Source organism: Neolamprologus brichardi, chromosome 22, assembly GCF_056152115.1.
Source record: "Neolamprologus brichardi isolate AB-2024 chromosome 22, ASM5615211v1, whole genome shotgun sequence".
NCBI classification, from domain to species: Eukaryota; Metazoa; Chordata; class Actinopteri; order Cichliformes; family Cichlidae; genus Neolamprologus; species Neolamprologus brichardi.
In genome coordinates this window covers 7,641,308-7,783,878 of record NC_142124.1, presented here as the reverse complement: position 1 = coordinate 7,783,878, position 142,571 = coordinate 7,641,308, and the positions used below count along the sequence as shown (strand labels likewise).

Here is a 142,571-nt window from a genome sequence, read left to right as displayed (position 1 = left end):
TACTCTTATGATACAATTATTTATAGGTGTGAAGTTTGATTTCACTTCCAGATCTTGTTTTCCAGGCCATGATGGTGTGTATGCAGGCTCCTGGCAGAGCCAGTTTTTAAGCAAACTTAATATGCAAAACACGCTAACATCTTTTATTGCAGGGTTACAAAGCTACTCCGGAGGAGACACCCTGATGTTGCCTGGGACATGATCTAGCTAACCTTTTTTCTTTAAGACAGGAATCTAGGTTTGATGAGTTGACTCATGGGAGTGTCCATGCGTCAAGAGGAGGGGTCCAGGATTAACATGAAACAATGTTTTTTATGATTGTTGCAGTGATTTGTGTGATTAACAGTTCATTTATGGGTATTTTAACCTATGCAAGTGGTGCATCCATGTTCAGATGAGGCTTTAATGGCCTATAAGTGAAGTTCACTGAACTAAAGAATGTGGTTTGATGATTGTTGACATGCTCTCCAAATAGAAGTTTTTCCTCCTAGCAAGGAAATACAGGTGCAGCAGTCAAATTATTGCTGGAAGGAATCTCCTGAGAAATCTCCAGAGGCCCAGTGAGAAGCAAGAACCATTCCAGGCATAGCTGACAGCCCAGGCAGTGGTTGAGGTCAAAGGTCAAGCTGTTTGGGCCCATCATGAGATCAGACTTTGAAGCCACAGCAAGGAACTGAAGCTGCGTTGGAATGAGAGCTGTGCCAAGGGGGCTTTCCAGAGGCCAACAGAGGAGATTGTGGACAACAGACGGGCACCTGAAGGATGAGGGGAGCGTGCCAAGCTCCATCGACAGCGCAGAGGGAGTCCAAGGATGGCATCATGATACTGTGAAGAGCACAGGAACCAGAAGCTATGGTGGTGATGGCAGCAGTTTCCTATGAACATCACCTAATGCTGTGCCACTGTACTGTGCATATGATGACACTCTGAAGACTGCTGGGATCATAACAGCAGTAAGATAACTGGACCCAGCACCCTTTCCACAGAGGGGTTTTTCTGCAGAGCATGGACAATGGAGGAGTCATAAGTATCCCCCTCGCAGGACGAAGGCCTGAAGTGAGGTGATGGGGGTTGATAGAGGCCATAAAACTAGAGTGCTGACAAGGCCTGCAGCTTTCAAGATAACTGAGACCCATGTTGACAAACAACAAAACCAACTGGTATGTTTGAATTTCTATTCTACATACATTTGGACTCTGGTCCTATGGACAGTGATGGAAACAACTGGAAGAGACATTCATGACGCCCTGCCGAACTAAAACCACTCTGCACGGATGATGGGTGATCACCGCAGAGCTGGGATGTTTTTGAAAATGTTACTTTCTTATTTTAACTATTAACTTAACAATTCATTTGTTTGCTCGTAGGATGCAGTTTGCCATTGGATGAGATCAATGAGGAATGGGATAACTGCTAATACATTTGTTAAACTGTGTACTTTTACAGTAATTTAGGGTGATTGACATATGCTGAGTATAAAAATGTTTGCATTGACACTGTCAGACATGAGGTATTCATAACTGGGAACTTTTCTAGCATAAAGGTCAAAAAGGGGGGAATGTTAGGTTTTGTAATGTTGATTGTCATTTATGCTTAGAAATATCTACTTATATATGCTTAGAGTTTTATAATTAGTTTTAGATTGGTAGAGGTGTTTAATTAATTGTGTAGTGATAGGATGTGTGATCTTTAGCAGGCTGCAAAGGCTTGGTGTGCATTCAGAGTGTTCTGGAATCCACACCTACATCCTGGGAGCATGGGAAGGGGTCGTACCTTGTTTTATTGTTTTATGGTAGGATAAACGTGGCTATATCTGTTTTAGTCTAAGTGCCTTTTGTTTAGATAGACTGCTGGACTTTCCAGACCAGTAGGTTTAGGGAAGTCATTTATGGGGTCATACTCTGACCCCACACACACACACCACACACACACACACACACACAGTATTCTTTGTTCACATGTATACCTATGTAAGATGTTATATGTTAATGACCCTATGCATATTCATGTAACCACAATAAAAGGAGTGCTATGGGGAACCTGGCTGAGAGTCTGACGGAGGTCAAGTGGTGGAACGACACTTGGCTCCAGGCAGGTCTCCCTCATGCATGAGTAACATGAAGAACTTTGCCTACTTTGTGTCTTGCTTTGCTGTGTAATTATATTGTCTTCAACGTTCCAGCGAATAGGTTCAAGCTACAAACCTATCAGCTTTCTTCCATTTGCATAATATCTCTTGTGTATCTCTCATTATTGTCTCAAAGCGATGCTGAAAAACTAGTTCATGCATTTTTTTTACTTGCAGGCTGGACTACTGTAATTCATTATTATCAGGATGTCCTAAAAGTGTCATGAACCGTAGTTCTAGCACGGACCCAAAACAAACACAATACGCAGAAATGCACACAAAACAAACTTTAGTTTTTAACCAAAGGTGACCCAGAATAACCAAAGAGAACACGCTGCTTTGGCGCTAAACAGAAGAGACCGGGAAATAAACAACACGGGGACGCCGTGATCGGGACCGTTTAAACCGGAGGAAGGAGTGCCCGCAGGAGAGGATTCCAGGGAGACGACGAGGATGATAGGCGGTTTCTCTGAAATCTAGGCGGTCAGGAGGACAGGCAGGTGAAGGTACGAACCACTGAATGGCGACTGATGGACTGCATCCCATGATGCTTTAAGTATTTCTTCTTCAGTCTCATTTCTCAGTTCTTATCGTATAGCCTTGGTACCCATGAGAGGGGACAACAAACAAAAGAAAAGAATCATGCACTGAAAAAAGAACAAACAGTATGCAGGGCATTTATAGACACATGACCACAAAGGAAGTGTTTGAAGCTTGTGCACTGTCTAGTTGCTGCTGGTTACTTCGAAATATGTCTGTTAGGAAATTTGCACGACAAAACTGAACATAACACACATGAGACAAGGTAGCTTCAAAATAAAACACTTTGAGCTTAACAATAGGAGAGGGAATAAGAAACAAGACATGAAATACACGACAGACTGTGGAGATGAGATGAAACACAAGGAGAGCAACACCGGAAAAGGTAAGGGAGACTATAGAGTGTGCTAAAGACAGAACGCAGAGAAGAAGACGTGACAACAAGACTGATAAACACAGGAAACACTGCAAACAACACACAGGGAAGGAAAACACTAAGTGAACTAAACCAGAACTACAGCTAGAAAGAAAAACTAATAAATATAAGCGAAACTAAACTAGGAAATATGAGTCGCTCCAGAAACACCATAATAATTAATCAAGAAGTTCATAAATTTAAAGCATTGAATCAATGACTCAGGACCATGACATATATGAAACTAGCATTTGAGGCCTTGATCTCCCTCTTTGATCCAGGTACTTTCACAGTCCCAACCATCATGATCAATCCCATCTCAACTGTCCATGTAGCTACCGCTCTACAAAATAAAACTATGAACTAATGCTGACACAGCTATTGAGGAAAAATGTGTTTCAGCATTCAAATTGGACAATCATCTGCCCTCTTACGATGAGTCTGAGAATACAATCCAGAAATTGTCGTGTCTCTAAACACTGGGAATATCATATTCTGATTGCTTAAGAGGCAACGCTTTAAATGAATGTTTATAAAATACATGTTTCTAACACACTGTAGTGTATTTATATCAGATAGAAGAGGATAGAAGTTTCTCATGCTGCCATATGTGACAGACACAAACACTTAAACCAACAGGAAACATCAGACATTTGATATCAGCTAACCACGTGTTAAAATTTCACACATGGTCATGGTCACTTCCTCATTTAGTTCTGTCTTGATACCGCAGGCATCTGTTTAAATGGTTGTCTTTCTTTCTTTTATTCAAACTGATGCTTGTCCGATGACACTGAACTTTTTCTACTTCCTCATGATTTACATTTAACTTATTCTCTTGTTTCTTTATATATTTACATGCATGTACTTACCTTTTATGTTCCTCTGTGGCTAGTTGCTCATGCATGCTCAACTATATGATTGGGTGGATTTATCCATGCTTGAACAAATAAAACTAATCATAGATTTTTTTATTATTTTTCTCTCTCTCTCTCTCTCTCTCTCTCTCTCTCTCTCTCTCTCTCTCCCCCCCCCCCCCCCCCCCCCCCCTTGCAGGATTTGTTTGCCTCTCTCTGCCCGCATAATTACAGGTGCACCTTTTAGAGAGGAAGGGGAGATGTGCAAAGGTGGCAGTTAGACCATTCAAGGGTGTCTGTGGATGTAAGAGGAGGACCGCTCGTCATCATGATGCTCCTGCTGGGGAGGGAATCCAGAAAGTGTGTTTTTGCAGCAGATGTGCACCAGACTTGTTGTTAGACTCTTACTTTTTAAATTTCCTTTCAGAGATAACCTGTTAACCTCGGCCTCCAACTCATTCTTTTACCCCGATGGTTTTCTACATTGTTTTCATTAAATCTTACCCCTTAACCCCAAGACCCTCTGGATCATAACATATACATTTTGCGGTGAATAAATTCAAAAATTTTAATTTTAAAAGAAAAAACAAGGAAAAATAAGGAACAATCTTTTATTATTTCACAGATGTAAACACTGCTGCAGCAAAACATTACCTCAATAAACACATCTCATAAAAATATAACACATACAGTTTTATTCTGTCATTTCGCTGCTGGTTTCTCACAAATACTTCTGCGAGACACTTTGCAGGATGTATCAGACCAACTCTTCAGGTAACGATCACTTTTTTCACCCATCATTACACAGTCGTCCTCGGGCCAGTTGTCCGGCTCAGTGTCGTTCCAATAAGATAAACTAGGAGATGAAGATCAAAAAGAATTGTCTCAGTAAACGTTGCTAACTTTGATTTTGAAAATTGGATTTTTTCCCCACATCAATCAAACCTTTTGTTCAGTGGTGACCCGTCCCCCCACAACCATCTGCCCTGCTCTGCTGAGTCTGTCAGTCCGATCCAGAACTTGTCTTTATGATCCGTCATTATGCATCTCACTTTTTTCCACAGGAATTCCTAAACAGGAAAAGTTGATCAAAAATATTTTGTGACACTTCTCTTTGCTAAAGAAATGTAAACATGTGGTTAAATATGTGAGAACCAAAACTTGCAGCAGTTTTTTATACCTGCTCCTCTCTGCTGTCTATCTTAACCAGGTCTCCTCCTTTAGCTCTACACTCATCTCTGCTCTTCGTCCAGGAGGATTTATTGGTAGAGAAGTAATAACACTTTCCTCCATGATGCTCCCAGCCTTCTTCACATTTAGAACATGGATCACCTTTGAAGAGATTAAAGTAAAAATTTCAGTCAGGTTGAAGAAACTGTTCATATTTGTGTGATTTGAAGGCAGCAGGAAGCTCCTTCTGTCCTGCAGGTACAAACTAAGTTACTGTTTCTGTGAGTCCATCAGTGTTTCTTTAATCATCATCAGAGGATACAAATGTTTAAAAGAATAAATCCACCACTTATGTACCTGTAACTTCAGGAGGTTGTGGACATGTAGGCTGCACCGTGCTGCATGGTTTTGCTTCAGAGTCTCTTTCTTGTACCATAAAGGAAATGTAGAATAGATTTTTATTAGTTATTTAGTCTTTAGGGCTTTTCTGCAGAACATAACAAAACTCTAACTGAAGTCAAATCATCAATGAATTGATCTTAAATTAGTTTTAGTTATTCTGCAAACATTACTGGGAAAAATCTTTTTTTTTAATCAGAAAAGTCGCACACTCACTGGTAACACAGAGGGCAACAACAGCAGCAGCCAGAAGAGCACTGAGAACCAGCAGGGCTACTCTCTCTGGGGTGACCTTTGACCTTATGCTCGTCACATTTTGTTGAGAGGCCTCTAAACATTCAAATGTAACACATATATCACCAAGATGTGACATATGAGCATAAATATGTACAGGTTTTTGATACAACAATATGAACGCATGATTGAATTCTTTGTTACTTTGTGCAGATAATAATATGATAACATATTTTTGTTTTTGGCGTTTGTATTCTGTGGTAATATTTCTACCAAATCTTCACCAAACATCATGCAAACTAATTACTTAACAGGGCAGTGAAAGTCCTGATATTATGAATCTCCTTTGTTATTTTGTCTTTTAATATTGTAGGATTGAACAGAATAAATACTGAAATGTTATAAAGTGGTTTGAGGTAACAGTTCTTGTCTTTTGTGACTATGTAAATAAACATAAATAGAATTGAATTCAACTCAATTAAAGCTTTTGAAATAACTTCTTTGGCTGAGATAGGTAAATGAAACCAAGCACAGAACAAGTAAACAGACAATAATCGCTCATTGCTGCTCTTTACCTACCAGGCAGCTCCTTTGTGGACGGCTGAGACTTTGAGATCCTTAAGTCTGCATGAGTGGTGTAACCTTCTGCAGCAAAAACATGAAGCCAGAAATTACTGTTTAGTTTGAAGTGAATTACTGTTTGCTGCTAATAACGCCTTCAATTCACAAGCAGACTAGCTTCAACAAAAAGAAGTGTAGAAGGAGAATTTTCTTATATATCACTCATAGATAAGTAGACAAGACTCACTGTTGGCCTCCCTCTTCCATCTAAAGGTTACGATAGAGTTCAGTACTTCATCTTCAGACATTTTACTGCTTTGTGACGTTCAGTTAGTCAAAGAGAGTTTAACGAGATGTAGACATAAAAAAAAACTTCCTGTTAAACAGACGAATGGGGAGGGTTTCATAAACCACTGCTCCACAAATAACAAGTGCTATTGGTTATATGCACTGTGGCTGGGTTGATGAGAACAAAAGGCTTGTGATTTGAATTCTTTTGATCTCTTCTGAATTTATTGTCACTAATTGTTTAATCTCCTCCTATTTCAATACCCTGTCTTATAGAATAAACCTGCAAAGTGTTTCTTAATGATATGTAATTCAAAATGATGGATAGACTCACCATTAGTTTCCCTCACGTGTCTTTTTAAATCTTTTCAGCTTCATTGTACAGGAGTACAAGACTTCATTTTCAGATATTTTACTTCTGTGTGACTATCAGCGAATCACAAAGTAAAGTGTAAAGCAATATAAAAATACCTTCCTGTCAAACAGAAGGATGTATGATTTCACACATTTCACACACTTTACATATGTGAACATTTAAAAAATACTATAATTTCATCCTGTTGTACCTACGAGTAGCTATTGTTGCCATGGTGAGCTTAGTCTTTGTTAGAGTTTATGGTTTGTTTCCTGTATCTCATTTTATATCCATCTGAACTAAGGATACCACAAAGAACAAACATGAGAAGGATGAACAGGCAAGGTGAAAAATGAAATACTGAGTATTCACAGAAAACTCGAAACACTCCTCAACGTAAAATACTTACAACAGAAAATCTAAATATGAACTCAAACTAGGAACTTTGCACAGCAAACAGGTCAAACTCAAGGACTATGAAGATCCCAGGTTATAAATAAGTGTTAGCTTTCTAATGACTACAACTGGCTCGTGTTTTCTTTACCTTACCTTACAACTAAGTCAGTGTTGGGTTACATTAGGATAATTCTGAACATCTGATTTGAATCAGATGTTCAACTTTTTGAAAATGTCTTTCTGAAAATGAAAACAATTGAATGTTTGTGTAGCTTTAAAGTCTCTTTAGGGTGGTTTGCTTTTTGGTTTTATGTTGTTAGCTTTGTTGTCTTTGGTGTTGCTATATGAAAAGAAAGATCGTATGCGTGTCCTCATTAGGATAAAGATCTTTGTTGGTGTGTGGGACTGTTGCCTCAGGTTTGTATTGTTAACTGGTAATTATGAGACAGTTTCAGGTCATTTAATGGAGTATGGCATATTACTTACATACACAAAATATATTCTGATTGCTTAAGAGCCAATGCTTTAAATGAATGTTTATAAAATACATGTTTCTAACACACTGTAGTGTATTTAGATCAGATAGAAGAGGATAGAAGTTTCTCAGGCTGCCATATATAAGAGGCACAAACACTTTAAACCAACAGGAAACATCCGACATTTTGGTATCAGTGGTAACATTTCACACATGGTCATGATCACTTCCTCGTTTATTTCTGTCTTGATACCTCAGGCATCTGTTTAAATGGTTGTCTTTCTTTCTTTTGTTCAAACTGATGGTTGTTTGATCACACAGATCTTTTTGAATCTTGAACTTTTTCTACTTCCTTCTACTTCTACATTTAAGTTATTTTCTTGTTTCTTTGTATATTTACATGCATGTACTTACTTTTTATGTTCCTCTGTGGATAGTTTGTCATGCTGAGGCTTCAACATGATCAGAGTTAGTCCAGTTGTTTCTGAATAAACAAATAAATAAATTATAAATGATGTCTTTTACTCTTTAGATAAACACGAGGACTATATGATTGGGTGGATTTATCCGTGCTTGAAGAAATAAAACTAATCATACATTTATTTTTGTTACAGCAGTGTGTCTGTGTCTCTCTCTCCTCCCCTGCAGGATTTGTTTGCCTCTCTCTGCCCGCATAATTACAGGTGCACCTTTTAGAGAGGAAGGGGAGAAGGCCAAAGGTGGCAGTTAGACCATTCAAGGCTGTCTGTGGATGCAAGAGGAGAACCGCTCGTCATCATGATGCTCCTGCTGGGGAGGGAATCCAGAAAGTGTGTTTTTGCAGATGTGCACCGGACTTGTTGTTAGATTGTTACTTTTTAAATTTCCTTTCAGAGATAACCTGTTAACCTCGGCCTCCAACTCATTCTTTTACCCCGATGGTTTTCTATATTGTTTTCATTAAATCTTACCCCTTAACCCCAAGACTGTCTGGATCATAACATATACATTTTGTCATTTTGCGGTGAATAAATTCAAAAATTTTAATTTTAAATTTTTTTAATTCTTAAAAGAAAAAACAAAGAAAAATAAGGAACAATCTTTTATTATTTCACAGATGTAAACACTGCTGCAGCAAAACATTTCCTCAATAAACACATCTCATAAAAATATAACACATACAGTTTTATTCTGTCATTTCGCTGCTGGTTTCTCACAAATACTTCTGCGAGACACTTTGCAGGATGTATCAGACCAACTCTTCTGGTAACGATCACTTTTTTCACCCATCATTACACAGTCGTCCTCTTTCCAGTTGTCCGGCTCATTGTAGTTCCAATAAGATAAACTAGGAGATGAAGATCAAAAAGAATTGTCTCAGTAAACGTTGCTAACTTTGATTTTGAAAATGGGATTTTTTCCCCACATCAATCAAACCTTTTGTTCAGTGGTGATCCGTCCACCCACAACCATCTGCCCTGCTCTGCTGAGTCTGTCAGTCCGATCCAGAACTTGTCTTCATGATCCTTCATTATGCGTCTCACTTTTTTCCACAGGAATTCCTAAACAGGAAAAGTTTATCAAAAATATTTTGTGACACTTCTCTTTGCTAAAGAAATGTAAACATGTGGTTAAATATCTGAGAACCAAAACTTGCAGCAGTTTTTTATACCTGCTCCTCTCTGCTGTCTATCTTAACCAGGTCTCCTCCTTTAGCTCTACACTCATCTCTGCTCTCGTTCCAGGAGGATTTATTGGTAGAGAAGTAATAACACTTTCCTCCATGATGCTCCCAGCCTTCTTCACATTTAGAACATGGATCACCTTTGAAGAGATTAAAGCAAAAATTTCAGTCAGGTGGAAGAAACTGTTCATATTTGTGTGATTTGAAGACAGCAGGAAGCTCCTTCTGTTGCAGGTACAAACTAAGTTACTGTTTCTGTGAGTCCATCAGTGTTTCTTTAATCATCATCAGAGGATACAAATGTTTAAAAGAATAAATCCACCACTTATGTACCTGTAACTTCAGGAGGTTGTGGACATGTAGGCTGCACCGTGCTGCATGGTTTTGTTTCCGAGTCTCTTTCTTGTACCATAAAGGAAATGTAGATTAGATTTTTATTAGTTATTTAGTCTTTAGGGCTTTTCTGCAGAACATAACAAAACTCTAACTGAAGTCAAATCATCAATGAATTGTTCTTAAATTAGTTTTAGTTATGATGCAAACATTACTGGAAAAAATCTTTTTTTAATCAGAAATATCACACACTCACTGGTAACACAGAGGGCAACAACAGCAGCAGCCAGAAGAGTACTGAGAACCAGCAGGGCTACTCTCTCTGGGGTGACCTTTGACCTTGTGCTCTTCACAGTTTGTTGAGAGGCCTCTAAACATTCAAATGGAACACATATATCACCAAGATGTGAGATCGACATCCCTTCCTTATAGATTAAAGTTCCTTGAGGCTACTGCTTTGGTGCTACGTAAATAAACCCGAATTAAACTGAAGCTTGTAAATAAAATCCTGGGCTGACTTAGGCAGAAAAAATTAAGCACAGGGAGAAAATTGTAACCAGGAGAGAAAAACTGCTCATTACTGCTCTTTACCTACCAGGCAGCTCTTCTGAAGTTGTCTGTGAGATCCTGATGTCTGAGTAAGTCAAATCAGCCAAAGAGGAAACAGGCTCTGGGCCTACAATGTAAAACGTGATTGCTGCTCAGTATCACGTGAATTTCTGTTAACTTGTGATAACATATAAGTTTAAAAAAGGTCCACTATAATTAGATCCTAAGGACATAATTCCCCAAAAATGAAAAAACAAAGAAATCATTTTTCTGTTAAAAAAAAAAAAAAAATTAAATATGGTGTTAGTGCATTTACAATACAGTGTAACAATTCTTGCAGGAAAAAAAGAACATTTCCACATCTTACATCATGTATACAGTGCTCATTTGAGGACATGTCCTTTTATGCTCGAGCTGATGTGCATGTTGCATGTTCTTTTCATTTTAGCCCACTTTATAGTACAGGCAGGCATATAACAGTGATTTAAAACATTTTATTGTTTATGTTTGAACAGTGAATGTGAAAGGAAAAAAGTTAGACTTGGCTCCATCATTAAAAGACCACATAGGCCTACACATTTTGATGCCATTTATTTTTTTTTTCTTGTACGTTACAAAGAACAGTCGTTCTCACATTTATATTGATATAATAAAAGCACAACTAAATAACTGAGCATCCATCATCCACATCGACATAATGAACATTAAATAAAGATGCAAAGATATAAAGATATAAAAAGGCAGGAGCAATATGGGCTCCACCCCACTACAGTACAGATTATCTTCAATGTAAGACGGGGAAATATTGTGTTTTTCAACAAAAACGTACCATGGGTACCAATTATACACTACTTAAGTTACTTACTTTGTACTTAGGATTACACTGTAAGTAATCCTTTCTTTGTTTCCTGTAATAACCTAACTTGTTACCTTGTTCTAGTGTAGCTACATTTAAGTATTTGGACATAAATATATATATATATATATATATATATATACATATATATATATATATATATATATATATATAAAAAAATTGTAATTTAAAAAAATACATTGAAATTGCATTGAAGTACAGGGTGATTAAGCCACATTATAAAGTGTTACCCATTAATATTCCAACTAACAAAAAGCCAATACTATTAAGCTGTATTTATATTAAATATAACTCATAAGTACACAAATAAATCAACTCACCTTTAGTTTCCATCGTCCCTCTTTTAAATTTGACATCAGAATAAACTATTTCAGCTTCAGGCATTTTACTGCTGTGTGACCATCGGTGAGTCTGAAAGAGACGTTTCACAGACACAGACAAAATGGAAAACTAAAAAAAACACCTTCCTGTCAAATAGACAAATGGGGAGGGCTTTTCGAAGAACTGTTCCACAATATCGGACTGTTTTTAAACTCGTGGTTATTTAAAAAAATGCTCTACTTCCTTTTTTATGTGAATAAAATAAATTAAAAATTTTCCACAACAAAGATGACGTTGAAGAGATGACGTTTGTATTCTTTTTAATGTTTTCAGAGGAAGTTCTTGATTAGATGCACTGTGAGTTTTATTAAGGAGTCGTAACTTGATTTTTGATCAAACTGAGGAATGATAATAAGCTAAATAAAATACGAAGATACAACAATCAGGCATCTGCTTGTCCTGCTACTGTGCCTCACTGGTTCATCTCTCTTTCTTTCTCTCTCTTCCTCCTTTTGCTGTCGCTTTCTATCCTCTATGTGTGTGCATGTATGCATGCGTGCGTGTGCTTTGTTACAGAGGTAAAGGGTTGCCAGGGTCTCTCTCCCACTAATCTTGTATAAATGCCATACCTGGTGACACTATAAGTCACCAAGGGCCGGTATTAGATGATGTTTGTCCAAAATGTTGGTCAATCTGCAGGTCTAATCTACTAATAAAAAAAAAAGTTTAAAATTATTTAATATATCTTACAGTAGGCGCTGTGGCACACAGGAAAACAGATACCAAGAAAAGAAATGTCACTGTGCTAACTACTACATCACCATGCCTGCTTTTAATCATAGCTGTTCATTTAGGTCCATGAGTATTTGAAAAATAATGATATGATGACAGATAATAAATCCACCAATCTATATGTGATTGAAGTGCAGATGTTTCTGTGTTAATTTAAGAGGTTTGGCAGAATTATAACTATTTGTATAGATTACAGCAGACTCATTATGCAGAGAAAGCTTTCCATGACTTAAAATTTGCAATACAGACTGCACTAACTTTAGGATCATCATATCAGGGCCTCCTGAAACTGCCTTTGAGTGGGTGTGCTGTTCTCTTTCCGCCTCCTCCTCTTCGCTTGCTCCACCCCTCTGTCTCTCTCTCACTCTCCTCTTCCCCCAGGACACAGCTGCTGTTCATTGGCCTCGTTTACCACCTGGGCCCAGTCAGCAATCACCTCTCTGAGGTTGTATAAGCTGGGGATGAACTGGATGTGGGAGGGTGGTTTTCTCTGGTGTCTCCACATTGTGTTCTAGGTGTCGAAAGAGGTCCTATTATGAGATTGTCCTGCCTGTGGTGTGGAGTTGTAGGAGCAGTGGGGAGAGTAGCTGCTTTATGTGAGTATCGTGGGCCTCAGCAGCAGTAGCAGTGGAGCTTGCTGCTAGTGACAGGGTGGGCCTGTGGGCCCCCGGAAGTGCCTCATGGTGTGGAGTTTTGTTGTTTGGTTGTTGCGACCTTTTTCTTTTTCTAGAGTTATTGGTAAAACGGAATTGCTGGCTCTTTCAGTTAAGATTATCTATAATAAAAACTATAATATTTGCTAAAAACCTCAGTCTGGTTTCTTTTCATTCTGTTCTGGACCCATTTGTTACCAGGCCCCACACACACCCCTAGATGGGGACGTAACATATGTTATCTCATTGTATTACTGGAAAGATTACATTTCACAGTAAAAGATGTGATACGCTAAACCCAGCTTCACTATTCCACACAGAAGCAGATGGTGAACCACAAGATTTTATAGCTGCTTTCTGAAATCTGCTCCTCCAGACCTGACCTACAGGACACACCACTGGCAAGCTCTACTCCGGTGGTGTTTGTGGATAGTTTGGCATCACGCAACCCAGACAACCCAATAGGATATGCAGTGGTCAGAGAACATTTAGTCAGGATCATTACCATCTAACTATTCCCCAGAGACTCCTCTGGCGCTGGGGACTGAAGTAGTAAGCAAGATGGCGCCTGTGATTGGCTCTCTATTCTCTTGTTTTGTGTTGCATTACCTATTCTGCTGTTGTCTGGCGATGAGATTACAGCTACCTATGTTTACAATCAACACACTTTATTTCGGATTAAATCAACAATGGAGTCTATGGATGAAAACTGGAAACACTCTGTAGGCCTCCCCCCACCATTTGCACGATCAGCTGTTGCCCATAACCTCCCATGCTTGCCTGTGTCAGGCAGAAACTGGACGAAAAATCATCAGAGAAGACAAGGAAGGAGAGCGGGCATCCAAGTGCGATTACAGAAATATAAGAGTACCGCATCCTGCTCGGGGCTCCCGGCGTTGGATGTTTTAGCTAAAACGGACCTCCAGCTATGATTAAAAAAAAGCTTATGATAAACAGTAAGAAGTCCCGAGGAGTGTGCAGGGCAAACCTGCACCGAGCCCCTCAGGATGGAAACAGAGATGCTCCAGCCCCGCCGATTAAGATGATCCTATTAAACTGCCGTTCCATCTCAAATAAGACATTTGTCCTCAATGACCTTTTTATTAGGAATAACTTGGATTTTCATGTTCCTAACCAAAACATGGCAGCGGAATATGGAATTTGTTCATTTTAATGAACTGTGCCCAGCAGGCTGTATTTGTCTAGCCAGACCGCATCTTTCAGGATGTGGAGGTGGGCTGGCTGTTAATGCAAGAAACTCCTTTTTCTGTCATCTGGTGAAGACTCCTTCTTTTAAGGAAGTTTTTCCTTCCCACTGTCGCCAAAGTGCTTGCTCATAGTGGCTCATATGATTGTTGGGTTCTTCTGACTGAGCCAGCACCCAGCGGTGGCCATGCCCTGGATCTGATTTTATCGCTGGGTCCGGATATCCGTCCAGTTAGTTGTTAAGTGATCATAAATATCTTTTATTTGATCTGTCTTTTACCTGTGACACTCTGCCCTCTGTTCATGTTAAACCTTTGGGATTAATTACCGACTCTGTGGTGGAGGAATTTGTGGAGTTATTTGATAACAATTGACCTGAAACCAATCAATCAATCAATCAATCAAGGCTTTATTCGCCACGTGCAGGTTGCCCTGCAGTGAAATAGGACCCTCCCCGACCTTACACACACAACACAGACATCACATGGGGATACAGGTCGGAGATCGGTAGCGTTACAGAAAAAACACTGAAATATACACTACAATGGGAAAGTACAAGAGGAAAAAAAAGATGCTGGGCTCCTGGGAGGACAGCATGAGAACAGGAAACAAAAAAAACTCCTCTGCACAAAAAAAGCACATAAACGTCCACAGCACAACATTATGGAACACGTGACAAGCCACAGGGTCGGGTGGGGGGTGAGGAGTCATCCGAAGCCAGCAGCCATCCTGCCCAGCGCTACCATTCCAGCGCGGGCTCAGACCCACTGTGTTCCCAGGAGGGAACAAGCATGGAAGGCGTTTGGAAAGGGAGGGGGGATGAGTGAGTGCGTATCAGTGTATATGTATGTGTGTGTATGTGTCCAGAGTTCAGCTGAGACAGTGTCCTTTGCCCTGCCAGGCTAAGTAAACAGTCTTCCAGCCAACCCAGGTGGCCTTGCATGGAATGGGAAGGAACTAAACACAGTCGTTATCAGGGTGTTGTTTTTCGGCTCCAGCCTTGCGACCGCAGCTGCAAGATCTTATCCGTGCTGCACTCAATGAGCCCATTTTGAGAAACTCACACCTCGCCCCATCATTTCAATCCCAGCAGGCAGCCTTGTGGGGGTTTGAACAGCCAGTTCCGCTTTCTTAATTCTTCAATAAGTCAGGGCCAAGCCAGCTCCGATCAGCAAGAACCCTGTTACCGTGGTTCCGAATAGGTAGATATCTTCAGCACTTAGGCTCACCCAAACCCAAACTTCTCGTTGAGAAAGGGGTGTCAATTGCATTTAGGGACCAGTTGATCAAATCCATAATTCCTCTTTTAGGTTTTAGAGAGCAGACTGTGAGAGAGTGTTCAGGGAAAAGTAATACAAAAACACGAGACTAGACAAGGACATAAGAGGCTAAGCAGGGAAGCTAAGGGAGAGGAGGAGAGGAGAAAAGTGCGACCGCCTTCGTCAAGAGCAAGAGCAAGAGCAGAACCAGAACCTTCACAGACATCTTACTTGAAACTGATGATATAGAACGGCATGTGGCCTCCTTCAACTCGCAATGTCAGAAAAATTCTAGATAAAGTTGCTCCTCTTAAAATCAGGAAAGTCAGCGCTGTTAAATCCCGGCACTGGTTCACAGAAGCTATCCGCAGATTTAGGCAAATGTGCTGCAAAACTGAGCGCCTGTGGAAAATCACAAAACTTGAGGTTCATAAGCTCAACTTAAAAGAACTGTTCTCTTCCTTTAATGACAAGGTGAAAGACTCGAGAGCCACTTATTTCTCTAAACTACTTGCAGTAGGAAAAATAAATCCTAAAGTTGTCTTTGATACAGTGAGGAGCATCATCTCCGCCCCAACGCCGTGTACACCGGTCTTTTCAGATAAGGACTTTTTAAGATTTTTTTCAAGATAAGATTAGTGGCCTAAGAGGTAACATAACTCCCTTTGATAACCCCTTCAACCATGCATGAAGCATGAAGACTTACTGTAAATGTTTCCTCACTCCTTTGTTCAGGCTTTCAGAAAGAGCAGCTGTATTCAAGGATTAATTTAAAGAATGGGGAAGAGGTTTATTCAGTTTTTTGTTTCCTCTCATTGTAGACACACTAATAACAGTTTTTATTTTTCTTAGAAACATGTGTGTCTGTGTGTGTGATCATTTTCTAAAAGGGTCTTTGATTTGTTTCATTTTCACTTCAGACGTCAAAAGTTGTCAGCACACCAACAACACTGTTTTACAGCTTTATTGTAAAAGTTCTGTTACTTGGTTAATTAAGAGAGGGGCAAAGAGCATCATGTATTGACTAAATAAAACCCTGACTCCATGGTGTTCTTGTTAATACACAGATGATGTTTTATTCCAATTTACACTTTGCACCTCTCATTATTTACTGAGTGAAAAAAGGAATACAGGCGTGGAAATACTGCCCCCCTGTGGTCAAACTGTAACTGTCTGAATTTTGCGTTTGTGTTTAAAAAAAACTTTTTGTTTTGGAGTCTTTTTTTTAACACCCGTAGTTTTTTAGTTCCAACATTCTGAAACATCTAAAAGTATGATGTGAATAATCCTCCTCTGCTATTTCTGTTTGTCTGGAAACAAAAGTAAAATATTTAAAACAACTGTGAAGAGTTTACTTAAAAGAAAACACTGACAACATAATTATATTTAATTTGATAAAATATTATTGATTTTTTTTTTAAGTTTCAGTTGTACCTGTGCTGTTGAAACACTCAAATATTTTTTATAACAAAAAGTTTAGTTAAAAATAAAATTAAAGAAACCAGAAAACTTGTTAACCAACAGAAGAGACACTTTTAAAAAATCAGTTTAACACACTGTGTGTGTGTGTGTGTGTGTGTGTGTGTGTGTGTGTGTGTGTGTGTGTGTGTGTGTGTGTGTGTGTGTGTGTGTCAGGGTAGGGTAAATAAATAAATTAGGAACTGAATGGATCATCAGATATTAAACAAGAATTCAGTCCCAAAACAGTCTTGGTTAATGATCCAGAATCATGACATTGTGACTGAATGAAAAGAAACTGTTCAGTGTGTTTGTTTCATGTTGCTGAGATGATGTCAGAAAAGGTGAAACGTCTTTGACTGCTTTATTTGAACCAGTTGTTATTGTCTTCAACTTCTGCACTTTTCTCATCTCTGTCTCCTTTTAATATTACTCACAAAATTTTTATTATGATCAATTTTTCTGTTTGTGACATTACTTTCAAAGAATGCATCACTCCACTCTGGTGTTTAACAGACTTTAATGAATTTCAGTCACATACTTTTTTAAACTGTCCTCTTACTCCTGCTTTCTCACAAATACTTCTGTGAGGCTTTGAGCAAAATGCATCAAACCAACACTTCAGATCATCAGCTCCACCTTTTTCTCCCATCCTCACACAGTCCTCTCCATCAGGATGTTCACCTTTGCGCCCTGTCCAATTGTCTGGCTCTTTGATGCTCCAAAACGTCAAACTAAGAGTTGAAGAACAAAATTAATTGGTTTAGTAAAAACTGATAACTTTAATTCTGGAAATGAAAAAAATATATTTTCACAACAATCAAACCTTTGATCCAGTGGTGATCCATCCACCCACAACCATCTGCCCTCTACTGCTGAGTCTGTCAGTCCGATCCAGAACTTGTCCTCAACCTCAGTCATTACATCTCTCAGTCTTCTCTCCAGGAAACTCTGATCAGGAAAAGAAGATGAAAATGACTTTGTTAGACTTTTCTGTGCTGAGAAGGTGAAACATAAAGATGTGATATAACATGTAAGAACATGAACCTGCAGCAGTGTTTCATACCTGCTCCTCTCTGCTCTCTATCTTAACCAAGTCTCCTCTTCTAGCTTTACACTCATCTCTGCTCTGTTCCCAGGATGATTTACTGATGGAGAAGTAATAGCACTTTCCTCCATGTTGCTCCCAGCCTTCTTCACATTTATAACAAGGATCATCTTTGAACAGATTAAAGCAACGACTTCAGTCAGGTGGAAGAAATCGCTGTTCATGTTTGTCTGAACTTAGCTTGAAGTTTGTGTCTCAGAGACAAAATCCATAACTTACCTATTACTTTAGGTACTGGACAGGTCGGCTGCACCGTGATGCATGATTTTATCTTAGAGAGAGTCTCTGTTAGAATAAAGAATAAAACAGTCATCAGTCATTCATCATCTATTTTTATCTAAAGTTTGAATTAAAAACAAATAATCATTTACATGAAGTAAAAAAGGCCCAGTCAGCTGTGTGTCACGACTTTGATTTAGACTGAAAGTTAGAAACGATCAGCCTTATATGCTTACCCGTCAGATTACTTTCACACTTCATTTTGTGATGTTTCAGGTTTTCGAGCTGTTTGTTCGTTCTAATTTTGTCAAATGCTGATTAAAAAAGAACAAACAAACCAGTCAGTCAGTGAGGTTTGTTTACACTGAAAGGATTTTTGTAGCTTTGTGTTTTCAGTGTTTCTTTAGTTCTCATGTTTTCAACATTGATTTAAAAATGAGAGAAACAAACAGACAGATTTTTCAGAAAACAAGAAAAACACTGAAAAGTTGGACACATCTTTAATTTCCTGCAACATGATTAAAAGGGAGCCCGTGTGTGCACTCTGCAGTGTTTTACACCTTCACTGTAAATATTTTTCTCATTTGATTTACAGAAAATCAGATTATTGATTTTTTTTAAGTTAAATAAGACAAAGGAAACCACACAAACTCACAGAGACGACAAATAACGATGAGAGCAGCTGCCAGGAGGATACAGAGAACCACCAGTGCCACTCTCTCTGTGGTGACCTTTGACCCTCTGTTTGATTTTTCATGCCGAGAGTCAGGAGCTTCACCTGATGAACATTTAGAGGAGACACAATGTGAGAGTTCAGAAAAGTGTGTATTTATCAGTTACAACAGTTTTAAACAGTTTGTCATGCTACAATATTTTAGTACTATTAAAGTACACTGAACTGTAGCTGAGTGTCAATACAAGAACATTAAAGTTGATTAAGATGCTTTGAACAGGAAACACTTGAGTTAAAAACATGTTAACATGTCACACATCCTTTTGGTCAGTTCCTGTTTTTGTTTTTGCTCTTCACATCTTCATTTTGCATAACTTTTAAACATTCTTTCTTCATCAATTAATTTTGACCCTTTACATTTCTGATTTATTGATTGATTGATTGATTGATTGGTAATTTATTTCAACATGTGAACAATATACAAGTACATTTAGAAAAGAAAATAAGAAAGAAAAAAATACTGTACAAATTATATATTAAAAAAAAGTATTAATTTACATGTTGAAAGGGAGTGGGAAGAAGTAAACACTTATTTAATCCCACCCCTTTGCCATAAATTATCAGTTAGTATTTAGTCAGCTTCCTTACTGATATAATTTGTAATAAAAACAGTGAACAGATTTCTGATATACTATATACTATTTATTTTTTATTTATTTATTTATTTATGCAATAAATAAAGAAAAATAATTGATATGATTAGACAATGAATGTGGGCTCTACATATTTTTAAGTCATATACATATAATGTTGTTCTGTTCCAGCACAAGCATCTTAACTTTAAAAGTCTGATGATGATCACTGAGATGTGACTGAAGCTCCGTCACCTTTCTGTTGTTTTACCACCACATTAATGTTCTTACCTTCTATGAAGCTCTGCGGACGACTCATCATGCTGAAACTTCAAGATCCTGACTTCAGACTTAATCCAACAGTCTCTGAATCACAAAACACAACAAAATGTTGAAATTCTGTTTCCTTTGTTATTTATCGTAGATTCAATTCTTTATACATTTAACAGAAAACAGATATAGCTAAGCATCAATGCTCACTCTAATTGCTTCCTTACTCCTAACTTCTCTTTTACAGCTTAATAAAAGCAACTTCCTGTTGACTAAGTCTGGCTCCTCCTGTCAGAATAACTGCTTTTTTTTTATAACTGAAGGAAGGTTTCTTTATTTATTGTTGAAATGTGAAATCTCTTGCATTTCTCTTGAAATGCAAGAGATCAGTACAATGTACCACAGGGACAGCCCTGTGGTACATTGTACTGATCTCTTGCATACAATGTAACAACAGTTTTATGAGTTGCATCAGATTTGCAGGCAGTTAAAAGGAACATAAAAATAAAATGTATTAAAGCAGAACAAAATGAGAAACTGCCCATGAGATGAGGTGATATTTTAGGGTGTTGTTAAAATAGTTGTTTCACAAATGTGGTACAACCTAAAAGTTTTCTCAACAATCAAGCCTTTCACACAGTCCTGAACCATCAACCCACAAATATCTGCCCTCTACTGCTGAGTCTGTCAGTCTGATCCACAACTTGTCATCTTCACTCATGATGTTTCTCATTCTTCTCTCCAGAAATGTCTGAACAGAAACAGTTGAGGAAATGACCTCACTGGACATATCTGTGTATGTTCTCAGTCACACAGGTTGTGGTAGAAGCGAGCTTAGTTTAGGAAGTTTAGGTTAAATTTAGGACATTTTTTAAACTCCAGTCTCTTTCTTCCCGAGCTCCTTGTTGGATTTTTCTGTGCTGAGATGATGAAACATAACAATGTGATTTAATCAGTGTTGGGACTAACGCGTTATTAAGTACAGTAACTACGTTATTATTGTGGTAACGAGCACGGTAACTAGTTATTATGCCAAAATCAGGAACGCGTTAGTCGTTACTGGGATTTAGATAGGGTCGTTACTCGTTACTTCGTGTGGTGGCTATCGCAGAGCTTCCACAGATTCAATAACATTAGCAAGTGGTGGAGGCAGCAGGTGGATGAGGGAAAGGGGACGCAGTAGGAAAAGAGACCCGAGGCAGCCGCTGGTCCGAGTGTCAGGTGAACTGAACTTCAGGTAAGAAGTTATGACCTGCAGTCTATCTGAGTCAGATATAAACCAAGTTTAGGTGGAGTTTATTTTCGTTACGCTGACTTTTTTGTACTGCGTACTAGCTAGCATGACGGAGTTTCTATACAGCTGGGTGGGTGCTATGAAGTTAATGATGTTGAACTTTATTTTGTTCATAAGTTATTAGAGTTGCCAACTGTCCCGTCTGGTATTCAGAGAAAATATTACGCGTTTCTTATTGAGGTGAAAAGGAAGAGTTTGTCCCGTAATTCAGCTACAATGAAAAGGGCACAAAGCTGGAGTTATTCTGTGTTTGCTGCACAGCTGCCTCTTCTTCTTTCATTCTCCCCCCTCCCTCTCCTGTTTCTACTTCAATCATGAAAACTGATCAATGATCAGCTGATCGGCTCTCTTGTTTGTTTATCGCCCACTTTGCGCCAGAAATAGGAAACCAGCGGATGTCACGTTAAACAACAGCAACACGTTTAAGCTTGATCAGCTGTTGTTAGAATTTATTTAATATTAATTTCTACTATCAGCTGATGTTTGCTGGAGCCACAGCTGTAAAACCTGCTGGTCATGATATCGGTTTGGTTATCTGGTGAGAGGGAAACATGAAGATGAAACCAGGAGATGTCCTTACTGGATCATCAGAGCTGAACAGGTGATGGAGAAACAGGTTTACCTTTTAGGTGACATGAATGAGTTGAAGGGAAGTTATGAACTGTTTCTGAGAGACAAATAACACCAGGATCCTTTTTTATGAAGCTGACAGCTGGAAACTGTGCAGGTGCGGATCTAGCAAAGTTTTGCCAGGGGGCCAGGTAGGGCATTAACAGGGAGAGGGGGGCACAAAGAAATACTTTTCTTTGTTATGTCATTTTAAATGTCTAGCTTTTAAAAAATAATTATCTGAATCTTACAACAAACGATTGATAGATTGATACATATATACCATCAAGACAGTGAACATCACTGTCACAACAGCGTTTGTTTTCATTCAAAGGCTTTATGATTTTTCCTATAATGGCCGGTCTCTAGTCAAAACGCCCGGGCCGATTTTTTGTCCCAGTCCAGCCCTGTATGCAGCTCATCTGCAGTCTGGTGTTACCTACATTTTCCTATTTAGAAGGCAGAATTTCCGAGTTCTGAGTACAATCAAAGCATCACACTGCAGTTTTTGTGTTGGATGTAAAAGGCGCACATGACGCTGTGACGTAGGCTAGAATCATGGCAGCGGTCAATGATGGTCCAGGCGTGGGATTTCTCTTGTGGAAATATGCACATTATCTTTTCCTTTCTATTGGTAGGTGGCACAGTGCACTTGTGGCAAGTAAGCAAGCTAGAAGACTGGCAAAGTTATGGAAGCAACACATTAATAAGAGAATTCTGAGTAAAACCAAAGTTACTTTCCCTAGTAACTAGTTACTTTGAAAGTAACGAGTAACTTGAAGTAACTGAGTTACTTTTGATAGAAGTAACTAGTAACGTAACTAAGTTACTATTTTAAAGTAACTTACCCAACACTGGATTTAATGCATAAGAACATGAACCCTCATGTTGGTTCATGTTCGGCTCAACATTTAGCTCTAGATTAATCTCTGCTTTATTAGCAGTTCAGTAAGATTCTTGTTACAGAAACAAAATAAAAATAACAAAACTCTTTCAAATTATGTAAAAATGCTCTATTTAATTTATCAATGACTAATTAATAATAAATTAATAATTAATTTATTAATGTATAAATGAATAAAAGACAAAGTAATTTCAAAGTAAAGAAGTATAATAAATGTATAATAAACTAAAGCGATTTGCAAATGAATTTACTGAAGCATATTTTATTCATGTATCTTTATTCATTATTAAATCTTAAAATGCTTTATTTTAATGTGCATGATCTCCCAGTCGTCTGTATAAAGGTTCAGTATCTACAGGTCTGAATGTTTAGGATACTATGGGCAGAACTTTGTGCCAGACCTGGCAGTGCCCTCTTGTGGTGTAACTTAGGATCGCACTCCACTTAAAATTAAAAATACACTTGAAATCTTAAAATTAAGATCCTTCTTTAACAATTGATCAATGATATCTAATGATTTATAATTTGTCGCCGCTTTTGCTTCAGATCCTGGATGCCCCCCGCAAAAAAAAGCGGGTTAACACAAGAAGCCGACAGGATTTTACAACAACAGCAAATGTTCTGTTGCTTGTTTAATTTCTTGTCATCCAAACACACATTTGAAAAAAGAAACAACAGCAGTACCACACTGTCAGAGGTTTTTCAGGAGTCACAGATGTGAGAGTTAAGAAATGTGTATCATTTACAAACAGCTTCTCACACTGAAAACTCTGAGAACCACAGCCTCCTTTTCTTGTACTGGATGAATCGATGTTAAATGTTGCATTCCTATTTTTAATAACACTGACGTGAATTACTTATTCCATTGTAACACTTCACATCTCTTTCTTTCTTCGTTCCTTTCTTTTTCCTGTAAAAGTGATAATAAATAATTCATAGGTTCTTCTGTTATATGATGTACTCATTGATTCAGTATCCCAACTTTCTAGATGGCTTAAAGTTTACAAAACTTTTATTTAATTTAATAACTGTACAGTACTCTCTGTATATAGTAACCATTGTCCTTAATGTAAATATGTAAGAAAAATTGTGTATGTTTCTGTTCTGTGTCCTGTGTACTGTTTGTTTGCATATGTGTCTTTTTGGCTGCTGTTACAACCAAATTTCCCCTTGTGGGACAATTAAAGGATTATTCTATTCTATTCTATTCTAAAACAGGAAAATCTATTATTTAATTATAAAAATTAATGAATTTCACAGGTGCTCCCACATTTCTTGTTTGTGTTAATCGCTTCAAAACTAAAAAGTATCAGATGCAAAATATTACTCATGTTTATTTTATTGTGTTCATTTTGTTTCTGTTTGTGACATTATTTTAAAAATTGCATCACTTCATTCTGGTGTTTCATATGTGAATTTCAGTCACATACTTTTTTAAACTGTCCTTTTACTCCTGCTTTCTCACAAATACTTCTGTGAGGATTTGAGCAAAATGCATCAAACCAACACTTCAGATCATCAGCTCCACCTTGTTCTCCCATCCTCACACAGTCCTCTCCATCAGAATATTCACCTTTTGTCCCTGTCCAATTGTCTGGCTCACCTTTGCTCCAAAACGTCAAACTAAGAGTTGAAGAACAAAAATAATTGGTTTAGTAAAAACTGATAACTTTAAGTCGAGAAATGAAAAAAATATATTTTCACAACAATCAAACCTTTGATCCAGTGGTGATCCATCCACCCACAACCATCTGCCCTCTACTGCTGAGTCTGTCAGTCCGATCCAGAATTTGTCCTCATACTCAGTCATTACGTCTCTCAGTCTTCTCTCCAGGAAACTCTGATCATGAAAAGAAGATGAAAATGACTTTGTTAGACTTTTCTGTGCTGAGAAGGTGAAACATAAAGATGTGATATAACATGTAAGAACATGAACCTGCAGCAGTGTTTCATACCTGCTCCTCCATGCTCTCTATCTTAACCAGGTCTCCTCTTCTAGCTTTACACTCATCTCTGCTCTGTTCCCAGGATGATTTACTGATGGAGAAGTAATAGCACTTTCCTCCATGTTGCTCCCAGCCTTCTTCACATTTATAACAAGGATCATCTTTGAAGAGATTACAGCAACGACTTCAGTCAGGTGGAAGAAATCACTGTTCATGTTTGTGTGAACTTAGCTTGAAGTTTGTGTCTCAGAGACAAAATCCATAACTTACCTATTACTTTAGGTGCTGGACAGGTCGGCTGCACCGTGCTGCATGATTTTATCTTAGAGAGAGTCTCTGTTAGAATAAAGAATAAAACAGTCATCAGTCATTCATCATCTATTTTTATCTAAAGTTTGAATTAAAAACAAATAATCATTTACATGAAGTAAAAAAAGGCCCAGTCAGCTGTGTGTCATGAGTTTGATTTAGACTGAAGGTTAGAAACGATCAGCTGTATATGCTTACCCGTCAGATTACTTTCACACTTCATTTTGTGATGTTTCAGGTTTTCGAGCTGTTTGTTCGTTCTAATTTTGTCAAATGCTGATTAAAAAAGAACAAACAAACAAACCAGTCAGTCAGTGAGGTTTGTTTACACTGAAAGGATTTTTGTAGCTTTGTGTTTTCAGTGTTTCTTTAGTTCTCGTGTTTTCGACTGCTGATTTAAAAATGAGAGAAACAAACAGACAGATTTTTCAGAAAACAAGAAAAACACTGAAAAGTTGGACGCATCTTTAATTTGCTGCAACATGATTAAAACGGAGCCAGTGTGTGCACTCTGCAGTGTTTTACACCTTCACTGTAAATATTTTTCTCATTTGATTTACAGAAAATCAGATTATTGATTTTTTTAAGTTAAGTAAGACTGTTACGTGTCTGCAGGCTGCATGTTTTCTTTCCCCCTCCTTTTGTTTGCCGTTCCCTTAGGTCGCAGACTGCAGGCTGATGTCAATCTGGGGACGTCCAACTAATTAGAGGAGGGAGACCCTGATTGGACAATCCAGGAGTGCACACCTTGATAAGGAGACTCACCTGTGGCTGGGTGCGGCTGTCTTCCCTCCTTTGAATTGTTTGGTACATGTGTGAAGTTTCTCTGCTGTCCTTCTTTTGTTTGATGATTGTGGTGAGAGTAAAGTGGACTAGGTAAGTTTGGGGACCCCATACACTTACTCACGTAGTCTTTTTGTTAGAAACACTAGGTAAGTAGGTTGGTGCCACCCATGTAATTTTGAGCTTGTTTTTGAGTTGAGGTTTAGGGTCTTTCCCTCTTGTTTTTGCTTTTCTAGGATAATAGCTCAGCTAAGTTTTGGTTTTGTCTTTTTGGTGGGTGTTTTTGGCACAACCTAACTGTCCCTTTCTCCCCCACATTTGTTGTTATGAATTTGGGTTATTTATTTTGTGAGAGCGCTGCCATTAAACCTTTTTCATAACACCTGTACCGAGTTTCCGGAGTTGTTGTGTTATTCCCTCCTGCCCTCGAGGAGACGTAACAAAGATGAAGGAAACCACACAAACTCACAGAGACGACAAATAACGATGAGAGCAGCTGCCAGGAGGATACAGAGAACCACCAGTGCCACTCTCTCTGTGGTGACCTTTGACCCTCTGTTTGATTTTTCATGCCGAGAGTCAGGAGCTTCACCTGATGAACATTTAGAGGAGACACAATGTGAGAGTTCAGAAAAGTGTGTATTTATCAGTTACAACAGTTTTAAACAGTTTGTCATGCTACAATATTTTAGTACTATTAAAGTACACTGAACTGTAGCTGAGTGTCAATACAAGAACATTAAAGTTGATTAAGATGCTTTGAACAAGAAACACTTGAGTTAAAACATGTCACACATCCTGTTGGTCAGTTTTTGTTTTTGCTCTTCACATCTTCATTTTGCATAACTTTTAAACATTCTTTCTTCATCAATTACTTTTGACTGTTACATTTCTGATTTATGCAATAAATAAAGAAAAATAATTGATATGATTAAATAATGAATGTGGGTTCTACATATTTTTAAGTCGTATGCATATAATGTTGTTCTGTTCCAGCACAAACATCTTCCTGTTGTTTTGCCACCACATTAATGTTCTTACCTTCTATGAAGCTCTGCGGACGACTCATCTTACTGAAACTTCAAGATCCTGACTTCAGAAGTAATCCAACAGTCTCTGAATCACAAAACACAACAAAATGTTGAAATTATGTTTCCTTTATTATTTATCATAGATTCAATTCTTTATACATTTAACAGAAACTAGATTTAGCTAAGCATTGATGCTTAATTTAATTGCTTCCTTACTCACTGTGGCTTCTGTTTTACAGCTTAAAAAACCCTGTTGGCCTGTTCCTAAAGAGGAGGGAGGAGGCTTCATCTACAGTCTGGCTCCTCCTGTCAGAATAACTGCTTCTATTATAACTGATGAAAGGTTTCTTTTTTTATTATTGAAGTGTCTGTCCCTGTGGTACATTGTGCTGATCTCTTGCATACAAATGTAACAACAGTTTTATGAGTTGCATTGACCTCAGTAGACATGTCTGTGTAGGTTCTCAGTCACACAGGTCGTGGTAGAAGCGACTGGAGTTTTTTAAGTTTTAGGAAATTTTTAATTTTTAAAAATACTCTATTTAATTTATTAATGGCTTAATTAGTTGTATTTTCTAATAAATTTGATGCTGTACCAGAAATCCCCCAACTTATATTAAAATGTTGATCAAAAACACTAAAGAAATGTGAATACTGTATGTGATGGCATCAGCCACACAGGGGTAAATTAGTCCATTTTTCACTTTATTAGTTTGCTTTGCAGTTTTCTTCATTAATATAATTCATTAATCATTTGGTTAAACCTAACACTGATATTATGAGGCGCGCACATAATAACATTGTGTGGTTTTTCTAAAATGTTTTGTTATATTAATTATGTTTCTCTTTCTTTGAGTTACCTGGGTTTGGGCGGTGGCTGTTTCCTGTCTGGGCAAAAGACATGGCTGAGGACTCTGTGAACAAAATGCCTGCTCAGCAGGACCAACCATGGGCTTACCAGGAGCAGGGGTGTTTTAGGTTTAGTTAGGTTATTCTGTGCTTAGTTAATATTAGTGTGTTTTTGTTTTCCCCTATTGTGTTCAAATGGTTTGGCCAAATCATTATAAAAGCTACCCTCATGTGTCTTTGTAATTAGGTCAGTTTGTGAGTTAAGTTGTGTCTCACTTTGTTTTGTTTAAGTATCTGGAAATTACTTTTTGTGGAGTTATATTTAGTTGACCTCTTTTATGGGCCTGCCAAGTATGTTTTTGAATTTTGTTAATTTTGAACTTTTTGAGGGTTAAAATAAAGAAAACCCTTTTTGAAGATATTTTTTGCCTGTGTCCTCTTTGCTTTGGCTGCTTGGTCCCTCATACTGTAAAAGCAACCATTTAAGGGGTCAGTCATGACAAGTTTTACAGATTTTTATTTACAGCTTTATTTTTGAGACCGTTTTTTAAATGTTTCTTTGACCCTCATTTGTTCAAATGCTGATTAATAAATTGGATAAACAGAAATGGTATGCTGATCATCTGGAACTTAAAATAACTAGATAATAAGACTTTTTTTTTCTGACACCTCTGCTCTGTGGTCGAGGTCTAGAATTGCAGATGTGTTTAGCAGATTATAATTATATCTATAATTATCACATTCTAAAGTCATTAAGTATAATAAATGTATAATAAACTAAAAAAGAAAACTTGGAAATGAATTTACTAAAACATATTTTATTCAATTAATCTTATTTATTAATAAATCTTGAAATACTTCCTAGTCATCCATATCAGGGTACAGTATCTACAGGTCTGAATGTCTGGGATACAAATTATCAAGGACCTCGGTCTGAGTGACCCAGGGTTGTTGAGCAGTTCTGACTTGTTAATATATTTGCTGGTTTGTGGCTTGTGTCCCTGGTTTTCAGGTTTGTGTGTATAGGTGTTTGTGTGTGGGTGTGTGGGTGTGTGCGTGTTCCGGAGGTTCGGTTTTCAGGCACCGTCAGGCCTGGTGGGTGTGTCCCGTTGGGAGGCTGGCCACACCTGAGGAGGATGATCACACACACCTGCAGCTGATCAGGATTGTCGACAGAGGTACATAGCAGTGTGGCTGAGTTCTCCTCGACGCTGGGTTGTTGTGTGACCACCCGTCAGTGTTTTCAGCATAATCAGTGAGTGTTAGTCTGTTGATATTTAGGTGTGCGCTAACAGCTGCCTCTGTGGATTTTCCAGCAGGAGTGCGGGAACGAGAAGTCAGTGAGCACGAGTATCACGGGAGCGGAGACACAGAAGGGGAATCAGGGCACACAGGGATTCTTTGTTGTGCAATTATTTACTACACTGTGTTAGTAAATAACTTTGTTGCTTTAGGGCACTGTGCATATTTACTTTTAGTTACCTGGTAATCCAAAAAATGGAGAAACTTCTTACATGGTTGTAAATCTGTTTGAACAAAGCTGTGGTCATTTTTTTAACTTTATCAAATACTTTGCCAAGAACATTACTTAAGTATTATTATTATTATTATTATTATTATTATTATTATTATTTAATATGATAAAGTATTGTTACTAACCCTAAAAAAACGTATGTAAAGTTCCTTTGCCTTTTAAATTTGTTGGATAGAAACTCCAAATGTAATGAACCAACTCATAATTTTTTATGTGTGCTACACACACAAACCATTTTAAATAAAGAAAATAACTGAATTATGATGTTAATATACATAGATATGTATATATCTATGACTCACAGACCACTAACTCAGCTAAAAGTTTATTTTAAAAGTTTATTTTAAAATTTAACTGAGAACTTCACAAGAAAGCTAAAAACAGACACTGCACTTCCTCGTCAGCAATACGCCTGCGGAGTATGAAGTAGATACACAAAGACAATGCACAAACACACACATACAAATAAGGAGATGACGGACTTCAGAGCCACTTCCTCACTTTGACTCTACAGTAAAAAGGCAAATCTTGTCTTCAGTTTGTTTCTCTCAGCAATTAACAAACACAACAACAACAGCGAGAGACATAATAAGCATTCTCATAATGGACGCTGACTGGACTCATAGTTCATACTCATGTTTATTTCTGCTCTTTACCTACCAGGCAGCTCTACTGTGGCAAATCACACTTAAGGTCTTAACTTCAGAGTAACAGCCTCTGCAACAAAAACACAAAACTAGATTGCAGGCTGGTGTGGTTTGAATACTCATGGCTGCTGGTAAAATGTGAGTTTATAACTTCACTATATTCACATTAAACTAAAATGCAGCAAACAGAATAAAAGGATTTTCAAAGATTTTTCTTACAAAACTTTTCTCTCATAGATGCACAAACAGAAAAGATTACAGTGTCCATTTACCTTTCTGTCTCCTCTTGTAAGGTTCACACCAGAGCAAAGTTCTGCAGACATTCAGACATTTTACAGCTTTGTCAGCATCACTAACAACAGACAACACTGAAAAATGAGGAGGGCTTATAAACTGCCTCGCTTTCTCAGACTCTGACTTTTTTTTAAACTAGTGGTAATTCACTTCCCTTCCCTGCGCTGAGAAAAAAACCACTAATTTTTCACACCATCACCACATCACTTGCTGATATACAGAATACCTTACTAATGTTGAACTGCTCATGGGAAACATGCATTCAGACTGAACTAGTAAGAAGTAAAGAACAAAAACAAAAAAAACCCATACCACTAATCAACCAGAGGGACTTTTTCTTCAGTTATTTCTGTGTTGCAAAATATGTTGTATGAAAGCATTTATATGGCCTCAATTTGTGGTGATAAATATTTTGTTTTGTAATCTTGTAAACAAAAATACCTGGGGTTTTTTTTCTGTTTACGAATACAACTTGTTTGTTGTTCTGGCCTTTGTTCACCCCGGAGTTAAAACTTTCAGTTTAGTCACAATAAATTCACCTTGACTCGTAAATTGGCTTCTGGGTTTGGCTTTGGGGACCCTGGCGGGGTCACTTTCCTTTTAACCCTTATGTTGCGTTCCTGTACCCCTAGACTGGAACGTAACATAAAGTAATGGATAATTGCTATGGATCTGTAAAACTTGGACATAAATAACATGAAAGGTAGATGTAGAAGTGAGATCAAAGGTCAAATGTGACACAATATTTGAATTCAAAATATAATCTGCTATTTACAATCCCTATGTACCAACATTATTTCCTAAATTTTGCCAATAAACATAAAGGCAGTATATTTTTAAGCATAGTTGTAAAGATAAAAGACGTTTTATGAAAGTTTGAGGTCCAGAGGTCCAAAGTAATCTGATATTTAGAATCCCCATGTATCATTCACAGTATCACAATATGCTGTCAATACAAACATTTCACTTGCCTTAACACACATCCAAAAGCATAATCTCCATTTTACAGTTTTTCACGATTGCTAAGACACATTCCTGGAAAGCTGCTCTCCTTTTCCCCAAACTGTGAACACAAAACCGACTTTCCAAGCTACATTCACAAATCCTCTGATTCTTCTTGCAAAACCAAACTTTTACCTCAAAACAGTTCAATCTGTGCTCAAAACTGAACTATGCCGTCAAATTATGCCTCAAGTCAATCTAAATTAAATACTGAGTAGTCACTAAACTACTACTACTAAAGGAAAACACAATGCTCAGGACATGAAGCGGTAGAAATAAATGTTTATTTAGGCTAAATGCATGTTGCAAAAGAAAATAACTGGGCATTTCTTACACTTGTACATAGAAAAGAGAATTTGCCAAAAAAAAAAAAAAAAAACAGAAATCCTGTGCATTTACATGTAGCACTTGTACGTAGAAATAAAGCACACAAGTATAAAAATGAAGTACTGTCAAAGGAAAATTGTGTATATATGATTAGCTACATGAAATGTGCTCTTTTATTATCACTAAGCAAATGTCTATGTGACTTTTGAGATGAACTCTTCTGTGATAAACAACTTACAGCTTCCTCTTCTCTATAAGAACATGCAGATTTAGAAAAAGGGGAACCTCAGCTCAGAGTTCTTAGAATAACTCTGTTTTATTTGTACACACACACAGACACACAGAAAAGTATGAATAAAGCACGCAGGCAGTGATGAGACGTAGGTCTTGCGTTCCATGACTGCCCTCGCGAGTGAAAGACAACTGCAGTATTTGTGTTTTGTAACTCAGCTGAAGAACTGCGGGGTGATTCTTAGAAATCCCCTGCCAAGTACAAAGGAAAAAGGTGCATTACTCCACCACAGCATCATTTTTCCGTACTGGACTTCACCTGCATCACAGGCCACATGTTCTCTGGCCAGGCAACGGGGGGGAACCCTGGCATGTCGTATCCAGGCTTGACATGGCTCAACACCAATGTCACCACAGGCCAGTTCCATGGCTTGCAGGAGATTTACCCTGGTGTAAGGTTGGCGTTCATATACCTTCCACCGCCATGAGGAGAAGAATTCTTCAATGGGGTTCAGGAAAGGGGAGTATGGTGGAAGGCAAAGATTGATAAAAGCTTGGTTCATATTGAATCCTAACCCAGAGGCCTCTGTGAAAACTCAGATTGTCCCAAACGACAACATAAATGGGCAGCTCATCCTGCTGCCCTAACAGAGCATCTCGCATGTGATTGAGGAAGATATATACACATTTTTGTAGGTGATGTAGGCCAACTACAGTAAATCACTACTTACCAGTGATGTGCGGATCGATCCTGAAATATCGATTCCTCCGATACCAATCATTTATGTTCTAGAATCGATTCTCACATTAAAATATCGATATTTTAGTAATTTAGAGTAAATTTGTAGTTTATCATTAACAGGAACACAGTGGAAAGAAACTATAACATTCGGATTGTCTACATAAGGAACTACTTCCTCTTCCGCCTTTCATAGTCATGTGCGAAATACGGCTGTATAAATGTCTCGCAGCCCCTTGGCGCGCGCAGTCACAACAATGGCTGAGCGTCATGTGCGGATTTATTTTACCTCCACAAACAGCTGAGACGTGGTTTGCGATACATGTGGCAAAAAAGTGCTCAAAAAGTGAGGTGTTGTGGCCATACTAGGGAGACATTCAAAAGGGCTGGGGGGGGGTGATACATTTTACAGGGTTTATTTATCGGATAAAATACGTTAAATGTCACCGTTATTATTGGCTGGCCCGGAAACAGCGGGGGTGTCCAAGTTCAGAGGCTGCTTCCACCTGAGGACCCGGTCTAAAGAAAGCTGGGTAGTAGCTACGTCACGAGCTGTCTGCTCCTTGCTATCTAACATATAACCGGGCGCTGACGTAAACTCTTCTGTTTAATCAGTTTTCTGTCTGACGTTTATTCAGCTGTGTGAAAACCCCGGAGGAACCCTCCCGAGGGATTAATAAAGTTAAATTTAATTGAATCTAATGTAATAACTTTAATCTCAGCCAAACCGATTTACTCATGAACAAATAAAACACTGAAAAAAACAAACAATAACATTTTGAAGTTATCAAAGTGACTTATATATCATGTTTAACCCGAGTAGTGAAAGACCGCGGGGGTTTGAAAACAATGTGTCAGTTGGCTCAGATATTTGAAGTTTACACAGCTACATTCTCACCTGAAAATATGTTAAAAGTTTTTTTTGCGACCCAGAAAGAAAAATAAGAGTAATTTTAAAACTAAGTAGCTGCCGCCATTGTTGGAAACTGGAATTGGCTGGGCCGCGGTATGAATTCTGCGATATGGTTTTTAAATTTTGTTGTCCGGGTGGAAAATCGTTAGAAATTCGGGAGAATGGTGGCTCCGGGAGATTTTTGGGAGGGGCACTGAAATTCGGTATTCTCCCGGAAAAATCGGGAGGGTTGGCATGTATGGTTGTGGCAACATCGCTAACCTTGTCAAACACCTCAAAGTAAATCATATCACAGAATATGACGAGCGTATGTTGAGGCGAACTGAAGAGGAGGAGAAGGACAGGTGCTGCTAGGGCGAGACAGACGTCTCTCACGGAGTCCTTTAGTGCTGCAGGCAGGCAACGTGTTCAAATAGCGCACAACTTCATTTTTTTTTTATTTCTATATGATGAACCCTACATTATTAAGTGATAAGAACAAGTAATCTGATGTCCTGTAATCATTATGACGCTATAATTTGAGATACAGTATAGAGTATGTTTGGGGAGTGTGATTGTGTGTACATGTCCATTTATGTCTATCCCTACGTTGGGTGAGTGCTGAGTGTTTGTATATGTGTGCATGAGGGTGGGAATGCATGTTTGTGTCTGTGTGTGCCTGTTTGTCTGTGTCTATATGTCAGGTCGGGTCTTAGACTCCACCTCTCTGGGAAATCCCAGGCCCTCCAAAGTGTGGAGGCCTATCTCCCCTCACCACACTCCCTGCCGGTGACTGATGCCCTCAGCGGTCGGTGCATTGGTGGTTCTCGCGCCTGTTGCTCGGTCAGGCCTCTCCCGGGGCGCGGGGGGCCCTCGGGCCTCCGGCCTCTGGGCCTGTGGCTCGGTTCACTCTGGCACAGCTGGCTGCCGGCGGAGCCGGCGGGCACGCCGGTGCAGCCCCCTCTAGCTTCTGCTCGGTGGCTACTGGGTGACCCCTCGTCTGGGGATCCTCAGCCCTTCCCATGAGGGTGGCACGGATGCCCCTCCGGTGGTCCTCCTTGGGCTCTCGCACTCTGGGGCCTCTGGATGTCTGGGGCCTGGATCTCCTCCATGCCTGCTTCATGCCCTGGGGGGACGGGGCTATGGCTCTCTACATCCTCTTGCAGACCATTACATGGGGAAACCATTTGAATACAAGCGCGCCGATCCACACAGGTGTGCACACGGGTGCTCACTGTTCGTAGACTTAAATCACACCTTTCTTGGCTGCTACTTCAAAGCACATTGTGCGCTGTCTGTCCTGCGTGCTGCACAACAACATTCAATATTTAGTATTTACTGCTGTTTACACTTAGCTAGATTAATGCGATGGTGTTGTGTTAGTACGTTGCTTTGTAATTTTTTGCTGGTTTTTTATTCTTTTTCTCTCAACAGGTGATCCAGGAGATTTTTTTTCCCCCCTTTCTCACTGTCCCTCTTCCCTTCTGTTTTTCTTTTCCTTCCTCTTTCTTGCTCCCTTTCCTATCCCTCACTCATGTCTATCCCGTCTGTAACAATTGAAAATAAAATAAAATAAAAAATAAAAACAAAGGTCGATCAAATGGACCAATACGGCAATGCCATGATGATCCATTTGGCAAAATAAATCCATTGGGTATCCTTGTTGGTCTTCAGACAACAATTCTGACAGCTAAAGAACCAAATTGGACAGGCAAAAAAAAAAAAAAAAAGATACAATAAATAAAATAAGTTTTTGTACAAAGTATCGGTATCGGATCAGTATCGTCGATACCACCCTGAATATTACTTGGTATCGGATCGGAAAGAAAATCAGTGGTATCGCACATCACTACTATTTACAGTAACCAACATTTATGTGTCTGGATAAATACAAACCAGTACATACTGGAATCTTTTCTCCTCGACTCCATCAGAGATATGTTCAAAGGGCATTCAGTACAGCTGTTTCATGCGCAGTCTGTTGCACTTGAGGACACGGTCTACAGTAGAGAGGTTGACACTGTCGATACCCTCAAAATGCACATGGTCATCAATGATCCTCAGCTGAATTTCACGCAGTTTAATAGTGTTGTTCTTACGGACCATATCGACAATTAGGGTCTCTTGGTGTGGGGAGAACATAGATGTCCTACCACCCCCATGTGGCAGTCTTTCAATTCTACAAAAGAGAAAATGCACTTACAAAAATACATACATGGAATAGGCCTACAAACAGTCAGACTAACCCTCCATTACAGTACCTCAGTACACTGGCATAGTGATGTACTAAAACATGTTTACTGTGGTACAGTATATAGTATAGTCATTGTACATATGTAATTGTTGTCACCATTTACATAATATGATGTCAAAAAAGGTAACTACCTGTTCTCTTCTCCAAATCTTCGGATTATGGTGGACACGGTGAATCTACTGATGTTTGGTTGTGCCCTTAGTCTGGCCTCCTTCATTGTCATACCATAGACAAGAACACAGTAGCTCTGATTTCATCTGATTTTACTGTTCTTTCTCCTCTCTGACCACCTCAACCACCTTGACCTGCTCAACCTCCTCTCACACGAACTCCTCTTTTTGGATTTCTATCCATTGTAGTGCCTCACAAACCAGTGCTCTGGCTTATATGTACCCTCACATCATTAGCCACAAGTGTGATAAACACACACAAAACCTTCAACTTGTCTTTCAAAACCAAACACTTGACCCAAGACTATTTTACAGTTTTCTGAATTGCTAAAACACTAAAACCCATTGTAAAAACTAAACTCTCAACTATGAAAACCCTTTCATCAAAAAACATTCGTTTCATGGAAATGTTTCTTTCTTAACAACACTTGTTTATTTCTAACATTCTCAAACATCTCAAAGCATGAGCTGAATAATCCTACTCTCCAGTGTCCGTTTGTGTGGAAATATGAGAAAAAATGTAAACAATCAACACTGAAATTCAATTCAATTTATTTATACAGCACCAAATCACAACAAATAGTCGCCTCAAGGTGCTTTATATTATAAGTTACACACTTCAAGAATATATACAGAGAAAAACACAACAATCATATGACCCCCTATGAGCAAGCACTTTGGCGAGAGTTGGAAGGAAAAACTCCCTTTTAACAGGAAGAAACCTCCAGCAGAACCAGACTCAGGGAGGGGCGGGGCCATCTGCTGCGACCGGTTTGGGTGGGAGAAGGAAGACAAGACAAAATATGTTGTGTTGCTGTAGAAGACTGAGACTCCTCCTGTCAGAATAACTGTTTTTATTATAACTGAAGCAAGGTTTCTTTATTTATTGTTGAAATGTCTGACCCTGTGGTACATTGTGCTGATCTCTTGCATACAAATGCAACAACAGTTTTATGAGTTGCATCACATTTGCAGGCAGTTAAAAAGAAGATAAAAATAAAATGTATTAAAGCAGAACAAAATGAGGAACTGCCCATGAGATGAGGTGATATTTTAGGGTGTTGTTAAAATAGTTGTTTCACAAATTTGGCACAACCTAAAGTTTTCTCAACAATCAAGCCTTTTACACAGTCCTGAACCATCCACCCACAAATATCTGCCCTCTACTGCTGAGTCTGTCAGTCTGATCCACAACTTGTCATCTTCACTCATGATGTTTCTCATTCTTCTCTCCAGAAATGTCTGAACAGAAACAGTTGAGGAAATGACCTCACTGGTCATATCTGTGCAGGTTCTCAGTCACACAGGTCGTGGTAGAAGCGAGCTTAGTTTAGGAAGTTTAGGTTAAATTTAGGACATTTTTTAAACTCCAGTCTCTTTCTTCCCGAGCTCCTTGTTGGATTTTTCTGTGCTGAGATGATGAAACATAACAATGTGATTTAATGCATAAGAACATGAACCCTCATGTTGGTTCATGTTCGGCTCAACATTTTGCTCTACATTAATCTCTGCTTTATTAGCAGTTCAGTAAGATTCTTGTTACAGAAACTTAACAAAATAAAAAAAACAAACCTCTTTCAAATTATGTAAAAATGCTCTATTTAATTTATCAATGACTTAATAAGTTGTATTTTCTAATAAATTTGGTGCTGTAACAGAAATTCCCCAACTTATATTAAAATGTTGATCAAAAACACTAAAGAAATGTGAATACTGTACAAGTTTACAGTTTTTTATTTACAGCTTTATTTTTGAGACCTTCCAATTGTTTTAATGTTTCTTTGTCTCTCATGTGTTCAAATGCTGATGAATAAATTTAATAAACAAAGATTTTGTTAATTACAACATAATAAAACAAAAAGATCTTAGAACAGCATCGGAAAAAAGTGATACGACGATCAGCTGGAACCTAAAATAAATAAATGATGAGACATTTTTTCTGTCCTCTCTTCTCTATGGTCGAGGTTTAGAATTACAGATGTGTTTAGCAGATTAGACAGTGGGTTTTTTGCCACTATTTGAATTATCAAATAAGTTATTAGTAATAATTAATTTATTAATGTATAAATGAATAAAAGACAATCAAAGTAATTTCAAAGTAAAGAAGTATAATAAATGTATAATTAACTAAAGTGATTTGCAAATGAATTTACTGAAGCATATTTTATTCATGTATCTTTATTCATTATTAAATCTTAAAATGCTTTATTTTAATGTGCATGATCTCCCAGTCATCTGTATAAAGGTACAGTATCTACAGGTCTGAATGTTTAGGATACTATGGGCAGAACTTTGTGCCAGACCTGGCAGTGCCCTCTTGTGGTGTAACTTAGGATCGCACTCCACTTAAAATTAAAAATACACTTGAAATCTTAAAATTAAGATCCTTCTTTAACAATTGATCAATGATATCTAATGATTTATAATTTGTCGCCGCTTTTGCTTCAGATCCTGGATGCCCCCCTCCCCCGCAAAAAAAAAGCGGGTTAACACAAGAAGCCGACAGGATTTTACAACAACAGCAAATGTTCTGTTGCTTGTTTAATTTCTTGTCATTCAAACACACATGTGAAAAAACAACAACAACAACAGCAGTACCACACTGTCAGAGGTTTTTCAGGAGTCACAGATGTGAGAGTTAAGAAATGTGTATCATTTACCACATTTACAAACAGCTTCTCACACTGAAAACTCTGAGAACCACAGCCTCCTTTTCTTTTACTGGATGAATCGATGTTAAATGTTGCATTCCTATTTTTAATAACACTGACGTGAATTACTTATTCCATTGTAACACTTCACATGTCTTTCTTTCTTTGTTCCTTTCTTTTTCCTGTAAAAGTGATAATAAATAATTCATAGGTTCTTCTGTTATATGATGTGCTCATTGATTCAGTATCCCAAATACGTTTTAACTTTCTAGATGGCTTTAAGTTTACAAAACTTAAGTTTACAAAACTTTTATTTAATTTAATAACAGTACAGTACTCTCTGTATATAGTAACCATTGTCCTTAATGTAAATATGTAAGAAAAATTGTGTATGTTTCTGTTCTGTGTCCTGTGTACTGTTTGTTTGTATATGTGCCTTTTTGGCTGCTGTTACAACCAAATTTCCCCTTGTGGGACAATTAAAGGATTATTCTATTCTATTCTATTCTAAAACAGGAAAATTTATTATTTAATTATAAAAATTAATGAATTTCACAGGTGCTCCCACATTTCTTGTTCGTGTTAATTGCTTCAAAACTAAAAAGTATCAGATGCAAAATATTACTCTTGTTTATTTTACTGTGTTCATTTTGTTTCTGTTTGTGACATTATTTTAAAAATTGCATCACTTCATTCTGGTGTTTCATATGTGAATTTCAGTCACATACTTTTTTAAACTGTCCTTTTACTTCTGCTTTCTCACAAATACTTCTGTGAGGCTTTGAGCAAAATGCATCAAACCAACTCTTCAGATCATCAGCTCCACCTTTTTCTCCCATCCTCACACAGTCCTCTCCATCAGGATGTTCACCATTTGTCCCTTTCCAATTGTCTGGCTCACCTTTGCTCCAAAACTTCAAAAAACTAAGAGATGAAGAACAAAAATAATTAGTTTAGTAAAAACTAATAACTTTAAGTCGGGAAATGAAAAAATATATTTTCACAACAATCAAACCTTTGATCCAGTTGTGACCCATCCACCCACAACCATCTGCGCTCTACTGCTGAGTCTGTCAGTCCAATCCAGAACTTGTCCTCAGGTTTAGTCATTACATCTCTCAGTCTTCTCTCCAGGAACCTCTGATCAGGAAAAGAAGATGAAAATGACTTTGTTAGACTTTTCTGTGCTGAGAAGGTGAAACATAAAGATGTGATATAACATGTAAGAACATGAACCTGCAGCAGTGTTTCATACCTGCTCCTCTCTGCTGTCTATCTTAACCAGGTCTCCTCCTCTAGCTCTACACTCCTCTCTGCTCTGTTCCCAGGATGATTTACTGATGGAGAAGTAATAGCACTTTCCTCCATGTTGCTCCCAGCCTTCTTCACATTTATAACAAGAATCATCTTTGAAGAGATTACAGCAACGACTTCAGTCAGGTGGAAGAAATCACTGTTCATGTTTGTGTGAACTTAGCTTGAAGTTTGTGTCTCAGAGACAAAATCCATAACTTACCTATTACTTTAGGTACTGGACAGGTCGGCTGCACCGTGCTGCATGATTTTATCTTAGAGAGAGTCTCTGTTAGAATAAAGAATTTTAAAAAATCAACTTTCATCAGTCATTCATCAGGAATGTCTGACCAAATATCACAGTATACCAGGTGTATATGCTTACCTGTGAGATTACTTTCACACTTCGTTAGTTGGTTAGTTCTACTTTTATCAAATGCTGATAAAAAAATATCAAAAGCAAGTAAACAAATTAGTCAGTAACTTTTTTGTTTACACTGAAAACATTTTTTACATCTGTTAGAAAGTAAAATACAGTATTTTGAGGAAAACATTCATCAGAAGCATTATTCTTCTTAACATTACTTAAAATAATTGATTTTACTTTAAGTCTTATTAAATTCTAATGTTAACTCACTGGTAAAACACAGAGCAATGAGAGCAGCTGCCAGGAGAACACTGAGAACCACCAGGACCACTCTCTCTGAGGTGACCTTTGACCCTTTGCTCACCACAGCTTGTTGAGGATCCTCTGAATAGTGAGAAAAGGAAACACATTAGAGATGTGAGATGTGGTGTAAATGTGGTTGGGAATTTTATTGAGCTATATTTTAGATGTTAATGTTCTCACTGTATTTGTACAAAGAACACGATTCACTGGCTCATTCTTCGAGCACACAATCACAGATTTAAAACACACCAACCTCAAAGGTAAACATATGACTTATAAGCAAGGCAAACAATAACATATTTGACTGAACCGTATATTCATTGCACATTCCTGTCTTTAAAAATACTGGAGAGGATGACGTTGTAAAGTGCAGGTCAACCTTCCAAAGACAGCGCATGAGAGAGATGAAGAAAAGAGTGCAGGCAGATGAGTATGACAACTCAGGTCGAGTGGTTTAGAGACAAAGTTAGAGAGGTGAGGCTGAGATGGTTTGGACATGTGCAGAGAAGCAACAGTGGTTAAAGTGGACAAAGGATATTGAAGATGGAGCTGCCGATAAGAATGACCACAGAGAAGATACATGGATGTTGTAAAAGGAGGAATCTAGCAATACGGCCCCTGTCATCACCCCCTAAAGGAAGCAGTCAAAAAAAGATGAAGATTAAGGAGAACGCTGGCTTTGCATTAATTACAGCATCAAAGAAATATATATTTGTTATCCTGAGTGCTTATGTGGAGAGAATTAGGACAAAATTTTTAGCCGGGAATAAACACATATCGGCAGTTTGCATGAAATAATTTTGAAGGAAATTATTTAACCTTATGAAATTTAGTGTTTAATAAATAACATGTCAGTAAGAGGAAGTGGGATTTTTAGTAAAGAAGATCTTTTGTACTGCAGATGCCTGATGAGCTATTTCCCAGGCAACTGTCTTCTCACAAACATGTTTGTAACAAGCCTGAAAAATGAAGGAGATGCTTCTTACATGGTTAAAGGTGTAAGAGGGTGCATTTTAACCCAGAGTATGGCCTTTTACTCAACTAACCCCGTAAAGTTTTATTGTCAATATACATCTAACCAAACAGTGGATGAGGACAACAGTTACAAGTCAAAAATATACTGGTAAACTAATTAAAACAAAAATGATATGAAAACTAATTTCCTGGATGAAACTGTGCATCCACTAACTGTCTTATGTGGAGTACAAATAAGGAAAAATAAAAAACAATGTTTACAATGTTTAACATTTTTAATTTAAAAAAAATGAAGTAGAGAGTGAGGAGGAACTGAGGTACAAAGAAAAACGGGTAGCATGGAGCTACAAATTTCGTTTAGGTAAATGAGCAGAGTGTCTGGTCAGAGTCGGTCTTTTGAGGACTAAAATTGAACAATTTTATGCAAATGATCTTTTAGCAGAGAACTGCTCCTTGAGACAACCTCAAGCTCAGCACCGTAGTTCCTCTTCTGCAATAAGACAGACCAGTGGTTCCAGAGAAATGTAAAGAAACTGCATCGACATTAACACACATGCACACACAGAGAAACTAATTTATTTAAAGGAACCACTCCTTCAGAACCACTTCCTCATTTTTTAATTAACTTTTACGTCTCTTTATAATTTCCTCAGTATAAACAAAAAAAGAAACCCGAAATGTTTTTTAAAAAATGGGGAAACTTGTAAATGAGACGCTTAAAAAAACGAGTGGGTCTGATGTTGTCAAATTAAATTTACATTAAATTTACAATAAAGTGTGGTGACAACTCAACTACAATTTTGTTTTTGTTCTTTAATAATTTTATTTCAGCTGCTTTTTATACTGACAGCCTCTGATGCTGCAGTAATGTCTATCATTTATCTCATATTCATCATTGTCATCTTTTTGTCTTAAGTTAAGGTGTAAAAAATACAAATTGTGTACCAGTACTACTGTAAAAGTTTGGTGTGTTTATGTGTTGCACACATTTTGACCTTCTTTTTAAAATTTACATACAGCTACAATTTTGGAACAAATGTTCTGCTTTTTTTCTTTTTACTGATTCAGATGGATGTTTTGTTTTCAACGACAGAGCTCTGTTTGACCAAAAAAAACACATTTCTGCTTTATTTTAGGAAAAAGTACTTCCTCTGTTGTCTGTTTACTTAATAACAGACACAAACTGGAGCTCACAGTTAATCCTCCTGTTTATTAATTACTGCTGTTTTCCTACCAGACAGCTCTGCTGTGGATGGCTGAGTCTTTGAGATCTTGATTTCAGAGTAAGTCGGGTCAGTCGATGTGGTAACGGCCTCTGTAATAAAAGATGAAACCGTATTGTTGCACAGCTACCACTGAAAATGTCTGCCAATAAAATGAGCGGCTGTAAAATAAATCACTGTATTCACATTACACTCACACCTAAGATGTAATATAAACAGCTTTTCAGAGGTTTTTTTTAGGAATTTTCTACATGTAGTAAGATGACTAGATAAGTCTCACCATTGGCTCCCTTTTTTCCTCTTGCAAACTTCACATCGGAGTATACTACCTCAGCTTCAGGCATTTTGCTGTGTGTGTGTGGCTGCTGTGTATTAGCAGTTCTAAAAGAGAAGTTTCACAACATACATACAAAAAAAAACTTCCTCACAAGAACCCACCCAAATCTCTCTTTTTTTTAACTTGTGGTAATTTACTTCCTGTTTTGGGGGGATAAAATGAAGTAATCTTCCATTTCAGCTCAGTGATGAATGTGCCATAAAACATCCAGTTTCACAGGAAGGTCACACACACACTCACACACACATATGTATGTGTGTGTGTGTGTGTGTGTGTGTGTGTGTGTGTGTGTGTGTGTGTGTGTGTGTGTGTGTGTGACCTTCCTGTGAAGCTAGAGTGGCTATTTGTTGCACACATTTTGTCCTTCTTTTTTAAATTTTATTACAGACAGAAATTGTTTTGGAACATATAAAATTATTTGTTCTACATTTTGTTTTCTTTTTACTGATTCTGTCGCATGTTTTGTTTCCAATGCATGTGTCTTAAATACACATTTTGTGTTACAGCTTTTTTCCAAAATGCATTAAATTCATTTTCACCCTAAAATTCTACACAATACGCCCGTAATGATAAAGTAAACATTTTTTTGCTTGAAATTCTTGCAAATTAATCAAATAATCAAATAACTCAACAAACTTGAGCTCAGGTGCATCCTGTTTCCACTGATCTTTTGTCAGATGTTACCGTGGTCACTCTGTCAGAGCTCCAGCATTAATCTGTGGATAGAGGAGAAACTTCCAGAAGGACAACCATTTCTAAACTTCACCATTCAGGCCTGTGTGGTAGAAGAAAGACAGTTTTCATTAAAAGGCACATGACAGCCTGTCTGTAATTGCTTCCAAAGATGCTTTAACAAATTATTGAACAAAGGCTGAGAACACTTATAAAAAAAAATTGTTTTTTATTTTTAACTTTTTTTTTTCAAGAATTTTAAGCAAAAGTTTGATATATGGCATAAGTTACAGCCTAGATCAGATGCAGAAGTATAATTCACGTGTTAAACGGGGTTTTTTTGCAGTTTTATTTATACAGCACCAAACCACAAAAACTGTGTCCTAAATACACTTTATACTGTGAGGTAAAGACCCTGCAGAAGCACAAAGACAATCCCAACAATTAGATGACGCTATATGAGCAAGCACTTGGTGTCAGTGGGAAGGAAAAACTCCCTCTTAACAGGAAGAATCCTTTAGCAGAACCAAGCCCATGAAGGGGCTGCCATCTGCCACGACTGATTGGGGTGATCCGAGACACTCCTCGTCTCTATGTGTTAGCCCTTTGACCAATTACAACCTTTCCAGGGTGTACCCTGCTTCACACTATGTGGCAACTGGGATATGCCCCAGCAACACTGGATTGAAAAAGAAGAAGAGGATGGTTGGATAAATTATAGAATACTATATTGATATATTAATTATTGCTGTTAAAAGTTTTATCAGTGAACATTTGTGTAAACTTTATGTCAATTTAGTCACAAAAATCAGTCATTCAATTTTAAAACACCATTAAACACTACTATACTAATTATATATTTTAAAAAACAATCCGCAAAACAAAAGGAAATGTTTAATTATGAAGGATAAAACAAACAAATGTGTAACCTTTATTTTATGTGGCACTCTAGTTTAGTGTTCATTCTGGTAAGTTTTTTTTTTTTAAACTCAACGTCAGTTTCAAGTAACTATCATACTTTTCTGTTGTTGTTTTTTCTGCTTTGTTTACTTGTTTTACAAATTGGCATTTTCTATTGAAGCCCTGTTCGTAATTTACACAAGGTGTTTTACGAATTCTATCCAATCAGCTGGCACAGGTAGGAATAGTCAGAGCCCTGAGCAAGTCATTCAGCTGTTCTGGTGATAGAGCAGTCTGACAGCCAATCAAGCGCACTAGTCTAAGGGGCGGGGTTTATGCATTGTAGCGGAAGAGAATGCGGCGGTCCTTCCTTTTCTAGCCAACTTGGCTGAAGTCTACCCAGGACTACACCGACGGACTTTATTAAAGTTTCTGCCGCGGTGCCCCCCCAGGTCCTGACATGGCCCCCAGCACGCAGCTGAAGGAGGCGATAGCCGATGTGCAGGACGGCATTCGTGCCATCCTTCTTGGACCTCCTGGAGCTGGGAAGGGGACTCAGGTGAGAGCAGAAATATCCAGACCAGCTAATGAGCTAGCATTAGCTGTTAGCGGCTAGCCTGAAATATAAGTAGTGTATTCTAGGCGCATGGTCGGTGCTAATGCTAGCCTGCCATGCTTTAGAGCCAGCTGTCAGTCTCTTTATCTCTAGGTATATGTTCTAATCCTCTATGTAATAATAAAATTTACTCTCACAACGGGTTTCTGAGAAATTTCAATGCATTATCTGCTTTTAACTTCACAGTGAAGTGCATACCGAAACCTCTACCAGCCAAATTTGTTACAGCTATTTTAATGTGTTTGTCTTTTTTTTCTTTTGGTGCTATTTCGAAATAAAAGTTTACTACTGGACACCTTCCAAAAGCAGTTTATACATTTGTTATTATATATTGAGTATATTATGCTGTTTACAGGCTACAGAAGCATAAAAGTGTTTTAAGTTCACAACTGAAACAAAAACCTTTTATATGATATATGAAGCAGCAGGAAAAGTACAAACCCATATTTATAAAAACCTGCAGATTCAGTTTAATACTTTGTTATTAAAATTAGTTTTCCTATTGTTTCTCCTTAAAAACTTGGAGCATCTGTGGGGGGGGTTAAATAACGTTGTGTTGTTGTTGACGGGTTGTTTACAATAATGCTGAAAACAGTTCTTGATATTTACATGTGAATATTTTCTTTTGACTGTATTTATTGTTGTGGTGAAAATAAATCATTTAGTTTCATATTCAGTCACTTTTTTTATTTTTAACTTTATTGTTCAGAATAGTACTCCATTTCTAATTTTTTCAGATTTTACTAAAGTCATCTTTACATATAAATACATCAGTTGTAAATTAGAAACAATAGCCAACATTCAGTACTTGAGAAACCTCCCAGGAGCCTGCAACCAGAGCTGCAGCAGTGATACAGAAATACTAGTGTGGAGAAAAGTCAGATGGAAGTCTGAGAAGACCAGTTGCATATCAGTGGGTTTTTCTTAGAATTGTATTGTGCAAAACTGGAATTTCTTCAGCATTTCATTGGCATGTAAGGCTCCAGTGTCGCAGTTACATAACTCGGTAGAATTCCTGTTGCAGCTGTGTAGAGCGCTGAAACCCAGATGTTCCTTGTGTCCTGCGGTTCACTGTGCAGTCCTCTCTGATCAGGCACATGGACGTTCTGATAGCACAGACACGTGCTGTCAGAATAGATCCATGTGTTTGCTCTCTGATTTGTTTAGTGTTGTCATTTGTTTTGAGTGCTTTGTTTACCCAAAAGCACTCTGTTGCAAACCCCATTTTAGTATCACCAATACTGGAGCGATCAAGTGTTTTAAATAAAGCTTCAGCGTCAATTTTATTTCTATAACACATTTCGTTACATGTACACTCAGTGTGCTTACCAAAAGAGATTAAAGGTTCGCAGTGCATTAAGGCAATTTAAAAAACAACAACGACACAGAGTTAAAACACAGCGTTATGTGTAGGTGTGTGAAAATGATTAATTATGTTGTGCACAAGCAGGAATGATAGTAGTTGGTTCTGGCTTATTTAAAAATGTAATTTTTTTTCTTCAGGATATGTCAAGATTCCCTCAATTATCAATTTTTACTAAATGAATAATCAATAGTATGAATCGGTCAGTGGTGAAAATAATTGTTAGCTGGAGATGTTGAAGTATTGGACATTGCTGGCATCCATGCAGCATATGCTCTACTGCAGTTGAGGCCTTGTCTAAATGAGTTAAGCACACCTTTGTTGGTTAAGGATCTTCACTCTGTTATGATTTTAATGAGCTTATATAAATTATAACCTTTGGCTTCATTAGTCGCAACATATAAAAAGAAAGTCTTCTAATCTTTAATCCTCAGATGAGTTGAAAAAGTGAAAGCTACACTGTCTAGAAGGTCGAGAGCTCCACAGATCAGTCTGTGGTGCTGAAAACTTTCTTTTCAGAGCCTTATGCTCAGAAACCTACATCATGGTTTTATTTGTCAGTGGTGCAGGAAGTATTTGTTCATCAGTGTTTAGGTCAACAGCCAAATATTTCCTTCAGTTGGTGTTTGGTAGTGATGAATAATAGTTCCATATTAAAAAACACTTTCTCTCCACTGCAGGCCCCTCGGCTAGCAGATAAATACTGCGTTTGCCACCTGGCAACTGGAGACATGCTGAGGGCCATGGTGGCTTCAGGCTCCGAGCTCGGCAAGAGGCTGAAGGAGACGATGGATTCTGGCAAACTGGTAACTGCTCTTCTATTTATGATCTCTCTATATACTTTTCTTCCAGTCCCTTTGTCTCCTCTGAGGTTTTTATTGACTTTGCAGCTCGTCATCCCGAGTCTTTGATGACATCTCATGTTTTCCTTGTATTACAATTACTTCCTTCCTTCCCTTCATGTTAAATCTCGGCCATATACAGGCAAAAGTGATGATCTGTGTGAAACTGACTCTGTTTATTTTTGTTTTCCTGTAATTCTGTTCTGTTGTGCTGGTCTGTCACATTGTATGCCAACATTTTATCAGTCTTTCATAGACATTCAGAACACACATTTCTGCAGTGATGGTTCCAATAAAGTTTATTAAAACCACATAACTGTATCAACAATATTGCTAAAACAAAACTAAGTTCACACCTAACGCAATAGACATGACCAGAACGTCAGGTATACATGTAAAGTCAATGGAGGAGCGTGATGAAGCGCGACTTTGGGTCCCGCGAAATTCAGAAGCAGATTTGCGTTGCGAAAAAGCGACTGACGCGTTTGAAGCGCGAATAAAAAATATGCGCGGCAGTTTGTGTGGTGCATTCACGCGTATCGCGCTCGAGTTGGAAAGATCTGAACTGCAGTGTCAAGTCGCGCCGCGACAACCAATCAGGAACCTGGTGACGTGATTCTCTGACCTAGTTCAAAGGGGCAGGTCCAGCCAAAGCCCTTCATTCTTCATTCAATATGGAGGAAAGGCTCATCAACGCCGTAGCCAACCACCCGGAGCTGCACGACACCAGCTGCTTTCTCTACCGAGAATTGTAATATTATTTCAAATAAATTTTTGTAATGACTAATGTCTCGGTTCTACTACACAGCAAACTTGACAGACAACTTGACACATGTGGAATTTATTTCATAGTATACTAAAGAAAAAATATACTACTATATAGGAACATAGTGAAGACCAATTATTTAAGAGAATAAAGAGAAGTTAGTTTATTTTGGAGGCAAGCTCCATTTATTAAGAACATTTTAAAAAGGCAGGAACGCTCTTTAGAGGTTTATGGGTGGCTCTTAAAAGAGTCGCTGTGGTGAAGTCGCTGGGACTTCAAATGAGAATATATCAGGTAGCTGGTATCAATAAAGGACTACCGTATAAAACACTCTGAAGCTCTGCAGGTGGGATTGAGCGCCTGTAGTTGGTGTCTAGGCGGGCGACGCTTGGACCAATGCGGGACAGCAGATCCTCAAACTGGGCGAGGGAAAGACGGTGGTACCGCTGAAAGCGGCCGTCATCCAGGCGCAACTCCGGGAGTAAATGGTGAAACTCACCAAACTGCTCACACTTCTGGAGGACCTGATGGTCCCAGGTACGGCGAGGACGTCCTTTACGCCTCTGCTCTCCACAGTGTGGAGATACAGAAATTCTTTTAATGCTGCCATATAATCTGCATCATTATAACTGCATTAATAACATTCTTTACAGCATTATTTCATCTAATAATATTTATCACAGTATTGATATTGCATTACAGTTGTTTATTGAAGATGTTCATTTGAAGATCCTTCCATTATGTTAACTTTTATTACAAGTACGGTCAGAAGTATTTCATACACATTGCATATTTGCTTATTTCGAGTTGATGTTCGGTTCATTAAGGGTCTTAAGGTTCACTGGCGTGACTGTCCAGGTGATACATGCTGAGGGAAAGTAGAACATAGAAGGATGATTGCATGCATGCTTACAATACATATAACACATATAATCTAGGAATGTGTCAGGCCTGAGGCCTTAACTCATTTGGTGTCTCACTATATTTTACTCGGCAACGGATGACCAGAGTCAATAATTAGCCCCAGAGGCCCTGAGGGCTTGAAGTTTATTACCTTGTATGGAAGGTGTTATAGAAAAGAGAAGTTCTATGTCCGCTTATAGCTATTAAAGATGTACAAGATGTACGATTAACTGTGATAGCCCACTGCTTTATAAGTATCCACAACATGTATTTTGGTCAGAAGACATATGTTGCTGTTTTTTCCTGGCTGTTAATAAACTCACCGTTTGATTGCACTTTTCTGGGGCCTCCGTGGTTTGTGACACTGCTCTACATTGATCGATTTCGCAACAACAGTAAATAGAGAAGGAAGACTCTCTTCAAATGCTAGATTGACAGCTGCCATCTTGCAAACATACTTCCCACATTTCTGCTTCACATGTGTAAAAAAATTGCATATTTTGAAGTGTGACCAATTTGCGTTGGTCACGCGTCGAGGTGCGAATGTGCACGCGACCAGCTAGGGGTGTCTGCCGCTTTTTGGTCGCGTGTATCGCATTTGGTGTGAACACGCACCGTAAGAGAAGCATGAAGAGAATTTATTTTATTATTTTTTTTAAATACCTGGAAGTCTGCACAATGTGGACGGGCGGATATCTGTTCCAGTTCAGTTTTTTATATTCACTATCAAGACTACACTCCAATCCATGATCTGTATGTAGCATTCAAATCAAGTTGTATTAAATCAAGTTCAATGAGCTTTACAATGACTATTTTAAAATTTGAGACTGGATCAGATTCACCTATAAAATCATGTTATACTTTAATGGTGGACATGCTCTGCTGACCTGACTTGTGTATATAACTGTTTACATATGAGAGGCACAAATTAATACAGAACAATGAACCCCAAGATGGGGAAATGGTGTTGGGATGAGAAACTTGTTGATTATTAAAGCCATTTTATTCTGTATCATAATAAATTGTTTGTGATTCTGTGGCCACTTAAGTCTCTTTTATGTCAAAACTCACTTCTGTAACATTTCTTAGGCGTCTGTGTGTTTTCCTCTATATTTGTGTCCAGCGCTGTACGCATGTTTGTGCAGCTGCTGCAGAGCTCTTTGTTTCCGTTTCATCTCCCAGCATGTAACCGAGGTTCCTGGTGTGATTTTCTGCCATCTGTGTTTGACTCTCACTGTTTGGTGCTGTTTGCTCATATTTGTGCACTTTAATATCCATTTCCTGTTGCTGTATAAAAAGATTTTGTATTGACATGAAATAAATGTATAAAATCAGTATCTATAGCTGAGGCCAAAATATTGTTGCTTGATAAATAGAGGAGTTTTTGTGTCCCTGCAGGTCAGTGATGAGATGGTCGTGGAGCTCATAGAGAAGAACCTTGAGTCGCCGGCCTGCAGGAACGGATTCCTGTTGGATGGATTCCCCCGAACGGTCAAACAAGCGGAGATGGTGAGGACTTAATTTATTAGTGTTTTGGTGCGTTTTTAATGTTGATTTAATAATTCATGAGCATCGTGCAGTTTGCTTTACTATAAATACAGATTGGCTAATGAAGAGATTAAACAAACTAGTTTTAATGTTGATTCATGAGAACTGAGCATGCTGATGGACAAAATTTCTTTTTCAGCTCAAACTTTTACCCAGTTTCTCTCTCTCTGTTTATGTGTGTGTGTGTGTGAGGGAGAGAGATTTCCTGTATCTTGTTTGTCTTTATTATTATTCTAGTTCAGTGGTTCTTAACCTGGGTTCGATCGAACCCTTGGGTTTTGTCGGAGCCTCCGCCGTGAAAATGCACAGCTCATTTTGTGCACCAGTAAAAAACATATGTATGTCTTGAATTTGAAAAAAATTGTATTTTATTTTTCATTAAAGAGCCGTTCAGTGAATGCGCATATGAAACTGGTGCGGGTTCAGTTCCTCCAAAAAGGTTAAGAGCCACTGTTCTAGTTGCTCCGTTCTTTGCTGGTTAACTGAACCTGAGTTTTCATCCGATTTCATTCAAACTGTTCTGCTAATTTCTGCTATATCTTTTGGTGCTCATAACTTTTATACTTTTTGAAATATTAAGCTTTTTATGCCATTTTTGCCCCATTAAAATTACAAGTGTGATCACCAGTTTAGCTCGCCGAGGTGAGCTGTGTTTTAGCTCAGTGAGACCCACTCACTGAGCTCGAACCCGGGTTTTTTTTTTTCAGTAGACCGTTCAACTTTAACTCTTTTAGCACAAATTTCAGGTTATTCTTTTCAGCAGACACTTCTGCTTCTTCTGCTGTTTTCAGCAGATTCCACTATACGGCATTCACACTGCATTTTCACAGGAAATGCAACTTTTTCTAGTGTCTACATTTCATTTTCTTTTTTCAGTTTCAACTTTCCTAACAAATTGATAACACACACAAACTCTAAAACTACCTTCTCAAATATATTAAACCTAGAACTCAGAATAACCAGGCTAAAATTAATGGATGCAAATAGTTTTAGGTGGCATAATTAATCTGTTTAAAAGGGTTTTGTGAACATTGTCCTCATCTACTTTTTTTAAGTTTCTTCAAACTTCACAGAGAAAAACAAAGCTTTTATTAAAGTTTAATTACATAAACCTGAAAACAGTAGTGTTATACAGTCGGTTGTCAAAAAAGTCAGTTTGTACTTTACAGCAGATTTTAGTTATGTTTGACTTCCTGTGTTTGTCTTCAAGCTGGACGACTTGTTGGACAAGAGAGACGAGAAGCTGGACTCTGTGATCGAGTTCTCCGTCGATGATTCTCTGCTGGTTCGCAGGATCTGTGGCAGGTGGGAGTCAATATGGTAAATGGTAAATGGCCTGTATTTATATAGCGCTTTACTAGTCCCTAAGGACCCCAAAGCGCTTTACACATCCAGTCACCCACCCATTCACACACTGGTGATGGCAAGCTACATTGTAGCCACAGCCACCCTGGGGCGCACTGACAGAGGTATGACAGAAAATGATTTATTCAAGACCAGAGAAAGAGTGTGGTTTATTTCTCAGGAGGGTAGCAAGTGGACAATAAGGGCAAGTTGGTGATTTTCCTTCGAGTGAGCAGCTCCTCATTCTGTCAGCGTGTTAAACCCACTCAGGTAGAGTAGATTGATTCATGTGGACGGGAGGTTCTGGGACAGTGAGATAATGTTAAGGAGAAATGGAGCATGAACGCACATGATTAGCAAAAAGTAGCCTGTAGGCGATTGAGCATCTGCAGCAAGTAGTGCAGATTCAATTCTTGGAGAAGTCGACGTGTCTGTCCCTGATGGGACATGCTGAATACCAAAGCTGCTCAGTGCCTGGCTGATACTCTAAAGAGCTTAGAAAGAAAGCCTGTGTCCGTATCAGCTGCTGATAATGACTTATGCCTTTTTTTAAACTTTGACCCATGTGATGAGCCACATGATCAATAGTGGGTCAACAACTAGATTTTAAATGCTTTGTACTCTCCACCATTTGGTTTTAGAACTGAAGAACGTTCTTGAATGAGACGTAAAACGTCCGAGAAGTCCAGTCACCTTCTTTCCTTCTTTAGGTTCTATGATCTGGTTCCAGATTTTAACTCTAAAGAGACACATGCGCAGAGAAAAAAAACATGATACTCTAATATCTGAATAACTTTGATCTAATTCATGGCTCTCAAGCAGCCACAATTAAGATTTTCAATGTAAACACAGCTACTATTTACCAGGTGATGAGCCCACAGAGTAGTCTCTTGATTTGTTGATCCCCTAACCGCTAATAAGCCTGTGTCTAAACAGAAAACAAGGTTGGCAATAGGGCTGTTCAATATAACGATATATATCGGATGACGATATAAAAACGTCTATCGTTTCATTTTACGCTATCGTTGTTTCGTGGTGTCGCAAAATAAACTTTGCAAAAATATATTTTTTCATCGTTTTGATGGTCACTGTAGTGGCTATATTAATTTCTTAAAGTTCTCCCTTTCTCTTATATTTAATGTAACCACACTACAGACAGACAAGCGCTTGTTTTTATGCCTTGTCGTTGCTAACGACTTGTTTATTTTCCACATAAACCTTTCAAAATAAAGTTCAAGATCCTGTTGAGACTTTTCAAAGTAAACAGAATCACGTGAAAGATGCAGAGTATTTACGGATGAGAAGCAAAAAAGATCCCCCAGGTGCTAAAAAATAAACCTTAGACTCAAATGTTAGAACAGGCTTTTCCCCACAGCACGCCGTGTAATAAATACTCAAAAAGAAAACGGCGGCCGTTACAACTTATGTCTAAAAATGTATAGTTTCATGCATCAGTTAAAACACTCGACTCCAGATACACGACGCGCAGCTGGAAACACTTCCTGCAAGTCGAGCTGCAGGACATTCACAGAATTTACAGAAAATGTTACATTTTTGTGATTTATATCATTATCGGACGATAGATGTCTTAATATCGGGATATGAGATTTTGGTCATATCGCACAGCCCTAGTTGGCAACTAGGTGATGAACACACAGCATTTTGCAGCTGAAGAGGCAGATATTGTAATCATAGGAAGAAGCTAACAAAAGAATGGATTTTAATGCTTGCATTCACCGAGTGGCCACATCATTCAAAATGCCAGTCTGCATCTGCTGAATGTGTAGTAGGGCATCCATATTCAGTATATCAGCTCCAATAAGTGTCCGCACATGGTTTAGGAACTGAATATCAGTAGAACAAATTATATTCATAGTGGTAACATTTTATTTTATCATTTTTTTTGTGAAGCACTTTGTGATGTTCATATTAATGTGCTGTTAATTTTACCTTTTGTATTTCTGTAACTATAAATTAAAGTTTACTAAAGTATCTTTAATGTGGATTATGTAGTAATTTGGTAATCAGCCATGTACTCATGGGTTTGTCAGTTAGCTATATCCAGAATGCTAGTCTGCTGAAAGCTGCAATGTCTGATTGAGACATCTGCAGTGAACTTGTATCTCGCCAACACCACAGGGGTTTGCAGTTACACGTAACTCCTGTGGTGTTGCTGTATAACTTAGATGTGAAGGTCACTGAGGTTCAAAGTAAACTGGAAATGCATGAGAGTAATGGAGTTTATTCTGGTACATTTCAAAACAATGCATCAGTTATTCTGAATTCTGATTCATCATTATTCATTCCTCGTTCTATCCCTATTACATTGCTATTACATACTGTTACAAGATTTGCATTCAGCTTTTGTTGAAAAAGTCAGCACTGGTGAACTGAAACAGAAATGTGTTACTTTCTTCTCTAACCTAATGTTTGCATAAGCTGTACATGTTGAAATGAGAGAGAACTGGACAATAAGTTATAATTGTTACTTCTTGTTTTCTGTGGTGTGTTTCTTTCCCTTTTACTTTTGTTCTTATGCAGTACATTAATATGTCTAATGATCTACAAAACAAGTCTCAGAACACTCAGTATGAGACTCTGAGCCCTGAATCGAAGCTGACCCACACACTGAACACGTCTCTTCACAGACATTCATCTGAACATTTGTCAAAATTTTCGAAAGTCTCTGTGTGGAATTATTCATTGGTGTCCTCTTTCTTCACTATACCCACTCCAAATTATTCACACGTCACGCTGAGTAGAAAGCATATCTAGTTTACAGAGAGTCATCTTTCTCTCTGTGGGGGTCCTTTTTGACGAGACTGCTGCCTTTTCAAGCCCAAGTAGGACAAGGGCATCATGTGGGATGGAAAAAAGGACACTTAAGTAGTTAATGAGTCACCGTGGTTGTCAAACCTCCTTCGCTCTTGCTCTGATTTCTTTAACGTCCTTGTCCTGTGCTCTGCTTCCGCTTACCATCTTCCCTCTGTTTCCCCAGACTAATTCATCAGCCGAGCGGCCGCTCCTACCACGAGGAGTTCAACCCCCCCAAGGAGCCCATGAAGGATGACGTAAGTACTTTCCACCCACTTAGAAACCATTTCTGGCTAAACTGCCACCCACCGAAAATGGCTGCCAGCCTAGAAACCAGCAGAAAGATTTAGATCAGTGTTTCCATGCATTTTAGATTAATCAGTACATTTTCTCAATTAAATAGAGCCACTAATCTGCTCTTAAAGAACAAAATGTATCACAAATGAGTGGAGCAAACAAATGGTACATTCACACACTGGCAATGGCAAGCTACATTGTAGCCACAGCTGCCCTGGGGCACATTGACAGAGGCGAGGCTGCCGGACACTGGCGCCACCGGGCCCTCTGACCACCACTAGTAGGCAAACATGGGGTTAGTATCTTGCCCAAGGATATTTGGCATGCAGCCAGGAGGCAGCCTGGGATCGAACCACCGACCTTCTGATTAGTGGCTGACCTGCTCTGCCACCTGAGCTACAGCCACCCCCAAATCAACTGGAGCAAATGTTGATGTTATGCGAGGATGGGAAGAATAAACACAAAATGCTGTTTTTAAATGATGATTTCATTTATTACCTGAAAACCCCTATCCAAACCTACCTGACCCTGTGTGGAAAAGTAAATGACACCCCTCAAAATCATGAATTAACTGTGATAAACCAGATTTTTTTTATGGAAAGCGGAGTTCAGATTCAGCTTCGTCACCCGGACCTCACACTTACTGAATCAAAAAATCACTTCAACCCCTCTGATAAAGCAAAGTAGGCTAAAAGATTGCATCATGATCACAAGCAACACGTCTTGCCTAAAGATGTTTCTAAAGAAACAACCGCGAAACAAAGTCTGTGTCTGGAAAGTGTTACAAAACTATTTCTAAGGCTTTGGGACTCCAGCAAACCACAGTGAGAGCCATTATCCGAAAGTGGAGTAAATTTGGGACAGTGGTGCACCAACATAGCGATTTAACAATAAGAAAGAGACTGGGCAAAAGTGGCATCCACGGGAGATGAACAAAAAAGGCTCGTCTGATATTTAGCAAATATATCTTGATGATCCCCAAGACTTTAGAGAAAATATCCTGTGGCCTGATGAGACAAGTCAAACTTTGTTTGTTTGAATCCTGTTACATGTGAAGTAAAACGAACATGGCATTTTATTATTATTTTTTTAACCATTCCAGCAGACAAACATGATGTAGTGTGATGGTCTGCTTTGATGCTTCAGGCCCTGGATGACTTGTCGTAACTGATGGAAACATGAATTCTGCTCCTGACCAGAAAATCCTGGAATGTCAAGCCATCATTTTGTGCTTGGGTTAAGCAGGAGGACTATGATCTGAAACACACCAACAAGTCCTCCTCTTATTGGCTCAAAAATTAAAAAAATGTTTTGCAGTGGCCTGGTCAAAGTCCGGACATAAACCTGATTAAGATGTTTTGGCAGGACCATAAACAGGAAGTTTATTCTTGTACTCTCCAATGTGGCAACAATAAGAGTGCGCCAATATCCTCAACAGCGATGTGAAAGACTCGTTGCGAGTTATCACAAACACTTAAATCCAGTTCTTGCTGCTGATGATGGCACAACCAGTCATTAGGTTTAGGGGGCAAATACTTTTCACTGGCTGTTACTCAGTATTGGGTTGAATACTTGACTCCTTCATTTTATTTTCTGCATGTGGGAACTTGTCTGCTGGCAGCAACTGAATAAAATTTGTGTGGCGACGGCGAGTTTCTTGTCTGCGCTATTGCAACAGGAGATTATGACACATGTACTAAATAAAAGACCAAAGGTCGTGTATTAGGCCTCCTTTGTTTAAACAGCCATCTACTAACTTTATTTTTAAAAATGTTTTTAAAACAATGAAGTGCTAACAAGTTATTTCAGCCTGGCAGATGTCAAAAGTTCATTTTATGATGGTTAAAAACACGTCACGCACAAATGTGTCTGCTAAAAAAGACCTGAAGTTCATTTACTGTTTTAATATGAGTTTGGAAAAAGGTCAGTGTGAAGCTTTCTAGAAACATGACGGTAGAAATTGTGATTATAACTAATAATAATGGTTTAAACAAAGAGTTTCATTTCTTTAATTATATTAATAGTGTGAGATGGTGGTGTGCTTCAAAGTAGAGTTCAACCAGTGTGTGAGTAGATGAAGTTGGGCGTTGACCATGTCTGGGTTTATCATACAGAGACCGCTCGGGTAGCTTAACACCTCCCCAAGTCTCTTTGCTGACTTATATTTAGCTCATCTATGTTAAGGACTGATGAGCTTATAAAATGAGCTGTCATCCACCCACGCTTCACAAGAACCAGTACTCCGACAGTGTTTGTCAGAATTTAATCAAACTTGATGAACAGTTAGCAGGTCTTCACCGGTACCCAAAAGCTGAGTCGCTGCCTGCCAGCCAGTGTGTCCTTTCTCATGTTTTCCTTAAACACTTTTCCACTCTTTACGTCTCCATTGTGGTAGTCCATGATATCATTTGGCTGCTTTACAAAGAGTTTCTGATTCAACAGTCCACCGTGCTCAGATTCCACCTGCACTTTAGCTGTGAGTGTAATTGTTTGTCTGCTCTTCAGCAGACTGGAGGGCTTCTTTAATCAGAATGTGCTGCAGGTGGAAAACAAGTTCAGGACAAGGACTACCAAATTACAAACACTACCTGTGTTTATGTGCATGGAGAGTTTAAGGTTTGTGGTTCGATACCTGGCTGCTTCAGTCTGCATGCCAAAGTGTCCTTGGGGTAAGTTGTTCTCCAATGCATTCATTGGAGTATGAGTGTGTGTGAATGTTAGATAAGAACCACTAATGTGTAGAAAAATGTGTTTGCATACATGAGGCATGTTTCCTCTTTGAAATGTAGTATTCGATGTTTATTTTCACACATCCTGTTACCAATAAAGTGACATGAGTCGCATTAGGAGTGTCAGCTCTTCAAATAAACTCAAGTTGAAGTTTGTTTTTTCTTTTCTTTTTTCTTAACCGTGCTCCGTCTGCACACATGCATGAAAAGGGGAAGCAATATGACTGGAAGTTATAATCTCATGTTTCTTTCTGCTGTTGAAGATGCAGAGAAACAACTATAGAGAGCTTTGACATTTTCCTGAGTTTGTCTCCTGTTTTTTCCATGAGTAGATTTCTGCGGATTAAGGAATGTGCAGCAGAGAGACTTAATTTTAATTATTCAGTACTCCTTTGGGTTTTATACTTGACGTTCCAACGACTGTACAGTTTTATGCTTTAGTGAAAATTGCAACAATTCAGTCTGTGTGTGCAGATGTTTAAGGTGCTGTTGAACCTAATGTAGCAGAAACTAGCACCAAGCTGGTTTGAGCACACATTTTGCACCTTGCACTGTTGTGATGTGGTAATCATGAAACATTACATGTAATGAATGTCAGGTGTGACTGGACCCACAAGTACTGTGTAACACGAGTGTTTCAAAAGTGGGACATGACTGCTGCTGCACCTTGGAGTTGTTTCGGTTTGTCGTTCACCTCCCAGATTTTGTAATCAGGTGCTGACAGCAGGCACAAGTCTGAGTCTGCAAGCAGGTCTGTCTCTGCAAGTGTTTGTTGTCATACATCAGTGCCAGAGCACAGGGACTCACAGCCAGCACAGGGGGAGATTAATGCGATAGCTTAAAGGAGAGATTCTGCAGAAAAACATCAGATCCTAAGTCGGTGCTTTGATTCCTGTTTCTGCTGTTTTTCTTTTTCTTTTTAAAAAAATTAGTTTGAGGAACAACAGCTTTTGTAGTTATGGCAACATGGTAGAAACCTGACTGTGAATGATCATGTTGCTATGCTGACATCCCAGTGCACAAAAGCAATGTTTAATGGTCAATAAGTGACCATTAAATAGTGACTGTTTGTGCGTGCGTGCGCATGCATTGCATTTAATTCTATATTGACACAAAAAAAAACAATTTGGATTGAGAACTCATTGGTGCTGTTCCTTTTATGGTTAATTGAAAGATGTTTGGTGAAACACTATATTTAGTATTGAAATGGAAACAACAAATCAAGTGTTCACAGGGTGGGGGGGGTTTCTCCCCTGATGAAATATTGTACCAAGCACAGATTGAGAAAACTTTCGCTTTGAAAACTGTTGAACGCTATCTGCTCAGTTTCCGATGCAACAGTTCATTTGTACAATTTACAGTTAAATACAGGATGTTTTATATTAAATCAGATATTACTTTTTTTAATTACAGTCCAATTAAATTTTATTTGTATAGCACCAAATCACAACAACATTTGCATCAACTCACTTTATGTTGGAAGGTAAAGACTGTACAATAAAATAGAGACTGAAACAATAATATGTCTCATAAAGTAAAATTGTATGCATTTTGGATTAGTCATGTGATATTTACATTTTTTAATCAGTTCTTGCACAACCGATCGTATTGTCGGGCATTTCTACTTTTAACGTGCTTTACACTTTGTATGCATTTTTTTAACTAAAGCAAAAATTTCCAAAAGCTCCTGTTTTGCTCGCTTACAGAGTAGAAACAAAGAAGAAGCCATTGTGTATGCAAGAAAGAAGGCAGAAGGGATAAAGATCTGCGACCTCAGAAGAACAGAGTTTCTGATTCGTCTTATGTGTTTTCTTTTTTACTCTGCACTCAGGTGACGGGTGAGCCACTGATCCGCCGCAGCGATGACAACGAGAACACCCTACGCTCGCGCCTGGAAGCCTACCACCGGCAGACGTCCCCTCTGGTGCAGTACTACAGCGCCAGGGGTCTGCACACGGCCGTCGACGCTGCCCAGAACCCAAACGTCGTCTTCGCCTCCATCGTAGCCGCGTTCTCCGCCGCCACGGAAATGCCCGCTCGTGCCACAGCCTGTAAAGACCAAGTGTTCTTCATTTAAAGTTTTCCTTCTCTGCCGCATTGCCCTTCACCTGACTCTTTTCATGTTTTTGTTTTGTTTTCTTTTTGCCCCCGCGTGGTGGAGATTATACAAGAGTGGATCGAGTGTCAGAGTGGCAACAAAATGTAACTTTGTGAAGTGTAAACGGGGAAGATGGAGACTCGGTGTGCCGTCACGGCTCAAGAAATTCAGCAGCAATGCATCATCAATGTTATAGGAACAGAGCGGATGTAGAATCGTTTTCGTTACTCTTCATCACAGAAGAAGCCAGAATAGAGCTCATCGATTAGCACCACACTGCTGCTTTTCACCGTAGAGATGTGAGAAGGTTTTGACTTTTAAGCAGTGCAGAACGCCGTGCACGTTTGTATAGATGCTCCTCACCAGAGCGCATTTTGAAAATATTGACATTTGTTGCATATTGTTTGCCTTTGCTGGACAGGTTTGCTCTTGTTTAATCAATGGCTTTGCCCTTTTTTTCCTTCACCTTTTCTCCTAATGTTAGATTAGATCTTCTGTTTTTCCAAACCAGCTGTACTTGCTGCTCCTTCTTGTCCCTGAATGCATCTGAAGTGTGTCATAGTATGAATTATATTCTGATGTTAGAGGTCTGCAGACTGAACTTCTGCAGCAGGGTGCAGAGGCACAGTAATGTTTGTGGCAACAGCCTCAGGTGTGTTCTGAAAACAGGAGGTGAGTTCTTGGCCACAGATTGGCCCCGTGGCCAATGACGCACTCAAGTAGACAATTAAGGTACTGTAAAACCCCGTAGTGCCCAACTGCTGCAATTTGCATCAACAGCGATACTCACAACTCGCTCAGATCTAAACACAGGTATGATTGAAAGTCTACTTTTATATTTAGTATTGCTTTAACTTCTCAAGGCCATCTGTGTCTCTGAGACTCACTGGTAATCAGATTTCCACTTAACTCTAATGGCAAAAAAATAAACGCTGCTTATAAGTTGAGCTTTACCTGACATAAGTTGCGTCATTGTTTTGCATCAATTTAATGCCGACATTTGCCAAAAATACAAAAATGAGTTTTGCAGTACAATTTATGTACCTATGTGTGAGTTTAAAGCTGTTTTCCCTCGTGTACTTCAGTCAGGTCAGCGTGTTTTTCCACAGAGGGCCTTTTTCCCTCGCTAACTGTGAAAACACCAGCATGTTAGCTGAACCAGTCACAAATCTGCTCAGTCTGACACACACGGACTTAAAATGTTTTTAAACAGAGTCAGCAGATCAAGACTGGAACATCAGTTTGCTCTCACATTAGTGGTTTTGCTTTCAGTGCTTAAAGGGAAAAAAAAACTTGTGTCTTCACACTTTAACCACCTCAGTTACTGATAAAGATCCTTAATGCACTTCTGTTTTCTATGCAGATGACATTGTGCTTTACCTAAGACTACATCCACACTAATGCGTTTTCGTTTAAAAACGCCTCCCGTCCACACATTGCTGCCCGCGGTGGGTGTGGTGCAGCACTCTCTGCAGCACGCTGGCAGAGAGAAAAGCTCAAAAGTATGATTGCACTTCACTAGAGGTGATATTGGAAAGTACTTGTCACCACAAGTCTTTTGCCTTTAAAGGCAAAAACTTGAGCAGCCATCAAAACGTTTAGCAGAAGTCCATCACACACGGAGAAATGCACAGTTTTCGTTTTGTATTTCATTTGGAATTGCTCCAGGTGTGTTATACCAGCAGCCTGAGGCACGCATACCACTAACTAAATGATCAGTTATCTAATATATAAACGTGATTACTGATTAAAAGCCTTAAAGGTCTTAAAGGTGTGTACATTCTTAAACTCTTGAGATGCTGAAACCATCATCTGATCTGCTGCTCAGAAATTACCATTATCAGTTTTGGATCATTTGGTGGTTGGAAGTAATGATAAAAATACTGGATTGATGAGCAGTACTCCTAAGATTTGTAGTGATGCCCGTCCCTCTTAAAGATGGAGAGGCCTGGGGGAATGCAACTATCAGGCAGGGTCTAGAGCACATGTGTCGAACTCCAGGCCTCGAGGGCCGGTGTCCTGCAGGTTTTAGATGTGTCCTTGATCCAACACAGCTGATTTTAAATTGCTAAATGACCTCCTCAACATGTCTTGAAGTTCTGCAGAGGCCTGGTAATGAACTAATCATTTTATTCAGGTGTGTTGACCCAGGGTGAGATCTAAAACCTGCAGGACACCGGCCCTCGAGGCCTGGAGTCCGACACCCCTGGTCTAGAGAAATTGGTTGCAGTAGCTGGGAAACAGCTTGACAGTGGATCCAGAAATACCGATCTATTGATATGTGGGAAAGTGTAGAACAAGCCTCATTTGTGTTTCCTATTATAGTTTGCTACAGAAGTGATGAATCAGGAGTGGAAAGTGGACACTTCCTTCCCCCAATTTGTTTCCCAGAACGCACTTCATCTTTAATACGTCGTAATACCTTTAATTCTTTGCTCACTATGTACTTAACTGTGAAACAGGATGCTCACTTTTTGGCAGGATGTCGGCTCAGCCTGTTAATACCAGTAATATTTTTGCAGCGTTTACAAAGTTTTGGTTCCAACATGTTGTTTCCTTGACGCTGATCCACAAGACTCCTCAATTACCTGGAATTTTAATAGTTCGAACCGCTTCCAAGAATCTGTCAGATTCACGTCTGAATCTGTGATGACTGATTCGCAACCAGATAACTGACATTTCAGTTTAGTCAGCATGTTTACTGCCGATGGGTAATTAGAAAAAAGCACTCTTGGGGTTTTTTCTCTGGTGGTTAGTTCCTAAAATAACTGTGACCAAACTTTAAGAGTTCTGGGAAGACATGAAGACTTTTAGCGGCTATGATTAGGTTTTATGATAAAACACAATCACCTCACCACTCTTGAGGTGTAATTTTTCAGCCAAAGCAGGGATCTGTTCATGCAAAACCTACTACCTGTACAGCTACAGATAACTAAGACTTGCAATGAAATGTTTAGCAGATAAAGAGCAAGACGGTTACCTCTAGAGTTGGTCGAGACCAAAATATAGTTTAAAAACTGATTGAGTGTTCTTTGGCTGCAAGATGTGTAAAGAAGCAAGTGTTTTCTGACTGTCACTATATCGACTTAAAAGGGGACATGCTGTGCTAATTTCCAGTTTCATATTTACCTTAAACTGGGCTCAGTTCATCCACTGTATGAACTGAGCCGGTTTATCTCCTCCTGCTTTCTTATCAGCTCATAATCAAGGCTTGAGCATCAGTTTTGTGGGGCTTCTGCGTGCCTGAGAAGACTATATGAAACACATTTCCTCTCAGTGGCTTCAAACAGATCCAGGAGTACAAAGAAACATGTCTGAATTGGAGTACTTGGAGTTGTGTGAAGTCTGGGGACTTTTTTAAAGATATGAATATGTGCTGTATGTGGAGAAACATGCGTGCATTAGTTGAAATTCGGGCCATATTTAATGAGCTTGCTGTGTGTATTTGCAACAGTGTGTGCTGTATATATGTGACAGAAAATGAGGAAAAGACACTACTGTATGTCAGTATGTATAGTGATTCAGCTTGGGTCTGCTGCCCCTAAGTGGCACAAAATCACTTATTGCAGGGTTGATATACAATGCAGTTCCACATTAAAGACTCGTGAACTAAACACACATCAATCATAGTCGTATGAAAATGGCTTTTTACAATGAAGCCATCTCAAGCTCCTTTTTTCCCCTCTAAAGATGCTTGTTTATTATTTATTTTTTTTACTTCAGAGGTCTGAAAATGGAGATCAAAAGTTACATTTTTAACTGTGAAATTTTCTTTTTTTTTTGTTTCTGCTGTGCTTCAGGCTCTCTGAGCATCAGCACTGACATCACTTTGTGTAACATCACAAGGATCAAACATGAGCTGAAGGACGATTGCAAAAACCTAAACAGTAGATACTACAAGGAAATGTTTTAAGTTCAGTCTTTTTTGTTTCTGCAGCTCCCAAAGGTGTATTTTATATTTAACCTTTTGTTGTTGTTTTGATTGTGGCTGTTTCAGATCAAACATGTTATCAGCTGTGATCTAAAAGCAAAACCAATAAAAGAAACGAACGCCTTCACACTAAATAGACTTCCAAAGAATACTGTTTCATCTCGTTTCATCTCATTTGTTACTGTAGTTTCCACTTATTTTTATGTTCGCTGAAGCAGTTTTAGCTGTAAAACATTTTTTCTACAAACAACAAAGCCTTTAGGTTTTCCTGTTGTATCCTTTGTGCGTTCATCCTTCACTCCTCTGTTCCTCCTTGACCTTTTGTGCCGCCTCCTTCCTCTGTAGTCACCTGGTGTTCAGTAGGAGCTTCTTGCATGCAGACTGTGTTACCTTCCTCTTTCCCTTGAATGCTGATGCATTTTTAGTCTCTCCCGGCTGTTGTGATGAAAAACGACAACAGATGTTCGGCACTCCCGGGAGGCAGATTTCAGACTGTTACTCAAAACAATGAGACGATTTCATGCTAAATTTACCTTAATATTCCATGTCGTGCTTTGTGACGCCTCCAATGCCTTTTGTCACTCTTTGAAAGCTGTAAATGTACACATGCTATAGTTTAATCTGATTCGAAGCCTGGATGTTTTTGTCCACCTTAAATGCATTTTTTTATGGGCTTGTGAGATAGGCAGGTACGTTTTGTTTGACCGAGGAAGTTTTGTTTTTGAAGTCATGCCTGGTTTCGTTTTCTCTAGAAATTCACTCAAAACTTTTCTTTCCTTCTCCCCCTTGTCTTCCAGCTGGTTGAGTTCAGAGCTGCTTCATGCCCACCGAGGCGAAGGACTGGAGCTGGCAAACAGCTCAGGTGGGCAGAAAAACGGAGGGGAGGGGCAGGCAATAAGAGGGGACTCCTTAGACTGAATAAGTTAAGGTTGTTTTGGGGTTTTTGTTGCACATTTCTATTTCAAGTAGATCATGACAGGAATAAACAAAGCCATCTTGTTGTCACAATCCTCATGTTTTCCCTTCTAATAAATTTCCTGCTTTTCTACAATCATCAAAGTTTGTGCATTTTGTTTTTCACTTGAGTCTTTAACTTGAGAGAAATTCACTTGGCCTTTTAATGTGAGAAATAAAATCATAAAATATTGTGTAGGAGTACCGTGACATTTCATGCACATTTTCCATTGAGTGTCTGCACCTTTGTTGCTTGTTGTTTGACATATCATAACCTGAAGTGACACTTAAAAAGGTTAGGGTTAAAGTCAGGGTATCAGTAATGGTGTGCAATGAGGAATGATTTCCTATTTAACAGTTCCACATATCACACACTGATGTCTGAAGGATCGAGGACCTGTATGAATGATGAGAAATACACTAAATTGGACTTGCTCATAGCTCATCAGGAATAAAAAATATCACTAACCGTGTTGAATAACCTTTCAGGTTTGCCTCTTACCTTTGAAATCTGGTTTGAAACATAGGCCTCACATCTCTCTCTAAAAAAGACTAACATATCTTTTAGATCTCCACGAGCGCTCTACAACAAGAATGCTTTCATCATAAAACTGTCAATTATCCAAGAGAAAGATTATAAAACAGGAACTAGTCTTGTTTTAAGGGACTTGCATTATCTAAAATGAAAAGATAATGATTATTAACCTCTTAAGCACCCATGCACCCAAAGATGGGCGCAAAAGGGAGGAGATCAGGAAACCACTGGGGCCTTAACAGGTTAAAAGATTTGTTTAGGGATTGTAATCGCTGTAAGGTGTTGGCTTGCAGCCAGAAGGGTTTGTCTGAATCCCTGAACTCTACTCAAGGTGTTGAGTGAGCACTGCCTTAACATGTTGATCCGCTGAGTCATTCTGGGTCATTGCATATTATTTCACTGTGGTTTTCTTAAGCATGAAAACATTCAGTGGCCTTTCGTGCCCTGTAGATGGGGTTTTTTTCATTCTGGAAAAGATTGCTTAAGATGGAGATTGATGCCTGGATCCTGTCACTGCTGCACAATCTAAGCAGGAAACTGTTGAAGTTAAGTTTTCCATTTGTTTTTGTTGTGATAAAATATGTTTTTTCTAACACAGGAAGGAAATGACAGGTTTCCGAGTCTTCGTGTAAAATATAATGACGCTGGTGTTACTACACTGTTTCCACTTTGAGCTAGCATGGTGAAACTTTTCCCAGAGATGGTTAACACAGCCCTTTTTCTAAGACAAATGTTAACTGAGGCCTGTGAGCTGCACTGCGTCTTACACCCAAAACATACCTCACTTGCTGGTCTATTTAAGTTGCACATGTGTGATGTTTAGTCATCATATTTGTAGGGAGTGATGAGCTCAGAGCCATGACACCAAACTCTTAATAGTAATCCGCAGCCGTCATGAATCATCCCAAATGTGAGTTGTCTGACTGAGACGTCAAAAAATACTAAACACATGAGTTAACAGGAATAAACATGATCAAAGCTAAAATGTAATTAATTTTAAACTTAAAAGTTGAAGCAAATTGTTTCTGTTTACCTTTTAACCCTCAACCATGAAGTCTGTACAGCTCACACATAAAAAAAAAAGTTTTGAACAAAGATTGAACTGGCTTTAAGAAGGAGACTTCATCGATGTGACAAAACTTCAGTTTGTCAGCAGCAGTTAAATGCACAGGTTTTTAGGTGTTATCAGCTATGCAGTCCTGTGAAAAACTAACCTCTTTTTCTTCTATAAGAATTAGGAAGATGAGTAGCAGCCAGGTGAAATGCAATCATCTGTGTGTTAACAAACCATCGCAATATTAGACGTGGCAGCAAGTTCATCCCAAAATGCAATGCTCAGAAAAACTATGACAAACATAAGAGCTGCATCTCAGACTCCACAGACCTCAATTAGCATGTTAAATCTTAAAGCTCACGATAGCACAAATATGATCTTAATATCTGACCGTATTGCACAGTAGGACGTTTGACGAAACCCAAACATGGAATAAAGACCTCATGTCAATGCAGTGCAAATGCAGTGGTGGAAAGGTGATTTAGCTACAGGACCTGGTTACCTTGCAGTCATTGACTTGACCATGAACTTCTCCATATAACAAAGTATTCTAGAGTCAAAACTGACAACTAAAGCTTCTCTGAAACTGGGTCATGCAACAGGACAACGGTCCCAAGCACAGCGGCAAATCTACAAAAGAACGACTCAAAAGGGAAACAGTCCAGACCTCAAACTGACTGAGATGCTTTTACTTTGACTGTACATGAAAAGATATCTGCAAGCTTCATTGAACTGAAGCACTATTGTGAAGAAGAGTGGCCCAAAATTCATCCACAGTGACGCGAGACTGATAAAGTCATACAGTAAACAATCACTTGTATTTGCTAAAGGTGCTTCTACAAGCTATTGAAGGGTGAGGTGTACTTAGTTTATCACAGGACTTCTGTGACATGACCTGAGACATTTCTTTGAATGCAAAAGACTTTGGTGATAATGGAGCTGTTAGCTCTAACAAACCAACAGACAAAGATCTCGTTGTCCAGAATTTCCTGTTTTAGCCAGGTGTTAAATTGAGTACATGTTGTCTCTGTTTGGAAATCTTTAAATTGACTCAATACACTAAATTCATTTAAATTTCAGATCTAATTTTAGTTTCAAACCTTATCATCAATGGAAGCCACTTGGTTTTTCTCCTTTCTACTATGAAATAATGTGTGTGACCTGTAATGAATATCCCTGTTGGGGAAAAAATAGACTAAATAAGAATATAAAGTATCATCAGACAATGACAACCTCAGTTTCTCATTTTTATCAACTAATCCAATGAAGGAATTCAACCAATAGGACTGTTACAGTTTATGAAACCTGCCTTTTTTGACTTTATCCTTTTTCTCCTGCAAATGAAGTCAGGTGAGTTGTTGTTCTAGTCTTAAATATTTAATGTAACCTGTTATTTTGTCTGAGATTGTTTCACTGGTGCAATGTGAGCATGTCTGGACAAGTTGGAGGTTTAAAGACAGCACAATGATGGTATCAGTGTCCTGGAGGGTTTGTGTATATGTTACTGGTTTTCAGTAAAACTAGTGATAAGAAGCACAAAGCTGTCTTTTATTTTATCAGCCAAATAAAATAAAAAGAGCCTGGAAGTCTGCTTTATCAGTGATTAGCAGCAGATAAGGGCAGTGAACTTGTCTGAGCATAAAAATCACATGATCACTTTAACCCAAATGTCATGCCTGCAGCTTACCTGTGGCTTAGTCTGAAGCAGCAGCTGCACAGAAGTCACCTAACCCTCTCTAGAGGTCACTGTTTCTGAGATTTGCTTGTAACTCAAATGTGAAAGTGCGTTTTTTCCTTTTGTATTGTTGTAAACTGAAAATATTCAGTTACTGATCCTTCGCATTTAGACTAAGCATCAAATATGTTTAACGTGTGAATTACAAAAAAAGAAGAAAAATGTTTTCTTTTTGGTCTTTACTCAAATAAAGACTTTTTTTGGAAACAGGAAAAGATGACATGCATCTGGCATGACTCATACTGAAAACCTTTCCTCCTTTAATTGTAGGAAAAGGAGAGTAACCAATAAGAACAAAGAGGTTCTTTTAGAAAAGCCGAGCACAGAGTAGTCACCCTGGATTATTGCAAAGCAGCACGTGGTCTCAAAGCAGTGACGGTTGCATTTTTATCCTGGTATTATATGTTCTTGGCATTGCTTTGGTTGCTTTTTGTTGGATCTAGTGTTTTAATAAAACACAAACTATTAACTTGTGTAACGTCTAAATTGTATTTTAAAGGTCAAATTATTTTTGGATCGAAAGGAAACTGTAAGGTTTAAATTGATTGTTTGTAACATTATTTTCTCCTCATAGATCCACATGTGTTTATATTATTTACGCTTGCTCTGTAGTTTCTCTTGTAAGGTAACGTATGTAATGTGGGATTGCAACATTTTTGAAGAGTTGTGCATATATATCTATTGTGTCCTTCAAACAAAGCGTGTCATAGTTATCTCCTGTTATCAGACTGCTTGTGTATGATATATGTTTATTTAAGACATGACATTCCAGTCATGTTTCCTACGTGAAGAAGTGTGGCTGGAATTCAAGGCTGTGTTTATTAATAGGTGAAACGATTACTCACTATTAGTATTTTTGTTCTCAAATGAAAGTGGAATCATTTCAAGGTCTGGGGAAATATTTTCCTTCATCATCATTTCTTTCATCGTGTCTCTTTCTACCTCTCGCTCCGTCTGTTATGTTAGAAAGACTAACGTGTTTCTTTATCTGAGCTGACTCGATGAAAGCATCCTCCTATTCTTTTCACATTTTAAATGCTCCCTGTGTGCTCACTATGATGAATCCTTCACTGGTCTCTGATCAGGTCCCTGGTAATTTTAAGGATTCAGTCATTCAGCCACTTTTTAAAAACTCCAAGCTTCTTGGCAGTTATAAATCCATCTCGAAATTATTCCTAAAAACCGTTAATAATGATCCTTTTCAGGCAGGCGTTGTAGCGCTCATTCCACTTTATCACTTTGTCTCCAGCAACATCTTGATTGTACTGTTTCTGTTATATCTGCTGGCTTTTGAGTGATAAGAAACATAGACATTTGAGAACGTATAAAGACCTTTCTTATCACTACTATGCAGATGACATCTACGTTATATATCTCCCTTAATCCACGATGTGTTCCTAGACTTAAAGGTTGGCTGGCTGCCACTTTTATCCAACTTAGCGAAGCTCATGGAAACTTCAGGTCTCCTTACCACTAAATTACTTCACTAAAAGTTCTATGTGTAGGTTTAGACTCAGTCTTCACTTTGAATGCTTGTGTTAAATATCTGGCTTGGTGCTGTTTTTATGACTAATAGAGGTAACATCGTGTCGCGCCTATATTTCATCACATCTGGGTTATTGATTCATTTTTTAATTGTCTTAGCAAAGCTTCATTGAGACATATTTTCTGTGAGACTTCTCACTGAGTCTTCTAAGCACCTAAAGGTCACTGACGCTCCACATTAACTACAGAATCCACTACAGAGCCCTGCATGAAAGAGCACTACTGTACAACACTTAAAATGTTCATCCCCAGCAGAGGTCACGTGACCAGGGCCTGCTGGCTGTACAGCACAAGACTGAGAACTAGGAGGCTGAGCTTTGATAGCAGCAGAAACTCTGAAATCGGTGGACTCCATGATCTGTTTTTAAAAAGCGCCTAAAATCTTTTTACACTTAGTTTTGGGTAATTTTTTGTGTTGTGAAGCACTTTGTGGTGTTTATCTTCAAAGGTGCTGTAAATATGTCTTATCTGAAACATTTTGGCACAATAAATTTTTGTTCTCGGAGGGATTTTTGCTTCTGCTAAATGAGTTCACCATCGTTTGGGATTTGGACCCAATAGATAATAGATCTTAATAGATAAACATGGTGCTGCTGTGTTAGAGGTGGTAATCTAAGAAGCAGCTAAAGCAAATCTGTCCTTTTTATTTATTTTTTATTGCACATTTACAGTAAACTAGCCCTTGCGCCACAGGGAGGGGTTTCCACATTGACGGTGACGTGACGTCACCGGCCAGGGCTTTCCTCCATGACGTCAGGGGGCGGTGGGGCGGCAACCAGAAAGCGCGAGGCGAAGCGGAGCGAGCTGCGGAGATTAGAGTTTTTGCGCTGCGCTTCCGGGGCGCAGGAAAATCAGAGTCCGCCGTCACCTGCCAGGAGACCCCCCGCCGAGCCCGAGAAGAGAGACAGAGGCTGGCACGGTAACGGAGGACGGTTTACACCCAGACTGTAGATCAGCGAGCCAAGCACAGGAGCACCGAAGCGGCCGCCGCATCGCTCCCCAGCCTCTCCTGTGGAAGAAATCCGGTCCTGATCAGGGTGAGTGTCCGGTGATGAACCCTCTGCTGCATGAGCTGCTTAACAGACATGTCACGGATTTAAATGTGTCTCTTTATATTTGAATGTACGAGATAAATACAACAAAACTGGCCGTAGAGGAGTAGATCTGTTTGCCACTAAAATAACTGTCTTCTGAATGGTCATTCAAAAAGCCTGATAGTCACAGGTGAGCTCAAAGCAAACCATCCACGTTTTTATTAGAGAGCGGAAAGATCTCAGTCATGTAGGCTGTTTAAATACAGCGAGGACGAGCTCAGCTGCTGCAGTGTGACCCTAAACTATAGAAGCAGAATGTCCAAGTCATCCTGAGAGTTAAAATGCTGCCCTGGCTTTGCCTTTAAAACACATTCCTGTCTGTTCTGCCACTCCCCGGTCACTCTGCTCTAAGGACACTGTGTATTTTCCATAAAAGATGGGAAAAAAATACATTAAACATGACTGTGAAAAGGAAGCTGGCAGCAGAAGCCTTACATGATAATAAAACGCAGTGTTAGAGGAGGTGTTACAGAAGCTTAGAGCTCCTCAAACACTCCACACAGGAATAAGTGCTTGCTCATAGGGGGTCATATGATTGTTGGGCTTTTCTCTGTATCTATGAAGCGCCTTGAGGCGACATTTGTTGTGATTTGGCGCTATATAAATAAAATTGAATTGAATTGAATTGAATTGAATATGAATATTTATGTTTTGGGGGCTTTTACTTCTGTTTCAGGCCAGATTTTCTGAACCACTGGGGTGTGGTGACCATCACACCCCAGTGTAGTGTTTTCTGAAACGCTCAAACTAAAAGCAGCACAACCAAATACAAGCGAGCCAGCACGAACCGGTGCCCTTGCAGATGTTGTGAATCAGATAAGGAGTTGAAATGAGTTGTAAATAATGACATGGTTCAGTTATGATGTTGGGATGAGAGCTCAGGCTTAATGAGGCGTTCCCGTTTGTGTCACGTTACCATATAGTTATTTGACATCCATGTAAATAGTGTTTAAAGGCTTAAAGAAAAACTCTTTAACTGCCGTACTGGTCTTGGTGAATGACACATCAAATAGTCGATTTGCTTAGATTTACAGATTGTGATGGTGTTTCTTTTTTTTTTTCAAGTCACCCCTTAAATAACCAGTACTAATATTTATCTTTTTATGACTGGAGTGCAGGTGAGTCAGCATGATGAGTTTGTTTTGATTCTTTGAATGTGGCATAGACGTGACACAGTCTGTAAATCTGGCTGGCTGGTTTTTGTAAAGTAGGCCTGTTATCAGTGTTGACCAGGCCTTTTACTAAACAGGACCTATTTCCAGCACATTGTTTTTATTCTCAGCGTGTATGATTCACCTGTCAAAATGATTTTCACGTAATACGCAGCCTTTGTGCTTCACCTCAAGCCATCATCTGCCTTTAAGACAACTTTCTTGTGATTGGCTAGCCCTCGTAAACAGAAGGTTTTACCAGCAGGTGGGTGGAGCTGCTGGGATGATAAACTGAGCATTTAGAGCAGTTTGAAGCCTGAGCTTTTGGCTCACAGGGATCAGTTGTACTCTTTTCATGTCTGTTATGCAACGAAATATTAATAACACACAATAAGGAAAAGCATAAAAACAAAGAGGATGCGTAAAGTCAATTAATAGTCAATTATTAACTCTCCCAGAGCGTGATGATACCTTTGAATGGCCAGTGCTGTTTTGCTTTACGGTCACATTTTGAATACCTTTCCCCATCCTAGAAAAAGGCAATATAACCAGGATTTTTTTAATCCTTATGTTATATCAGATTAAGTTTGTCAGTTAACCAAAAGAAGGGCCAAATATCAGTTAATATAATTTAATAACAGGTTTATTACGGTGAACCTGTAAAATTAATAGCAGGAGAAAATGCCAAAAAATGCATGTTTGACATAGTTTGAGGCCTCTAGAGTGCGCTGACAATGTATTTTTTCTTCTGTAAAACATTTTAAACATTGTTGGGAGTTCGCCTTGTAATCGGAAGGTTGCCGGTTCGAGCCCCGGCTTGGACAGTCTCGTACGTTGTGTCCTTGGGCAAGACACTTCACCCATTGCCTACTGGTGGTGGTCAGAGGGCCCGGTGGCGCCAGTGTCCGGCGGCCTCGCCTCTGTCAGTGCGCCCCAGGGTGGCTGTGGCTACAATGTAGCTGCCATCACCAGTGTGTGAATGGGTGGATGACTGGATGTGTAAAGCGCTTTGGGGTCCTTAGGGATTAGTAAAGCGCTATATAAATACAGGCCATTTACCATTTAAAGTCAGTCTAATTGTTTTTAAAATTTCAAAGATCTGTATTGACCTCGAGAAGCACATTCTCTCTCTGTTCTCTCTGTGTTTGCGTGGGCTTTCTCCAGGATCTCACATGTAGAGTCCATCAAAAAAAAGTACATGGGTAGTGTAGCCGAGTGCTGTTTTTAACTGTGGTTGTGGATAAGTGGAACTGGGCTGTTATCATTTTATTTAATGGACTGGACCAATGTGCCAAATGTAATCTATGTTTAATAGGATCAGTAGAATGGAGTCGAATCCAAAGCACCTGATTAGTGCAGCACTAAAAACACAGAGATGTAAAATAATACTTTGAACACATCTGTTTAAGGAACTATGTTTAAATTTTAATCTCTAATGTCTTAGTCTTCAGCTTGTTAGCTTTAAATGTTTTGTTTACCAAATCTATTTGCATACTGAGCTGCCTGGAAGCATCTCCAGAGACGTTTTACAGGACAGGTGCAGCTGTAAAAAGAAAATCAGTTATAGAACATTATTAAAACATTTAACAGTCTTAAAGTTTTCTCTGAAAAAGCCTTTCAAAGCAATAGGTAAGGAATATGGTGTCATCTGAACCAAACTGCATTAAGCACAGCATATTGTAACAAAGAAGTGAAGTTTAAAAGTGTTACAAGTGACTATATTTGGAGTACGTGGTAGAGGATGACCTCATCCACAGGAGTTTCAAGTTTCTGTGCGATTACGAGTTTCAGGTTACAGACAATAGCCGGGAATTACACCCTCAGATGGTGTGTGTGTGCTGTTGTTTCCTCTCTGAAACCTGAATCCACTCATTCAGTTTACTACTACTGCCGCTCGCCCCGTCCCTCGCTGTGCGTGCCTCAGTTTGTGTGTTATGAGGAGATGTATAGGAGCTCAGAGGTTTCCTCTCAGTCACTGCAGCGGCTCTCGGCCTCACATTAAACATTCAACAACTCAGCAGTATGGCTCCTGAATGCTCCTCTAATTATAGAAGCTCCCAGCCTGATTCTCTCTACCTCCACCTTCCACTGCATCGCTCTGGACTCTCGGTGTACTTTATGTGTGTGCGTGTGTGTGGGAGAGGTGTTAATGAGAGTCAGTGGGAGAGAGAGAAAACTCAAACTCTCCATTTGTGTACCCATCTGCCTCCCCTGCTTGAATCCCTTAAGAATATCATTTTATGTGTTTCCAGATAGATAGATAGATATTAGTCACTAAGTCAGTATTTGTGGTAACTTTATCGAGCAGGGCAAATTCTTCGTTAGTCATTTCTTATAAATTGCAGTTATTACTCATCACTAGAGCTGATTTCTGTTCTTTGCCTGTCGACTGATTTATAGAAAATATCCGGTGTTAGTGTGAAGTAAAGCCAAAGTCAGTCAGCTAGCTAGTAAATTTGTCCATGAAGAGAATCTCAGTGGCAAATATTTTAAAAATGATCAAATCAAAACGCAAAAATTTAAAGGCCAAACAATCAATCACTTAATTTGTACATTTTACTGCAGATAAAGAGAAAAGCATTGTTACTATAGCCCTTAAGGTACTATAGGTCACATTTTCTAACACGTTGTGGAAACACAAGCTGGGTTATGGTGTTTTAAAAAAAAGTGCGTATAGGAGGTGGAAACTGTGAGATTTTTGCCACTGATTTGTTTTCGTTCCTTTCTGAAGGTGTGAAATAAAGAAAGGAGAACATTTAAATCAAGCACACAAAAAGATTTACTAACATTTACAACTTACTGCAAATTGTGCCGATATTTAATGCCAAAAAAGCAGCGCAGCTTCTGAAACTCACCTGTAAAACTAGCCACACCTATGAGTGCTAATGGGAGACTGTGCTCACACACCTTGGCATTAGTCTAGTTGCAAAGATCCAAAACAGATAAAACCACAAACTACAATTTAAAAAAAAGAGTGAGAGGTAACTAAAACACTACTATGTACTCACAAAAATGTAGTTTTATTTTTTGTCATATAGGGTGAATAATCAACCATTCCAAGCACAAATCTTTTTGTGGCAGGAATATCTACATGAAGTGTTTTATTTCTATTGTATTGTCTAATCTGAGCTTCAGAAATCTTGCCACCCACTTTGCAAATAAAACTAAAACAAAGACTAAAAACTGAGCAAACCTAAACTGAAACTACCCACACTGGATAGTAACTCAAACCTAAATATAAGACATAAAACTAATGATAAACTAAGTAACTCTGATTTCCAACACTCTTGGTTCGCTCCAGTATTTCGCAACGTTTCTCCTTCTGGCTCTGTTTTGGTCTCCACCACCTCCTGAGAGAATGCGTAGCAGTGTAGCTGCTAGCTAGTTTGCTAGCCAGTTGCAACTAAAGTCAAACCAAAACAGTGACTCTGAAGGCTTCAGATCCAAAACAGCAGCTAAAAAGAAGCTAAAACACCAGCATTAAATATTCAGATTTACTGTACAATCTTAACCTTAAAACCATATCTAAACATTTAACCACAAAGAATAATAAACCAAGTAGCTATTAAAATGAATCTCATGCCTGGTTGCTGTCATTATCAGGTTATGTCTGCACCAAAGTCCCAAACTGATGCCTAACGTTAATTATCAAATGTATGACACTAATAGTTCCTGAAACAAATTATTCTGCATCTTCAGTAATCAGTAACAGGCCTTAGAGATGGATGGATAGAAAGATTAGAGGCACAGAGTGAATGCAGCAGCAGTAAAGTGCTGATATGGAAAGTGGCCAACAGCGTTGTCCAGTTCCAGAGAAAAAGGGAGTGGGAACAGAATAAATAGATAGCACAGCTTCATGCGGGTGATTCAAATATTTTTATTCTATTCAAATTCATTTCACAGGGAAGGAAGCTCAAGTTTTTAATCTGCTTCTTGTTGTGGTGCCATGTGAATAGATGACCTTTGAAATTTACCTGAAGCTCTCTTCATTAATCAGACTTTCTGTTATTCACGGCATAACGAGTTTGTCGTCTGTTTTAAGATGTTTCCTTTCTTTGTCTTTGAGAGTTCTGACTCTCTGTGTTGTTCCAAAAATCAATAAAAATATCAGTCATTAAAAAAGAAAGCAACAAGCTTAGAGTGAGCCAAATTTGACAAGCTGTTTGTAAATGTTCTCAGGGGAGAGGCTTATATAAACACACACACACACACACACACGTGTACACACACACACACACACACACACACACTGATAGTATGCAGGTCTTGTGTGTGTGCTTGTTTCCAAGGAAGAGGCTGTACGAGCAGCATTTCCACAGAATATTATCCATTATCAGCATCATCGCCCAGCTCATTCTGCTTGGCTTACATAATAAAACTGATATAAAGATCATGTGATCTTCATCAAAAAATGCTTTTTAGAGAAATGTGACTTTGCAGTCATTTTTGCACTTAAAACACTTGCAGTAAAACTAGGTGTTTAAAGTAAGCGCTCATTTTCTTTTGAACGCAACTTAAATGAAAGTGAAACAGTTTCATTTTTTTTTCAGCCCACGCTGAAAAAAATTGCCAGCTAATCTTATCAGCGCTCTTTCAGATGTATCCAATTGCTAAGGCGTGGTTGATTGTGAAATAAAAGTAGGATTAGTGATACAAAGTTGGACGTAAATAAAATTAACAGTGTGAAATAATCACTAAATGTGACAGACTAGCTGTCTGTGAAGGTTCTCAGTCATCCAGGTCATCGTAGACAAAGGAGCTTGCAAAGAAAAGCGTCTGGACTTCTTTGAGTTGCTTGAAGACGTTTCACCTCTCATCGGAGAAGCTTCTTCAGTTCTAAGGTCAAATGGTGGAGAGTCCCAGATATAAACCTAGTGGGAGTTTCCCCCCACAGAGGGACAAAAGGACCCCCTGATGATCCTCTAATCGCCTGAGCCAAGGTGTGAAACTGGGTGTGGGTCCCAATCAGCCAGGGTTTCGATGAGCTCGTTGTGAAACCTGGCCCCACCTTATCATGCGAATTCCTGAGGTCAGATGGCGACGCCTTAACGCCCACTTACACGGATGAGAGATGAAATGTTGTCAAGCAACTTAAAGAAGTCCAGACGCTTTTCTTTGCAAGCTCCTTTCACTGGTGACAGACTAGAGTTTTGGCATTAGTTAATTTATTGGTGTTAACATTTTAGTACATTTTTAAATGATATTCAGGGGTTTTTTGTACTATATATGAAGCCAAAACATGCTAGGATTTTAAAAGCAAGACTGTCTAGTTCCAGATCCTTTAGGTTTAAGGATGATTTTCTTGTTAACAGTTAAAGAGGGCAGGATGGTGGTTAGCACTGTTGCCTCACAGCAAGAAGGTCCTGAGTTTAAATTCAGGGTCTTTCTGTGTGGTGGCAATGTTGTCTCCGGGTACTCCGGCTTCCTCCCACAGTCCAAAGACATGCAGGTAGTGGGGTTAGGTTAATTGGAAACATTAAATTGCCCATAGGTGTGAATGTGAGTGTAAATGTCTGTGTCTATGTGTTAGCCCTGCGACAGACTAGCAACCTGTCCAGGGTGGACCCTGCCTCTTGCCTCAAGACAGCTGGAATAGTCTCCATCTTCAACACCGCTGTGTTGGCTTTTTTCAGTCAGAGGTGACTGCTGGTATGCTTGGTTAACAAGCTACATTTATAGTCTCTTGTTGTTCAACACACAAACAACGTACTAGAGTTTCACGCAGGAAAACCTGAACCCCGACTTCTTGGAGAGGCTGAACCAAACTGTAGTGCTTTAACTGCTTAAAGACAAAAAAGAGACCATCCATACGGCCCAAACCAGTTTATGTACCAGAGTGTAAACACGCTTTAATGCTTTAAAGTTGGCCATGTTAGCATGGGAATCTTGGGGATTGACCTCCTTCTGGGGACAGCCTCCAGGGCACAGGAGGACTACAGTTTTTGGCACTTCCGTGTTGGCTTAGTTTTTTAGACCTGGAGGCTGCCAGCCCTGATATACACACCAAAAGTGGAACAAGATAGATTTCCTGGCATGACTATCATGAAGTAAAACGGTAATGACCCATATAAGTCCGTTTATATTACCTAACCTTTATATCTTTTATATGTAGTTATATATATTTAAACTATCACAATTAAGTTAATCGATTTGTGCAAAAAGGTTTTACGGATTTATCTCGGCCACCTTGTGGTCATGGTTCCTCTGCCCCGTGATATTTTTGTTCACGTACCCAACAATTTCCATCTCCTTAATACATCCAGATCTTCACCTCAGCGAGGCAAACTTCTATTCGCTGATAAAGACATCATTCTCTTCTTCTACAGGTGTTTTAACTGGAATTTTATGAGACACTTTTATAGTTGTGAATGACAGGAAGCTCATAATGAAAGAGAAATGGTTGGCACATCAACCAGGAATCACTTAGTCGTTACCAAAACTAGTTCTTGTATTTCCCATGACTGTCCTCCTGCAGGTTGCAGGTGTGAATACTTGAATGTTTGACGCTCATTGGGAACAACAGGTAGTGGCTGTTGTGAATAATTATAAAGAAATGATTTGTGCAATGAGGCAGCACAGCGGAAAGAAGTTGAGTATGACCAGATGGCCGTGATTCAGCAGTAAAGTATGAGGTCGTTATTATTATAACCCTGATGAGCAGCCATGATATCTAATCGTGCTAATCGTGCTGCGAAGAAGCAGCCTTGGCTGATCGACCGTGACGGCGTTTTTTGCTTGACCTCTTCTTGTGAAGGAACATTCAGACGTTAGTCATGTATGGAGGGCCACGAGTGCCAAAATGAATTAAATAAATGCATCTTTAATGATTTAATATTGAATATAAAATGTCTTAAATTAAATTCATTATTTACCAGTTTTATTAATTAATAAAACATTAATTTTTTAATGATGTATTTCTTTAAATTGTTTTGGCACTCATGGCCCTCCATAGTGGTATGCATGTGCTGCTACTATGGCGGTCTAAACTTTTAAAGTGTTTTAATTTTTCGACATCAGGGCTTTACAGTTGATCTGTCACTCGCTCATTCGCCCATACAGCTGTGCAGCTGACATGCAAAGTGCTGTCTTACCAGTACCCTGGGAAATTTTGGCATTTGAAGCGGGACCCGAGATGGCCCGTGCAAACCATTAATAACAATAAGGGTCAAACTGTGCATAACAACAGAACAATGACCACTTTACTGCCAAGTTCATCTGAAACAATAAATAATGGGTCACACGCTTTTATTAGCTGCATTCTTCGAAGACACTGATGAAGATGTAAGTTCCTCCTAGTTCTGGCACAAGTTCACAGAAATTCAGCGTTGTGCTGCAGTTGCTCTGCAAAAACACACAGAGTCATTTTTACAACAGGGCCAGCTAGCCTATTAGCTGATTGATTCTAATTAGCTGTCTTCTCTGAAGACACACAGGCACACACACATCGTGCATTATTAGCTGCTGGTTGAAAGGGGGACCACCTGTTCCACTCCTGGCCCCCGCTCTCAGATTAGCAGGGCTTTACTCGGTATCACTACAAACAGGATAACAGCCTGAGCCGAGCTGTTTGCTCTCTGCGGACTTTCTCGTGTTGGAGCAATGTCATCAGTTGGTTTAGACCGCAGCCTTTTAGCTGACGCTTTTATCCGAACTGATAAGATGCCTTCGAATGAGCTGAGCGCAACAACAGGATAATCAGTTTAGGCTGATTTGATGTGTTTCGTGAAAGACTGGAAAGAAATGTTAAGTGGCGTTTGCTTTATTGAGGTTGTGCTTGGTGGCATATTAAATCTGCCGCATGTGTGTGTTTATATATTTTAGAATCTGGGAGAGCAGGAGGAAAACATTCATCAAAGGTCAAAGGAGGGGCTGCCTTAAGATCGCCCCTATATAACAATTTTTAATCCATAGAGGATGAAACTCCCTCTGTTCCTCAGGCAGATCTGCAGCTGCACAAGAGGAATGAGCCAATGAGAAAAAGAAAGATCAGAGTCAAAGCAGCCTGACATTTTTCTCTGGAATCAGCAAAGACAATAAACTTCAGTCAAGTTCTCAGGAATGGGAGGGTTTAGGCACTTTGGCTGAAACCCAAAGTGGAAGAGAGATGTGTCTTGTAAACACAAAAGGCTGCAGCCTGTCACGCCATTACTTACAAAGCTCTGCGGTTAGGTTTGCAGTAAGGTAATTTATATAATAATGGAGGGTTTTTTAATATTACTTTACATAGAGTCAAATTAATATTTTGCTTCATCACCATTGTTGTTTGTGTAGATATTAATTTACTGGCCATGCTCCATTACTTACCTTAGGGCTGTATAGAAACTCATTTTTTTCCCACTTAACAAATAAACATGGGCTGAATAGTATAAAGCTCCCTAATTGTATCTGTGTTTGCCCCTCGTTGTAGATTTAACTACCGAAACCACAAAAAGTATAATTAGTTTCAGTTTCAGCCGCTTCATCCATTATGTGTTATCATTTTTAATAGATAAAGAGCTAGTGGTGTGTTATTATCACATGTCGTATCAAATTTTTCCACAGTGACTTCATTAAACGCGAATCTGTGAGCTGTTCATGTATGTTCACCTCACCTTCGTGTGCGTTTGTGTGTGTACGTGTGTGTCGTAGCGTGAACCCTGTGCGGACAATGACGAGGCAGGCGGTGGCGAGTCGTGTTATATAACAGCAATTAGTTCTGACAGCTGCACACCTGTAGCGCACAGCTGATTACTCCGAACTGCATGTTGGTGTGAATGTTCGTGTGCGTGTCATTGTGTGTGTGTGTGTGTGTGTCTGTGTCCAATCATCCTTCATCATGGCCTCTAATGTGGAGCAACCTGCTAGCAGGGCCCACACTAGCTGAATCATTTCAGTCTTACAAACTCTTGTTAGATATTTATTTGTCCTACTTGTCTTATTTAACAGGTTTAAGTGGCTTGATTCGTTTTATTTTTTCAAGAAAATTGTTTTTTTTTCGCTATTTCTTTCCATGAGAAAGAAATAGCCTCTGTCATGGTTGTCAGGTTGCTGGAAGGTTGCCAGTTCGAGCCCCGGCTTGAACAGTCTCGGTCGTTGTGTCCTTGGGCAAGACACTTCACCCGTTGCCTACTGGTGGTGGTCAGAAGGCCCGGTGGCGCCAGTGTCCGGCAGCCTCGCCTCTGTCAGTGCGCCCCAGGGTGGCTGTGGCTACAATGTAGCTGCCATCACCAGTGTGTGAATGGGTGGATGACTGGATGTGTAAAGCGCTTTGGGGTCCTTAGGGACTAGTAAAAGCGCTATATAAATACAGGCCATTTACCATTTTTACCATGTTGCATACCGGGCTTGCACTAATGGTGAGTTAGCTGGAAAATGTCCATCCCAAAGTTCCCTCTGCACCGTTTCATCAAGAGTCAAAAAGATGAATAGATTATATTCAGTAAAAGGCAACAAGTCAAGTCAGAGCAGGTAAAATAAACTTTATTGTGCCTTTGTCCTAGGATTATTGCCAAAGTATATTGAGTTAGATGTCATAAAAAAGAAGGAAGATCACAAGAACACCTGAATATTAAACATCAAATTGTTCTTATACACGCAAGTAGAACTCAAAACTGGATTTTACTTCTAACTATACTTAAACCCAGTTGAACTTGGATAAAAAAGTGTTTTTGTGTGAACGTATGTTCCTGTAGGATGGGTGTGGCGAGTATGTGCTCTGAGCTGCAGCAGTTTAGGCAGTTCATGCCCTGCAGGGAGAAACTGGAGGATCCCAAAGTGCTGAGGCGTAGATTCACCGTCTAAGACAGAACATTGTGTCTGCGAGCTGCTGAGGACGGATTACCTGCAGATCGCACTGGCCTCACTCTGTCTGTCTGTTTGTCTCTCGCTCTGATCTGAACCGAGTCCAGAATTAGGCTGTGAGGACTCAATGTGGTGGTTTAGGAACTTGGACTATTATAGTTTTATTGTCTTGTAAACTACACGATTAAGAGTTCCTCTAGTGGCCTTTACAGGCTGCAGTTATTATCACATCGTGTTGAATTAAATGAAGAACACGTGGATGATTTTTCCTTTTAGTTAATCCACGAGCTCTGGAAGCTACAGGAGACACCGTGGAGTCAATGAGGTTAATGCCAAGCTGCCTGCTGGGACACTCTGGATCTAAATTAAGAGCATAGCTTACACGTTTTATTACGCATATGCTAACTTTGCAAAGCCTACAACATCTGGGTTGATGTTCTGATGAAATAAAAATGTGGAATGACACATTTTGAAAAAATCCACATTAATATGTTTGACACCAAGAGGAATCATTAGTATGCTCTGAATTTTTGAAATCTCACATTATGAAACATTTGTGTCACATTAAGCACTAAAGTGAGTTTATCTGAATATTCAAAGGATTTGAATCCTTCTTACATTTTAAGACTTTCCTGTAGGGCTGCACGATTTTGCATAAAATGAGAATCACGATTTTTTTTGCTTAGAATTGAGATCACGATTCTCTCACGATTTTCTTTCCCAGTATAAATATTTATTGCGCTTACTAACTGCACATCAACTTCGTAACAGTTGAGACTGAACATAAAAACAATAAATAAACATAAAAACAACAAATGTCTCACATTTTGTCGTTGCCGCAAAATGTTGCACTGCTTGAAATTCCGTCTCCACCGTTGCTCGACACTGCGTGTATAGAGCAGGTAGTGCAACAATAGAAAAATAGTTGCGGGACGGCACTGCGTAGCGTTTGTCTAGGGTGTTGATCATTTTCCTAAATCCCGCGTTTTGCACAGTGTTGATGGAGCCATATCTTTGGTCACGTGATAAGTAATAGCCTCCGTAATTTCTTTGTGCCTGCGGGAGGTCGACGAGTATAGGGAAGCGCTGTATAAGGTTCCCGTTATTGATGTTCGGGTGGTTGACCGGTGTTGTGCCAAAAAGTGATTGTCTGCCAAAAAGTGATTTCCGGTATTTGCCAAAAACTGATTGCTCGTATTTAAACTGCTATAAGTAACTTGTTGGGCTATAATGTGTGAAACATATGTTAAATGCATCCCTCATAGATGACATAAAGTCATATTGAGCCACAAACAACATTCGTGTAACAAGGTAGAAGCCGCAATCAGTTTTTGGCAGTGACTTTTATATAACCTTTATTTATGCAGTTAAAAAAATCTCATTAACATTAAAAATGTATTTTGTCAGAGTAAGCTGGCCAAGAGGACAGCAGAAATGGCAGCAAATATGACAATAGTTCTGTAAAAATATTTTAAACGAGGATAAAGGACCGGATTGGTTATAATGTAAGTACAATAACACAGAGCTGTAAAGATACTTGAAAAAACAGAGAATTTTTTAATTCTATATATAACCCCTTTGTAAACGCTGTTCATCGAAGTCTATTTACCAACTTACATAAAGATATTACACATAAAAAATACACGGAAACATTGGAAATCAGTTTTTGGCAGGCAATCACTTTTTGGCACAACACCGAGACGGATTTTCTTCTGTCACTTTCTCGTCATCCCTGACGTGCTCTCCGTTGTTTTTTCCCTGCCAATTTTAGCAGCCAGCTTCTGTATCACGTGGTATAAGGCTCCGCCCTTGTCATTTGTTGAGCAGGAAGAGTGAGCGCTTGTTTTCATGCAGATTACGTCCCGGATCAAAATGCGGTACAATCGTCGTCGTCTTCTTTCTTTTTTTTTTTTTTTAAATCGTTGTCATTTGGAAATGAGATCGCACATAAGTATGAATTGAGATCGCGATTTTCTAACGATTAATCGTGCAGCTCTACTGTATACCTCTCCGTTTTTTCTTATAGACCTTTCATAGTGCTGAATACTCGAAGAAAACATGTCCAAAGTTAGAAACAATCCCCATCATCATAATTATTATTATTGTTTTGTTCCTTGGCTCAGTATGTTGTCATAGAGTGAAGGATATCCCTAATATGGGCATCCTGGCTGTGAGCATGACAGCTGTTGTTACAACCTTGAGCTTGTGACAGCCAATTAGATTAAAGTAAACTACAACTGGGAAGATGAACTGAGGGGCCCAAAGGCCCAGTATAAGATGAATAAAGGTTATTTTAATTTGTGAGTCAGAGAAAGCTTTTCTGTTAGAGTCCAAGATTGAAAATATGGTGTTCTAAATTAGTATAATGTGTCCTCTTTATGAACGCGGTTGTCACCACAGATTGTCATCAAAACCATATCTGCAGCAGAAAGTTAATCAACATTAAACAAAGATGTTACACTGCTGTAACTGTGCAGTAGTTATCGAAGCCTGGAGCCTGCCTCCACAAACAAATTGCTTTGCATGTATGTGTATCATCAGGATGTATGTTCAAATGTTTGGGTTGTGATAATAAAATAAGAATAAATGCTCACAAACACATATGTGATGCATTGATTCAGCTATCTTTGTGTTAGTAAATCTAATGTGCAGTATGTCAGCATACCAGTTTTGTTATCAGCATTGGGATTTTTGCACTGAGCCAGAGCACATAGGAAACTCTGGAATTGTTCATGCAGAAGGACATTTGAATCTAGTTGTTGCAGTACAGAAAAAGACCTCCGGGGACCACGAACAGCTTCATGGGAATTTGGCCAGTAGCTGTCAAAACCTTAATTTGGACAAAAATGTGGGACAGATGGAGAGACGAACAGGCGAGCAGGAGAAATAAATATCATTCTACAAAGCAGCGGGCTTTGGCAGTCGCAAAAATGCAGCCCACCGGGCAGGTAATGGCATTCACCTGACTGTCCTGGCAAAGATGAAAAGCAACCTCTGCTTGTCATGAGAATTGAGTTTGAGAACTGGTGCTATAAAACAAGAGTGCACTGTGGGAATGACCCTCGCTGTCAGGTGGCTTGGCTGCAGTTAAGACGCATGATAGTTATAATAATAATTTCCACAAAAGTCCAAAGTGAAAAGAAAAAGTTTCGTTCTTTTTTTTTCAGATGAAACAGTTACTTAACCTCGTGTTTTTGAAGCTTTGATGATTAAAGCAGGGCAGAGAAATATTATTACAGGCACGTAGATCCTGGAAGGCTGCATGTTAAAGCAGCCTGCAGTGTGTGTGTGTGTGTGTGTGTGTGCGTGTGTGTGTGTGTGTGTGTGTGTGTGCTGAATTGAGCAGCAGTGGAGTAGGAGGACAAGTGTAGAACAAAGTGCGTGTGAGCCTGTTGATAACAAATCAAGTCCAGATTGTGAAGTTCTCAGGCTGTTCAGGCCCATCTGCCAAAGCACGACACGAACGCTGCACACACACACGCACACACACACACACACACACACACACACAAACGTTTGCTTGGCTATCTCTGTGAGGACATTCAATTATTCCAACACCTCTTACCTTTGAGTTAACCATAACATCGCAGCACGTCACCTTTACCCCATCATCATTCTAACAAAGCTTCCAAGGACCAAACCAACCAGATCTGTAGATGCTCACATCATCTAAAAACATAACACTGATAAAATTCCCACTAGTAAAAACTGCATTTTATTGTTTTTATTTTGTTTCATTCAAATACTTCATTTGCTAAAGAGGTTAAAAAATACATGACAAATTAGAAATGCAGAGTTGTCGTGACTCCAGATACCAAGTTTGATAAATAATTAGTGAAGTGCGTGCATCCATTAAAACAGTGCGTTCTCACAACATCCCCAATTATAACTTTATTGGCTCATAATGTCAATGAAATTGGATGGTAGCAGTGCAAAACAAACCAATTAAACCAGTGACAATGATGAAGAACACAAAAGGAGTGCTTTAAAGAAACAGATAGAAAGAAATCAACATTTCAAACAGAAACTGGCTGTTTTTTGAGTAGGACTCCACCTGTTGACAGAAGTGCACCACCTGGCTTCAGCCTGACTCTGAGGCCAGGTGGGGAATGCTGGGAATGATGTTCGCTGTTAGCTCTGTGTGGCTGCAGATACTCTGTGCGTGGACTCATTTCTGTTAATGCCATGGCCGTTTTTCAGATCAGTTCCTCATTCATTTTTTTGTTTGCGGAGATGTTTTTTTCCACACTGACTCATCATCGGTTTGTGTCGTCATTCAAAGGAGCTGCGTATTGATTTTCACGTAATGGTTAAATTAGTGTGTGTTAGTTTTGCTCAATTATAGCAAAATAACAGACACGATTATAATCATTATTTTCTAATTCTGTAATTGTGTTAAACAATTAAGAATTAGAAGAAAAGGAGAACTGTTTTGTTAAGTGTAACTGTAAATAACCAAATACATGGTGCCTCAAAGCACTGCAAACACACACACAAATACACTTTAAACGCTATTTAACTTAAACACACACTCAGTCACTCTGATGGCTGCATTGGGGCAGATTGGGGTTTACTAACTTTCCCAAAGACTTATCAACAAGACCGATCATAACTCCAACCTGCCGACTGGTACACACCCGACTCTACCGTCTGTGCCAAAAAATGAAGTAATAAAGCATTAGTGGGAAGTGATTTAGGAGAACAACAAGTGATCGCTTTATCTCAATTATCCTGTTTTAATAATCTGTGGAAGCCAAAATTGTGTGAAATTTAAATGAGAATAAATGCACATTCCTCAATCCCTAATATGTAATAGAATATTATAAACAGAAAATGTTATTATAGATTTGATAGTATAAGTTGTGCCTGCCTGCTGGGGGGGAGGGTGCGAAAACCATGCAGGCTCGTAAGCAGAGACTTTACATAAAAAATGCAACACGCACCCCAGCAGCAATCTTTAAGAGTATAACAGGAACGAGCGCTGCGTTGCGGTGTCTCCAGCCATCCGTGTCCACGTCTGCATTAGAGGATAATCTAGGCGTTACTTTACAAACAAACAGCGTGTGACGCTTCGTACCTCTCAAGGGAATCGTTTTCGTTTTCTCGCTGTTTGAATGTTGCATTTTATTGCGGTTATCGTGTTGTTTGAAGGCAGCGCACTCCCCTAATGTCTTTTTATAGAGGCAGGAGGTGTGTTTGAAATCTTTATAACTTACAAGCACATTTTGAAGTAGTTTGTTTAGGAAGGAATTTTCTGATTGCCCATTTTAAAAATCTTGGAGACCAGTCATCAGTTTTTGATAATTCCGCAAAAAAGAAAATAGATAAAGAGATTTGGCACAAGATGAAGAAATCTTTGATGTTTCCTCCTTTGAGAGGTGAAACAATCTTTATCAGTTCTGGAGAATCTCCTAAAAAAAGAAAAGAAAAGAAAGGAAAACCAGATAGTGGGTGTCTGTGCGTTCTCATCAAAAACATCTGATAATGATGACAGCATCACTGAGCAGGCACATGATAAAACTTTAACCAGTTTGATTCCAGTTCCAGCAGCCCTGATCACTGGGCCAAATGGGAACCCTGCATTGGAGGATGAAAACACACATTTAGAGTAAAAAAAAACAGCGTGTGAAGCTCAGGCTGCCGCAGAGGAGAGGGCTCTTACACGCAGAGCTGCTGGGGGTGTATATTTAGAAACTGCTGGCTTTTTATACACATCTCCACAAAGACCCAGTTTGACCCAGAGAAGATGTGCTCGCTTTCAGCAGATATTTATTTTTGTTAGCACACTGTGTGTGTTAAAAATGCACATAAAAGTTTAATGATGTACTTTGATAGTAGATATCCTCCTTTGGTTTTGGTTTCTGACTACAGCTCAGAAGTATTTTCTCCCTCTTCCTGCAGCTTGCAGTTTGTTAGAATTTGGTTTTTGAGGTAATTCTTCTGGCCTGATATTTTCCTATTTAGTGGAAACTGTGGCCGAACGTGTGTGCTTCTTGTTGCATTGTTTCTTCCTTTGATAAAACAACAGTGCGTAATATTTAGGCTTTTATAGTGATTGCTGTCAGAGTGATTGGTGCTGACAGGCCAGTTCAGATCATATCAGATTAAACCAAAAATTGGTTTCCTCACCGGTTTCGTCATCTGGACATGGAGGTTTACTTTGTCTACAATAAAGCTGACCAGACTTTAATTTTTCATTTCTTGGAAAAATGTCTGAGGAGTGTTTTTCTTCAGTGCTCGAGAGAATCACAGTGAATCATCAGATTGGCCATGGAACTGAAAGTTACTGTGAAGGTTATGGTTTCGTTGATAATGAATGCACTTGCTGCACAGAAGGCTTAAAATAGCTCCAATGTCCAAACATACTGAAGGAAATCAAATGAATCCCTCATATGCACTTTGAAACCGACCTTTTCTTTCCTTTTCCATTACCATGTACGTTCTTTTTCTTTATAGTTCATGCTTTGAACTATAAAGCTCTGCAGACATTTACCGGTTTGATAACTTCATAGCTAGTTTCTCATTTTATTGTTTTATTCCTTGTTTGTTATTCAAAAAACTTCCACCATGACAGTTTACATTTGACTTTCTCAGTTATTTACCGTTAAAGCCTCCACAGTTCACTGGTTAATGCACACCTGTATTTTTTACATATTTTAGTGCTGGATTTGAACAAGGACACTCATTGACCTTAACCTATCTTATAGTACTGTTTTATTTCCCTAAATATAAAACCAGTATAACAGCTGCAGTAACAGGTTATGAGGAAGTCATCTAAATAAATAAACCACTTTTAGCACCACTGTATCCACTCTGTGACTGAATGAATGTGCACTGCAAATTTGTAGAAACATTGAATATTTAAAAGGTTTTCAACTCTTGTAACGCTTAAGCATTTACACCATAATTATCAGTTATTTCATCACTTTTATTACATGTATGTGGACATTTTTGTAAAAGCCTGGCATACATGTGACCTTCAACTCTCTGTTAACAGTTTACTCTTGGAGTGAGATTTTTTTTTACCTTTACTTAACTTGGAAACACAGATTCAGGATCTCTTTTCTTAAAGTGTCCTGAGCCAGAATAAGAGAGCTAAGAAGCTGTTGATGCTCCGAGCTGTTGGACTATATAAGTTTCTTTACAAGAAAAAATATGTAAGAATTTTGCAAAACTGCTGAGGTTCACCTTCAGTCTGTGTCAGCCATGCGTGTCAGTAACTGTTTACCTCAAAAATCCACGCCACGTCTAATAATAATCATTAACATTTGATCTGTTTTGACTATAAAATGTAACCACTAAACATCAGAATTGTTTATATCTCTAACAAAACATATTTAAATGATTTTGTTTTTTTTAAAAAAGCTTTTTGCATTTAAAATGCAGATACAATACAGGCCCGTATAATCAGTTTCCTGCGTTGTGTTTTGCTTATGACCTGGAAACTCTGGGATCAGACCTTTCAGCTTAGCCCGGAGGAGCAGCTCCACAGACACGTCTCTCAGCCAGTCTGCTGAGCTGTGATTGATCAGCTTATCTGCTGCTCACGTGAATCCTGCGTCACACTCTTCCCACAGAGAACCACAGGTTTCAATATCCTGAACGGTGTGATGTTTACTGGGTCAACATATAGTGCGTGTAAGCGTGTGTGCATGGGTCTATGTGTGTGTTAAAAGCTTATAAACTGGTGTTCATAATCACATTTGTTAACGCTAAGGCAATCAGAGATGCCGGTCAGCCATTTGCTGATAACAGAGAGAAAACCAATAAATGTCTGCACTGCTGAGGAGGAAGTGTGACCGTGCTTCCTGAGTCTTTTTAATTCACTTTATTGTCTGTTCCATTATCTCTAATGCCACATGACATTTCCAACCATGCCCCAGCTCCATGGAGCTCATGGAGAGCTTCCAGGAGCTTTTAGTAGTTACAGAGAAACGCGTAGAAACACAAATAAATCTGCAACGTGATAACACATCCAAGCTCACACAGCCTGCAATTGTAGTGAGAACATAATTACAATGGGTGTATTCAGATGGTGGTGTATGCTCACTTGTGTGCGTGTGTGCTTTGAACATAATTATCACGTTTCAGGTTGCGGCAGTTATTCAGACATATAGGTGATTAGATTGTGAGCTAGTGTAGAGTGTGACATTGTATACATGTTGTGTTTCTTTAATAGGCTTGTGGGGAGTTTTATGATTTTGCATATCTGTGTTTTCCATAGACTGTATGCAAAAGATGGAAATACCCATCATGACAGCTCACACTTTTTTTGGAAACCTCAGTATTAACATTTTTCTCAGTGCCAGAAGAGCTGGAAGTGATAATATTTAAGACAGTGAAGTGCTAAGTTACCACCTAATGCTAGCAAGGCTGTTTAGCAAGCTGATTTTATAAACTTTACAAGTGCATCTCAGAGGGTTTTTTTCACCTATGTGCAAAAAAGGAAATAAAAAAACTAAGTCAGAGAACTACATAACAAAACAGCACATCATACATGATGAGAAATGCGATGGTCGTTGCAGATAGATAAATACAGCCCTTTAAAATGTACCGGTTTTCTTTTTCCTGTTGGGAATGGAGGGGGAGGGGCTATAGCATAATTCAGGCTCAGCAGACATCGTCAGAAGCTGTTTTGCTAGTTACTAGATTGTTATCGATGTCAACGGACTTTAGTATTGCAAAAAAACGTATTGTCTGTTGATCCAAGGACACTAGACCTGTTACTTGCAATATGTTCTTTTTTTCTACATGAACAAAATGCTAATAAAAAGATCTATTTAAAAAAAGTTCCAGAGAAATCAAAGAATTTTTGTCACTCGCTCTGTTTATTACGGAGCCCCGCAGGGGACATGGGAGAAAAAAAAATTAAGAAGGACTTTTGCGAGATCTCGCAAAACAAACTCGGGATCTCGCAAAACTTTTGCGAGATCTCGCAAAACAAACTCGGGATCTTGCAAAACTTTTGCGAGATCTCGCAAAAGTTTTAGCCGCATTCTTCCCGTTAGCTCGAAGCTAACGGGAGGTCGAGACCTACTACAGCCGGGAGGAACACCGCTTTCCCGGCACATCGTGCCTCGACCTCCCGGTCGGCTTCGAGCCAGTGTCCGAAGAATGCGGCTAAAACGTTTGCGAGATCTTGCAAAAGTTTTGCGAGATCCCGAGTTTGTTTTGTGAGATCTCGCAAAACTTTTGCGAGATCTCGCAAAAGAAATCTCGCAAAAGTCCGTCTTAATTTTTTTTCCTCCCATGTCCCCTGCGGGGCTCCGTAGTTTATAGACAGAAAAGTATTTAAATCCAATTTTTCCAAGCTCAGTGTAAACGAGAGGTATAGCTACCATTAAAAAACTCCTGCGACCTGACAGTGTTTCAGATGTGTGTTTAAAATCAATCCAGAAGAGGAGGGATTCTCTGTCTGTCGGTCAAGGCAGCCGTGACACTAATTTTAAGCCTGAACACATTTTAATTGGCCGTGTTTAAAAGAAATTCACCGTTATTATGAAGGAAGAATCTAGTCTTAGAGCCCGAAAAAGGCCGTAAACATGTTTGTTTCCGCATCGATCACGGGAGTCACGGGGAATTAACTCGTTTTTAGAGGCCTCAAGTGGCCACTAGTGGAACTTCACGTGTAATCACTTCCATTCTGGTTTCATTTCTCAACCCTCCAGTTTGCCATTTAGTATCTTTGTGTTGGATTTTATTGGGTGTAAAACTGTTTACCTGTGTGTTGGTATATACTGCAGTTACATTACTACTGTGTGTTGTTGTTTTACAAGACTGAACATGTGAGTGCATGCTTTTTCATATCTGATGTTTAAGTGTGTGTGTGTTTGTTTATATCTTTAGACAATAGGAAAAATTTCCTTGTTTATGTGTGCCTGTGTGTAGTCTGAATGCATACGTGTTTCAACGTGTATTTGTACCTGCATTACAGCTAAAAAACATCTTTTGAGTGTGTGTGCGTGTGTGTCTGTGCCCGCGCGCAATCACATGTGTCTCGATGTGAATCCATTTAGCAGTTCATGCTCAGCTGCGTGTGTGTTTCTGTGTGTGCGTACATAAGTGCCAGAGTCACAGAGTGGGTCGCTGTTTGCCTCGCTCATAGTGAGCATTGCCATGGCAACGGCACTAGCAGCGCAGTGTGAAGTGGAGGAAGAGCTTGCGATGCTCAGCGTGATGGAGAGCGATAGAGAGACTGGTTTCACAAGGACACACGATTGGCCGGGCTGGATGATGATGTCATGGATTTAATTGGTGGCTTAACTCATCCAGATGTGTCCTGTTTAACCTCTCAATTATGGTTACTTAACACATACAGAAAAACATTTAATTTCATTAATGTGCGTGTGTGTGTGTGTTTGTGGGTTTAAATGCAATTAGCACAGGTAGATACTCGGTTCAGATTATCTAAGGAGTTAATGATCAGATCGAAACCCAGGAAGAGTAAAGCAGAGTCACAGAGACGGGGGGGTGGGGGGAAGAGAGGTGTGTGTCATACTGAGCATGCTCTTTGTACTAACTTCCTGCTCTCTTCTTCCTGACAGAAAAAGAGCGTTCAGAGAAGCCGGTGCTCAACAAGAAGCAGAGGAGGGTGAACGGAGGAGACGCTCTGAAAACAGCTCAAGAGAATCGGATGAAAACGGAGGAATTATTTCAACATTTGGACTGAGTCAGGCTGTGGATTCTTCTCTTGTTTTTGTTGGAGAGCGATTGATTGAAACTGACATTAATCTTTTGAGAGTCACACTAAAGTCGGACCTTAACATCTGCCTAAAAGATGAAAGGCTGGAGGCTTTTTTCTCTTCGCGAGTGCTTTGACTGCCAAGTTTGAAAAGTACTGTGGGAATCTAAGTGGATTTTTTTTTTCACTTTTCATATTCTGTTGTGGTTATCTGTTATCTCAGTCTCTGTTTTGCTGATAAGGTTTTGTTTCCAATCAAACAAAAAAGAGGAGGGAGACTGTTTCTCAAGTTTCTCAGCCTCAAACCGGAGTAGCATTTGCATTCCAGTTTGGCTTCACAAGTGGACAAATCCTCCCTTGTGTGTCTGATAGAGTGTGTGTTTGACTAGTTCAGAGTCCCTCGGTACAAGGGGACAATAACCGACCCTGTCTGTCTCTTCTGGGAAAAATGGGATCAGAAAAGGACTCAGAGTCGCCTCACTCCTCGGTGAGTGGCGTTCCCAACCCTAAGTGCCGTGCGCCGGGCAAGCGCCAGGGCCGCATCTCCTTCCACAGCCTCTTCCACGGTAAACGGAGCTCTCGGGGAACCAGGGCCCCCAAAGGAGGAGCGGCCACCCCTTTATCTCATCATCACCAACATCACCACACACAACAACAACTGCATCCTTCCGCCTTGAGTTCTGCAGCTGCTGCAGCTGCTGCTAACCCCACCACAACCACCACGGCCACAACCGCCACGACCCCCCAGGATGCAGCCTCCGGCACTCCCTCAAAGCCACTCTCCTCCAGCCAGCCGTCTCTGGGTGGAGGCGCTTCCTCCGGGGAGACCAATCTCCTGGAGTGTCCCCTGTGCCTGGTGCGTCAGCCCGCTGACCAGCTCCCCGAGCTGCTGGGCTGCAGCCACCGATCCTGCCTCTGCTGCCTGCGCCAGTACCTCCGCATTGAAATCACAGAGAGCCGAGTCCAGCTCAGCTGCCCCGAGTGTGCCGAGAGGCTGGCCCCGCGGCAGGTGGCCGACATCTTGGATGATGCGGCCCTGATGGAGAAGTATGAGGAATTCCTACTGAGGAGGTGCCTCGCTTCTGATCCGGATTGTCGATGGTGCCCGGCGCCCGACTGCGGGTAAGAGACTGCAGATTGTGTTTTCAGCCCCGTCTCACTGATAAAATCTGCATTTTTGCTCTGATGCTGCTGCTTGGTTCCACTTCTGGGTGCTTCTGTTTGACCGTTCATGTGATATTATCACCAGTTTCCTGCCTCTTTCACTTCATGAGCTCTATGTTCTTGTAGTAGACGGAAAAAATATCAGAAAATTGGTGACATAGTTAAGTGACCTATTTTCTCTCTTGAATAAGCAAAAACCCAAAATATTTTTACAGTCATAAAGAAGCAGGGATCTTTAAACTGGGAATCAAAAACCAACAAATTAACAACCACAGTTTTCACTTATTAGTAAGTGGTTACCATTACTGCTCTGCCCCTCAACTAATCGCTCAGTCATGGTATTTTTTCAGCTATATGCCATTGTGGGTCACTGTGCCATCCTTTATAGTAAAATGCACCACATTCTACTGCCAGGCAGTCAAATACTACTGTCCTACAGATATGCATGACTTGTTTTTTGCTGTCACTGTCTGCAGCCCACATATAACGGTCCCTTTTGACAGAATAAAGTCCACATTGTAAAACCGGAGGAGTGGCAATAACATAACACCCAAATTTATCAACCCGGAGACCACAATTTGCATCTAGTTTGGGACTTTTTTCCACTTTGCACACAAGTATCGTTTGTACTCGCTGTACTGTTATGTTTAGGCACTAAAATCTACTTGGTTAGGATGAGAAGAAGATGAGTTTTGCGTTCAAATGGATTTCTTAACGACATAATAGTGTTTTTAATGTTAGGAAATGGGAGTATGAGATGTAAAGCACTACTGTGATACTGTGAGTGTGGCAGCACAGATGGCAAAGGATACCATGCGTATATCTCTGATACCAGTGGAAAGAAAAATGGGTTGGAAAACCAACATTTATAGCACTGACTGAATGAATGAATGACTCTTCTAATGGTTAGACTGAGCAGTTACAGTAAGGTGAAATTCCGGCTGCAGTTTCAGCTTTGTTTCCGTCTTCCTGTTTATGTAATATTATCGAGTTATCTGATTGGGGATTAAGGCGATTATACAAAACAAGCTTTAGAGCCCTGGTCCGTTTGTGGTAAGGTCTGTTGTGTGGCCTTTGGGGGAATTCACATTGCGCAATTTATAAAAAACAAACAAAGTCAGAGTGAGAAAGAGAAACTAGACTACGAGGCTATGAGTGAGACTCAAAGTGAAAATGTAGTGAAGCCAGAGGCACTTCAGTTTACTGGTGAAGGTGCTTGAGTAACGCCAGAAGTCATTTTATATCTCAAAGAGAATAAATTGAAGATCAGTTTCTCCAAAGCTGGAAGCATAAAGAAACTTAGGGAGTTTCAAGTTAACGTCTGGTTTTGAATGAAGAAGTCATCAGATAAGCATACATAAATATTAGTATGTTAGCATTTCCAACGAAAGGATTTCCGCTATAATTACCGGCCAACAGCTGACGTGCGAGATTGCCCAGTCGGTTACTGTTAAACGTTATTGGCTCACTCTTTCTTCTGCTATTTCAGATAAAGGGTGTTACTTCAGATTTCACGTCAGTTTTCTGTCTGGGTTAAACTAAACAGGAACTGCTTTGAGCCGACCAGTTTGAGAGAGAAGGAAAGACGCAGAGCGAGGGCTCAAATTTCAAAGTAGAGGAGAAGCTGTAAGTGGGTCAGAGGCCTGAGAGGTGGCCCTGTGGTCAGAGGAGGGGAGCGTCAGATGGGCTTAGAGGTAGCGTCGCTGCTCTGGTTAGGTTTCTGGAACAAATGAGAGGCGTTTGTTTCATCATAGAAAGCAGGAGTGATTCATTGTGTTTGTGTTTGTGTGCGTGAGTGCGTGTCTGTGCGTGTGGGAAGACAGAACGCAGATTTTCAGTGATATTCTTCTGCTTTGGTTTTGTATAGTAACACAGGTATCGTTACAGAGGGAAGCCAAAGCTATATAAATCTCTGGGCCTTTATGTGCATTTGTTTCTCTTTGGTTTTTGTTTATTAGTTACTGTTTTTTGTCCCAATAAATGAAGATTTGGCACAATCTAAAAACAAAATGCAGTATTTTCACTCTCGTATTCATTTCAGTAGCTTTAGAAAGTCTGTGGGCTGTGAAAGTACAGCCGTGCATGGGAGTCATGAGTCATTTATATAAAATGAGTTTATTCTTTTGAAGGCAGAAATATTACATTTGTAACGATGAGGCATCTCGTGCTACGATTAATACTTTTTTAATGTCCTTTTTTAGTTTGCAAATGCACATAATCTCTGTGTTTACATGCATAAAGTTCAAGTATAGCATTGTTTTCAAAGAGGTAAAATAATCAAGGATTAATGGCATATGTAAACTTCTTTTTCCAATATTTTAAAAGTAGATTTTTAGCAGTTGCATGCACTTTCATCCAGACTTTGCAGCTTTTAGAGCAGTATGTGGTGGATTATATTAACAAGCACTTGTAGACCTATTATAGAATAGAATAGAATAGCCTTTATTGTCATTGTACAAAGTACAACGAAATTGGAGTGCCACTCCCTTGGTGCAAAATGCAATAATAAATATAAATGTAAAATATAAAAAGTACAATAAAACAACCGAAGTACACAGACAATAATAAGTACGATATATACAGGATAGCATCATAATATAATGATAGTATGAATAGCAGCATAATATAGTGACAATGGCAAGTATGGTACAGTTAAGCAGGTTCAATTGTTTTGTGCTTATTTACTACGGTGATGGCTCTGGGAAAGAAGCTATCCCTGAATCTGTTTGTTCTGGTTTTATGTGACCTGTACCGTCGGCCTGACGGTAATAGTTCAAACAGTTGATTACTAGGGTGAAAGTAGTCCTTAATGATATTGCCAGCTCTGCTGAGGTATCGAGAGTAAAGTATAAATATATATATATTGTGCGTTCATCATGAAATCAGTCAGTTCACTGGCTGTTTCTTACATTTATATGTAATGTAATTATATGTATTACAAAGCTGGGATAACATTTATCTTTAAAATCAATCTTTGTGGCTTTTAAAAGGATGATTAACTCATTTTCACCCTTTCTCTTCTCATTACGCTCTGTTTGCTTTACTTTCACAGTCAGGAATGACCTCATGACCATTACACACTGATGTTATTTACTTTAGTAAATCTATAGTTCGTCTGTGCTGGTGCAGGAAGCAGATCCACGATTGCTGGCAGCCACACATTGTGCCTTTCAGCTCAGCACGATTTTACTTTTGCCCAGACAGGAAGTTATTAGAATATGAGATAAAAACCTGTGAGGACCATAAATGCAGAATAACACATTTTAACTCAAACTTGGGCAACTTTATAAAAGCTAAGAAAGCAGAAAACGTGTATGAATCACCCTCTGGTTATAATAAATATTCAAAGAAAGTTTTATCAGCCAAATGAAACACCGCTGCTTTGTGGGGAATTAATTGCTTTATAATTATATTGTGTCACAGCTCTGCTGTCACATCTTCACCACTTCAGGTTTTCAAAGCACCTTGTTTGCTCAACTCTAAGCCTGAATCCATGAGTGGGATGGTTTTTACTCTCTATGGGGATGTAAATGAACCTCAACGGGCATTTTTTTTGATCGATATTGCAAATGTCTTTTTAAGCAGAGCTCTTTAATGAGTCTCCCGGCTCCCTCTGGGTCTGTTTGAAACATGCCTCTCCTGTTAGCTTAACCTGTTCAAACTGTGTCTCTGAAAGTAAAGGGGAGGCCGATGTCTCCTGTAGAAAACATCAGCCTGCACAGACCTGTTAGTATCTGGTGGAAAAAAGAACAGCAGGAGCTAACAGAGGTTGGGACAGACGTAACTTAGTCCAGTTTTCTGGTAAAAATAAACCAAAACCAAAGTGTGTGTGTGTGTGTGTGTGTGTGTGTATTACCAGTATCACTAAAGGAGAGGTCGACTGCTGCTGACCTACATATTTACAGGGACAGTCCGCTGTCTGACGGCAGCAGTGACTCAGCCTCTTCTTTACATCAGACGAGATCAAATTGTTATTCACCACAAACAAGCAGGGCTGGAGAGAGGGGAGAAAGCAGCGCACACCCACGCACACACACATGCAAACACACACCTGAGAGATAAAGGCAGTTTCAGACTGTTGCTCACTGGAGACGAGGCGTCAACCGAAAACAGTAAAAAAAAGTGTGAAGTTCTTGAACGTAGCTGTTAATCGAGTGTTTATAACTGAGAATGGGCACCGTGTGTGTGTGTGAGAGAGTTTATGTCTTCAGGGAAAGTTATGTAAATGTGACCTGGTTTTTTTATCTTATCTTTTTCTCTATTGGACATTTGATCGGAGTTAACGGTCTAAGTGACGAGTGAACAAATAATCAGTGTGGATTGTGTAAATTATGCACCGTTACCCTCGTCAAAAGGGACAGTTGTTTGCAGCTAACACTTTCACAACCTCCCTCACCCCCCTGCAGGTGAGTAAACTGCTGGTAAATGTCACCATTGTGGTTAGAAGACCAACAAAGGGAAAAAAAATTAGCTTTCACTTTCGCTCTTCTCTTCGGCTAGAGGGGATTTTTCCGTTTTGTCTTTCTGAACTATTAAGGTAGTAAAACTAACTGCACTTATCAATACTTGCAAATGAAAGTGCATCAGATGACAGCGTGTAACAGGAAGGAGTATCAGTAGACAAATTATAAGCCTACCCTGAATTTCTCCTCTCCTCTGAAGTGTTTCGGCAGCTTTAACGGAGCACTGATTTAACATCTTTTAATATCTTCTGTCTCGCAGCTCTCATCAGTGACGCTTTTGGCTGCGGGAGGCAGATGTTTGAGACAAACCTTTCCCGTTAGCGCGGGGAAACAGTGGTATATTTAGCAGCTAAGGAGCCAGATGTTTACCTCAGGAGGAATGGCATATAAATAGACGACTGTTTATAGGAGGATAATGCGCGAGTGTCGCATGTGCAGCTTGCTCTGCTGCCCTAATGTGGGCAGACCAGTCTTTACTGCTTTCCGTCTGTTTGTGTGATGAGCTTCGCGATGAAGCCGGGAGTTACAGAGAAAAACACCAGATGATTACTGGGTTTTTAAGCCTATTGCACAATCTTGAAAGACGCTGTTGTCCTGAGGTGATGGAAAAGCGAAAAACCTCAAAATATCATAACACAGATAAGCATCAGGTATCAGGGGAACTTTAATAATCCTCACAGGGAAATTGTTTTGTCACAGTTTTAACATTTTAGCTTGAATTCTAGGTTTGCTTTTAGTCATCATTAGTGACTTAAAGGCTTATTTGGGAAATGTAGGAGTTTTGTGTGGGTGCCATCCACAGACCGTGTGAAAAGTGGTTGCAACGAGGAAGTGACTTAAACCTGCACAATAAGAACAAGAAATCATGCTGTGCCGAAGTCTCTTGAAAAATAACCCTACTTCTCACTCGATCTGTGACCTGTGTAAACACTTTCCTGATAGGTTTATGGTCTGAAGCCCTTATAAGCATCATTTAAAAAATGATGGTCCCATTTACAAAGCCGGGTACGCTTTCCTTTCTTAGGCGGATCCATCCTCCAGTGTCAGGTCCGGTTAATAAACTCCAAGATGGGGGTGCCTATAACGCTGATGTTGAAGCTTTAAAATCAGTAGGTGATGTCATGGTGGCTACACCCGTCTGTTACACACAGTCTGTGGTTTTGAGTGAATATTTTTAAATAACCGTCATATCACAGTGGGATACCTCTGACCCGCTCTTCTTATCTGGCCAATGAGGTCCCGACCCATCTGATTGTCAGACCTCAGCATCCAGTGAGAACAAAGACTGTCCCTGGCTGTCAGTTGCCATGGTGACTATCGATGCGGCATAAAAGGAGCGTTGCCAAGGGTAACAGGAGTTGGGACTTAATTAAACCGATCAATACATAGTCGCCGGACTGAATTTTTGTGCCTTCGTCTCGGACTGAGATGTAACGAACACTCGTGTTTTTCGTGCATCCGTGTGAGTCAGACTGATGAGCCATGACTTCATGCTGGTGTCGGTTTATCCCGGTTCCTGCTGTGCATGTGTCTGCGTGTGTGGTTAAGGGTTTCACTCCCAGGTGGTTCCCGTTGAAGCCGAACACTGACAGGAGTGTCTGAGCACGTTTCCTTTCAGCATGTCAGCACTCCTATGACTCCACCGCTTCTCCTCTCTCTCTTCCTCCGTTTCCGTCATGTGTTATTGCAGATTTACATCTCAGCTCGTGATCTTACGTGCCCCCTTTAGCCTATCTCCCATCTCCTTTTTCTTTTACTTATTTTTGTCCCATTCTGTCTGTGGCTTCCCCCCAACCCCACCCATCCATTTTCCACCCTGGAAACATGAGTCCTGATTCGCTGACTGCGCTGCATCAGAATACACCAATAAAGAGACGGCGCTGGCGTGGCATCTGTCCCATAAATGAAATTGCACTTTGTGCCACAGCCTGTCCAGAGTTAGCCAGAAAAAGAGCAGTTTTGTAGGCTTGTTTGAGTCAAGGACAGGTTTAGACTTGCTGTATTTAGCACTTAAAGCGCCAGATGTTTACCCGAGGACAAATTACTTGTAAAAAGAGACGCTTTATAGGCTGTGCACACACGCTCACTGTGTTCAAAAGCTTTGGTGATGCTCTGCCTTCTACTGTAGCGCCATCATAAGGTCAATATTTCTCATTTTAGGAAAAATCACAAGCCTCAAGCTACTAAAAAAATCCGCACAACGCCTTTCTTTTGTAATCTAGTGCCAAAATGTCACTCCATGTGACATGTGTGACATCAATTCAAATTTAAATACCACCTAAACCCTGTTACTTTTACAGCAACTTCTTACTTGACAAGATTATTATGATCATTAAAACTTAACTTATTGCATTAATGATTAACTTGTGAGGGTAGTTTATCATCCAGAGGGTCATGTAACCTCTGTACATGTGCCTTTAACGACAAAGTAACTTGCCACTGCAATTTTAGCCTGTTGCAATGGGTCTGTGGTGTGCAAGTTAATACACTTCCTCCCTGGGAGGAGAGTATACTCCTGGTGCCGGACGCAAGCCTGGATAAATAGGAGCGTTCTGTCTGGAAGTGCCAAATTTAAACGTGCGTCCATCTGCTGTGGTGACCCCTGCAAATAGGCGAGCAACCTTACTTCAGTCTAAAGCTAGTTCAAGCAGTCAACTCAAGCGGCATAGCTTTGAACACACTCACTCTCCTCACATCAAATATCAAAACACACCTCTGGGCCGGCACAGCGGTTAGCACTGTTGCATTACAGGAAGACAATTCCTAGCTCAAACCCCCAGGCCTTTCCTTGTGGAGTTTGCACATTCTCGCTGAGCCTACGTGGGTTTCCTCCTGGTACTTCCTCCCACAGTCCGAACACTTGCATGTTGATTTCAAACAGGCTGTGGGTGTGAGCTAGATGACGTATTTAAAGAGCTGTGCGAGTGTACCTAAGCCTTTTGACTGGCCAGTGAGACTAGAAAAGCACTGCAATGCAATTCAAGTACATAACATTACATCACACCCCTCCAATTTGGCGATCTTTCCCCCTGCCTGCATTGCTGCCTGCTGTTTAAACTCCACCACCGCCCCACCATCCGCCTGTTGGTTCTACAGGAATCGTTTCCCAGTTTCATCACATTGTCTGGAAAAAAAACATTTCAAACTGGAATATTTTGTCCTTGTAAATACTTGCTAGCAGTAGCATTTAGGTGAAAGCAGGTCTTTGTTTCTGGACTGTTTGTCTTCCTGGAAACACGTCTCTGTGTATGACCACTGAAAATACACAGGCAAATTATAGTAGAAGTGGTGGGAAGGTTCCCAGTGGAGGACAAATGGGGTTTTTCATGTAGCAACTAGACTGAGTTATAAAAAATGTAAACAAATCGGTTTTGTTGTGAAGAACTTGTTCATTACTCATGTGATTCTCTGCTGTTCTGCTGCTGTTTAGGAGACCTCAAACCAGAGTCCTGATGCTACTGAAAGAAATGCAAAACCAGCATGTCTGTGTTTTTATTTGCATCATTTAGATCCAAAGTTTATGCACTTGTTTAAACATTAAGCCAGTTAAGGGACCAGCATGAAATCAATGTGGGTAGTTTTTAAGATATTGCACTATTATTATAGATGAACTCTGAATAATCTTTGTGGATAAATGTTTTGGAAGCGTTGCCGACGTCTCGACAGATGCAGGCTGAAGTGTCTCTGCAGTTCTGCAGAAATGCCACTTCTTGTCTGATCTTGTCCGGAGAAGCGAGCTGTTGTCGGCTCAGATATCTGCTAATTTATTCAGTCCCGAGAGCAGGCCTGTCACACCGCTTGCAGAGGTGGTAACGAGGGACACGCTGAAGTTGGCGTGTTGGAGGCATGCCAAAACAATTACAAGTTTGTCGCATTATCGCTTCTTCCGCGCTCTTCCTCTTCTCGATAGAGGGACGTAAAAGCACAGCTACCATGCAGAAAAGTGGCAGAACCTTTGTTTTTCTCAGGGAGGGAATTATTTTAAAATCCCTGCTCGCTTTTGTTTGCACTCCCCCAACATGTTTCTCTTCTCTGTGTGACAGTCTTTTATGACAGCCGTCCTTTGTGATTTCTCCTGTGACTGACGCTCGCTCCTATCTCAGTATCTCACTCTTCTTTCATTTCCGTCCTCATCATCTCCAACGTGCCGTGCTTTGGCTATATTTAACATTATTTCCTTAAACGTGTGCTGCTTAACCGTCATTACATAAAAAGGCAAAGGTTAAGTTAGAATAAATTGCTGAAGTGGTCTTGAATAACAATTCTCCAGGTTTTCAGAAAGTTTATCAAAGTATTTCTTTGCACATTGGCTACTTTTTCACTCATTTTCAGTCCAATGCTTGTACTTGACTGTTTTTAGAGGAATGTTTTATGATTCTTAAGCTTCCTTAAAACTAATCGATGAATCATTCAAGCACAAAAAAGGCCCAAAACTCAACAAAAAGAAAAATATGTTCCAATTTCCTTAGTTGAATCTATATAAAATGCCAAAAAAAAACAGTTTGACAGGCATAAAATAGTATTTTTGGACCAATGAGGTGCTGTTGGCTGAAAAGTAGGCATATCTCAGCAGGGTGTGCAGTGTGTCCTTAAGAAAATTTGAGGAAACTAGACAAGTGGTGTAGCAGGTCTAAAAAACGCTCTATCTACAGCTGATGAACAGTATCTGAAAAAATCCAGCAAAGACCTGACACAGCATCTGAGTGATATATCTCACTATTCAGTTAATATGATGTTCGGGAAGGTTAGCTGTTAGGAAGCCATTCTTAAGGAAAGGGAAGGAACAGAGAAAAGGTGGAGGTGTGCCAAACTGCACAAAAGCTGGGCTGAAAAATTTGCCTCATATACTGTATTTCCATTCATGTATTCACATTTTGATTTATCTCTGTATCATCTTTCCCATTTTTCTTAGCAAGATATAAAGAAATGAAGACTGTGTTGTAGAAGTTAGGTTTATTTCTACCTCAAGTTCTGATCTCGATTAGTGCAAAGCAACGGCTGGTTTCCCAATCTGACCGCCTTACTGCGACACACATTTGTGTCATCACTCCAATACAGCTGTATATTCCCAGTGAGCACTCTGCTGCTCTCTGTCTCTATTCTCACTATCGTAGATTGTGAAATCTGTATCGATTGACCTCATCCCATCTTTTTTCCCTTCTCTCTCAGTGATGTTAGTAAGTGATTGCTCTATTGATCAAATCTTCTCTCTCCTCTCAGTCTACAGAGGGCTTTTAGGCTACGTAATGTGTCCATTAGTCGCCGCTGCGAAATTGCAGCTTGATTTTTCTGCCAACTTCAGTTTGAATATTTCAGAATAAAGGCAAAAGTTAAGCTCTTTTTGTTAAGAGATTAGATTTAAATTAGATCAATAAGACATAAAATCATCTTTGCAAAAATAAAATGCACCAATGACTCGCGTATCAAGACCTCGGACTGTATTGAAAAGCCTGATGGCGATTCTGTGACAGTTAAATCTGCACTGCTTTCAATGGCCAGCAGGGGGCGACTACTTGTGTTGCAAAAAGTGTGATTCTTTAAGAAGGTTTTTTTTATAGCCTTTCTACACGTTTATGACCTCAGTTGCTAATCAGGAGTATTCTTTATTAAAGCCTAATGGTTTAATTTAGTGTCAAACAGACTCTTATGTGTGCAGCGTCTCTCGGTCAGAGTCCTCGTTTTTGTTTGTCAAATCAGAAAGAGACAGAAAGAGCACAAACCGCATGTGACGTGTTACAAACGTGTTACTGCTGACTGTAAAACACACTGTAATTCTTTTTTAGCAAAGTTTACCACCAAGTTCTCTATTTTCACAGAGATGTTGTGAGCAGTCTGCAAAAGTCGAAGCGTCATTGAGTAACATCCTGTACCCCAAATAAACCTCAATGTGTTGTTGTGAGCGACAGATAAAGAGCTTAAAGTGTGGCTTGCAGTATTAATGTTGTGTTTTTGCAGATTTTTTGCTCTGCAGGTTACGCATGGCTGTTCAGTTATAGGTGTGGATGGTATGTGGGGGAATTGCTCAGACTCAAACATATGGCCCAGCATTTTGGGACATTAATTCTCAGTGGGATCAACAGCACCAGCAACCCATTTAATCAGTTTGAGCTTCTTAACACCGCCTTGAGCGTTATTATTTTCCAATTAGGGCCTCAAAACTTTTCCGACTTTGTCATTTGACTCATTTGTTTGAACGTCCCTTCCTCCGTCTGTCCCTCTCAGGTTCGCCGTCATCGCCTCGGGCTGTGCCAGCTGTCCCCGGCTGGTTTGTCGCAGAGAAGGCTGCGGCGCGGAGTTTTGCTACCACTGCAAACAGGCCTGGCACCCCAACCAGACCTGCGACTCGGCCCGCCAGCAGAGGGCGCAATCTCTGCACACCCACAGCAACCACTCGCCCAGCTACACGCAGGAGCAAGGACCCGGTGAGTACCTGAAGCTTCACAAACCAGTGTCAATCACAGACACAACACAGAGTCAAAGAGGGACTAGCCCTCGCCATGCAGATGTGTGCGCGCTTCGTGCAGGCAGATAAAATCTTCTCACCAGGGTTTCCGTCCTGAAAATACTTTCACACCTCTGAGAACTTTCTGTCTCTGTCTGTCTCTGTCACATCTCTTCTCAGTCTGTCAAAGCGCTGAGTCAAACTCGTCTCGCGTCAGTCGTACCAGGCTCTCAGTGTTCCCACCGCTGGAGGAAGTGTTCAGCGTTCAATCAAGCATGAGGCACTATTTATATCACAGTTTCTTCACTTGGTAGTTTCAAGACTGCGGTGCTGTGCATCCTGTCAGCCTGCATTTGAAACAACACCAAAACATTTCTCAGTCTAAACTTTATTAGATCAAAGTTTTGGAGTAATTTCTCTTTTAAGACTCAGAAACAGTTCAGCTGTAAGTTGAAGTAAGTATTTTATCTTTAGTTTTTTTATAGTGTAGCCCAGTGAAACTACAGTGTTTCCTAATACTAACATTATATAAAAAGACACCCGTTTCCCTAGAGGTTTAACTACTCAATTATTCATTAATTCAAGGAAAAGTCTCAATTTTTCTACATAATAAAAAAAATAGCCGTAGCAAAGAAATCCTAAGAAGTTAAAATATACCGGCAGTTCATTTAATTCATAATTACTGTGAATAAAAACAGAACATGTCTCTTTTTTATATTTAAATAACTAAATATTGTAGCAATAGTGTTCTCCGTTTCTTTTCCAGTTGTCACATTTCCTAAAACCGTCCAGTGGGACGATCTGTAGCCTTTGGCGAGCTTTTCCAGGCCCTTAGGCCATATGTTTGAAATGTGTACCTATGCCACAGGTGCAGCGTAACTCCTCTGCTGAGCAGAGGAGTTACGCTGCAGCTTTTTCAGCCACATTTAGCTTGTTAAAGCATTGAAAGAATGGATGTTACTTGCGTATTTGGTCCTAAAAGGGAACTAGAAATGCTGAATGCTAGCTCATTTCCCAATTTTCTATTTTTAGACTCACTTCTGCTGTTCTGTTTTACATGGAATAAAGAAATATTCCAACGAACATGCTAATTGGTCAATTTGAAGTTTCGGTGCTAAGCTAACTCCCGTTGCTGCTGCTGGTTCATATTTAACTGGTTTTCTCTCCTCTCATCCAGCTCTTAGCAAGAAAACTGTTTATTTTGTCCCCTAACATACTTGTTGTAGTGATAATAGATACAATCATGAAAATCTCTACAGACAAACAACAGCCTTCGTGTGCAAACATTCTTACTTGCATGCGCGCCTTTAATCCTGTTTTGATTAAACATTTATTAGGGAAATCTCTCCAGCTGCCCTCATCTCTCTCTCTCTTTAATTCGCCGCTTCCAGTTTCGCCTCTCTGTGCCAACGCTTCAGAAGGACGGACAGCAATCCAAGCACACGAAACTGACTCATAAAAAAAAAAAACTCCAGGCCTCTCCCTCTGTGTCAGCCTGTCTGTCTGTCTGCTGATACCTGCTGCTTAGTCAACGGGATTCAGACAAACACAGAGAGGAGGAGAAAAAGAAGATATGATATGGAGGGAAATATATAGAGATAAGATGAAGAGAGAGGAGGGGAAGAAAGAGAGGACGAAAGCGAGATACCAGAGGGAGTGAGCAGCAGAGTGATGTCAGCAGAATACAGAGCGCAGCAACAATAACAACTACTCCTACACGCACACATCAACCACATCTGCCAGAGTCACTTCAAGTTAAAATGCCAAAATGCCCTTTAAAGAGCAGAGAGCGCTCCCTGCAACCAGAATTCAAACTCACAGCGAATTGACTCAAAATGCATTAGAGGACAAAGTGCTGCAGCGAGCCTAATGATCCATTACTCTAATGAGGTTTGAGCTTATTACCCTCAGGAAAAGACCCAAAGAGAGCACTTTTGGAGTTTTTCTGTTATTTAAGTTCTAATTCGATTTTTCTTTTTCATCAAGAAAGTTGAAAGATGTTAGAAACTAATGTGGAAAATTGAGACTTGTTTAGACTGGTTTGGAAACTCCAGGGTTATGTATTAGTTTGGACAGGCAGACATGACGCAGACACCCACACGGGCTTCCTAGTTTGGCCTTATGATGAAATGAAGCCAGAATATTAAAGCCAAGCTCGAGTACCATTTGAGATTTCCTTCTATTGTGTGGGTGCTTCTGTCCTACTGCTCTGGCTTTCTTTGATGATGGTCAGTAATCCCAGTGAGACTTATTTGCTTGGAGATGACACAGGTCTGTGTTTTCCACCTTACATTTGCGTGTTACGTTCAGTTTGTCCCGTTTGCTGTTTTCCTCCCAGGGTGTTTTCCACAACAACACACCAGCTCCACTTCCTGTTAAAAACTGCACCTGACATTGTGTTAAAACGATTTACTGGAATTTCTGTTTTAATACAGACACTACCCACACCGTGGGTGTAGTGTCATTTCCTCCAGAGACAATAATAAGTAAAAACAAAGATCAAGAGTTTCACATCATTATTGGAGAAACATATATTGTGTTTTATTGTTTTAATCCCTCTATGCCTGTAATAGCTGTAAAAAACCGGCGACCGGAGGACGCTTTGATATACAGGATGGGTGTCCATCCAACTTATTTCTTAGCAGTTTAGTGGGATACGTGCTGGACGAGGCTTACACAGAGAGACAGAGAACCGCTAACACTTGCATCCACACCTGTGGTGCCACAGTTTCTTCCCTTAAAGGTTAACTGATGGTTGAAGCGCTAGAAAAGGCTGAAATGCTATCTGTGGTCGTAATAGACTGAATAAAAACACATTCTCACACTAAATAAAACGTCCCTGCACCTCTTAAGCTCATATTTCATCTCTTTGTCTCCAGCTGATGACATCAAGCCATGCCCCCGCTGTGGCGCCTACATCATCAAGATGAACGACGGGAGCTGCAATCACATGACCTGTGCCGTCTGCGGCTGCGAGTTCTGCTGGCTCTGCATGAAGGAGATCTCCGATCTGCACTACCTCAGGTACTCACACGTGCTGTTCAACTTTACACACCTGCGTCTGATCCTTCAAATGTAGATATCTAACTCTGTCCATTCTCCTCCCTCTTTCCCTCCATCAGTCCATCTGGCTGCACCTTCTGGGGCAAGAAGCCGTGGAGCAGGAAGAAGAAGATTTTGTGGCAGTTGGGAACTCTGATCGGAGCTCCGGTTGGCATCACTCTCATCGCAGGCATCGCTGTTCCCGCCATGGTCATCGGCATCCCAGTTTACGTCGGCCGCAAGGTGAGAAACCTGCAGAAATATGAATGAGGTCACTTTTCTTTAGATTTTTACTTTTTTGTGCTCGTTCAGCTTCACTATGAAGAAAGTTTTTACACAGTGCATTTAATCTGAATTAATATATATTGTAGTGGCAATTCCTTTGTTTGACAAATCAAACATCCCACAATCAAAGGTCCACAAGCCACTGCTGCACTGAGATATTATTTTGTACGCAGGCAAAAGAAGTCCATTGTCCAAACTTGAAAGTTGCGTTTTGATGGTTTATTTATCCAGTTTGGCAAGCAATAACAAGATCCAATTTTTTTGTTACCTCCTGCTGCTTCTCCTGCTCTGGTAAAAAACCCATAGGCCCACCCCAGTGCATGTTGGTCCTATACCAGTTGCTTTATTTATAGAAAACAAAACGGCCCTACAGCTCTTCCTAACTAATTTAACAAATTAACATCAAACAAACTTTGAAACAAAATATTAACCAACAAATAAACCCCAAAATATAAGTAAACTAACAACAAACTTTAACTAATTTCAAAATAATAAAAAATAAGAACAAATAGCTCCAACATATATATTTATATCAGCAGTGGCAGTCTTATAGAACCTGATTTTCAAGTATCAATGATATTAAATAAACAATAAATGTCCCAGAATCCAGAATAAAAAGGCAACATGAAGAACATAGTGAGTCATTTCAAGGGCTGATGACAGCTGGGACAGATGTGTTTCTAAGTCTGTTTGTTTTGCACGTTGGCAGCCAGACAGACGCAACTTGAACTCCTCAGACAGGGAGAGGCTAGAATCAGTGCTAACCTTACACAACCCAGGAGGGTTCAGGCACGTGTGGCTGGCATTTTTCACTGTTCAGACACATGGTTAATTAGTTATCTGAGAAAATAATTACAGAGTATTTAACGTGTATTCTAATTTTAGATACTTTTTTTAAAAGTTACAAAATAAAATTAATTTCCTGTTTATGTCTCACTCAGTTTTGAAGTTTTGAAGTACTTCATAGACGAGTCGATAAAAGGAAATAGAGGCTCTCTAAATGGAAACTTCAACATGTTGTGAAACTGTTCATAATCTAAAGCTGCACTTTGTCTACAACGTAGATTTTTAAGTGAAATGTCTTTCACGCCGAGCGGCACTTTTCTTTTGTTGTTATCTGTAAGATCTCGCCACTTGGCGTTTATCACCCATCCACACAGCTAAAGAAACCAGAAGCACAAACCACACAGATGTGGCGACACACTTAAACAGTTAGCAGCACTTCTGCAGTCACTCTTTCACAATCCTGCTTCAGTGACGATCTGGAATGTACAGCGTTGCAGAACCAAAATCTTTTCTAAGTTTCAGCGCGGCGTCAGAAGTTTTCTAGAAATGACGAAAAGTACTTTCAGATCCCGTCAGAATCACCAGATACTTTCCATTCACACTGACCTCCACACAGACCTCGGTCCTGTCCCCGTCTGATAGATGTAGTTAAACTTAGGCTGCTGTGTGAAAGCGTCATACGATGTCAAATAGAAACACTGTAAATTTCATTTCCTTCTGCTTCCTATTTAGTTCAAAGCTTTCCCTCTTATGTAGAAAAACTCTGTTTCTTTTGTTTTTTCTTTCTATTCTAAGTAAAAACCTCATTCATTCTATATTAAAAAAAAAGAAAACAGCTATTTTTAAAGCCTCTAAAGTCTCCTTTTGTTCCTGTAAATCACAGCTGTGTCATGTTTTTTCACAGGTGGCTATACTTTCCTATTGTCAGGGGAAAAAATTGTATTGACTAAGAGACAACAGCCCCTCATTTAGAGTGAAAGAAACTGGCAGTGGGCGTTTGTCAGGAGATTTGTGGTGCATTAACATACTACAGCGCTCTCTTGTGGATAACAATGAAACTACAAACTTATGAAAGCCTGTTTGAGAGCTACGCAGCGGCTCACCCACTCGGTTTCTTTCCCTCGTGTTGAAATTTCTCCAGGCGTGCCATCTCAGGCAGTTAATAACCTTCCAGGAAGTCTTTGTTCCTCTACGACAAGTCGCGACACAGATTCAGTTCTTGAGAAGGAAACTTTGAAGTTTCAGTGTAATATATTACCTCTGTGGTAATTTGGGGCAAATCCCTGCAGGGAAAACTTGCTTTAATGTCACTCAATGAGGCCTAGCGAAATGGGCTCATAGTTGTTTTTCTGTGTTTGTCCCACAAGAAGAGCAGCAACACAAGAATTACACGTCTGATATTTCATATATCTAAAATACAAAACAGCCCTGTCCTCGGTTACACCACCGATACTGAAAAAGCACGTAGATGTAGAAACATAAATCTGGGGGATTCTCGGGAAATTTGACTTGTAGCCGAGTTCTTGTGTGAGTCAGGAGGAACTGAAGATATCAAGTGAAAGGCAAAGATCGGCTTATTTCAACATCATTTTGAAATAAGAGCTCCTTGTTTTGTATCCCAGTCAAGCAATGGCAACAATAAAGACATTTATTTCTGGTAGTTTTTCTTCTATGAGCTAAAAATCAATTACAAATCTATTGAAACATAAAGAAAATAAGTAGGAAACAACAGAAACAGTGATAAATGAGCAGCACACATCCCAAAACGTATTCGCTGTTATTATAGTTGATCATAAACCTGTAAATAATCACAGTGAATTGGATAATTTCTGTGTTTACGTTCTTGTCATTTCGATTCACCAAAACGCCAGATATCCATTAACCGCCACCTCCTCCTTTGTCATGAAGCGTTTGTGTTAAACGGCGTGCGTCCCTCTCCTCTCCCACAGATCCACGCCCACTACGAGCTGAAGAAGACGTCTCGTCACCGAAGGAATCTGGCCATCACGGGGGGCGTGGCCCTGTCAATCATCACCGCTCCTGTCATCGCAGCCGTCAGCGTGGGTAAGAAACCCAACGGGGCCGTCAGATATTATGTGTCACGATCGTTTGAAGATGATGGCCAAGAAAAAAAAAAGGAAAGAGGACAGTTTGTCTAGACACATCACTGGTGATAGCCTCAAACAAGGAAAGAGCTTTGATGCGAAATGAAAAGTACTCCGTGTTTCTGGATAATGAGAGGTGTTATTTCACCTTCTCTTTTTCTTTCTTTATTCTTGCATAAGTCATAATTCAAGCAACAAAACCACAACAAGCAAGAGCTGTTTTGAAGAAACCAGCGTAATCTGCGTCTTTTAAAATTGCTGCAGTTTGTACAGTTGATTCTTTGTGCCTCATCATATGTGAGCAAAATAACAGCCAAGAAAAAGACACAATAAATCACTTTTTTTTTGTTTTTTATTTCTGTGAAATTTTATACATCGAGTGATATTAAAATTAGACAAACAGGCGTCAGACGTGTGTTTGCTTGGCTTTGCCCCTCTCACAGGCATCGGTGTGCCCATCATGTTGGCCTACGTGTACGGTGTCGTGCCCATCTCTCTGTGCAGAGGAGGTGGTTGTGGTGTAAGCAGAGGAAAAGGGCGCGGTGTGCGGATCGACTTTGATGAGGACGATGGACCAATCACAGGTGGGTACGCTAAGCTGGTAACATTTTCAGCAAAGTGGATGTAGCTGCTGGCGTCTTTAAACTAAAGCTAATGTTTCCTGTACAATCACACAGTGGCGGACGCCTGGCGAGCCCTCAAGTCTCCGAGCCTCGGTGAGAGCAGTCTGGAAGGGGCGGTCAGCGGTCTTAGCACCACCTCTCCCAGCGAGGGGCTCTCCGTAGCCCCAGGGACTCTGGGCGACACTCCACACTTTAACACCCTGGCCAGTGGCGCTCTGGGGACTCGCACAAGCAAGTACAGCAGGTGAGGATAAGGGATGAAGTAACTAAAGCTCAAGACTACAAGGCTTGTTTTGGGTACCAATGGATGTAATTTTTTTTATTTATGCTGTGCAAATGCTGGTGTATGTTTAATGCTAATGTGGGCATTTTAATGCTTCAGGCTGGAAGTTCAAGCAGGGGAACTTGCCAAAGAATCAGCCCAGAGAGAGACGGGCAGCCTGGGAGCCGGGAGCGACTGTGCCAGCACCCGAGGAATGGCCGGATCCATCATCTCCTCCTACACTCTACCTGACAGGTAGGAGAGGAAACTTCTCTTCTCTCTCCTTCTGCTGCTCCAGCAGATTTGGGATTTGATGTGGTTGAGATAACAGCGTTAAAACTAATCTGTAGACTTGGCAGCTTTACACCATGATCACATGCTGCCTTCTTCTAAAGCTGTGTCGATCTTTCTCTAGATTATATAGAGCTTTACTTTAACAGGCACTAACATGAAATGAATCGTGACATCTTATCGCTTCAGAAAGGTCTGCAGCTGCTCTTAAAGCAAGTCATTGGTGTTCCTTTGGTTTCTAATCTTTCTCTTTAACAACCCATGCATGCAGGTTCTGTGAAATTGAGCTTTGCATTTATGTGCGGGCGTTTTTGTGTAGCTGGTGATGTAACCTGACGGATTTTTCCTCTAAAACATGGAAAATTACAGCAAGTTATTTGCAAAATTGTCTTTCATCTTAAGGCAGAAAAGAATAAAAACTTTTTTTAACCTCATTGTTATTGAGCAACACTTTTCTTTCCTAGTGCATAGCCTACTTTAGATGTATTCATTAAAAAAATGTTTACCAAGCTCATAAATCAACTGAAAGGCGCGGCTAATTTCTCACATTTTTAAGAAACTGATTAGATGCCCCCTGCTGGCTGTTTAAAAAACTTCAGGTTCACCATACATCCATAAAGGGGCTTCATTTTTCAGAGGCTACTTCCATCTTATTTACAATCTACAGGTGAACCCTACCACTAGCTTCCTATTTGAGCTGAATCTGTGCAGTAGATGTTGTCTTATCTGATATTTCTTCTTTCACACCAACTGACGTGTTTTAAATCATGTGACTCTGCAGGGAGTGCACCAACCTGGAGATCCAGGTGGACATTGAGACCAAACCCAGCCATCTCTGCCTGACCAGCGAAGAGGACTTAACCCCGCATCCGGGCTGTGCTGCCATGGCGACTGCCTCAGGAGGGGAGGAGCCTCAGGACTGCAGCTCCAGAAGGGGCGGGGCGTTGTCTGGCTCGGCACTGGGGCTGTCACCAGGAACGTCAATCAGGGAGGGGCTCAGAGACGTCACCCTGGCTCAGCCGGAGAGCATCCGCAGCGACCTGGAGATGTCAGACACTCAGTCAGACGACATCGCAGAGCTGACGTCGGACGACTGCGACTCTCCTCACCCGAAAAGCTGTCACCCGGCGGCCGGCCAGCAGCCCCAGCCCCCTTCGTGCCGAGCTGTGAACCCCTCCACCGAAGGCCTTCACTGTCCTGCAGACAGCAACGTCATCCTCTACGTCTGAGAGAAAAGCAGCTCTCAGGATTGCACAGAAACAACCCCGAACATTTACATTTAAACTTGTCACAGCTTTTTTTTTTCCTCGTGTCATCTCTCGTTTGCTGCTTTTGCGACTCACAGACACCGTCTTAAACACAGACAGCATCTGTTTACGTTGGTCTGTCTTCTCTTTCTACCTGCCAATCTACTCTCTGAGCAAATTGTCAGGGTTCTACCTCTGAGATTTATAAGATGATGATTTATGTTTACTCCTTGGTGCAAAATGCCTTGGCTACTTAAGCAAAAAAAGAAAAAAAAAGAGAGAGAGCAAGAAAAAAAAAAACACAAGAGGTACAAATTTTCCACGAGAACTGAAATTATGAAATACGGTGAAACGTCACCAAGCACAGCAGAGAGATGGTGATTGCTGGGAAAGCAGAGGATGCTTGCCGAGGGTGAGGAGGGTGTTTTTAAAAACGTGTGAATGAATGTGGACTTTGTACTCAGTTATTGTGGCTTTATTTTGACATTTTTCCTCTATTTATATTCGGAAGACCTTGAAATTGTATTATTTGCAGTGTGCATGAGTCTGCATGAGCCATTCCTTGTGTGGACGGTCGTAAAAGGGCAGCAAGTTTCTGTAACACTTGTGAAAGTTAAAGTTTACTTTGGAGGATGAAGCTGCACTTGAATCTCGCTTTCACTGCACAGAGGAGGAGGAGGAGGGGAATGGACATAGAGATTTTTAAAAAAGGGTCACTGCTACAGAAGTAAACGACAGAGTTCTGACAGTGACATGACAGATCCTGGAAAGACTGTGAAAAGCACGGGGAGAAAAAAAGACAGCCCAGAGTGAAGGTTTGTCTGCTTTCCACACATTTCCAGCATTTCATGAATAAAGCTCTGTGAAGCTTTTTTTATCAGCAGGAACGTATCGGAAAAATGGAAAAAAAACCAAAAAGTCCTGCTGGTTTCCTTTTTTCAGTTACATTTATTTATAAACTACATTAATGCAGAAAGCGATACAGTTGCCTCCAGGCTGCCTATTCAATGATAAGTTGTCTCTAAGGTTACACATGCTAATGCAGCGACGCAATTCCAGCTAACAGTCTGCTAGCAGCTAGCTAACAGCAGAACGCTACAGTGTCAAAGCTAGCACAAAATAATATGAACTTTTTTCTTTTCTTTTTTTTTTTTACCTAAAAAGGATTAAATAACTTTATTAATCGGTAAGACTTCACCTTCACTTCAGACCCTTGACATGAAAAGGCGTTCTCCTGTCGTTGTCAGAACTCTGCCGTGTCTGAGGTATGTCATATGACCAAGTTAGTGTTTTACAATTGGCTGTCTGCCTGCCTTATCGACACTCGCTGACCAACACAACAGCACACACCAGTTTGGGAGATTTTGGTTTCTGACGTGTTAACTGGCTGTCTGGCCCACTTGAACGTTGTGTGTTGTGCGTCTGTGTGAATGAACTCCCGATGAATGTATATGTGCGTCCCACTTTTATTTTATTTTTTTGAATGAGCACTTGTGCACTTTATCTGAATTATTGTATTTATCTTCTTTTTTTGCTATTCATGATCTGTTGCGATAAAGTGAGTTCAGTCTGTGGTACAACCAAAATAAATCACCTACCAGAGGGCCTTTTATGTTGGATGTAACTAAAGAAGAGTTTGGCTCCAAAACATAAAAAAATCTATTCATTGTCATATTTGTCATTCAGTATTTTTAACTTCAATGACATTTAAGGTGTTTTTAATCAATTTTGTGATGAAAATACTGTAGTTTTTTAGTTTCTTTTTTTTTTTAATATTCTGTAATTTATGTTGTTCTAATCATTCATACAAGTCATTGTGACTTTTGGAGCCAAACACTTTAAATACTGATGCCGATAAGCTTTTCTTAATCATAGCTTGACTTGTTTCTTAGCTTTGTATCACCTCTGTGCTTCTGTTTTCTTAAAAAAGAAAAAAAAAGGTTTCCCCACCAGGTTTTTCCTTGAACCTGTGAGGAATTAACCCGGGAGCCTTTTCATCTCAGAGTAGCTTTATGGATTTAGCTGCTTATGTGATTTGGCAGTGCTTTGTTTGGTCTACACTTATCACTAGTTTCTGCCTGCCTGCCTGTGAGAAACCACATGAATGTACCACGGATGGAAACCCCAACTTCCTGAAAGAGTCTGAATGAGTGTTAAGGGATGGATATAGGTGGTCCTGATCTTATTTGAAAAGGTTAGCATTTATAGATAGCAATATTTAAGTGTTATTATACTGTTTGTGTATTTCCTGTCACTGTTAAAAGCCCCGAAATTGTGTGGGGATCGACATGCAGGACTGTGAAAGACAACTTGTGGACCTTTGGGGACAAAATAAATAAACACAAACTGATGTTGCACCAATGCAGTGACTTGTTGTTGATCTGTTATGAATTAGAATCAATTAGAGCAAATTCACTTATTTTATAAATGTGTCAGACGTGAAATCACTAAAGATGTTTTGTGGCAAGATTTACATATCAGACATAATAAAATATAATCTGATCCTCAGCAGGTCTTAAAATCAATAAATATAACTTCAAACAAGCACCACATGACACAATATACCCTGTCATTATTTATTTTATACATTAATAAGCTCATGTTTGCTACTACCATGGGACTAAGATAAGCACCCAGGTGCTGCTATTCAAATGCACTTGACTCTAATTTTGTCTCTAATATACTTGTATCTAATCCTGTCCATTCTGATCAAGCCAACTGTAATTTCACCATCTTCAGCTCTGGCACCTCATGCTCCCCATCTTGCCTTTATATTGTCCAAATCGTACATCGAGGATGTCAAATATACAGTGGGGCAAAAAAGTATTTAGTCAGCCACCGATTGTGCAAGTTCCCCCACTTAAAATGATGACAGAGGTCAGTAATTTGCACCAGAGGTACACTTCAACTGTGAGAGACAGAATGTGAAAAAAAAAAAAAATCCATGAATTCACATGGTAGGATTTGTAAAGAATTTATTCGTAAATCAGGGTGGAAAAATAAGTATTTGGTCAATAACAAAAATACAACTCAATACTGTGTAACATAACCTTTGTTGGCAATAACAGAGGTCAAACGTTTACTATAGGTCTTTACCAGGTTTGCACACACAGTAGCTGGTATTTTGGCCCATTCCTCCATGCAGATCTTCTCAAGAGCAGTGATGTTTTGGGGCTGTCGCCGAGCAACACAGACTTTCAACTCCAGCCCCAGATTTTCTATGGGGTTGAGGTCTGGAGACTGGCTAGGCCACTCCAGGACTTTCAAATGCTTCTTGCGAAGCCACTCTTTTGTTGCCCGGGCAGTGTGTTTTGGATCATTGTCATGTTGGAAGACCCAGCCTCGTTTCATCTTCAAAGTTCTCACTGATGGAAGGAGGTTTTGGCTCAAAATCTCACGATACTTGGCCCCATTCATTCTGTCCTTAACACGGATCAGTCGTCCTGTCCCCTTGGCAGAAAAACAGCCCCATAGCATGATGTTTCCACCCCCATGCTTCACAGTAGGTATGGTGTTCTTGGGATGCAACTCAGTATTCTTCTTCCTCCAAACACGACGAGTTCAGTTTATACCAAAAAGTTCTACTTTGGTTTCATCTGACCACATGACATTCTCCCAATCCTCTGCTGTATCATCCATGTGCTCTCTGGCAAACTTCAGACGGGCCTGGACATGCACTGGCTTCAGCAGCGGAACACGTCTGGCACTGTGGGATTTGATTCCCTGCCGTTGTAGTGTGTTACTGATAGTGACCTTTGTTACTTTGGTCCCAGCTCTCTGCAGGTCATTCACCAGGTCCCCCCGTGTGGTTCTGGGATCTTTGCTCACCGTTCTCATGATCATTTTGACCCCACGGGATGAGATCTTGCGTGGAGCCCCAGATCGAGGGAGATTATCAGTGGTCTTGTATGTCTTCCATTTTCTGATGATTGCTCCCACAGTTGATTTTTTCACACCAAGCTGCTTGCCTATTGTAGATTCACTCTTCCCAGTCTGGTGCAGGTCTACAATTCTTTTCCTGGTGTCCTTCGAAAGCTCTTTGGTCTTGGCCACGGCGGAGTTTGGAGTCTGACTGGTTGAGGCTGTGGACAGGTGTCTTTTATACAGATGATGAGGTCAAACAGGTGCCATTCATACAGGTAACGAGTGGGGGACAGAAAAGCTTCTTACAGAAGACATTACAGGTCTGTGAGAGCCAGGGATTTTCCTTGTTTGAGGTGACCAAATACTTATTTTCCACCCTGATTTACAAATAAATTCTTTACAAATCCTACCATGTGAATTCATGGATTTTTTTTTCACATTCTGTCTCTCACAGTTGAAGTGTACCTCTGGTGCAAATTACTGACCTCTGTCATCATTTTAAGTGGGGGAACTTGCACAATCGGTGGCTGACTAAATACTTTTTTGCCCCACTGTAAGGCCCGGGGGCCAGACTCAGCCCGGCAAAGACTCCAATCTGACCCACTGGACGGCTTTGAAAAATGTAAAGGAGGGCACAGATTTCAGCCTTTATTTTAAGTTTTACAGCTTTTCCTGTTTATAAGGAGACGTAACCCACGGCCATTCCTACTACACTAAAGTAATTAAGTAACAGATCATTATCGGCTATAAAAAAGTTCTGTTTTTCCACAATGAGTCCAAAGTTTCAAAAACAAGGAAATCTTCTGTGAATTACCAGAAACTATAATTATAATTAAAGTGCAATCTGGGCAATGAGCCCCATAACAATTTCTGTCATTTTATGCATTTATTTCTTACAATTTAAGCCTTAAGAGCTGTACTGACACATTTCTTTCATTTACCACATTTCTTTATTATGTAGAAAAACTAAAAAATACTGTTATCCAACATCTACTCATTCTCCCTGCATCTCCTGTTATATCTGTCTTCCTCTCATTCACAGACACATATGCTGTCTTGCTTCTAATGGCTTTCACTCTTCTTCTTCTCTCCAGAGCATGCCTCCACCTCTCCAGGCTTTCTTCTACCTGCTCCCTACTCTCAGTCCACGGAGCCTCCTGCCTGATCTCAGCTGTCAGCCTGTCCCTCACCACTGCAAACCAAAATCTCACCCCCACCTTGAACTCATCTGTTACTCTTACCGCTTATCTGACCACTGTCTCACTGTCCTCATTCACATCCTGCACCAGCCTCACATATTTCTCTGCCACTTCTTACTTCCTCATGCAGCTTCATTCTCTCTTGTAACCCTATCATATGCTCTATCTAGAGCCACAGAAAAACAGTGCAACTCCTCATAATCTTCTCTATAGTTCTCTTAAAAGCAACATTGCATTAGGATTATTATATCTTATTATACTTTATTTATACTTTAATATTATACATTATCAAAATCATCGAATTTATTCTGAAAATCGCTAAACCTTGGTGCTGCTTCAACACAGCTTTGTTAAATTGCTAAATAAAATGTAACTGTACTTTTGAGGCCACACCAGCAGATGGCGGTGGTGCAAAAGAAGGGCAGATGTGCTTCCACCCCAGTCGATCACTTTACGGCAGTGTTTTTGTTCAGCAACCGTAAAGCGGGGCGTGCAGAATCGGAGGAAGGTTAAAACGCCTTGAAGAAAACACGGTAAATACAAACATTTAACGAGAAATAGCGACACGTAAACAAGCTGTGGACGTGTTTGCTACACCGCAGATTTTAAATGAAGTTTGAAAATTGCGTCAGTGAGCAAATACTGTGAAATAAACGCGGTCTGTGATTAGCATGGCTGGCTGTCATTGAAGGGTGATTTCAGCAGCAGGTTATATTCACGTAATGTAACGGATTCATTTCCACAGCCATAACTACTTCATACATTTGTTAACTTTAATTACAGATACGAATATTTTCGTCTTTGTGTTTTTCCTGTAATGTTTACGACGGGCTGAGGGACTGTCTACTTTTAGCTGTTAGCAGACAGTTTGGCGTTTACTAAGAGTCCAGATTTTTTCCATGGCTCTGTGGAGATGTGAGGATGATTAGTCTGCTTGTAGTTATATTTTTAAGGTGGGCAGGGTGGAGTGGGTGAAGACGAGTGTCGGGGGTTGATTTGTGATAGAAAGAGCGAAGAGGAAAGTTTGCAAAATGTAGTGAGACCTGCTGTGTATGACTCGACGATGGTTGGTTTATCATAAAGACAGGTGGTCGAGTTGAAGATTAGAAATGAGTATATCAGAGGGACAGATCAGTTTGAGCAGTTTGGAGACAAAGTTAGAGAAGCAAGGCTAAGATGGTTTGGGCATGTGCAGAGAAGAGAGAGGGGATATGCTGTCTGAAGAATGTAGTAAAAGGAGGACATGTAGAGGGCTTGTATGAGAGAGAGACAGATGATCCAACAGCTGAAAGATGATGAAACACTATAAGTTAAATAGCCAGCTTTTTATTTTGTTGTTGATATAGAAATAAAATACTTAAATTACTGTCCTCCTTTAAACTGGGTAGTGCTGTCATAGTAGCAGATTTTTAAAGATAACTGTGGCCAAAAGAATCAAACATAAAAAATGTTGGGATTTAAAAATAAAATTTTTAAAATTTGTCCTTATTTTTATTCATTTTTCTGGGTTTTTTTCTGTTTTTGTGTTGTTGTTATTGTTGTTTTTTATAGTTTGGCTGAGAGAAGTTGAAGAGAAGGGGGATAATGTACAAAAGTATATGAAAAGGACTTTACAGGAGCTTGTTATTTACTATAGTTTATTCTTACATTTGATATGTAATTGTAAGTTTCATCACTAATACCACTAAATCACAACCCCCTGATTTAGGCAGAATTTAGGTTGATTTAGTTGAACTCGTTTTTTTATTGTATCACTTTGAGTTTTTGCTTTTTTTTTGCTTGCTATATTTAAAAACTCATGAATGCTTAGTTTTTATTAAAATCCTTACTTCTGCCTTTATAGATATAAAATACTGTAGATCCAAATACCTGTATACTTATACTGATATAAGCTATTCGGTGATTACAGTTACTGATATGTCTAGAGTTCAGTTAGACCAGCTTACAAATTCTAGTTTTAATTTGTTAAGTTTAATTTTAAATTAAAAGCATAAAATATGCCCTGTCCTGCCTCACTTTAATCTCTCTCGGTCCTGTGCCTCTCCTCGTTCAGCATCATGCCGTTCGTGGATCTGCAGTCGCGGCTTGGTATCAACTTGGACCGCTGGCTGTTGCTGCAGAGTGGAGAGCAGCCCAACAAGCGGGCGGCACGCTGCCACGCCTTCGAGAAGGAGTGGATTGAATGTTCTCATGGCATCGGGCAGACCCGTGCCAAGAAGGAGTGCCAGCTGGAGTTTGAGGACTTCTATGAGTGCATGCACAGGCAGAAGACGGTAATCTGACTCCTCATACTCTACTGCTTCTGTGCAAATTGTACTGGTTTAATTAACGGCTGCTGCATTATCAGAAATAACGATTAGATACTAAAGTAATCTAATTTTAGGGGATAGTTGAAAAAGCTAGAACCGTAAGTTATATCTAGTTCCATTAAGAGGATGAATCTTCTCTCAAACTGTTAAAAATTAACACATCACCTGAATCTCACCTCCTCCACACCACACTTGGCATGACAGCCCATGTGTTGTTGGACAGAGCACTTTCACTACAGTTTATCTTTATATTGGGGGGAAAAAATCAACGTGCTGTTAGTCAATTATGCTTGCTGTGATGTGGCCATCTGCTTTCTCATTATTTGTCTTCATTTTGACTCCTTTTGGAATATTAATATAAACCTCTGCGTAGGAGCAAAGACAGGAGATTGTCATTCATGCTTTCATTTCATCAAGACTGGACTGCTGTAATTCACTGTTTACATGTTTAAACAAAAACTCCCTGCAGCGTCTGCAGATTGTTCAAAATGCTGCAGCAAGACTTCTGACCGAAACATCGAAGTGACACCATTGCTAATACAGCTGCATTGGCTCCCCATCAAATTCAGGGTCAACTTCAAGATTCTGGTACTGACTTATAGAGCTCTTCATGGTCAAGCACGTTCCTACATCATTGAACTTCTACAGCACAGGTGTCGAACTCCAGGCCTCGAGGGCCGGTGTCCTGCAGGTCTTAGATGAGTCCTTGATCCAACACAGCTGATTTAAAGGCTAAATGACCTCCTCAACATGTCTTGAAGTTCTCCAGAGGCCTGGTAATGAACTAATCATTTGATTCAGGTGTGTTGACCCAGGGTGAGATCTAAAACCTGCAGGACACCGGCCATCGAGGCCTGGAGTTCGACACCCCTGTTCTACAGCCTTATGTTCCAAGCAGGTCTCTTAGGTCATGTGACCAGGGTCTACTTATCATTCATTATACAAAGTGGAGAGCTAAGGGAGACAGAGCTTTTGCCACTGTGGCTCCCAGACTGTGGAGCTCTCTCCCACTGAGCATAAGATCTGTGGACTCAGTAGCTTCTTTCAAAAAAACAACTAAAAACACATTTTTTTAGAATTGCATTTTGTTAACTGTTGTCTGTTTTGTTTTATACTTTGTTATCCTTGTGTGAAGCACTTTGTGATCTTTTATCTAGAAAGGTGCTATATAAATAAAGTTTTACTTACTTAATTCAACAAACCAGCCTATTTTGCCTGAGTATTTGACATGTTGGCATCTCTGTTAACCTTTGTGGCATTAAATGACTTGATTGTCATGCAATAATAAGAAAACTATTTAAAAAGTGAAAGAAAAACTAGCGTCCATTTCAAATCTGCAAAGTAATGTAGTTAAACTGAAGACAGCCTATCTGACAGAGTGGAGGAGTCAGCAGAAGACAGACTGACAGCTCTGGGTGGAAGTGCAGCAGCAGCACAAAGTTCAGACTCTCGCTCTTTGCTTGTTAGCCGTGTGTCATCATTTGAAAACATGATGGAGCGGGATGAAGTGCTGAGTCAAGATGCATGTCCGCTTCGGCCTCAAGGTTTCACGTCAGATTTGCTTCCACTGAGGACATGTTTTAAAGATTAACTGTGTGGCATCTTTATGCCAAATTTTAACATCAGCATTCATTAAAACAGGCCGTTTGAGAGGAATGCCTGCATCTCTGCTGAGTGCATGTGGACAGGAAGCTGCTGCTTTTACAGAACCGTGGTAGGGACTGTAGAGCCAATGGAGCTAAAGCCTGTGGTGTTTAACAGTGACACAAGGAGTAAAAGATGGTGGCAGAAGAACTATATTTTTTTACTTGTACCCCGCCTCTCGCCCTATGACAGCTGCGATAGGCTCCAGCGCCCCCCGTGACCCTGAAAAGGATAAGCGGAAGCGAATGGATGGATGGATGGATGGAAGGTGATGCAGAACACCCTTTATTTTGTATTCCTGTTATATCTCTCTCTCTTCTCCCCATCTTCCCTGCAGCACGAAAGGCTGTATGCCATCCGTCAGCAGCGCGACAAGCTGATTAAGGAGGGGAAATACACGCCGCCGAACCACCACACAGGCAAGGCTGAACAGACTCCATGAAGGAACATCCAGCTGTCCGCAGTTCTGTTCTTGTGTATAGCCAATCAGATATCTCTTATTTCCCATTCACCTGTACAAGTTTGCAAATAAATGTTATCACCCACTGTCGTCATCTTCTCATTTCCTGTTATCTTCCTTATAATATTCTGAAATTTACACTATATATAAGGGTGTTTGAGGAGATGGATTCATCTTATTTCTCATCTTAATTCATTTGCAGTTTTAAATGTATTGGCTCTATTTACAGGCTCTCAAAAATGTACAAACTCAGTACTTTGTAATAAGGAAAAAAACAGTAAACTGACACTGTTATGCATTCGCTTGATTTTAGCAAGATATTCAAATACAAACAAAACAACAGCAAACAAAAAAAGACTAGAATTTGAGGTACTGAGTATTTCTATTTTACACTAATAGAGCATCTATTATTACTATATGGAATAGCTCCTTTGCAAAACTCACACAAGCAAAGTGACTATTAAAAACGCATTGCGAGCTGGTTAAGATTAATGAAACAAGACTAAATGCTCCTAAAACATTTGAATGCAGCACTGTTTTTATTGTTGTAAAAATTACATAGCACATAAAACATAGCACTTGCAGTTCTGTGTTTGCAGTTTGGCTACGTAGAGGAGGTATATGATCTCTTCAATGACTTCCTGGTCTGCTCCCAGTTGAGCGTTCCTCAAAAACCTCCAGGAAGTTATCAGACTTAATGGTTTGAAATGTGCACGTATAACAGCTGGTTTACCCTTCATCTTTTGTTATTGTAATTTTCCAAAGTGCTCTGTGTGTTTAGCCCTTAAACCCTAATGTTGAGCTGAATATTGGTTAAATCAGAATTTAATGTTTGCATTAAAAGTCTGGCCTGTGAGTGATGCAGTGAGTAAACCAACAGTTGTTGAATTAATATCCTCACCACAGCTGCTTTATTGACTTCTATGAAATGATTTACTGCCCTTCCAGTTGTTGTAGTCAGCAGTCTGCTCTGCGGTGTCTTAATGTAAGTGCAAGTTAAAGTGAAGTCTATTTTCTTAACCCACTGACCTAATTTTAGTAAAGTGTGCTGTGGATCAGTGAGCGAGTGCTCCCGAGGGACAGCTCAACCACCCTGATGAGAGATGGATCTGAATGGATGCTCCCTGACATCCTTGAGTCAATAAGCAGCCTTTAAATCAGGCTGACGGGGTTAGGAGGCTTCATGAGCCACCACAAGATGGAGCAGGAGCACAGATAAAACACTCGGGTTCCTCAGATTTTACACCCAGGCACTTCTTCTTCAACCCACTCGCGTTTCATGGCTGCATTTATGGTAATTCTTTGTTTATTCGTCCTCTGGTTCTTTTATACATGCAGACTCCACCATGAGATTTAATTATATGCATCCCTGCAGCCACCAGTGAGAACACAGAGGTCAGATCCTCTGCAAAATTAATGGGGGGTCATGACATGGAGATGAGTTTATGCTATATTTGTATGTTTTATCGCACACTGATTCTCAGATTTGTTTACCAAAGCTGAGTGAGTTTAGTTTGCCAGTGATCTGCCTATATTCCTGACATCAGGTCTTGTTTTCAAGGTCATTTGAAGGTCAAACATGGTGGATTTTTTTCCTGCAACAGAAAGAAATGTGACTCGTCACAATGATTGCTTGATACCTTCTGTATCCCTCTATCTTTTTGTTTCAGCTAAGTCCCCAGAGTGTTAAAGTCTCACCAACCTCCTCTGAGGTTTTGACTGTTTGTCCTCACGTGTGGGTGACTGTTTTTCCATGAGGACTGAGTCACACACTCTGAAAGCAGCTGGTCCCACTGTTTTCCAGTTCAAATCCAGATTGGCTTTATTAAACTGGAAATTAAAGATAATCCCGCCTGCGCTGCAAAAGATTTCCAGAAATGATTTATGCTTCCGATTATCACAACATTCCAGCTGTGAACAAAGTTTTACACAATGTAACGATGATCAGTTCAGCATTGGTCAATAATTAACTGCAAGTGAAAAAATCTTGAGATCAGTGAACTTTACACTTTGTGTAGCTGGTGGTTCATGCGCTGATAAGAGATAAGAGAGAGATAATCCAGCTGTGCTTCTCCTTCTGTGACCGGGCTGATCAGCTGTGACGGAGGGAGGGTGAAAACTGGGATTATCCTGCAGCAGTGGCTGGACAACCCAACCTGCCATACATCCAGGTATTACAGTGGTACCGATTTAAACCAACGTCTTATCAGCCTGAGCGCCAAATACACTGATACCTTAAAAAACATAATTTTTACTCACTGCACTGAACACTACCACTACAGTTTGGTCAGTACGCTCCTTAATGAAACCCACATATATCACCCCACTTCAGACTTTAGCTTTTATCATCACATGCAACCTGACGGTCAGTTTAGTGAAAAGAGAAGATTGAAACAGAGCCCAGACCAGGGCGGTAAAAAGTTCCAGAGAGCAATTTAAAAAGAGAAGCAGTGTTTAACATGATCGAGAGCTGCATGAGAAGATGATCTTGAAAGGGAGGATGGTGACATTTAAATCAGGTGAAGACTAATTTGTTTTAGAGGCCTTTTCCTGGAGCCTTTTTGTGTTTTTCTGGAGGCAAACTGGAGCATGATACAACCCCAAATCAGTGAGCTAAAACACATGAAAATGCCACATGGGGCCAAAGTGATAACTGCATGAATCTGTGTTGATCTTCTGTGGTTTCATATTAGAGATACCTTCATATAGTCCTTTTTTTCTTTTATTTAATTAAATTATATATGTTTAGATACAGAGCTGTGAAGTCCGGTCTGTTCCAGGAGTCCAGTTTTCTCCTAAATGACCCCAGCGTCAGCTCAGACTGTGAAGGATCTCCTCCCAGAAGACTGGGAGCGGCACCCCAAACTCGCCCAATGCTTTCCACTGCGCTCCGTTCCTACAGCTGTAATCAATTGCTTTTTAAGATACTCCCTGCCTTCCTCCAGCTGTTTGGAGAAGGGAGAGGAGGGGTGGCGATGGTAGTACGGAGGGATTATAAAATCCCAGAATAATACGATCGCGTGTGGCGTAAAAGCGCGGACCAGATCAAGCGCTGCTTCTTTTACATAATCCCGAAATATGTGAATGGAGCAAATGCACCACCGTGAACGCCTGTGGTTTCCCTTTTCTCTAAGAGATTTAAGAGAAAGTGTGTGTGTGTGTGTGTCAGTGAATGTGTGTGCGCGCGTCTCGGTCCGGGTTTGGCGGTGCTGCTGAGCCACAGATGACGCAGGAGTACACCCGAAATCTCAATTTCCGCGACACTTACACATTCAGTAGTCATGGGTTAAGTATCGTAGCCGTGAAAACAGCCTATTTAACAGAAAAGAGAGATTGTGTGTGTGTGTGTGTGTGAAAGCGGAGAGGGAGAGGAGGGCTGGTGGGGGGTTGCTGAAGGCGAGAGGAGCAGAGAGAGAGAGAGAGAAGCAGAGACTGAGAGAGGGGGAAAGGAGGAGGAATAGGACAGCCATTACCATTCAGGATCACGTTGCCCGCTGTTCTCTCCAGCCTCATCCCACCGGCTGCGTGTCGGTTCGGTTTTGGAGCAAAAAAAACCTTGAATACAAAGCCGGAAAACATCCAAGCTTCCATCCACCCATCTACCCCCAGGAGGAGAGGGAGCAGCGGCGGCAGCATCCCCGGCCTCCCTCGCGCTGTGCTCGGATTCCAGGACCGCTGCTGCCCCGGGGAAGGTAAGCGGCTCCGGAGCTCGTGCAGGCAGGCAGCTCGTGTCTGTGCTTCACACTCTCTCGTGCGCGTTCAAACCATCGTGATCATGTGTTTTCACGAGCTGTCAGGCCCGCTGCTGTTATGGAGTGTTTACAGGGACAAAACACTGATGCTTATCAGCTCAAAACGGATCGCTGTTACTCACTTTAAAAGCTATTTACAGACATGTTCAATAAGAACTGCAGACCAATCATAACTTATGCACAGGTTATAATATATGGATGGAGTTGTTTTTTTTTCCCCCAGACTCAACGTGTTGCTCATTAGCTCTGCGTTTATTGGCGTGATGCACTGCAAGTTTTAGTAATCTCATACATCCGCCCTGTTTCTAAGCACACTGCTCATGATTTGTGTGCTGAAGGGCTGGGCTGGAAATAACCAGCGGACATTCACACTGAGATAGATATAGAGGGGGTTTCTGGGTCGTGAGAAGGCTGCCGTGGCTGTTTCTCCTAATGAGACACTCAGCAGCAGCAGTATGGAAGCAGCATTTAGTCAACAGTGCCAACCACAAATGGATAAATGTAATTAGTTGGTGTTATCCATCCAAGCAGTGGCCGTGTGTTGGACAAAGAGCTCCCTGCTTTCCAGCCTTTCAGTGCGCGCACACAGCGTTTGGGCTCCATGTCTGATGTCCATTCATGCAAACACATTCCCTCCTCACAATCAAAGGGAAAGACAGACAGAGAGAGAGCGAGGCAAGCGTGCAACGCTGGTGACACGAAACACCAGCTGCAGCTATATCTCTGTTATATGTGCACCAACACGCCCCGTGAGAGGCTGCCATTATTGATCCGTGCGATCCCTGCAGCCAATTACATCCAGAGACACCCCATCATCACCAGCAGCACCCCCATCTCTACCTGCTGCATGAATCCCAGTGGGCTCCATAACTGCAGGCTGTCTATCTGTCTGGAAAATACTCGATATAATGTGCAAGGTGCAGCCAGAGGGAGGGAAAAACAGGATTCAAGCAGGAGTCCCCTCCTGCCGTTCAGCACCAGATGGTCAAATATACATCTCCCGCTAGCCTTATGCTGGACATTCAGCTTTCAGACTACTACACTCCTAACACTCTCAAACCTTCATTTCCATTTAAATGGTCGTTTTAAATTGGTTTCTTCCATTTTTTCCTCTGCACACCTCCTTACTACTGCATGTTACAGTGCAGGAAAGCACCAACATGTCTGTGAGGATGGGGATAGAAGACAGGACTGTTATAGTGTGAGACGTGGTTGTTATTTAATTTGCAATGAATTGTGGACTGTCTGGTTTATTTCAATCAGATCATCCAATTTAGACTAACAGCAGTGGAAACTGTTGTTGCTTACTGTCATAAACAAGTGAAAAGTGGACATTATAGACGCCTAGAGCTCAAGGTGACACCTCCAGGTTTCCTGTTTTTGTACGTCCAGCAGTTGAAAGCCAAGAGATGCTCAATTTATAATGAAATAAAATAAAAACAAAAGACTAGTTAATCCATGCTGGAATATATAAATATATCTAAACTGCTCATTTTGATAAACTTAAAAACAAAAACAATAAAAGCAGCTAAATCTGAACATCTGAGACACTGGGAGCCAGCGGATGTTTGGATTTTTACTCATCTCTCCTTTTTTTTCTTTTTTTTTATAGCAAACATGTAGTTTCCACCGTGCTTCATTTGCTTCATTATAGGTTATGGCTTTGGTGTGGACACAAGTCATTTTTTTGGCTGATTATAACCTATCTTCTTTATTTTAAAAAGCCTGATAATGAGGGAAAATGAAGACTTTCCAAGCATATAGTATGATCCTTGCCTCATTTCACAGCTTTAAATCCTTCCTCTTCAAGTGGTTCTGGCTGTTATCAGGCTAGGATTACCTCCATTCGAGAACCAGTGGGCATGTTATCATTCATTTGGAGTGTGGTGTCCACCTGATGAATGAACTTCATTCACATTTTAGCTTTACTTTAGTCTCCGTCAGCTTCCGAGGATAAACATCCAACTATATTTTCCATCCTGTTCACTAGCTTGTTGCCAGTGTGATATTTTTATCTTGGGACTTGTTTGGGAACAAACTGACTTATCCATTTAGTCATTCAGCATTGTTTTTATGGTGCTGAAATCGTCCCTCTGCTCTTTGTGAAATTCACGACTGGCACCTCTTCTGTCTGTCTGTCTGTCTGTCTGGCCAAGACTCTCTGTGTTGATTTTCTTCTCCCTGCAGCTTTCTGGTCTGCAGAGAGCATTTTTACCATGAGTGAATAAAGGTGGAACAAAGCCAGACACACTAACATTACTTATCGCCACATCCTGGAGCAGTAAATATTGACGAGCGTATACAAGACAGGCATACGATGACAAACGATCAGGTCATTCAAATAAGAGATCCTGTTTCTTGTGTCATCCTTGCTCATCTATGCACATACTTTTCTTTCTTTTGTTTAGCTGTCCTTTTTTTTTTTCACTCTCATGTTGATGGACTCCAGTACACTCATGCCAAGCAGCTTTGTTGGCAGTCCAGTCCCATTTGTGTATTTCTGCATGCATACTTTCGTGTGAGTGTCTGCATGTGTATTAATGTATGTCTGTGTGTGCACGCGTGGGGGAGCTCAGTCTAGCCATTCATTTATCCAGTCAGTCAGTCGTTGGTGTGTTACTCATCATAGCTGGCAGCTGCAGTTTAAGGGGAGGCATTTCTCATTCATTCTCTGACTATTTACACTTTTAATAACTGACGTAAGGAACACGCTTTAGATATGCTTATTACATTTATGCACGGGAGGGAAAGAAGTTGCATCACTTACATTGTCCTACCTTTCTCCATTTTTTCTGACTTATCTTATTGAAATATGTCCTTTAGAAGACACGCAGCACAAGCGTGGAAGTGTTGAAATGCTACATCCTATAAGACAAAATGGGAAAAGGTTTTGCTTTGGAAACTATAGATATGGCTCTCCTTATTTCCCAGATTTTCACAGTGAGACGGTGATGCAACACAGATGTAAACATGCCCCTTTGCTAACCTTTTTTTAAACAAACATAAAATTTAAGCAGGTTTTTTTTTTAACAATAAATCTTATTTCTAGCATATGATATATTATCTTTGTTTTGTTTTCAGAAGCTTTACTGATTTTTAGATTCATTTGCATTTTACACAGAATCTCAGCTTTTTGGGCACAGGGTTGTACCCTTCAGCTCAGTGACATGCTAATCTTTCTTACTCAATATGTAATTTATCTATTTTATACACAAAGAAACAAAAACAAACAATAATCTTGTCTACCTTTATATGTTAAATACAGACATGGGAGCAAGTATCATCTTTTTATGCAATATTGTTTTTAAAAGCAAAAGAAAAATGAATTAAATTGACGTTTTGCAGTTAGTAATGTTAGCCGTTTTTCCTTATGCTAAGCTAATCACTGATTGCTGACTCTAGTTCTTTATTTAGCATATATTTCCAAACGTATATTGTTTATTTGTAATCTAATAAATGTAAGTATGATCTAAAGGGATTTAAGCCAACTTAAACTGGAAAACCATAAAACTAAAAGCATAAAATATGGCAGGTCCTTTTTCAATAAGCTAGACTAGTTAGCATTTAGCTTTTAAGTTGAGTATGTTTATCTGGGATTTTTTTCCCCCCTTTGACTGGATTTAGCAGCACCACATAAATCAGGTCAGTCAACCAAATAATAAATTCAATGTATTTAATTTTAATCATCAGAAATAGAAACAGTGGGTAAGCTAGCATTTGCTAAAGCTACTTGCATTACTGGATAAAGCTAATCAGTGCACCCTTATAAAAAGGAAATAGAAAAATATAGTTTGTATAAATGTGATTATATTAAACCACAGTATAAGACATGTACAGCTACCGGAAAAACTAAGCTTATCTCATAATCCAGCAGCTTGTAGAAGCAGCTTTAGTAGCAGTATCCTGTATGCCTTTGTCAGTATTTCATATTGTTGAGCTAAACTTGCTAAACTTTGTTCGTTTTCTTCACACTCTTTTATGCATAGCTCTCATAAGGTCCCACCACAGTATTTCTGGCTAAGGTCTGTACTTTCACTGCGTCATTGCTGTACTTTGATTCTAGATTCTAAAAAAATAACATATTTTATTTGTTAATTTTTTCACCAATTGGAGTGTCATTAACTCTAACATGCTAACTGAAGCCTGTAGAGTCTGAGATGTAGCTCTTAGTTTTTTACAGTTTCTCTGAGCATTACACGGTCTGACCTCAGGAGGAATTTGGTGGGACATCCACTCCTGGGAAGATTGTGATGTTGTGAATCACCTAACTGCTCCAGACCAGCACACTGTCAAAACATCTGCTTTTATAGAGGTGGCCAGGCTTACTGATAATCAGCTGTTTAAGTGCGTTTGATTAGTAGCACACCAGAGAGTGTACATTAGTCTTCACAATACTCAGCGTAGTCTGTGAAAGTTTTCATTTTTTTTACACATTTACTAGTGAAAACAACGATAAATATTTTTCGTACTTTTCCATAAGTGCAATCAAAGCAGTTTGAATGCTCTTTTTTTAATTTGTTGAATTTGTTTGTGTATATTTCGATGTCATTATAATATTTAGAATATATAGAATACAAAAATAGGTCAGGTTAAGGTAATAACTTAGTTTCAATCAACTACAGTTTGTAGTTTCTTTGTCAGACTTCATATCTCAGTCTATTTTGGGGGGTTGTTTCAGGTTTTACTGGGTTAGTTGGGAGCATGCAGGTTCCCAGATTTTGCAGGATGTACACAATGAGTCACATGTTAATCAGTTGTGTTTTCTTGTTTGGTGGCTTTATGTTAAGGTGTGTGTCAGGGATTGTTTTTGTCCAATGAGCATGAATGTCAGTGGAACTCTCATCAGTGGCTGTTACCATGCTGGAATGCCGCCCTGAAGAGACGAGAGTTTCACTGTCTGTCTGCAAATGTCTGGATTTCTCTCGCTCCTCAAATCTCGTTTCCTGTCTTCCCTCGTCGCTCTTTCTCACTCTACATCTCTGTCACAGTCTCTCTCTGTTTTATGTTACTTTTGTTTCCTGCAGCACACACACACACATTCAGACACACACACACGCTGCTGAGACTAAGCTGTGGGAACAGACCGTGTCCATGTAAATCCTGGCTGCGAGTTATAAATCAGGCCAGTCAACCATCCAGTACCTTTGTTTGGTTTGATTGAACTGCTACAGTCTGTCACAGGAAGAGGCCAAAAGCTCTGCGTGTATATATGTCCTATATATACAAATACGCCTGTATTACAATATTATTGTTTGATAGAAAACCTAAGCAACAGCAGTGTTGTTTAACCATTCAGTGCTTTTCTCCCTTTTGTAATTGGGATGTTTTTGACTTTAATCAAACCAGGCAAATAATTTAAAGACATTTATTCAGGCTCGAAGAACATTTGTGGGTCATTTCAGAGTCGCGTGATACCTCTTAGATCTATCAGTTAGTAGATTTGTGAAATTAATAACAAAAATCATCTAACAAATAGTTTCAATTTGGGGCACATTTTTATATTTATTGTCTAAAAATGTTTAACTGAAAGTCTAAAATCAAATCAAGAGGAACAGGGTTAGTTTTTATGAACCACAGTCATGTGTTGGTCAGTGCCTCACACCAAGAAGGTTGTGGGTTTGAACCCGCTGGCCTCTCTGTGTTTGGATTGCATGTTACTGGTCATTTGCTTTTTTTAAAATCATAATTAATGGGATATAATAAGTTTAATAGGAAGGAGGAAAGGCCCAAGGGCACAGAGGCAGAAATGCAGAGGAATGGATGTTCCTGCAGGGATTTGGAGCAGATTACCCAGAGCTGAGTGCAGTGACAGGGACTCATCACTGACCTGTGCTTCTCATGGAGTGATGACTCATAGACCAGTGATTAATGACAGCAACAATCATGGCAGCACATCCCCTGAGTACCTTGGACTGAAGGTACTGATTAGAATTGTGGTGAGCGGAGGTTAAAGGTCACTGTCACTTTACAAAAAAACTCAATATTTAACCATAAATCACACATTTCTCCAATAATTCTAACAGACTGTACACAAATGTCTCACTGGAAAAAATCTGAAGTGATATTTATTTCTAAAAGTTCAATAGTTATCTTTACCATGACGAAATAATACAACATAAAACTCTGACTTTTATTAAGAAGTGCCAATTGTGAGCATGTTTGGTCAGATATTAAATTGGTGACTCAAATCTTTTCTGGCCGCCTATTAAATTCCTTCAAAATCTTCCATATAAATAGATATGTGAGTGTGAACAGGAAGAGAGGCAACCTGTAACTTCACTGGTTGGTTAAGGTGTACACCTGAAAGGTGGTAATTCTTCTGTAGACATGAAGCAAAGATTAAACAGTTGGTGTGTCAGAAAGCAATGATTAAATTAAGCACTTTTGAGAAACTAGGGCTCAAATTAAGTATATATTTTAAAGTGTAATGGCTGGAATTCACCAAACTGTGTGTGTGCTTTTGTTTGATGGTCTTATTGAGGAAAGCTGTGTCTGTGAGTAAAAACGCCTTGGTGAGGGTCTCATCACAGAAGGAGTGAGCTCGCTCTTGCTCGCGTTTCTCCTCCTGGTAGTTTCTTTTTCTTCAAAGTTCTCATTCTGTCTTCACGGAGCTGTAATGACACGGTGCGGCTTTGAAGCCTCAGTTCTGGCTCTATTTATAAAACCGCTTGTTGCAGTGGCACTGACTCACTGTCAGAAAGCGGCAGGGAACCAGACTTACACACACAGCTATACACCAGTGAGGTCGCTGAGAATTCTGGGAAGGCATTTAACCTCTTCCTCGCGGCGTTGCTGGGGAGACGGAGGGATTCAGGAAGTGGGGTTTTGCCAGCGGTTTAGCCAGAGGCCAGTCAGCGGAGGTGGAGGAGGAGGATTTTTGGCAGCAGCGGAGCAGATGGAAATCTCAGCCGTTGTGTTGGACTCACACGTCGTCCAGTGAATCATTCCCACTCTGTGACCACCTCTCAGGTCTTTCCACAGTGTAGTCTGCTACAGCATGGAGGGGGTAAACACAGATCTACTGTGACGAAGTCTTTGGCAGCAAGCAGAAGTTATTCAGCGACAATCTGCAACACTTTGAGGGTTAAGCCGATTGTTTGCTGAGGAGAATTTCTCATTTCTCAGAGGTCGCAGTGTTCGCTTTTAGCTCTGTCGGTGGATGAACTGTAAAACAAACAGTATCCCCGTCTAGTGAAGTTGGCGGGCTTTTGAAAACAAGGAAATAAAAGTAATATGTCATCTCTAATTATTTAAAGATTATAACTTATTCTACTCTTGTTTAAAATCATCAAAATATCCCCTGATAAACACTGACATAAACAAGAAAAACACAATTTATTTGTGCATTCAAAAACAACAGCTCTGCCATAATTTATAGTTTGTGCTGAGTCCACTTTATAGTTACTGCTGAGGTCAAAGTCTGCATATTTTACCCACTGCACTGATTTAAATGGGGAGGAAATGTCATAAATGATGACGTTAATCGAGGCTGAATTCCATTTAGCTGCTTAGTTTCAGGGTTCTGCTTTCACGCAGAGTCCACAGACTCATTTGATTAGAACAAAGCAGCTGTTAGTGCTGCTAATAACACCTGTACTTTTATGTACTTTTTCACAATAACAAGCTAGCATCCTGCTGCTCGCTCATGCATTCAGCTGCATTTGATATTATTGTCCCCCATTTTTAAACCTCAGCATAGAACTGCCGGGACTCCCTGTGGAGCTGAAATATAAGAGCTGATATAAGGCAATTCATTCTCTCAGAATAGAGGTGCTGAGTTTAGAGTTATTGATGTATTGATCCTGAGATGGACGGATCAGTTCATCAGGTCTCCAGAGTCCTACAAACACACACACACTTCCTTCTTGTGTGTATGACGCCTGCAGCCCCTAATTCGCTTTAGAGAGGTAGGTTAAAGAGTGGAGATGAGCAACAGATAGAAGTGCAGAAACGTGAGACGGTATAAGGAGTGAAAGCCAGACGAAGACAAAGGAAAAACCTCTCTTCTGTCTTCCTGCATATTGACTCTTCTTTAAAAATAGAAACGCTACTCAGACTTTTAAATCTCATCTCGCTGCTCCTTTTTCATCACTGCCTCTGCTCAGCCTGCTGAACTGTTTCCCATCCCCCCACCTCAGCTCCGAGATTACTTTCTTCCATCACACCTGGAATCTTCCATATATCTATAAAAACTGGTGTGTGTCCAAACTGGAGCAGTTACACCAGCTTCTATCTCTTTTTATGTCTTAAAAGTTTGCATGATCTTTGTGTTTGTCCAGGGGCTCTAAATGTAGCTGTAACCTTACAGCTCAGCTGAGGGAGGACAGCGTCAGTGTTTATGCTGTCAGGAGCATGACCCCCCCTCATCACGGATAGATGCTTCAGCGCTGTGATGTAGCTGGCAGTCTAATTCAGCCAAAGGGAAACAGTGTGAGTCTGCTCACGACAAGCTTGCAGACTTGTTTGTGCGATCTGGTTGTGATTTTTGGAAAGAAATATCACTGTGGAGTTTATCAAAAGTTTGAGCACCACGAAGCGAGTGTCATTGAGTTCCACTGTAATCAGGAAAACGCAGACATCTCTATACCTGATATGTCCAAAACTGGGCAACTTACACTGAAACTATCTCTAAGATAGAGGAAAAATATAAATAAATAACATTTTGGAATGAGTTCCCATTTGAGCAATTTGTCAGTGCACCCACAACTTTGAAGAAAAGTGTGTTTTTAAAAAGCTTGAAAGATGGTTTTTTTTAAATAATAAATGTTGCAAAAATGTCATGTGGGGTAAAGAAATCCACAAAATGTACAAAATTTCAAAGCTTTTTCAGTAATGTAGGAACATGGACCACATCTATTTTAGAAGCATCCATCCGAGAGGTGATGTACAGGTCAACAGTGTTAGGACTGTGATTGGATAACTACATCTATGGCCAGTTTAGACTTACCAGTTAATGTCACATGATGCCATCTTTGGCCTCTGAGAGGAAGCCAGAGTGCTGAGACCCATGCAGGCACAGGGAGAACATGTAAACACATAGAAAAGCATCAGCTAATCACAAGGTTTGAACACAGATCCTTCTTGCTGTGAGGCACAGTTCAAACCACCGCGCCTCCGTGTTGCAGAAGCAGTCTGTGCATTATTTATGTGTCGGTCCAAGCACATAAATAGCGATTTAAGAGGGTGAAGCAAGTGGTCCGCTTTATGCATTCTGATCAACTGAAGCTAAGGATGAAATTTCATCTGTGTCTCAAAGTTACATCTTTCATGTTTTGTTTATTCGCCTCAGACGTTTCCAGTGCGATGTGTGTCGTCTTCTTCTCTGAGCCGCTGTTTCGCTTCCATCCAGCTGTCGCTGCACATCTGCAGCTTCCTGAACACTGAAGCTATCATCTGGACACAATGATTAGTTTAACCCAGTTCATTCTCCTTCCTCATTTCTCTCATCCGTCTTGCTACATTACTACTGTTGTTATGTTACAACTTTGCATCATTCATGACCCCTGCGTGATCACACTTTAAGCAAGCAATAAATTATCGAGTGTTTCCACGTTGGCCTTCTTTTCTGACCTCTTTTCTCTTCCCACCCTTCCCACATCCCTTTTTCCTCCTACCATCCTTCCTCCCCTTCCTTCTCCTCCTTGCAGCCCTAAGCAGAGATGGAGTCTTCGGATGATGATACTCTGAGTGAGCGCTCCTGCGTCAGCGAGCCGTCATTCCGTAGCGAGCGTTCAGGGGGGTCGTTATCCCCGTGTACATCAGGACTTGTGGGCCCACCGGGAGACACTTTGCCATGGAACCTGTCCAAACATGAGAGGAAGAAGAGGAAGAGCCAAGATTCAGTGTTGGACCCAGCAGAGAGGGCGGTGGTTCGGGTCGCAGGTGAGTTGATAAATGTAATACTTTATCTTTCTGCCTTCGAGCAACACTCAAGGGAAGCTTCCAGGAGATGGTGAAGAGGCAGAATTTTGCAGATTGACCGCTATAAAAGCAGAGTGGGGCTTTCAGGCACAACTTTACCTGCTTTCATGAAGGAGGGAGACTATTCAGAGAGGTCTTCAGAAGCTTCAGCACCACTTTTGATTGATTCATTTTGGTGTCTGTGTAGTTTCTCGGTCGTCCAGGTCATAGTAGTGTTAACAACTGAAGTGAAGGCAACTGGATTTGTTTTTCAGCTCTAATCCAAGAAGCTTTTTTCTAAAAAGCAGATGTGGAGTCCAACGTATTAAAGTCACAGTGGGGTTGTCCTGTCGCAGGTGGTCCTGAGAGTCATTGACCAACTCTGTAATCATGAGCCAAAGCGAGTCATGGCATGGGTCATTGCCATCACAGGGTCGTTTGTGAGGCATTGCCTCCCAACATCCTGTTAGCTATTACGGTTACATGGGTCAAGATGTGAGCCTGTTCTCCTGTGTTGTGCCATGTGTCTGTGGAGCGGTTGTTTGGTTCTTCCTGTGTAAAGGTCCGAGCACTCCTCACTGCATTGCCCAGTATACACTACCTGCTTTGTTTATTTTTGTCTGAGGGTGTTGCTGGGTCTGAAATGTGCTGGGACGTCATGCTCTGAGAAAAATCTTCTGAGTTTCTATGAAAAACCTGCTGCATAAGAGACAACAGTGTTACTGTGTCTGTCTTCTGCCTTTTCCTGCTTCTGTCCGAGTTCTTCCTTTTGCCTTTTTTGTGAGTCAATGAAGGCTGAGTTCGGATACCCACAGTTTTAAGTCCTCTTTAAATATATGTGTCTGGTTTGTAGCGTTCGTTAGTTGATAACCCTGAAGCTTTTAGCTCCATAAGATTGAGTGCTACAAGGGGAAAACTCTGATGGAACATTAAAGGTGACAGGAGCAAAGCACAGTTGTTGCACATCAAAGGTTCTTAGTTTGAACGTTGCTGGTCAGCTGGATCCTGACGTGAGATTGGTTGGACATTTCAAAGCTGACTGCAAGATGTGTGGACGTGAGCATGAATGATTGTCTGTGTTTAGCCCTGCCATTGTCACGGATTAGGTGTTTGCCGCCTCTTTCCCTGTGTCAGCTGGGATTAGGGTGCAGCGCAGCCCCCTGATGTCATGGTTGGATAAGAAGTTTAGAAAATGGATGTAGTGTGTCATTTTCAATCAAAATGAAGCTTTATACAACACATGAAATATAAGCAACGTCAGCAGCAGGGAGACATTCAGGTTGCTTTGCTCAGGAATTGCTTTTGCACCAATTAATAAAGAAATATACAAGTAATAGAGGTTGTTCAGGTGTCTGATCAGGACGCCTCCTGGATGCTGAAGAGATTATATCTCTCAGCTGGCTTTGGAACGACTCAGCGTCCCCCAGTGGAAGATTTGGCTGGGGTGAAGGAAGTCTTCTGCCCAGTGACTCAGGCTCAAATGGATGGATATATGTATCAAATGAAATGAATAAACAACCAAAACAGTTAAGAGTTCCAGAGTTTTTGGTTACTTTTTGTTCCCCATTTTAGTTTGAAAATATTTAAGTGTTCTCAGCGTATTTACTTCCTGTCAGTGTGACATCCCACCGTTCATAATTATTGCCAGAAACCAAGTGTTTGCACAGTTCTGTAGTTTAGTTTACCCACTGTGCCTACATCTAGCTGCCATTGTGATGAGTTCCTTGACTTTAGGTTTTCAGTCATGTATAGTTTCTCCTCCTGTTTGTATCTTTGTTGAGAACATCCTGTGTCACCCCTAGGCCATCCATTGGTGGTAAGTTGAGTATAACTGATCAAGGCTTTATAGTCCCTTATATTAACAGACTTGAATCAATAAGTAATACGAATTGCGTAGGCAGAGCATCTACAGCTCTAATGTAGAAAAGCTGACATTGGACCAACCTTTTGTTCCTGAAAAGACTCTTAAAAGGAAACACGTCGCTCTCATATTATTCGTCTTTTTATCACTAAATATCTCCGCAAAAAGGTTTTTTTCTTCTTGTCGTGAATTATTCCTCATGCATCCACTCTCACATGCACACTGACATTTTCACTAATCACAGGGCTTCTTTTGAGCTGTCATTAAGCATCCTCTGAAAAAAGCCTCGTCTCCTTAAATGTCAAAGAAATGAGAAGAAATTTCTAGTCTTTTATTTATGGGATGGATAAAGACGTCTGCGGCTTGTTATTAAAAGTGTTATCGTGTAACACTCAGATGTAATAATCACTGTTTTCTTAGTTATTGGTTTTAATAATGGTGGTTAGCAAATGTCAATAAAGAGCTGTGAGCAGCATGAACCTTGAATACAAGAAAACGCTTAGTGTCATTGTGAAGGCAGCAGAGATGAGCTTTATCTCATTTTTATTGTGTACATCCCTACGTGCAGGGATCACATGTCAAAGTCAGGAGCCGGTATCATCCTCTCGTATTTGTGGTAACAGAAGATGGAGGAGAAATGTAGGTTACTCGGTTCTCTAGAGAAGCCGGGGCTCCCCTGCTCATGTAATGGATCGCTGGCAGCACGCCTTTTTTTAAATACAGAGAAGAGGGGACCTTGAGTTTGATAATTGAGGGAAATGAAGTAAAAGCAGGCTCATCTGTGGCTTTCCCCTCGGATGTCGTCTAATAATTGTGCTTATTTTTTCAGTTTGAGGCTTTTATATAAATGCGCTTCAGTGGATGGACAGTAAGGCCTCCAGCTTTGACAGGATGCTCTATAACTCTGCTGGCCTACAGTTGATCCAGCAGTAGAGGAATCTTTGATCATAGCACATCATATAGCAGCTTAACAGCTCTTCAATGAGGCAACAATCACAGCATCTTATCAACAACATGACGGGTGCCAATAACAAGCAACTTTTAGATTATTTGGTAACCTACATCTTTGTTCAGTATTTTTTTCTCTTATCACACTTTTCTTAATCTTATCTGTTTTCTTTAAATTACTTTTAGTTCAAATCAATATAGAAGGTATATTTGATTTTTTTTTCAATATTTATTTTGACAACAGAATATTGATTACCACTCAGGAGGTTTCTTCTCAACGTGAATTATACTTTCTTAATGCCTTCGTTTTGCACTCTCCTTGTATTTTTTGAGACTATAATTGAAACCCAAAAAGTCGGGCGCTTCAGAAACCTCAAGGAGCCAGATTTATTACTTCTATAATCAGCTCACCAATTTTAAGCTGTCTGACATCATCAGTAACCCTTTCAGCATTGCTAACTTGCATTAGGCAACACACAGTGCTTCTGTTCCACTGAGGATTTAAATTATTTGTCATTATTATTAGTCTGTTATTCATTTATTGTGATTTCTACATTTATGTTCAATTTAATGACATCATCAAATCATCTTCTTTCATAAATACCTTAAATTTTTTTAAGAGAACCAAAAGTGTTACATGCACACCCGTGCTATTTGTTTACATTCTTCCAGTGAGGTTTGCTCTTGTTCTGTGAGGAAATATGTTGGTTGGGATGTTGAAGCAGGGAGGCGATAAGAGGCAGTGAAAGTCTACGTTTCAGACATGGAAACAGCATGTAGGTCAGGGCCGGGTTCATATCATCAGCACAATCAGGTCAAGAGAGATGGCTCACTCTGCGTGTGTGTGTGTGTCTTGTATTTGTATCTCAGTGCTGATACTCTTACAACATAGACATGGAGAAAGTTTGGGATATTTCCGGCCCTGGAACCATTTCAAGGCCTCCCACATTAATGTTTTAGAGTCTCTTCCATTCACAGGAGAAGCCCGTCAGATACTTTTATGGCTGTTTATAGAGAAGCTTTCACTTCCTTGTCCTTCCTAAATCTGTCAGCAAATGTTTGGAGAAAGGAATCTGTTGCCCGATGCTGCAGTAGAGCTCACATTAAAGACCTTTTATGTTTTATTAATGTACTATTTTGTAAATTCACTTATGTTAGTTTCACAGAACAGAGGACCATGTGTGTGTTTACTTGTTTTTATGTTAGTGTGAAGACAGTGAGTGTCTGTATGTATATAATGAGTTTATCTGAACAAGCCCCGTGTTTCCTGCCAAGTGAAAATAAAGTTAGATGTGCAAGCTTTGTGGAGGAAAGGAAGATGACAAAGAGCAAAAAGGGAATTCAATTTGGTAGTTTGATTCAAGCTTTGTATGAGTCACAGCTCAAAATCATCCTGATTTCCCTGAGCCTGAGAGCAGTTTATCCACTGTCTGAAACTGTTTTAGCTCCTCCCCTTTTAAGGCAACATCCTTCTGATTGGCTGCCCTACATAAACAGAAGGTTTGAACAACAGGTGGCATCTGTGCTCACAGCCACAGCAGTGTGACGGAGATGACCATATAAGGGATATCCCGTCTCTGACATCATGACATTTCTACAAGAGTAGAAAAAATATCTGTGTGTGAGTGTGAAACACAGATATTCCTTGGACGTACACTGACCTCATTGTTTGCAGATTAGACATGTCTAATATTAGCAGCTCCTAAAACACATGTCCACTTTAAGGCTACGTCCACACGTACCCGGGTATTTTTGAAAACGCAGATTTTTCTGTGCGTTTGCACCTTTCGTCCACACGTAAACGCCGTTTTCGGTCACTGAAAACGGAGATTTTTAAAAACTCCGGCCAGGGTGGATATTTTTGAAAACTCAGTTTTTGCATTTACGCGTGGACGACAAAAACGGAGAAAACGCAGAAAGTGCAGCGTCAAAGGTGTGCGCCTTTTTTGACGTCACACTGTGCGCCACGTTATTGTTTCGGTGAAATGAATTTCTACAATACTATTACTGTTAATTGTACTCTCTGCAGTGTTTAAATGCTTACATATACACACACAGTTACTGTCCCTCCACACATACGACTCGGTTCTGCTTCTATGCCCCAGCTTTGTTTACTATTTCCCGCCGAGGCTTCTAGACTTCTGATTGGCCAACATTTCTACACGGTTAGGAATATAGCGCCACCTGCTGCTTTGGCATGTTCCTAGCAGCGTTTTCCTTCATTTCTGCCTTTACGTGTGGACGGGATTATTTTTTAAAACAAGAACGGAAAATCTCAGTTTTCAAAAATACCCGTGTACGTGTGGACGTAGCCTAAGTAAAATCCACTGTGTTCAGCTTTACTGCAAAACTGTGATATTACTTATTGAGCCTTAATAATATAACTTAACAGATATAAGCGTTCTCCTTTTTGTTACTGTTACACGTCTAATTACAACCAGATCTGAGGACAGATGTGGAATCCTCATTATTGCTGGAGTCTGGTTTAAGAGAGCTGGCGTCACTTTTATGTTCTCTGGTCATCGTTTTATCACAGATGATCAAAACTACATGCAGTAAAGTCACACAATGTTTAAATGTTAGTTACACCATCATCATCATCAACACAGTTCTTCTTTTAAAGCAGAGAAAATGAAGGAAAAAATGTCTTTGTAAGTCCGACTTGCTCACACTGTGAATTTAGTTTATGGTTAATTTTATGTGGATCTATTACATTTTGAGGCCACTTTTCTCTCAGACTTATTTCTGCTCTCAGGTGTGAGGAAGAAAATACAAATGATCTCATATGTTCTTAATGAACACTTGAAGAGGATGGCTTTTTCCACTTTTTCATGCCTTTTGAATAAACATGCATCATGTAGTTGAAATTCACAGCTGTGCAGACGGTTGTTTAGAGTGCATGCATTTGTGTGTGTAGAGAGAAGAGCTGGGAAAGGTTAAAAACATTTAAGGATTATTATCTCCAGTTAGGAGCTTTCCTGGCAGTGCCTTGCGGGTGAGTCAGCGAATCAGACTCGATTGCGTGGAGATCATTCAGTTCTGGCGGCGGCAGGTTGCAGTCGAGTAAATGTTGGCCTCGCCACAAACCACCCTGGGGCTGAAAAACAGGCAACACCTAACTAACACTGCCAAAGTCTGCTGTGTGGCATTTTTCTCTCCACCTGCCAACGAAACATTTGAGTTTATGTCCAGACTCACTGTGAATTTAGAGCAATGCAACAAATAGCAACTGATCCTATAAACTCAACCATTACATCTAACTCAACACAACTCTTTTCTTTTTGTTTTAAACCCCAAGAAGGTTAAAGGAGATCCAAAGACATTTTGCCACAGCTAAATAAAAACATATAGAGTGGGTGTGGGGGACAAAAAGTAGTTGTAAGCCTCTTTTAATGCAGTACAGAGCAGTACAGTTACCTCACAACTGCCTGTTACCACTCTGTAAAGTGTGTACCTATACTGTGTTCCAGAAGTACAGACAATAAAGAGCTTTACTGACAGGACTACAGGGTCCTGATATAAGATGGGCCGATGATTCAGTAATATGTAAGACTGTAAATATAACCAACAAGTCCCAGTTTGAAGCTGTGTCTGTGTTTTCTGCTTTGCTTCTGCACATGGTCCTGATTTTGTGTTATTTGAGATTTTGTCCAGTTTTTGTTTTTACCCCTTGAGTTCATCATTTATTTATTTTTATCTATCAGTTTGGAGATTTTAGTATTCTTCTTGTGTCTCTCTTATCCTGCTATATTTAGATTATTATTAGTGGTAGTTTCC

The 142,571-nt window shown here is 40.0% G+C and overlaps 8 protein-coding genes and 1 long non-coding RNA gene across 12 annotated transcripts; 3 read left to right on the top strand and 6 right to left on the bottom strand.

Moving 5' to 3' along the window:
* Positions 1-4,642: 4,642 nt before the first annotated feature.
* LOC148096675 (galactose-specific lectin nattectin-like) lies at positions 4,643-6,612 on the bottom strand. The gene is made up of 7 exons (XM_087835484.1): positions 6,552-6,612; positions 6,323-6,388; positions 5,726-5,839; positions 5,468-5,536; positions 5,121-5,272; positions 4,886-5,010; positions 4,643-4,796 (listed from the first exon to the last, which is right to left on the bottom strand). Exons 1-7 carry the CDS (start codon positions 6,610-6,612, stop codon positions 4,643-4,645), a joined length of 741 nt encoding a protein of 246 aa, XP_087691610.1.
* Positions 6,613-8,991: 2,379 nt separating this feature from the next.
* Positions 8,992-11,639, bottom strand: LOC148096674 (C-type lectin domain family 4 member E-like). Its single transcript, XM_087834787.1, has 7 exons — positions 11,561-11,639; positions 10,410-10,490; positions 10,071-10,184; positions 9,815-9,883; positions 9,470-9,621; positions 9,235-9,359; positions 8,992-9,145 (listed from the first exon to the last, which is right to left on the bottom strand). The coding sequence occupies exons 1-7, from the start codon at positions 11,622-11,624 to the stop codon at positions 8,992-8,994; spliced, it is 759 nt and encodes a 252-aa protein (XP_087690913.1). The 5' UTR covers positions 11,625-11,639.
* Positions 11,640-17,458: 5,819 nt separating this feature from the next.
* LOC148096673 (hepatic lectin-like) lies at positions 17,459-19,883 on the bottom strand. Of its 2 annotated transcripts, none has more exons than XM_087834786.1 (7): positions 19,853-19,883; positions 18,902-19,034; positions 18,640-18,657; positions 18,493-18,554; positions 17,996-18,147; positions 17,756-17,880; positions 17,459-17,663 (listed from the first exon to the last, which is right to left on the bottom strand). In XM_087834786.1, the coding sequence occupies exons 1-7, from the start codon at positions 19,881-19,883 to the stop codon at positions 17,459-17,461; spliced, it is 726 nt and encodes a 241-aa protein (XP_087690912.1). The 2 variants fall into 2 exon arrangements, with proteins under 2 accessions (XP_087690912.1, XP_087690911.1); XM_087834785.1 differs by lacking the exon at positions 18,640-18,657 and adding an exon at positions 18,257-18,322 and having other exon boundaries at positions 18,493-18,570; positions 18,912-19,034.
* A 4,028-nt stretch (positions 19,884-23,911) lies between these two features.
* LOC148096672 (hepatic lectin-like) lies at positions 23,912-26,745 on the bottom strand. Of its 2 annotated transcripts, XM_087834814.1 has the most exons (7): positions 26,718-26,745; positions 26,146-26,268; positions 25,092-25,169; positions 24,855-24,920; positions 24,594-24,745; positions 24,354-24,478; positions 23,912-24,261 (listed from the first exon to the last, which is right to left on the bottom strand). In XM_087834814.1, exons 1-7 carry the CDS (start codon positions 26,743-26,745, stop codon positions 24,057-24,059), a joined length of 777 nt encoding a protein of 258 aa, XP_087690940.1. In that variant the 3' UTR covers positions 23,912-24,056. The 2 variants fall into 2 exon arrangements, with proteins under 2 accessions (XP_087690940.1, XP_087690941.1); XM_087834815.1 differs by lacking the exon at positions 24,855-24,920 and having other exon boundaries at positions 25,092-25,153; positions 26,118-26,268.
* Positions 26,746-38,157: 11,412 nt separating this feature from the next.
* On the bottom strand, positions 38,158-42,815 carry LOC102790837 (C-type lectin domain family 10 member A-like). The gene is made up of 8 exons (XM_087834813.1): positions 42,739-42,815; positions 42,470-42,550; positions 40,228-40,341; positions 39,976-40,029; positions 39,814-39,879; positions 39,553-39,704; positions 39,313-39,437; positions 38,158-39,221 (listed from the first exon to the last, which is right to left on the bottom strand). The coding sequence occupies exons 1-8, from the start codon at positions 42,800-42,802 to the stop codon at positions 39,014-39,016; spliced, it is 864 nt and encodes a 287-aa protein (XP_087690939.1). The 5' UTR covers positions 42,803-42,815; the 3' UTR covers positions 38,158-39,013.
* Positions 42,816-44,729: 1,914 nt separating this feature from the next.
* Positions 44,730-64,677, top strand: ak2 (adenylate kinase 2). Of its 2 annotated transcripts, XM_087834761.1 has the most exons (7): positions 44,730-44,926; positions 47,027-47,152; positions 50,256-50,366; positions 51,616-51,710; positions 54,748-54,820; positions 59,421-59,640; positions 64,416-64,677. In XM_087834761.1, exons 1-7 carry the CDS (start codon positions 44,828-44,830, stop codon positions 64,421-64,423), a joined length of 732 nt encoding a protein of 243 aa, XP_087690887.1. In that variant the 5' UTR covers positions 44,730-44,827; the 3' UTR covers positions 64,424-64,677. The 2 variants fall into 2 exon arrangements, with proteins under 2 accessions (XP_087690887.1, XP_087690886.1); XM_087834760.1 differs by lacking the exon at positions 64,416-64,677 and having other exon boundaries at positions 59,421-60,786.
* Positions 64,678-70,212: 5,535 nt separating this feature from the next.
* rnf19b (ring finger protein 19B) lies at positions 70,213-115,218 on the top strand. The gene is made up of 10 exons (XM_087835070.1): positions 70,213-70,478; positions 92,011-93,269; positions 103,997-104,196; positions 107,096-107,240; positions 107,339-107,501; positions 110,279-110,393; positions 110,878-111,018; positions 111,112-111,301; positions 111,440-111,574; positions 112,392-115,218. Exons 2-10 carry the CDS (start codon positions 92,596-92,598, stop codon positions 112,837-112,839), a joined length of 2,211 nt encoding a protein of 736 aa, XP_087691196.1. The 5' UTR covers positions 70,213-70,478; positions 92,011-92,595; the 3' UTR covers positions 112,840-115,218.
* On the bottom strand, positions 106,742-114,130 carry LOC148096671 (uncharacterized). The gene is made up of 3 exons (XR_015717105.1): positions 114,056-114,130; positions 112,405-112,835; positions 106,742-107,510 (listed from the first exon to the last, which is right to left on the bottom strand). It is a non-coding gene; the product is annotated as an uncharacterized LOC148096671 (long non-coding RNA).
* A 3,120-nt stretch (positions 115,219-118,338) lies between the features above and the next one.
* On the top strand, positions 118,339-122,423 carry ndufs5 (NADH:ubiquinone oxidoreductase subunit S5). Its single transcript, XM_006794436.3, has 3 exons — positions 118,339-118,453; positions 119,974-120,193; positions 122,211-122,423. The coding sequence occupies exons 2-3, from the start codon at positions 119,978-119,980 to the stop codon at positions 122,313-122,315; spliced, it is 321 nt and encodes a 106-aa protein (XP_006794499.1). The 5' UTR covers positions 118,339-118,453; positions 119,974-119,977; the 3' UTR covers positions 122,316-122,423.
* The last annotated feature ends 20,148 nt before the right edge of the window (positions 122,424-142,571 follow it).

Excerpts from the sequence above, each read along its gene's own strand:
- ak2 (XM_087834760.1), top strand. The coding sequence starts at position 44,828 with ATGGCCCCCAGCACGCAGCTGAAGGAGGCGATAGCCGATGTGCAGGAC. Across the intron at positions 50,367-51,615 it reads CGGTCAAACAAGCGGAGATG|CTGGACGACTTGTTGGACAA; the intron begins GTGAGGACTTAA and ends TTTGTCTTCAAG. Across the intron at positions 51,711-54,747 it reads GTTCGCAGGATCTGTGGCAG|ACTAATTCATCAGCCGAGCG; the intron begins GTGGGAGTCAAT and ends CTGTTTCCCCAG.
- rnf19b (XM_087835070.1), top strand. The coding sequence starts at position 92,596 with ATGGGATCAGAAAAGGACTCAGAGTCGCCTCACTCCTCGGTGAGTGGC. Across the intron at positions 93,270-103,996 it reads TGCCCGGCGCCCGACTGCGG|GTTCGCCGTCATCGCCTCGG; the intron begins GTAAGAGACTGC and ends TGTCCCTCTCAG. Across the intron at positions 107,241-107,338 it reads TCCGATCTGCACTACCTCAG|TCCATCTGGCTGCACCTTCT; the intron begins GTACTCACACGT and ends TCCCTCCATCAG.
- LOC148096672 (XM_087834814.1), bottom strand. The coding sequence starts at position 26,745 with ATGAGTCGTCCGCAGAGCTTCATAGAAG. Across the intron at positions 25,170-26,145 it reads CATCGTTATTTGTCGTCTCT|CATTTGACAAAATTAGAACG; the intron begins GTGAGTTTGTGT and ends TTTTTTAATCAG. Across the intron at positions 24,262-24,353 it reads GGATCACCACTGGATCAAAG|TTTGACGTTTTGGAGCAAAG; the intron begins GTTTGATTGTTG and ends TTCAACTCTTAG.
- LOC102790837 (XM_087834813.1), bottom strand. The coding sequence starts at position 42,802 with ATGCCTGAAGCTGAGGTAGTATACTCCGATGTGAAGTTTGCAAGAGGA. Across the intron at positions 42,551-42,738 it reads AGGAAAAAAGGGAGCCAATG|AGGCCGTTACCACATCGACT; the intron begins GTGAGACTTATC and ends CTTTTATTACAG. Across the intron at positions 39,880-39,975 it reads GTGTGAAAGTAATCTCACAG|AGACTCTCTCTAAGATAAAA; the intron begins GTAAGCATATAC and ends TTATTCTAACAG.
- LOC148096673 (XM_087834785.1), bottom strand. The coding sequence starts at position 19,883 with ATGATGAGTCGTCCGCAGAGCTTCATAGAAG. Across the intron at positions 18,571-18,911 it reads CATCGTTATTTGTCGTCTCT|CATTTGACAAAATTAGAACG; the intron begins GTGAGTTTGTGT and ends TTTTTTAATCAG. Across the intron at positions 17,664-17,755 it reads GGATCACCACTGGATCAAAG|TTTGACGTTTTGGAGCATCA; the intron begins GTTTGATTGTTG and ends TTCAACTCTTAG.
- LOC148096674 (XM_087834787.1), bottom strand. The coding sequence starts at position 11,624 with ATGCCTGAAGCTGAAATAGTTTATTCTGATGTCAAATTTAAAAGAGGG. Across the intron at positions 9,622-9,814 it reads ACAACCTCCTGAAGTTACAG|GTGATCCATGTTCTAAATGT; the intron begins GTACATAAGTGG and ends ATCTCTTCAAAG. Across the intron at positions 9,360-9,469 it reads TAGACAGCAGAGAGGAGCAG|GAATTCCTGTGGAAAAAAGT; the intron begins GTATAAAAAACT and ends TTTCCTGTTTAG.
- LOC148096675 (XM_087835484.1), bottom strand. The coding sequence starts at position 6,612 with ATGTCTGAAGATGAAGTACTGAACTCTATCGTAACCTTTAGATGGAAG. Across the intron at positions 5,273-5,467 it reads ACAACCTCCTGAAGTTACAG|GTGATCCATGTTCTAAATGT; the intron begins GTACATAAGTGG and ends ATCTCTTCAAAG. Across the intron at positions 5,011-5,120 it reads TAGACAGCAGAGAGGAGCAG|GAATTCCTGTGGAAAAAAGT; the intron begins GTATAAAAAACT and ends TTTCCTGTTTAG.
- ndufs5 (XM_006794436.3), top strand. The coding sequence starts at position 119,978 with ATGCCGTTCGTGGATCTGCAGTCGCGGCTTGGTATCAACTTGGACCGC. Across the intron at positions 120,194-122,210 it reads GCATGCACAGGCAGAAGACG|CACGAAAGGCTGTATGCCAT; the intron begins GTAATCTGACTC and ends TCTTCCCTGCAG.